Below are 142,190 nucleotides of genomic sequence, written 5' to 3'. Positions count from 1 at the left end.
TGTTGGCTGCCTTACATGATGGGGGCAAGCACCGTTCTTCCCCCCGCCCAGCATCAAACCAAGCCTGATTCTCCCCTTTCTGAGCCCATCCAAAGCCTGCCCTCTGTTGGCTCAAGGATCCGGAGATCAGCGCCGGGGAGCAGCTCTCCCCGCCCCGGGGGCAGACCCGGGCCTGGCCCAGGTGTGTTCTCGGGCTTGCCCCGCCTTGCCCGGTGCGGCAGCGGCGGGGACGGACGCGGCGCTGGGAGCGGCGACGACGGGAGCCGGGACGCGGGCACTGATAGCGGCTGCCAGGCTCCTGCAGCGCAGGGATGGATTCGGTAACTGCAGGGGCGGCGCTGCCCTCCACCCTCACACAGCAATGGGCTGCTGCATCCTCTCCCCCGGCCCGGGTGCTGGTGCTTTGTAGCTTGGGGCTGTTCTCTCCACCAAGTGCAGTTTAAACAGGGGCTTTCAGGTGTGTGCTGTCCCCGCTGCTTCTGCGCTGCATGGGGACCACAAACCAGCAGCTTTCCTGCCCCACTGCCTGCCTTCTTCCCCCCTCCCTTGCTCTGAGATCAACTGCGGTTTCTGCCTTTCAATTTAACAAAAAGTAGAGGTGGATTTGATGTTTTCCTCTAGTTTATGAGAAGATGGTATCTGTGCTGTGCTCTCGTCAGCGTGCTCGGGGTCCTGGGCCCAGCTCCAGCAGCCCTGCTGTGGGCAGCGCTGATTAAACATTTACCCACAGGACCTCCCTTGGAAATCAAGATAAAGAATGGATTAAAGCAGAAAAAAATCAGGAGGGGAACACGCAGTGCTTCCTCTTGGCTGTCCCGCATGCCACGTCTTGAACTGGGTTTTTCTTCCGGTGTTGTTTTCATTGTAGAAAAGCAATTGCAGAGAACTAATGAGAATACAAATTCCTTTTAGTTAGTCCTTAGTAACAGCACAAACCTCCAGCTGCTGCTCTTCCTAAAAGGTATCTTTATCATAGGCTTAAGATGAGCTTTATCCTGCTTCCTAGAATGATATTAATGTTAGAAGAGCTATTTTATTTATAGGGAGAAAATATGGAAAGTTTAGCTGTCCCCTGACTCTGTAATGCTCACAGCTTTCCGGCCAGTGGAAGTTTGTTTCCTTTTTATTCTCTCCCTCTCTCATCTTGCATGGGCTTTTGCCAAATGTGTTATTATTCACAGTGAATTATTTGGCCAGATGTAGCTGTAATGCACATCGTGAGCTTTTGGCAGTCCTTTAAATGTACTGGTGTATTCTCCTCAGTTGTCAACTGGTCTAATTGTCTCCCCACTGTGCTGAACCCTCCCTGCACTTCACATGTGTCTACATGCGACCTGCTTGGCACCATGTTCAGGCTGAACATCTCCCTGAGTTAGTGTAAGGTGTGTGGGTCAAGCTGAAGAGTTGCTTGGGTGGGTCTGTGGTTTGAAATGGTCCTGGCTTTGATGGAAAACTATCCCTGCAGAGACCAGGAGAACTCATTGCACCTCAGAGGGTCTCACTACGCTCAGCCCAGTGCATGGAAGCAGTAGCAGGAGCTTTGTGGAGAGGGAGAGAGCATCAGGCTGGGTGTGGGTGTGCAGGAGGTGGCTGTGGGGTACAATTAAACCCTATCCTCCCAAGAAGTTCATTGTGCTTGGCTGGGGACCGTACGTGTCCCTCCTGTGCTGTGTCTGTGTATGCTGTCAGTGTGAATACCCCAGCATGCTGCAAACTGGGGGAAGCTATATTGTAGTGAAGGGCACGGAGAGTGCGTTAAGCACAGATAATCTTCCAGTTAATTAGGCGAATCATTTGAAGCTGCCATTTCAAGGCAAGAGGAATAGCAACTTGAGGGAAGGGGGAGAACAGGAGGCTTGTATCCATCCCTCTTTAATTAAAGGTAATGCCAAGCTAGCGACTGCCACAGCCGTTTCTGTCACAGCACTGCCAGGCTGAAACCCCTGTTTTGCATGAGTCCGCCTCGCCCGTGGCACAGTGAGACATGCAGGTCTATTTTCCTTCTCTCTGAGGACACTGATGAGGAGCTATGCATTACAGTAAAGAAAATCACTATGGAGAGGCAAAACAGCATTGAACTCTTCAACTGTAGCTGCAGCACGTGTGCAAGCTCGGTGCAACTGCATTAGGGCACCTCACTGCTTTATTTCCTGTCTGGCATTGCTGGAGGGATCGGGTACATGGGGGATTATATTTTTCCTCCCAGATCTGATTCATCCTCCGTGTGCTTCTGAAAACTCCCATTCCCACCGGCTCGCCGCTAGATTAGGCTGTCTGGGCAGCTTACCCAGCATCACGCTGCTGACCACTAATATGAAATATAATTGGAGCAATTCAACCCTCTCCCCCAGGGGTTGGTTCTTTACATCATGCACTACCCTGTGAAAGTAATAAAGTCAGTGAAAGGGGTTATTCAAGAGAAATTGTCAGTGTTTAATAAATCGTGCAATTAAATGCAATAAACCCTCAGTGCGCTATTCATCTGCTCTGCCTTAACACTTAAGGCTGGGGCTTTTTTCAGAATAACGAAGTTCTGTCCTAGATAATTTTTTCCAATTTCCTCATTAGACAGGTCCTCGTGAAGCCTTACAGTTCCCTGCACCGAACCAAGCTGCCAGAGGAGCACACCTAATGTAATCACGGCATATAAAATGTTATAGAGCAGTTCAAGGACTTAAGTAGCTCATAAATTTCTCTTCATATTTTCTCCCTAGCTCAGGCCAGGGCTGAACTGAAGCCATGATGTTGCAGGCAAACATTGTGCTCCCCTTTATCTAGGTACCTGGGGACAAAGGCCTGAAACAAAATGTTAAGTGCCCTTTTGAACTGTGCTGTCACCTATTAGCTCTCTTTGTTCAAAATCATATGGGGCCTGGTAACTATTGGAGAGGAACTGAGTATCTCAGCCTGTTTTGAGTATTCATCACTTGAACTGAGAGATGCTCTTGAAGTCCTTGTGTGGCACATGTTTGGATTGTATGTCCTTTGCTTCCTGGGAGTGAGAGGGAATAACAGCAAGAGGAGAAGCATCCAAAGGGTTCTAGGGATCTGAGCTAAACTAGCATAGCGGAGGAAGATTGCACCCCAGGGATCATTTAGAACCTGCCAAGGAGGATGCTGTCCTGTGGTGGATCTTTCTAAGGGAAGCAGGGGATGGACTGGGGATCTCCACCGGCCTCTCCCCTGGCTGGTGCTTGTGTACTGAAAATAAGGAGCGGCTTTCCTACCCAGCAGGTGCGTAAGTGGTGGCACAGAGCCTCTGCCAGGAAGCCCTAACGTTCATTTTGCTAAGTCCTCCAGAGAGAGATTCTCCAACACTGGGTGATGCTGGGAGGCAGAAACCATTTCCATCTGGTCCCACTGGCTCTGCTTGGTTGTGCTTCCATGCTCTGCTCCTGTGTTTCCCCCTGTCTCAGCTCTGCTGCCTTTATAGTAGTGATTTGGGAGTGTTTGGAGCATCCTTTGAATGAGCTAATTCTCCTCTCCTGCTTTTAGATTTTCACTATATGCTTGGCACATCCTTGGTGACCAGGGTGGAGTCCGTGACCTCTTTCCCTCTGAAATGATCATAGAATCATAGAATAGTTAGGGTTGGAAAGGGCCTTAAGATCATCAAGTTCCAACCCCTCTGCCATGGGCAGGGACACCTCACACCATGTCACCCAAGGCTCTGTCCATCCTGGCCTTGAACACTGCCAGGGATGGAGCATTCACAACTTCCCTGGGCAACCCATTCCAGTGCCTCAGCACCCTTACAGTAAAGAACTTCTTCCTTATATCCAATCTAAACTTCCCCTGTTTAAGTTTTAACCCATTACCCCTTGTCCTATCACTACAGCCCCTAATGAAGAGTCCCTCCCCAGAATCCTTATAGCCCCCTTCAGATACTGGAAGGCTGCTATGAGGTCTCCATGCAGCCTTCTCTTCTCCAGGCTGAACAGACCCAACTTTCTCAGCCTATCTTCATACGGGAGGTGCTCCAGTCCCCTGATCATCCTCGTGGCCTCCTCTGGACTTGTTCCAACAGTTCCATGTCCTTTTTATGTTGAGGACACCAGAACTGCACACAATACTCCAATCACGACCACATAAATTGCCTGTTGCACCTCCGAAAGCAGATGTTTTGTGCTCTCCTCTCTCCCCCCACCCAGGAAGGTGTGAGTGATTTCAGAGCCCTCCGAGCAAAATTTCAGAAGGACTCCAATGTGGCCAACAAGCTGGTGCAGCCACGCAAGAAGCCTCCCCCTGAGGTTGCACCCAAGCCAGGCTCTGCAGGGGACGCTGTGCCCAGACCTCTGCCCCGAAGTAAGAGCAAAGAGGTAATACTAAACCCTAAGGATGAAGCTGCCTCCCTACCCTCTGCACTCACCCAAAGCAACCCCTTGGTATGGCCTCCAGCCAAGCTGGGTGACATGAAGCCAGCAGGGCACAATGAGGAGCATAAAGGCAACATCTCAGAGAAAGGGCTGAGTTCTCCCAAGAATGGTCCAGGGAAGCCTCTGCCATCCTGTTGCACTGACCAGCAAGGATCAGCTGAAACAGCTCCAGAGAGCCTTTCGTTCCCAAACTCTTTCCGCCATGCCCTACAGATTTGGGAAAACACCTTATCCCACAGTGAGAAAGCAAATGCAATGCTCCCAGCCCAACGAGCATCGAACTTGTATGTGCACCCTCACGTGGAGCAGAGGGCAACACATGCTCCTGCTGAGTCAAGCAGTAGTAGGATACGACCTTCTGGAAGCAAGCCAGTGCTGGACTTGCTGGCCCAGAAGAAGAGGGATGCTCTGCTCAGCAGTGGGCAAGCTCTTCCCCAGGATCCCAGGAGACACAGGACCTCTGACGAAGCAGATGCTGAGACTGCAGTGGCAACTGCATTCTGCCAGCAGGGTTATTGTGCATCGAGAGAGCAGCCTCAGCACCAGAAAGGTATAGTAAGCTATACTCAGTGTCCCTGCTCATGGCAGGGGTTTGAAACTAGATGACCTTTAAGATCCCTTTCAATGCAAACCATTCTATGCTCGTATGATATATACAGTTAAAGTATATATCATACGAACATTTTGAGAGTAGGATGAAGAGGGAGGACAGGGGAATATCTTCAGTTTTGGTCTGCTTTGGCCTTTCACAATTACAAGGTAAATGTGCCTACACCCTGCTATTCAGTTTGCAGACAGACATATCAAGGCTTGGCTTTTCTGCAAAGACACTTCAGTTTGAATTAAAATGCCTTAAACCTGAACTCCCCCCTCTGCAACCCTCCCAGCTTTGCAAAAGGTCATATTTGAGCTTGGAGGGCATATTCTCCTTGCGATATTTCATACAGAAAAGGGTGCTAAGAAACTCAAATGATGCAAAGTTCCCCTTGCTAATGTCACACCAAGTGACGAGGCACTGAAAAGATTAAGCCTTTGTTTACCCTGGAAAGCTACCTTGCTTGGGCTGTGTATTGAAAACAGCTATGCCACTAAATCCTGGCAGATTAAAGTGTTATCAGTACAGAAAATGAGGCGAGTATTTTATAATCCAGAGGAAGGGAGCTGTTGAGAGCTGAGGCCCCAACATGGCTAACTGTACAAATGGACACTGCCATTTGCTTTTCCATCCTGGTAACATGGTAGGAGCCTTCCTGGGTGATGGGGACACTGAAACTGGGAGGAAAGAGAGCTGGTTAGAAATGTCTATATGTAACTAATGATCCTACATGGATTTTTGCTTGAACGAGGTCTAATTGCTGCCTGTCCTTGTGCTTCTCTGGAGCAGAATCCAAGCCCCCATTCTGCCAGCCCGGAGCAGGAAAATGGTCTCACAGCCCTGGGAGCAAGTGGCCAAGAATTAAACCTCTCCCTTCAGCTGAATCCCTGGGTCCTGCCCCTGGGAAGCCTGCAAGACCCCCAGAGTTTGACCTCAGTGCTTTCCGAAGCGCCGTGCCTTTGGTCCACAGAGGAAATGAAACAAGTAAGAGATTTCTAGTCTTTCTCCCCAGACCTGTTCTGTACAAAATGAATGAGAATCTGCAGTTTATCGACATCCATAAAGCCACAATTCCAAGTGCACGGAAATAAGATGTTATTTGTTTCTAACATCTTTCTCAAACATTAAGAAGTGCTCGGCAGCTTCAGCGAGGCTGATTTTTGCTCTTAATCTGGAAAAGGGATCTGGTTTTCCAGGTTGGCCGTTATCCCTCATGCAGAAACCAGCTTTCCTCCCGACTGCAGCGTGTTGTGAGTGGTTTACAGCTGGCTGTAAAGCAGCAGCAGCTGCCTCTGAGGCAAGCTGATCTTTATCACTCCTCTTCAATGGGAAATGCCTTGACTCTGAAGCACACAACTGTGGGAAGGCACAATAAAATCGGTAGAAACTGGTCTGCTAATCCCCCCCTTCTGTTTTAAATACAACAGAACTCAATGTTGTTAAATGTTCCAACATCAAGAATTGCAAAAGTTCGGTTTCCCATAATAAAACCCTATTGATGTTGCGTAATAGAATATTCTGGACCACTTATTAAGCAGCTAAATGGTGTTTCTTTATAGATACAGACTTAATTATAGCCAGATCTTCAGGCACAACTTCTTGTGAATTCAAAGGGAGCTGCTTTTCTAAGAAGGGCCCTGCTAAACTCTCTTTGACTTTACTGTGCCAGTGCTTATTGTTCTGTCCTGGCCTTGATAAGAATAAGAGGGAAAGAGAGGTTTTCACTGAAGCTCTTTTCTAACCTCATTGCTTCTAACTATATTAATGCTTCTAAGCATATTAATTTAGTGGAAGGAACTATTTACATTTAGATGTTATCATCTCCATGCCCTCTCAATATTGCTCAATTATAGATCTCTAGAAAGCCCGAGGTTGTTGCCTGGAAACATGAAATAATGTTGTGTTAACATAGCCACGTCCCCAGTTTCTGCTGGCAATCTTATTTCACACCTTTCTTTGTGTGCAGAGAGTGGTCTTGCCTTCAAATACTAATCCTCTGTGTGTTTGTGCGCAGCTGCTGACGAAGAGGATTACTTGACCCCCGAAAGGTGAGTGTGTAGTGAGGCAACGTGATGAAGGCATCTCCATCCCATGATGCTGAATGATCCCTATGTAGTCTGAAGGGAACGTGCCGCTCCCAAAGGCAGCCACTGGCTGGGATGACCTTCTCCTAAAGTAGAAAGCTTCATCCCTATTTTCTCCTCTGGGTTCTTTGAGCAGTGTGGAGAATCCTACCTGCGTGTCATTAGGACTGATTCAGCTGGTCAGAGGGAAAACACTGCCAGTGCTCTAGCTGCAGAGATCACTTGGCACCTGGTTTTTTTGCTTCCTGTTTTCCATGTACTCAAGTGATGTTTTTAGGAAAGAGATGCTTTTGAGAACTGTTGTGAAACAAAGCCCTGGGGTAACCAGCTGGTGTTAGGGGTTTGTTGTTGCCAGCAGCAGAAGAGCTTGCCCTCCTGCATAGACACCTTAAGGTCCTTTCCAACTCTATTCTGTGATTCTATGTTTGTGCAGCCAGAACGCCAGGGTACAGGAGCCTTTGCCCCCCCTCCCCATCTTCAGGGCTTCATCTATCTCCACATCCTGAAATGAGGTTTTTAGTGAATGGAGGTCCAAAGTCAATAGAGGTCACGAGCTGACCGGTGCAGCTTCTGGTACCATAAGTGTCCAAAATGGCTCAAAATCTTACAGACACGATTGCTTTTGTATGCAAGGGGATTTTTCCTGCTATGTCTCTGAGTTGTCATGAGTGGTTGTTAGTGGTGCTACTTCTTGGCCACAAGAACAGCTGAAGTGTCAGAAAATATTCATATATATTATATATATATATATGTGTTTTGTCTTATCTGCATGAATATACAGCTGTGAAAAAGGGAAACAGAATGGCTGAACCAAGGCAAAAAGAGCTGAATACTTACAATACTTTCTGTTCCCAAACAATGAACTCTTGCAGCTATTGACATAGCAAGTTGTGCTTTTCGCATCATGAGGTGTTCTTGCCAGTGTTGCCTGGTGTTCTGTTTAACTTTTAACCTGTGCTTGTCAGAAGAAAAGTGGTCAAAAAATAACCAGCTCCAAAGCTGCCATGCACCACAAGGAAGCTGTCTTAGCAATAGATTGCAGCAAGATTAGCCGTCTTACACTAGTATTTCTGATATGGTCTTGACAATAGGTCACTTGTTAAACACGAATCATGTGGTAACTGGGAAAATGAATTAAATGAATTCCAGCATAAAAGCTGGTTGGAAAGGCAGAAATTCCCCTCCTCTAAGGCTCACCTGTAATAAAGTCTGGTCTCTTAGAGACCCTGACACAGTTGCTTGGGCCAACCAATCTGGAGCTCTGATTCCTTGTTTGGGGATAAACACTCTGCTTTCACTGACTCTAGACAGGGACCCATCAACCCAGTTGTATTTCAGGTCTGGTGTAGCACTGCGATGTATATAAAGGGCTGTCTGGTGTCCAGCCAGACTCCCAGGATGCTATTTTATCCAGGGGTTGGACTGGGGAAGTGAAAGGTCAGGGGTTTTCCTGGTCTCCATTTCCTCAAGCAATGGCAGCAGGGACAAAATACCTGTATGTATATGTGTGTCCCCTTCAGTGAGAGACATGTCCAGAACACGCTGTGGGACCAGCAAGCTGGGGGGCTTAAAGCAGGGGCTAGGGCAGCCTTTGGTATCAGCACAAGCTTCTGACTGACTTCAGGTGCCCTTTCTTATTCTGATTGCTTTACTTTAACATGCACTTTGTTGTGTTTCTTGTTCCTAATGTTCTGGTTTGCAACAACTACTTAGTCCTTACTCTGCTGAAGATGAATTGTGATACTTTAGGGTGATTCAAGGAAAACCAAACCCTCCCTGAGGTTTATAATAGGCTTACTGTTAAAAGATGGAAGCTCTCACTATAGCTTTTCCTGGTACTCTTTCACCACCCTACCCTGTCCTCTGCACGTGTTACAAGCTGAATTGTGTGCATTTGCCAACTCTTAGTACACTCCTGAGGTGCCTAAACCTCTACTGCAGTGGGCACAGGGGAAGAAGCCTCTGGGATTTGCCTGGGTAATGTGGGAAGGCTTGAATTTCTCCGTGCACCTATTCCCAAATGATGCTATTTTAAATTTCCAGAGAAAGAAAGGAAAAAGGAGAATGAGGAGGTGGAGACTGTGTTGGGAAGTCCAATACTTTAGGCTTTGCGGTGCTGGGGCTGAGATGTGGCTGGTGTATTCCACTTGCCATGTCAGCATGGAGCATGTGGCTTGATAAACTCGGGAGCAGGGCATTTAAACTTACCCTCTGATATCTCTGCTTTCCCCTTCCTGTTTCCTTAGTAGAGAAATAGCATGCCAAACAGTGCAACTGGGTTGTTTTTAATTTTAAAGTAGCTGTAGTAGGCTTGAAAAATGCTACACTTTGATTTCCTTGGATTTTTATTGTTCTGTTTCTACTTTTGAGGGGTTGCTGTAGGCAGAAGACCATAATCCCAGTATGAAGTGCCCTGATGTGCTTTGAGCCCTGTAAGCACAACCTGTCCTCCCAAAGGAAAAGCAGTGGGAGCATGGAGTTAGGGAGAGGCTCAGCTGAGCCCTGCGACTGGTGCAGGTCTTCCTGTGAGGAATTCCTGATTTCACTTTGCTTTCTTGTAGGCTCAGTATCAAAACACTTGAATTCCTTGTTGTTAAGATGATTTTTTTTTCCCCCAGACTTCTAAAAGGGTCAGAACAAAAGTCTCTTTTCTCTTTTCTTTCATCTTCTCAGTGCTCAACTTGAAGAGCAGCATAATTATGAAGAAACACCAATGTACCTGAATCAGTCTGGGGACACCACAACCTTGTGTGTCATTGAAGGTACTTTGCAAAGCATGATTCACTCCTAGGTGAATTATGTGCTATCTGGGATAGAGCCTTTGAAAAAGGAAATAACACGGTTGAGGAAGGAGATGCACACTGCTCCTCCAGGTGACCAAATATGACTGTCTGTACTGTCGCTCTGTGCACTGGCGGTGTGTGAGTACCTTATGGTACAGACGTCAGCATTTTGGTGGTGAAATGCTGCAGTAAAGCTGCAGTGGGGAAAAGTCAGGAGATGCTACTGATGTAGAAGAGAAATGAAAGAAGACAGTGAGGCAAACCTCGGCGTCTTCTTGGGAATGGGCACAGAAACAGAGCAGTACTTCTTCCCAGTATAATTTTCTCTATCAATCAGAGTTGCCACTGCCTCTACTTTTACCTTTTTCAAAGCTGCCTCTTTTGGGAGAGGTTTGTTTCTACCATGTGTGTTGGTTTTCTCTCCCACTGGATCAGGAGCCAAGCAACTTCCTTGAGGGTACTTGTGACATCCTTCTTGGGTTTTCCCTTAAGACTATGAAACCTGTGGCAAGTCAAACTCAATGCTACAGTCCTCTGAATGTAAGCCAGTGCTAAACAGCACATTGAAGGATGCTGGCCTGTAGGACACGGTGAATGTGCCATAGTGAACGTGTGCCTGGATGCTGAGTATGCAAGCTGAAGCTGGGTTTTGCAGCTGAAAGTGTGGTGACTTTAACATGGTCTAAAAAGTAATACATATTCACAAATTTCTTTTCTAGTACCCAAGGCAGAACCTCAAGAACACAAGGTAAGAATTCTCATCACAGCCAGTTTTGATCTTTCAGGCTTGATAGTAGCATACACACCATGTTTTCCTGTCTTAAAAACTTTTAATATCAGCATTTATTACCTGCTGAGTATTTCTTTGTGTGTGTTGTCTGTGAAGACTCTCATAAAATAAATAAGAAGCTGCAGAGGGGACACGAAAACTAATGAGGTTTCCAAACACACCAGGGGAGAGTAAGTTCCCTTGACTTCTGTTGTAAGGAAGCGGTAACACCATCTGGACATTGATGATAGACCAAGTAAGTGTCAAGCACTGATATCAAGTTCACGAATTCCTGGAGGAAAAACCCACTGAAGTGTTCTGGAGGTTCCTGCCAAAGATGAGCGGGTGCTGGTAAACCCTCTATGAAGGCATAAAAGCAAAACTGAGCCAAGTTCTTTGTCATGGCAGCATGCTCCACGTTTTGGCTCAGAAGTGAGGGCAACTGTTGTGGGTACGACTGTTCAGATTTCCATCACCTGTTTTGGGGATATCTCTGCTGCAAACTACAGCTTGACTCTCTTCATCTTACCCTGGCAATGAAAGGGGTGCCTGTTCACCATGGCAGTGCAGATGTCCTGCCATGAAGCCAGGATAGTGCATTGCACAGGGCAGGAATTGCTAAAGCTGTTGTCCTAGAGAAGACCCGCTTGGCTGCATGGCTGAGCTCACAGTGAGTAGCTGGGCTAAGAGAACAGGTCACCTCATGTCAGGAGATGATCATGTACTGGGTATCGGTTCTGGCTCTGGTAAGAGGGGAAACTACACTTAGGGAAACATCAAATTCCACTTTCAAGCCCTGACTTGCAAAGCAATCATTGTCCAGGAAATAGCACAGGTTTCCAAATGCGCTTATCTGTGCATGACTTGCAGAGAGGTTCTCTGGCTTGGCTGTAGTCTTATTTTATGATAGGTTGGAAAATCTTTAATTAATAAAAAATCCTCCTCTTCTGTAAGGTCTCCAACCTGTAATTGCTTTCATTCTGACCGGTAGCTTGCACTGTTATATTATCCTTATATAGCTTGTCAATATGTGTATCTCGTGTCCTGCAAAGTAGATGAAATATCCTTGTTTGATGACTATTCCAAACGTAAAATGCTTCTGAGCTTTCTAAAGAAATATTTCTTTAAATACTAGATGACAGCTGAGGCCTTGTATAAAAGCTTGACTGTTGAGAAAAGCACAGTGACTGAAGGCTTTCCTCTTCTTTATTCCAGAAACAGAAGGCTTTTCTCTTTGCCAAATCCAGGTAATTTCCTTTCCTTTCTCCCAAGCCTCTTCTAAACCCACAACTAACTCAGGTTAGGATTAGAATACTGTAACTCTCAGTAAACACAAAGAAATATCATACGTTTTGTGACCAGGACAATGTAGGCAGTGATGCTCTTCTGTGTCAGCACTCATGGTTTCTAAGATTGTTTTCATTCTAAATCATGCCTGGAAGGGAGATTTTCTTCTCTCCTCTGGCACACAGGGAAATACATTTATCTTTTCCTACTGCAACCTGGACTCTTTCAGTATAAGAAGGGAGAGGTATGAGGCTCTCAAAATGGGACACCTGGTTCCAGGTCCAAAGCCATGTAGTAAGTCAAGGTCTACACTGAATTTCACCCTATAAATGTCACGTTTCAGACTCCTTGCACTGTATAATTACTGTCACTGGCTGAAGGCTGTTTTTTCAATGAGAATTGAAGAATCATGTGATAAAACAGGGCCCCTTCAGTGGGAAATGTTGTGATGCTGGAAAAAAGCTATCAAGTTCTGCCTCCTGTTGCTGTATCTTCTTTCCTAAGCCACAATATAGTACGGTGAGAGGCCCATCTCATGAGCCAGGTACCACTACTGGCAAATAGATCTAGCTTGTCCATTCCTGCTATTAGAAAACAGTCATCTTAGTTTGTCTCTCTTCCAAAAGTGACTGCTATTACTCCAGGTAACTAGCAACCTTTAGACTTGGATTTGTCCTTACTTTTAGTACCGACAGTCTTTTTGTAACCTACCTCTTTCAAAGGGAAAATGAGATGCTTATTTGAGCACAGGTATAAAGCAATCAGTTTGTCTGTGACTTTACTAAAGTGACTCTGTTCTGAGATATCTCTCATTTCTCAAACTTTCAGTCCTGGAAGAGCTACAGTAGATGGTGAAAAAGAGGGAAAAGCAAATTTTGAAAGAGAGGAACAGGAAGCAAAGAAAATTTTCAAGGTATTGTATCCTTGAGATTACTTTTAATAGCTACTGTAAGATATCTCTTCTCCTTTTATCCTCTCTTTCTTTGGAAAACAGTTGGAATTTGAGTCCTTAATCACCTGGGGTTTTCTGCCTTCTCTTTTGCCTGTTCTTTGCTCAGCTGCTGTCACCTAAAAGACAGGTAGTGCTGCCAAACAGCATCTGTGTCTACCAGAAATTCCTGATGGAAAAAGGTGTGGAACTGTTTCAAGTCCAAAGATAACTTATATTCTTACAGATATGCATATGTAAGTTATATTCATTTCTACTGGAAAACTGTTCCTAAAGACCGTATTGACCAAACCAACTGTCTGATCTCAGACAGGTGGAAATGAATATGTATCTCCCACTAACCGAACGAAGGAAGATGGTGGAAGTGGGATGAAGGCTCTGCAAGTGCAGGAGGATGTGACCAGTACCCAGACTGCAAAGCATCCTACCCCACAAGGGCTGGCAAAAGACAGAGCAGAGCTCTGTGAGTATCTCATTGCGCTCTTGAGTGTTTCCTCAATCCTCGGTCCCATCTGTTGCCCAAATGTCTCTTCCATATGGGAAATAATGTTAAATTTGGATGCAACTCTTGAACCAATTTAGTTAAACCAGGGCAAAAGGTTGCATGTGCATTTGTATTCTGGTCTGAATCATTTATTTTGGCTTTGCAAATAGCTTCCTAAGTTGGTTAACCATCTGCGTAACTCAAACCGAGGTGTTTGTTTTTCTAGCAGATTGCCCTTATCCAAGAGAGCTGAAATCCATCTCCTCTGCTGCTCATAATTTATTGAGTCTTAGAAAAGGGTTTGGCTAAGGCTTGTGATAGAAACACACGTGAGTAGGATGAGAGCCTGAAGTCTCGCCCTGTCCCTTATGAAGATGGATGATGGCTCCTTGCTCCATCTTCATAGTAGTTCCTGTGAGCCTTTTCTTTGGGCTCTTTCTTTCACAATGCTCTAAGATAGCATCTGGGGCTTCTGATATGCACTGCAGTTGCACAGTTAAACCCAGTCATGTTTCCTTTGTCAATACTATTTTGCAACTTCAGGTTTAAGTGTACGTGGGCTTACTCCTGCTCTGCAAGCCATTAGTATGGTATGGCAGCATTTCAAAGATGAAAGAGGGAAAAGTAGCTCTATTGGGCTCTGTGGGCAGACTAGGAGTATGAAGTAGAACGTGTGAATTGGCTGTGGTTGGTGGCGGTGGTGGTGTGGTCCTCAGGTGTTGTTTTATTATTACTATTATTATTATTTTAAATCACTTCACAGCAATTTTCTGTTATGGCTGGTGTCTGGTTTTGTATGAAATCTGCTTGACTTTTGAACAGCTGGAGGCAATTTCTGTTGGGAATTTGCTTTAGAAGTACACATGCTGAGCCTCCTGCCATTGCTTCATTAGAGAATTGTTTGGTTCCCCACCCCATCCTTTTCTTCTTCATAGGGTTTGAATGCTCTGCAGAAACTTTGGTCATTAACTTCACCATATTGTGGTGGTGCATGTTTCTGGTGAAACCTACTGCATGCACCCATGTTCATTACAAACACTGCTTCTATTTGTGTGGCTGCATTTCTGTACTACACGTACATTCAACTCCCTCAAATCAGTTTTAAGGATTTAATATTTCCACATAACCAAGTCCTCTTGTAATAATCTTTTTTCTAAGCTCATGAAGTGCAAGTCTCATGCTTGCTTCCAGCTCTTGGTGAAATACATCTCTGGGAGACTCTCCTTCCTTGTTTCATTTCTGAGATGTTGATTTATGGGTGTATTCCCAATGGAGCAGCCTGTTACTTGGATCTTAGCATCTCCCTCAACCATGCTAAGCCCTCCCTTAAATCACTTCTCTGAACATTCATAAACATTCTCTTGGAATGCTTTCTGGGTCAGAGCTGCCACAACTGAGAATATTGATGGGCATTTTAATTTTTGTTAAAGTATTTTAGAACTTTCAAATATTTTAAAGTTAAATGTTTAAGACTTCAAATCTTTTAAAATTCTTCACTTTTCCGTCTCAAAGTGGCTCAGAGCAGAGACCTTCCTGGACTCCTGGAATGGAAAGTATGTCTGTAGGGTCTTATTTCTTGTGATATCAACTGTTACCCTCAACAGCTGTCCTTGCCCTGTGACAAGCTCCTCAGAAAAGCCTCTAAAGCAAAGCTCCTTCCTCATTTCCAGTGCGTTATGTGTATGTTGGTGCTCCAGAGCCAGGGGTAGAAAGAACAGCATTGGACCAAGACACTTGGCAGTCTCTGCAGGCACCAGAGGATATATATGATGACGTTGAAGAAATGCAAGATAGACAGTGAGTATGGACTTGGGTTCTTTGCAATGGCTGTGTTTATGAGATGGCTTTTAAAAGCTATGCTGTAACAAATCCCTATGTGATATTTCTGTCTTCTAGCAACCATGGGTCAGACGCCTCACGTCCATTCACTTCAGCCAGCGGTAAGTGCAGCACGTGGGGAAGCTCAAACAGAAGCTGCTTTTAATTTGGGCTGGTCCCTGGGAGATGATGTGAATAGTTTCATTTAACTTTCAACATCTACAGTGTCTCCTTTTGGCCTGGTTGCTCTAAATTCCCATTAAAACCAGTGGGGAGCAATAAATGTGTCTTGCATGGATTTAATTTGAGCAACCTTGAAGCATCTGTAAGAGTAAAATATTACAACCTGGGTGCAATTTGTCCAGTGAGCCTCACCTCATCGCTGCTGAACATGGTTTCTGATAATGGCATGCCTTGGTTTTAAGTTTCAGGAAACAGCTATGAAGAAACATATGAAGATGTTGAGATTGGGAGTGATAATCCAGCAAAAGTAGGGTAAGTTGCAATTTCTTAGTCTGTGTTTTGAAATACTGACCATGCTTCCTTGATCTCACATGCCAGGTACTGGCTGGAAGCCTTTTTCTTCCCTAATTCAACTGCAGAAGAGTTGTTGTATGGGTGGGTTTCTTCTTCCTATTCCTCCCTCTTTTGCCTTTGGCTGACACTTATAGGGAGTGAAAAATAGTTACCAGAATGAAATCCCTAAGCAGTGAAGCCTTTTTCTTAGAACTTGTAGCACTCCCCATCCACTGGAAGTACTTCCCTTACAGAACTCTCCTTGCATAAAGCGCACAGGACAGTATTGATGGCTGTCTCTTGATCAAGTTTTACTCAGATGTAGCCAAGAAAGGGCATCTTTTTTTGTGTGTCCCATGAAAAGGGACAAAATGCTCACATTTCAGTTCAGTGAAGGTTGGAAAGGTGAAAGGAGCCCAGGCTGACATGCTGTAACTAACTTGCAACCTGCTCTTTTTTATTCAGCTTCTCAAGATACTTGCTTCCACAGGGTGTGTTATAAAAGCAATGAGTTTTGCAGCCTCAGATTTATAGGTTGCCTGAGCTTCCCAAATGGATTAAGAGGTGAAATGTGAAGTTCATTGTGTTTTTACTTATTAGCTTTGTGTGGTTCCTTACCCTCCTGCAGTAAAAGATTTCCTGCATCCCTTTGTAAGAAATAGAGACTGCCTTTGGGAGCAGCATATGGGTTGGGGATGCCGCGCGCCATTGCTTCGAATGCAGCTGGTGGCTCTCTTCTAAGGAGTGGTGTGGGAGGAATAATAAGGTGTTGCTGTACATCTGCTTTTCCCTTACGGATGTGAGGCTCGTACTGGCTTGCATCTGGATTCAAGTCTAATTTCTGTGTGGATGCAGAGCCTGTGTGTGTCAGAGAGGGGAAAAACGGTTGAGAAACCTAAAACCCTGGAGGTGACAGGGCAGTTATTAAAAGGCAAAAGTGTAATTTCTCTGCAAATTGTCCATGGCTTTGTGTGTTGGAGGTGCCTGAGCTTCCCTGGACAGGGAGTAAGTAGTGTGCTGGTTTCCACATCTGGCTCCTGGACCAACCCTGTATGTCTTCCACCTATCACGAAGTGTACCCACACCTCTTCTCCACCTGTATGCACATGGGTGCTGAACAGTAGCAGAAATTAAACTTCATTGCTAATTCACAGAGGAGCAGTGCATCTTGCTGAGCTTGCAAGGGAATGTCATGACAAAGCTAGGGTTGGGACCAAATTCACAGGGTTCAGAGGTCAATGTCTCAATCCCCAAGCCAGTCTTTCTGTAATCTTTCTATTGATCTCACATGAAAGATAGGCTGAGAAAGTTGGAGCTGTTCAGCCTGGAGAAGAGAAGGCTGCATGGAGACCTCATAGCAGCCTTCCAGTATCTGAAGGGGGCCTATAGGGATGCTGGGGAGGGACTCTTCATTAGGGACTGTAGTGACAGGACAAGGGGTAATGGGTTAAAACTTAAACAGGGGAAGTTTAGATTGGATATAAGGAGGAAATTCTTTCCTGTGAGGGTGGTGAGGCACTGGAATGGGTTGCCCAGGGATGTTGTGAATGTTCTATCCCTGGCAGTGTTCAAGGCCAGGTTGAACAATTCCTTGGGTGATATGGTTTAGAGCGAGGTGTCCCTGCCCATGGCAGGGGGGTTGGAACTTGATGATCTTAGGGTCCTTTCCAACCCTAACTATGCTATGATATACATCAAATATTTTGAATAGTACTTGCACATGTGTAATGTCCTCCATGTGAGGATCTTGGTTGGCCACAGATACTTCATTAGGAAATTGCTGTGTTGTAGCTGTGCCCCCCGCCGAAAGCTACAAAGAGAAGTGTGTGTAGTGGAAGGTCCTTCTCAAGAGCACAAACAACAGAAATGTGTGATGAAGGGTGGCAGAGAGAGGTAAATGGTCTTGATGTGCTGCTTTAATCGTCACTGCTTCTGGGGAGTTTTTCTCCCTTTTGTCAGGAATTTTTACTCCAAATAAACCTGGGCCATTCTGTAGTTGTTCGGTCAGAGAATGACACCTTCTATTGTAAAGTTTAAATCTAAGCAAAGGTTTGAGCTTGGATTTTATAATTAAGCATCTTTTGCTGTGTTGGCGTCCATCCCACTGAATCCGTCATTCATCTGTATGATGCTATTAAGGTCTAAATCTAATGTTGAGCTAAGGTCTGCTGACCTGCCTTTACCTGCTTCAAGATCTCTGGAGCAGCAAGTATTGCAACTTTCACATACTTCAGCACTTGGTGCCTCTTTAATTTGAAATCTGTTTCTCTTTTGGACAGAACAAAAAAACAAAAGAGATTTGGAAACTTGTTTAAGATAGAAAAGTTGAAGCTGAAGAATACCAGGTTCAAGGAAAACTTAAAGTAAGAAAATGCTGGTTGTCCAACCCCTTCCCCCTCCAATCCTGAGCATTCATATTTGCAATCATTTGAGAGGAGGAGGTCTAGGAGTAAGGAATACAGCTTTATTGGGAAAGTTATGCCCAAAGTGCTTCTATCTACTCAACAGGAGCTGCAATGGCAGATGGAACTAGGCGATCTTTAAGGTCCCTTCCAACCCTAACCAATCTATGATTCCATGATTCTCTGTTGGCCAATGGTCCAACCGAGCAGCTTCTCCAAAGTCTCTGGCATCAGGAATCCACAGGAGCTGTCCCTACAGTAGTGTCCAAGCTTTCACAGGCTTTCTGCTGCCTTTGGTACCTTTCTGATACCTCAACATGATGCAAATACACAAGGGAACATAGAAATGTGCTACCTGCTGCTTGGATCTGGGGGCCAGGATTAGGCAAAGTCTTGCTGATGTAGCTCTCGAGGGTTGAGGTTTTTATTCCAAGCACCATTTATAGTCAAGCTGGCAACAGTATCTGCTGAAGAGGTTTATTAGTGAGTCTTTAGTCTAAAAAGTAAGGATAGAGGATATTGTATAACTTCCTGTAGTGCCCTTTTGGGTACCCTAATATTCAAAACCCTGCTTAAGGTTCCATGGAAACTGCCTTTTCCTCCAGTGCAGAGTGGCTGCTTGCAGAACCCATCCTTCACTGCTGCCAGCATGTGCTTCATCTTGTGCGCAGTGCCTGAAGTCCAGGAAAATTCTACTTTTTCTTATTTCTTTGGGAATTCTGGATTAATCCTTTCCTCTTTTGTATGAGGAAGGTTTGTTTTTCTTAAAATCCTTTTCACACTAGATGCTCTGCCATGTCAGTGACTTTTTTCCTTCATTACTGCTGCATATATTTCCAGGGAAAGAGCCACCAGGTTTCATGTCACAAAGAACCCTTAAAGCTCCAGTAAGCATCTTAGTTATCTATAGTTATTGACACATTTAAATTCCTGGGCAACCCATGATATCGGCAGACTACAAGGTGCGAATTACTACTGACTACAGTTACCCATCAACCCTCCAGCTATTGGAAAGGGGTGCAGAGGTGGGAAGGAGAAGGTTGCTTTTGCTGATTTGGATTCTTCTTTGGGTGCACCTTTGGGTAGACCTCTCCTAACCTGCTTGATGAACACAAAGGATGGAGTTGCTGCTTACTTAGCAAAGGATGTATTTCAAGCAAATACATCTTCAGCAGAGATGGTGCTCATGACTTCAGGGTGATGGTGATGTGCAGACTCATTCCTAAAAGCCTCTTTCCATCCACAGGTTGTTTTCCATTTCAGTACCAAATTTAGGTAAGCAACATATGTATCTAACTCTTGGGGATTTGTGCTTGTGTTTGAAGAGGCAAACGTATTGCACAATGGAAAATCAACCTTAATGCATTGTGCCTCTCTGAAAATCATGTAATGTGGCAGTGTTAATGTTGAAGACTTGATAGAGATTTGTGCTTTGCTTGAAAGGGGTTGGTTTTGCTCATTTTTAAGTGTTGTTGAAGAGGAGCATTCCTCCTGTAGATATGTATATACTGAGGAAGGCAATGTGTGAAGTGGTCCATGCTGAGCCACTGCTTCTAGGCTGGCAGTAGTGTTTAACAGCCAGTGGCACTCCAGCAGCTCCCTGTGAAACTACTTATTGCTGCCTGGTGGAGGGACAAGTTCATGCCTATGTAAATGGGGGTGAACACAAAACCTGTCCCACTAATCAAGCTTGAGAAGCTGCTCAGGATGAAAACCCTGCCTGGACTAACTACAAGGTGAAGCTGCTGCTCCTGTTGGATCTGGATGGCCAAACCCACCTAGAAAATTGTCCATAGAGACAACTAACAAACCCAAGAGTCCTGCCTGATGCTGGAGTTTTCCTCTGGCATAAGTTGTGGAGCCCTGAGGTTTTGGAGCCCTATGGATCTTCCTTTTGCTTTGCTTTAGTTCGTTTGGGTTTGAGCAACTAGCAGCAGCCCAGTTTTCCTCTCAATACATAGCTTTGAGTACTTGGCTCAGGATGACATCTAATATTAGCTTTCTTTGCTGCATTTTGGTTGACAGGGGCTGTTTCCCAGGAGGACATGGTGTATGATGATGTCGAGGTGGGGCAGAGAGAGCCAAGGTGAGGACAGTGCACACTCCTGAGGCTGGTCTTGGGCAAGATGTTCCTTATGGCACAAACCTATGCCCTGGGGAGCCTGTGGTACTGCAAGCCACTGAGGGTCATGAGCTGGTTGGGGCTCAGTCCTCTGGAGAAATTCCAGGTGCCCTCTCCATGTGTGTTTGATTTGGCAAGTAGCATCCCACAGAATGTTTCTTCAGTGTTGCCTACTCCGTGCCAGAGATGTGAAAAAGAGAGAGCTGCTCCCTGAAACATGTGAAAATTCAGGTAGTTTTGCTAAGGAAGGAAAACTCCAGCTCCCAGACCTCATAATCAGCCCTGTGCTGGCAAGTTCCTTGTCAGAAAAATTACTTTTAATAGGAACAGCATGTCTTGATGTCTTGCTGCCAGATGATTGTGGCAGCAGTGCGTGCTGGTATAAATCACAGCAAGTGTTTGCGTTTCAGTGGTGGTCATGGTGGGGAGACAGAGAAAAATCATGACTTTGTAGGTACATGGGTTTGGGAAGGGGGGACATGCTCTGCTGGGAAAAATCTTGAATATCTCTGTGGCTCTTTCCCCTTTTCCCAGAGAGAAGGATGACAAGTACAAACCCTGGATGCCAAAATTTCTGATGGTGAAAGAGGATAAGGACCAAAGGAAAAGCAGCGGCGATGTGGAAAGGTCTTGATTTCTATTCTGTGTTTTCCCACATTGTCTTACTCTGTACCTCTGTCTCTTGAGTTGTCTGCAGGAGTGGGTTGCCCCTGACTGCACAGACATTTTGTGTTGCCTGCTACTCCAGGGTCCTTTCTTTCCCTTTGAATCCTGCTTCCAAAAGACTTTGCAGACAGCGTCTTGAGGGCAAAACAAACTCTATGGTCCGAGCTGTTTGCAAGTGGGGGATACCCTCGGGGTCTTATCCTGAAGTCCTATCATGTCTCCCACTTAGCTGAAACAAAAAGGTGTTACTTGTTATACATCTGCTTTTCTGCCATGCTCCTTTGCATTGCTTCTTTAATTGTGCCTTGATTAAGTATTTGATCTCCATGATCAGCTATTCCTATTTTGGGAAGCGCACTGTGTTTAGAAGCCCCGTACACAGCATAGTAATTGCCTGTGTGTTCCTCTTGCCCTTATTCTAAAGTAGTGATTTCTTGGGTCTTCTTTTTCCAGTTGGGTTTATGGCTGTTTATAGGCTGTTGCTGTAGCATTTGTGCATAAAAGCAAAAATACAACCTTTTCTTACCAGTGCTGAAAAAAAAAATGTGCATGGAAGTAGGAGTTTTCATTTCCCTCTTAAATCAGAAAAATGGGTATTTGCAATGAGCTTTTTCATATTGGCAATGAGCTTTTTCATGACCCAGTACCTGGGACTTCAAACAAATGCAAATCAGAGCTCTGTTTTCCAGGTTCTTACCACAGAGCTCCTCCATGGGGTACAAACACCACTTCTGTTGTGCAAAGTCGTGTATGATTTTACAGACTATCAGGAAGTCAACGCATTTTCATCCATTCCTTAAAGGTGGCAGGACCTGCAGGCTGAGCCTGCCAAGGAGAAATTTCTTCGCATCCTAAAAGTTCCTAATTTCAGTTCTTGTTTCCCCTCCTCTTCATTTTAAGTGCATGAAGGCTAGCCAATGGGGACTAATTTGTTGTAAGTTAGTGTTTTTTGTTTGTTTCATTGGATTTTTTTCTGTCTTAGTTTTACAATGAATGCCATAGCGGGAGGTTCATGTACAATCCAGAAAGAGCGGCACCTACATGCCCAGGGAATGCCTCAGCATGAATGGCAATTGCTTCCTTTAAACCGGTTAGAAGAGCTTGTTTTTCACTTTACAATGCCATATAAATGTCTGCTTGGGTGACTTTCTCCTCCATGCGCTAAAAAAGCAACACAAATCTGGAGAGCTGTATCAAACCCCGCTTCTATAAATGACTTAGGATGGGAGTTATCTGGGGACCATTTATGTTTGGGTATAAATAAAACCAGAAGAAGACAAACTGCTGGGGGAAAAGTGAATTGTTGACTACTATAAAAATACGTTTGATTTGAAACACTTGATAGTTTGTTTGTTCCCACGCTGCTTACAGAGCAAACAGTTATTCCTAATGGAGATACAAAATGGCTCAAGTTCTGCTCGCCAACAGGTTCAAGTGGTGTTTTCATCCTCTCATGAAAAACAGCAATGTGAATGGTGTGCTTTGCTCTTCCAAGGGTTCATCGCAGACACGGCTGGAGTTGTTAGGCTCTGGATTTCATTACCCAGTGTGCCAGTGGTTATTTAGATGGAGCTGAGTAGTGTGTGTGTGTGTGTTTCTCTTGATGCAGAAATATCTTCAAAGTCAAGAAAAGCAGTGCAGAAAAAAGCAAGAAGATGGGAAAAGAAGAGAAGTCTTTTAGAGAAACATTTATGGTATGTGTTTTTTTAGAGAATCAATTGTTTCAGAGGAGGAAGGCAGCTACGTCTCATGCTTAAAAGATGCATGGTGGAAAGCTGGTCCTTAGCTATGCTGGGAGAGATGTCCCACTGACTGGTCACCTTCTCCTTTAATCTGGGATCTTCATCAGGAATGTTGCTGGGGTTTTCTCCCCCTCTTCAGCCTCAAAGCCTCACAACCCATCCTGGAAAGTCTTCTTTCCATCCCTCTCCACTGCCCTTAAGGACACTGCACTGAGTGTATAACAACTCGTGGTTGTATTTTTTTTCTGCAGTATGATAAGGAGATCAATGTCATCAGCACAGCCACTGCTGAGTGCTCAGTGCCCAGTCAGAGAAGAGTTGATCTCCCGGTCACAGCTGGAGAACAGCTGGACGTTATCGATGTCACGGAGGGCAATGCAGTGATTTGCCGCAATTCGGAGGGCAGATGTAAGTTCTTACGATGCGAGCCTCTGGCACGGGTGGTCACTGCAGTCCTGGTTTGAGGGGCAAATAAGCTTCCCAAGCAACAGTACAGTCTTTGTGCTTAGCCACTGTGACTATTTGCTCAGGAGTTTACTAATTTACTTCTCTTTCCCCCCTTCTCAGACGGGTATGTTCTAGTGGAGCACTTGAACTTCAGGTAAACTCAGATTTTATTTATTATGATGCATATTTTCTTCTCCTTCCTGTGTATAGATATCTGAGAGCTGGGGAAATGTACTTAAAACTTCTGAAGGCAGGGGAAGGTTAATGTAAACAGCCAGTATTAAATATTAAAGAAGTATTTCCAGTTTTAGGCTGCTGGTTTGCTGTTATATAAGTTTCCAGTCCAACTGCAGCTAAAAAAAAAACCCCATCCAGTCATGACTTTTCTAAATTGGAGATTCTTGACATGCCTTCAGATATGCCATATTAATCCACATCTGCTACAAACATGGGCCACTCGGGGTGCATTGCCTTGCCAAAACACACCCTTAAATTCCCTGCTGCAGTATCATTTCCTTGCATGCTCATGCATAATGGATACAAATGAACCCCCTGTATTGCCCAGGTGCCCACTGCTGTGAAACTGTCTTTTTTCTTGAGACAGATACTGTTAACTGAAAGCTGCTGTCACAGGAGCATCCCTGAAGGTCTCTCTATGCTTCCTGCGTCCATGAGACCCCACATTGATCAGCTGTGGAGTGATGATGCACATGTAAATAAAGCTTTATTTTTTACACTTTTACACTGCTCAATGTGCAAGAGATTTTCCTTTTTTGTCTATTATTTAGAGCATGTCTTCATGATTATCTCAACATTAGTTATGTTCTGTAGTTCCCACTTTTTGGATTACCTTGTTGGCCTGCTCTGAAATAGCCGTTAACAAACCTACATTTGCAGATTAGTTGCTCCATCTCATTACTCTCTGGTTGTAGGTGTTAGAATTGCAAGAATTCCCCAAAGATTTGCTCTTTAACAAACAAACCACATAAATTTGAACTGGCTTTGGTCTTGACAAAAGTATTGGGTCAAGAAGTATGTATCACACCACTCGTACTGCGTTAAATATACAGAATGGAGGAAAACTTGACTCATTTCTCTCCAAAAAAACATGAAAAAAGAGTAAATAAAGCATTCAGTCCAAATTTACTTTATTTTTGTAAGCTAACTTTGGCATCCCAGATATGTAAAGGCTGACTTCTGGCTCCCACTGCCTCACAGCAGCAGGCAGTTACCCAACAGTTGCCCCTGTGTTCGGGCTGTTCTCCGCTACGGGGCTGGAGGATGATTGCTTATTTAAAGTAAAATGCTTCTAAATGTAGGAAGAGAAATATAAATTGCTAATGGCTTCTCCTCAGTGTATCCAGTGGGTACCTTCTCTAAAGCAGAAGAACGTGGATAGGGGTTGTTACATGACTTTGGAGGAAAAAAACCCCTTAAACATGACTTTAGTGAACAGCTTTTGCCCCTCCACAGCACATTGTAAGAGCCCCTATCAGTTTGCTCATAAATATCCTAAAAATGTAGCTGGTTTAATTAGAAATTATTAGATGTTGCAGGCTTAAGAAAACACAGCAAAATAAAAGCGCTGTTTGCCATACGGCCATTTCAAAGCTGGCAGAGAAGACATCAGAAAAAAAAGAAACCCAGAGCAAATATTGAACATTTACTTTTAAGTCTATACAGGCATTCTTATTTATTTTACCATGTGGTTACTATTAAGTGCATTGGCCTGCATCCATCCTTGCAATAAGAAAATAAATAAAGCAAGCCCCTGTAAGCATGCGCAGCTTTGCAGCCTTGCCAGCCCAAATATTTAGACTTCTCTAGAGGAGATGGAGAGTTCGGGGAGCTGAAGTGCGTGTTTGGCTTCAGAGCAGGCTGGGACGTGCTCTGTGTCCTTCACCTTTGCTGGTAGTTGTACTGCTGGTGGAAGTTGTGGAGACTGTTTACCTGGGGGATGCTTTTTTCCATGGCATGTTTAGGATTGATCCTGTGAAGAAAACACCTCCCTTCCTTGACTCCTTCCTCATCCTCCTCCCCATCCCACAGCTCTTGAAGTCTATTAATCACACGCTCTGTGAGAGCTACAGGCAAATCTTGTATTGGCCACATATGCAAGTTCCTTTTTGTCTCCTAAGGAAATTACTTAAGATTTTCTTTTCTAAATTAAAATAACTAAAGAGAAACCTCCCCATATATCCTGTGATATACGTGATCGGGCCCCGCTCCCGCTGCAATTACGCACAGTCCTCGTGGGGTTGCAACCCAACTAGATGCAAAACACAAACCTCTGCACTAGCGCTGGCAGCTGACTCGATGTGAGGATGCTTTGCAATGCATGTAAAACTCTTTTCCTTCATGGACAGAGTCCAATGCATGCACAGAATGAAAACGCTTGGTATGGGATGACTCAAGACAATAAAAAACTGCTTTACATATAGCAACTTAGATTTCCTCAATTAAACCACAGGCTGGCTATATTAAGATTATAAGATACCGGTCAGGAAATTAAACTCTTCCTTTTTTCTTTTATAGCCTTGCTGGTACATCCTTAACACATCAAAACTTCAAATAATTCTCATATGAATTTAAAACGCTGTTCCTCTCTGTTTCTTCTCAAAATGGAAATCACCACGATAACACTTGTGACTTGCTGAATCTGAGGGAGAACTGAAATTTCTTAGAAGCCAATTCTGTCTCACATAAATGGCATAAAAGGAGAGTGTGGATAGGGATAGAACTAGAGCACCCACTAGAAATCCAGTGCTTTAACTGTATTTACATCCCACTGCATCACAACTATATAGGAGCCAAGTCCCAAAATTCTCCCCCAGGCACCTTTCCTGCAATGAAAGGTTATTTTTGCACAGTACCTTTAAAATGCTTCTCTCCATGCTTCTGCATAAGGAGTCGAGATTGGAGTCAGCACAGGGCCATCAGCTCTGCTGGATGCACGTTAATACAGTAGAAAACCTTTGGGTCTGACTCCTGGTGTGTATTTTGGGTTGGGGAAGCTGTTTATGTTATTCATATATGTATTTTAGTTCCCTTTCCTGCCCCTTTGCCCCTCCCAAGCCCTGGGGGCATCCATGGTCCCACAGATCAGATGTGCTGGGAGCATCATCTCCAAAGGGAAGCTACCAGCCAACCCAAAAAGGGGCTGTACAATAAGTAAGTTTTAAGGATTTGTTGCTTTTGCCTCTTTTCATCTCCGAGTTTATTAAAGTGCAAATGTCAACCATGGAGACAGCTATCAATCACATGCAGTGCAGTACACCGAGAAACACTTTCCACGCCATAAATGGGAGGTAAAAGGCTTCGTTGTGATTATTCTAATGCACAGTTACTTGCACAAAGGACAAAACTGAACCTAGGCTCTGTACCCAAAAGCTCTAAACCCCAGAAAGTACTAAAACAATTCATCTGAAACCAAAACCTTCTCCAGTCCATCAGCTGACAAAATAGAAAGTACCAAGAAGGATGGGGTATTTGTAGAGCTCGGGTTTTTTGTGCGCTTCACATTAAAGATGATATGTTTGAAGGGATTCTTAGAGCTTTTTTAAGTTCAGTATTTTAACCAAAAAATAACCATAAATACATACTATAAATCATAAATACTCCTTATAGTACAAACCAAAAATTGCAGTAGACTAGTCTGATTCACCTCTCTCCTAGAACTGAGGTTTGTCTGCCCAAAGATGCTGGCCATGGACACTACAGTTATCCTGGGATTCAGTTTTGCTTTGTGCTCTGAAAGGAAAAACAAACCCCACAGATGCATTGAGGTACAAAACGTGAATACAACATGATACAGAACACATGAACATGCTTTCGGCAACAGGAATAAATAGTACCATGTCTACAGTATCTACTTCACAGCTTTGTGAGATGAGGATAAATAAACTATTTCAAAACTGGAAATAAAAGGAGATGAGTCTTACAAATAAACTGATTTTTAAATAAGGCAGCTTCAGCAGGAATTTCAAGGCTTTTGTTGAAAACAGACTTTTTCTAACAGCAAAAGTATGCTCATACTTTGCAACTAGAGCTTTGATTTACTCTCCAGTTCTCCTAATTCTGGTGATCAAAGTGAGCAAAGATATGTGCATCGAATACACGTAATACCAGGTCTGCTATCTGCAAAAGTCAGTGCTTCATCAACAGGTATAATGTGGGAATTCTGAACACCAGTTCACCTCTCAGGCATGGGAGTTAGGTACCTCTGTGTCCAAGAGGCAGGCTGGAAATTCACAATTACAAGAAGCTGTTGCTTTTCTTCTCAGTGAATGATGAAGAGGAATATAAAAGGAAGGCAAAGGAAAGCACTAAATGGAAAGCCCATATCAAAGTAAGATCTTAAAAAAAGTGACTCTAGTAGGTATATAACTGAAATAAAAACAGACCCTAAAACTTTCCTGTAAAATACTGCAGGAGCTGGAACAAGGATTTGTTTGGCTCATCCAAAGGGATGGATGTGCCATTCTTCTTCCCCCCAGCTAATAAAAGGGTGAAGCCAAATAATTGCATAAGAAATGGTACTTCAAGTATTTGGAAACATGGCCTGCATGCCTCACCAGTGGGATTCTGCATAAAATGGGGGAATCTGTGCACCTCGTGAAATAAAGCTGCGACTTCCAGCAGTGCTAATGTATGTTGAAGGCACGATTTCACATACTGTGTATAGGTCTCTCTTCCTTCTCTATTGGGTGCACACAAGATGACTGACAGTAAAGAGCAGTAAAATGAACAGTAGACAGAATGGTTATTTTGTTCAAACTTCATCTATTCCAATATGAATGGCATCATAGTCACACAAAAAAAAATGTATATACAACAGATACCAACCACTTGCTTAGTTTTTTACAACACTGCCTGTATATATACCCTTGTGCTTGTACACACCTTATGAAATGCTCAGTTGGACACACACTGAAGATGCACTTCTGACCTGTTAAGAGGAAATAAACATCCCTCTGCCTTTGCCTGCTCAGCTTTGACTCCTGAAAATAATAGTGCCCCAAACCCCATTGGCACCAGGGCTTTGGCCAGGGAGTGTGGAAGGGCAGGATGCTCGTGGCTCCGCTCCTCCCTTTCCCGGACAAGGCTGTGTTGGGTCCAATGGGGTCAGCTAAGCTACTCAAGGGCTTTACCTAGAAGAGGGTGTAAAAATACCATCCCTTTTCTCCAGGTCCTCTGACATGCTCAGGTTAGTGTGTGCAATGGCAGGTATCCAGGGCACACAGCTACACTGCTGGGCAAATAAAACTGAGAGACCACTGACAGGGATGCTAACCACATTTTTATATATATATATATGTATATATTATCTATGCATACATATATATGTTTTCCAACTAATACACTACAAGCTATTTCTGAATGAACTCACCCAAGAGCTGGAGGTTAATGCTGGAACCTATTCTGACCTCTATATCCTCTGCATTTTGTCTCTCTCCCCTTTGGGCTGAAGCAAAGTTTAGGTGAGTTTGTGGCTTGCAAAGCACAGCTGTCCAGAGGCTTTTGAAGAATTGCACTTGGAGTAATTCAAGTTTCTGTAATCCAGATATGTCTCCCCTGCTTTTCCCGATGCACATGCATGTACCAGCATTAACTCAAAAACCAAACCTGACCACAGTGTAACAGTGTAGAAGTTAATCTTTTCCTCTGGAAAAATATAACTGGAGGTCAGCAGCTTCTTTGCAGCTAGGAACCAGAAAACAGCTTATCTGAAGGTAAAATGAATACAATATTAAAGGGAAAAAAAGAGTGAAACTTCGAGGAATAATTCAATATGCAACGTGGATTTGGGTAAGGCTGTAACAGACAGCTCAATCAATGGGTTCATCAAAGAGGTACTTCCATCAGTCCTACTCACTCCACTGTCTCTGCTGACATCAAGCAGGAAAGTTGCTTCATCTTTCTTTGTGCCTCTCCATATGGAAAACTGAGCCATTTGTCTTGCCTTCTAGGCAGGACTGGTTTTGCAGATCCATATATGAGTTTCTGTTTGCATGGGTCTAAGAAGACGCCAAGTGCCACAAGGGCTTATTTTACCACCTTGAAATCCCACCCACCTCCAGGAAGTAAATATATCCTCCCAAGAGCATTTGCTGCTGTTTAATACTATTAGTTCTGCTGGGTAGGAAATCACAGAGGACAAGTGTCATTTTAAGGCAAGACATCTGTACATCTACATGCTTCTGAACCACAGATTGTATCTAATATAATCTGCACCAGCCCCTTATCAACCGGGCTACAGATGTTTCCAGGACAAGCAACTTGGCAAGATGCTCAGCTGCGGTGATGATTTAAAAACAGTTTTACATTTCAAATACATTCCATAGCTGGGGTATGGACACTCATAGCTGTTTCTTGGATGGAAATGAATGTCCATCCCTATGGCCACTCAGCTGCCTTCTCCTGCTCTTTTCCAAAGGGGCTTATCTCCAGCACCCAATACCATTTAGGGCTGTTTACTCAGCATTTGCTCATGTCTCAGCACTGATCTGAAAGCTGCTAAAGACCTGGGTGTGCTGCTTAGCTTTGGTTCTGGGGTGGGGTGTTTTTTTTTGCATGCAGGAGTCTAGATTCTCCATCCTCACCAGGTCTGACCTGCTCACACCACAGCACTGGAGACATGCATCATCTGATAGCCACCAGGCACAGTAACCAAAGCCATCCTCCACCCCGGAGTATTTATTCAATAATGGTCATATAATAAAAAGATCATTACAAAACCTAGGAGTACTACAAATATTTCCAGTATTTCTTCTAAAAAACAAAAGTGTTCTGCTGCTGGATTTATAATGCAGCCACTGTTGTGCTGGATTTAGCAGACAAGAACAGCAAAACTGTTTAGAAGCTTTCTACTTTGTGCAGCTTCTGGAAGAATAGGAGCTGTAAAGTCACGTTTAGTGAGAATCCAAGTGTAATCTGTAACAAAAGTAAGGCAATTTTGTGTTTCTTAAGGAAAGAAAAAGGGACATCAAGCTGAAAATGTCCATTTAACTGCCAGTAGATGGCAAAAATATCCCGTATTTGTCTTCATTACCTAAAATGATGAGTACAAAAGGCTTAATGTGTCATTCCCTTCCTTGCTTCCCATAGAAACTTGCAGAAAGTATAAATTAAAGTGCAACTGTACAAAAAAAAAACACCTGGCAAAACCCCTTGATGGGTCATGAGAAACTATAAAAAAGATGGATTAAAGTTTTTTCAGTTAAGTTGAATGACCACATACCTGGGACCAGCAAAAGCTCCCCTTTGCTTTGTTTCTTAAAACAAAACCCAAAAAAGAGAAGAAAATAAATGTGTGTGTGTTTGTCCCTGGATATTTTTGGCAAAGTTTTCATAAAGCATTTTCTGACTGATGAGACTATTATCTTTCTTTGAAATCAAGTAAATGGAATCAAATACCATAGCAAAGCCAAGCAGAGGCCCATTAAATTAAACCTCGGTAATCAAAAAATAAGAATTCTTTTACACAAAGTAGTCATACATGCATTAGAGCTTACCCTTGAATAACAAGAATTTAACCTTAAAAATCCCTGTAGTTTGTCTTAAAAAAAAAGAAAACCCTATCCTTCAGGTAACCAGTAGTAAAGAAATAGTAAATCTCTGGATTCAGATATCCCTGCCTTATCAGTGGCATGGTGAAGGTCACAGCCCGGTGAGCAGCAGCGGGATGGGAGAGCCCTTCAGCATGAAAAGCAAGCCTCCAGCAGCATGAAGCGGTGAGCAGGGAGGTAAGGAAGGCAGATTTGCAGCAGTTCTAGGATGGTGACAGCAGGCGAAGGCTTCCTATGGGAAAGGTGATGGGTAAGTGCTCCGGAGCTGTATGATGCTGCTCCATCTCGCCTGGATCCCCACCCTTAGGTGAAGTGTGGTTTTCAGGTGGGTCATCTGCGTCTTGCTGTCCATTGGTGGCTCATTGGACTCCTGCTTGAGATTCAGGCTGTGGAACTGGTGGTGTGGCAGGGGAGCGTGAGCGTGTTGGCCGGGCATGATTATCAAGGGCTGGTTAAAAGGCAAGCAGCCTTCGCATCTGAGTGTGGTGAGCAGGTCAGTGACATCTAGGGCTCTTGTGAGAAGAAACAAAGCATCTTCAGAGACATTCCTCTGTAAAGAATTGACACTTAGAGGATTTTCCATGGCAGGTTTCTAACAGGACCTTTGCAAATCCCACTTTCCCATCTTTAGCATGGGGAAAAAAACAGGGCATGGCATATTGCACTAGTGCAGACGCATCTAAGCAGCTGCTAGTTTTAGGAGGAAAGTGTTACCAGAGGCTGGCACTCTGCTGGCATCCAGGTGTGAAAGCTGCAGAGCTGCTTCACTACCCCTCCACTCCATTTCTTGTAGCTCCTGGTTGACCCCTCTGACCTGGTTCAGCCCATCCTGCCCCTGCTCTGCACAGCAAAGGGGACACAACATCAATCTTATCACATGCTGCCTGTATCTCAGAAGGCTTGGCCAGCGCTCAGTTAACTCAGGATGAACCAGAGGGGAGGTGTGTTCCAAAACCTCAGTGATACATTTACTACTTTACAGTCATGCCAATATTTCCCATTTGGTTCACCAGGAAAAAAAAAAGGATATTGGATACATTTCACCACGGTATCGTGAATGAAATGAAGCTGTTCTTGATTTCCTCAGTGCCTTGTTAGAGGGGTGTATGTTCTGGGTCTGGAATTGGGTCTGTGTCACAGTCTGTGGAGTGGTGAAGGGCGGAGGAGGAGGAGGAACGAAGCAGAAGAAACAAGGAACGGACAGGTCAGACCAGATCCTCACAGTGCAATACCGTGTGCGGAGGGACCGGCGCCTCGGTGCCACTCATCAGCGAGCCAGGGCCATGATGAGGCTGGCGCACATCTCGAAGAAGTCCATGGTGTGGCTGCCCAGGCGTGGTGTCACCGAGGGGATGCTGCCCACAAAGGAGCCGCTCAGGGAGCCCATCAGTGACTGGCACTCGGTGGCCGCGGCAGCATCAATGCTCAGCCTCGGCCGGTGCAAGCCAGCAGCAGAGCAGGAACGCTGCGGTGTGGACGAGCCAGACCTCTGCTCCATCACATCGTCTTCAATATTCAGAATAGAAAGAGCAAAGAAAGAGAGGCATTAGTTTGGCATCTGCAATGCACGTTTAGTATGGAACTAGTAACAGCAGTGGAAGCAAATGGATCAAAAGGGCTTTCACTGACTTGAAACAGCTGCATAAGCATTTCAAAATATGAAGAATTATTATTATTATTATTATTGCTATTATTATTATTAGCTTCAAAACCGGCCATTTTATGTGTTTTACATCTCATGTTGCATCATATCCCACTTACCATCGATGCTTTTGAAATCCAAGAGATAGCTGCGGTTGTCAACCTGGTAGAGCTGCAGGCTCATCTTCACATAATTGCCTGTCACTGGGTTCTTGCGGCGCACTCTGAGATGGTAGGAGTTCACTACCTGCAGTGAGAAACAAGCTTTTGGGAGTAAGACTCAAGATAGAAAGCAGAACATTTCTTCCCTTATGTTTTTCTAAGCATTAGTAAGACATTTTCTGATAAAAAAACACAGTTTCTAGAAAGAACAATGCCTACAAAATGAATTAAATGGTTTCATATCCTATTTGCTCCTATTCTAAGAAAGATGCTTCACAAGGCTGTGATTCAGCAGCTGCTGGCAGATGAAGCTGCTCTGACCCATCTGCCAGCCACCAAACTGCTGTTTTCTTCACCAGCAGCAACGGCTATATAAGCCAAAAAGTCCACTCATGGACCCACATATGAGGACCTTGCCTGTGAAACCAGCTGGGCAGGGGAGAGCAACTTCTTCCATCAGTGCAGCTAAATTCAGTGTTCGTGAATCAGCCTTCAGCTGTGGATATTCTGTTGCCACTTCCCACCTCACGATCTGCTGCACCTCATTTGCAATGAGATCTTCTCTGCGCTATAATTACAAAGCAATTGCACGGATGGAAAAGCTATTTTGATGAAGAGTCACATCTGAAGTTATTCTTAGGGTGGGAAAGATTGTGAAGCCTTCTCATACAAAACAAGCTCCACTGCCCACATAAAGACATTGGGATGACTTGGTTTGTGAAGCTGTACCAGAAATACATCAGGTTTGTTCACTCTCCATAAAACCATGCAACTAATGAATGGCTGGCTGGCACACACATATAGAATCATAGAATAGTTAGGGTATATGCATCTGAAGACAGTCCATCCCCTGGCTGTTGCAGTGAAATCAGGTTCCTGGGTGCTACTTGGCTTTTAGATACGTAACATTATTAAAAGTAAGCAGGAGATAGAAGGCTTTGAAGAAGCAGCACTGTGACCTTCACACTGTAGAACCTTTGGGAGCTGGAGCGAGGACAGTATCATCTCCTCTGGTAATGAAGATCTGGGCTGAAAGTCTCCTTACCTTGCTCCTGATGCTCTCATGAGGCTGCTGTGAAAGCCCATGAGTCAGGAGAGCTCACCTCAGCAACTGCACTGAGGTTCAGGGAATCAGGCTCAGCAGCAAATATTCATGGCTAAATTAGGGATTTATTAATCTGACTTTGAAAGAGATTCTGACTAAATGCTGCGTAGCTCTGAAGAAATACCTGAAGTTAGTGCCATCAACTAAAATGTCATCTGGGTTTATATCAAGCTTCAAGGAGCTGAGCCTAAACCAAGGAATCAGTAAGTGTCTGAAAGCATATCTGGTCCACGAGCACTGTTCCATCTCTGACAAGGAAAATGCCACCACATCAGTGCTCCTGCTCCCCTCATCTGTGCATCTTTTATGCAGATGCATATCGTGCCATTTCAGCACACATGACTGACAGGACCCAAGCACAAATAATGAGGGTTATTGGCTCAGGAGCACTCAAGATGACCTCGCAAGGAATTAGCCACTAAAATTAGAAATGTGACTGGCTCCTCTTATCCCTGCAGCTAAACAAGGCAGAATCATCTTTCCATCCAGAGGCTTAGAGCATTCGGAAAGCGAACTTTTATTTCACGCCATAAACACAACAGATACTGAACCACAGCTAGCATCTTAATTCAGCGTGTTTATATTAACAAGAAAGAGCTGGGATGATTGCAAGGTGCGGGGCATTTATTGGGTGAGGCTGTAAGCATACTTACTGACATCCCTGAGCAATTCAGCTCATGAGAAAATGGCCCTTGAAGGCCACCAAGAAGCAGCAGCACTCCCTACCTTCCACTCGAAATCGAGCTGTTTCATAGCACGGTACACTTCAGCCATAATGTCATAGGGTTTGCTCTGGCTGCGGATTCCCAGGTGCCACTTGGCCTTTTTGACAGTCAGAGGTTTTGGCTTTGTGGTGTTGAGGGCATCCAAAGGACATCGTGCTTTGGGGCTGTCCGCTATCAATGGCGGCATCCGCTCAGGATGCGGCTTCACCCCAGGAGGGATGTGCAAGGTGCTGTCATCCATAAAGGAGCCCGTGGGGGGGCTGGAGGCGAGGTAGAACTCGCTGGCTTGGTTCATGATCCTCCGGTTGTCGATGATGAGGTGGTAAGCCACCGCTAGCTGGTCCTGAGGGTCACCACTGTACAGGCTGTTCATCACCTCCGACTCCGTGCATTCAAACTTCTCACAAACTTCCCGAACTGCATCATCATCAATGACGGTGGCATCGTAAGAAGGGTCCTCTGGGAACAGGTAACTGGGCAGCTCCTCCTTAAACCACTCATGTTCCCTGGGGAAAGCAGAGAGGAGCCACTGTGAGCTCTGTGCAAAGAGCACTGGGGCACCCATTGCCGCCAGGCCCTCACTTGGTCCAGTATGAATCCTCAGCTGCAGGTTGAGCTCAGTCCAGTCCTGCATGGGCACTCCAGTATTGCAATGGCAATGACACTTTACAAGCATGGCTGCTGGCTCACATGGCTTTGAAGTAAGAGCTCAGCACATAAGAGATGCTCACACTTTTTGATTACTATGGGTCTGATAGGGATACAGAGCATCAAAGCTATCCAGGTACCTGATTCCCACTGATTTACAATGAAGTCAATGATAATTAAGTGATAATTAAATTATAACCTCATCTATAGGTTCTACATAGCAACTGTGATTTCACCATAAGTGCTGCTGCTCTATAATGTAATTAAATCCTCTAGTATTAAAGAATTCAGAAATAAAACAGGCATTTTACTTGGTTTTCCTTGAAGGGTAAAATTAAGGCCATCCATTGCAAATACATTAAAAACCTGAGAACTCCTGAATGTCCTAGTAACATTTATGTATATGCTTAGCACACCAGTGGGATGTAATGATTACTATAAACCTCCTAAAATGCTTAACAGTCTCCAGTTTAACAAAATGCTTCTAAAATGGCTCAGACAGTGAGAATTTTGAAGTCCTGCTACCAGTCATAAACTTATAATGATCTCTGTGGGCACAAATACATGCATAAGAACCCATTTGTACCCTTTACCTTGAATTTCCACATTGAGGCATGCAGATGAAAGGTTCATGGGCACTGCACTCATTGACTACACAAGAAGACTTTGCTGCATTTAAAGATAAACCATTTGCTCACATTTAAAACTATATCCAATATTTATGGATTAAGTTAGCAATTCTTATGTTTCTCCTCCTTTTTGATTGGATATGCACTAAGTACAGTGATTACCCTCTTATTCTGAACCGGTATCCAGGGGAAGGTGGTCTTGAAATAAAGCAATGAAAAATGGCTGGCGGATATTAAGTTCTTAGAATTATTGCACAATATAGCTGGTTTTGCTAAGCACTTTTAAGAGCTTTTTAGGCTATTTTATAATGCAGTAAAACAGCATTTATATATGTAAGACCAGGTTGGATAGGGTCTTGGGAAACCTGGTTGAATGGAAGGTGTTCCAGCCCATGGCAGGGGGCTGGAACTAGATGATCTTTTCAGGTCCCTTCCAACCCAAACCATTCTAGGATAATATATATATATGTATGTATGTATACACAGACACACAAAATACATACATACAAAATCATCACCCTGTTCATCCTCACCTATCTCTCCATCCGCACAGAAGGGTGCATGAATGCTCCTTGAATCTCTTGGGACAAAAATCAGCTGGATTAGCTGACTACTGCCCACACACCATCAGATAACCCCCAGGACAACCACTGCCCTCTGCTACCAGCCTGTCAGAGCCCCCCAAGCACAGCCAGCCCACCCCATCCCACCCTGGCTGACCTGATGTCCTTGATGGTTGCTCGCTTGAGGGGGTCAACCTGCAGCATGTGCATGAGGAGAGTGGCAACGGAGCGGTTGAGGTATTCCGGGATGTAAAACACACCTCCCCGGATCTTCTTGAAGAGGGTGGGGACGTGCTCGTCGTCGAAAGGCAGAGTGCCACAGAGAAGGGCATACAGGATAACACCACAGCTCCAGATGTCCACCTCTGGGCCAGCATACAGCCTGTGTGAGGGCAAGGCAGGAGAAACATGTCACCCCCTGTCCTCCTCTCCTTAGTTAAGGTACAGGTTGTATTGGGTGAGCTGGAGACCTGCTTTTAGCTCCACCAGGCCAGAGCTGCATCCCACCCCAGGGCCGCTCACATGGATGCTCTCAACTAAACCTGCCTAAGCCAAAATCACTGAGGAGTGAGGGGAAATGACATGGCAGAGCTGGTGCTGGCTGCCCGCGCTTCTCTGGATGGCCATGTACATCCCTGCCTCTGCCAAACCCTCCAAAAAGCAAACCCATACTTCCAAGAGCTTTGCCAGGCTCCTTATTGCTTTGCCCCAAGCGCTCAGCCAGCAATTTCTGTTCATAGAGTCCTTGAATGGTTTGGGTTGGAAGAGACCTTAGAGTTCCAACCCCCTTGCCATGGGCAGGGACACCATTCATTCAGCAAGGCATATGAAATGGCAGCAGGTATTGTACCTCTGAGCATTTACTCTCTGTTGAAGTTTATGCGCTGATACATGAGCATTCCTGCTTCTGACAAGCTGTTAATGTGCTCCCTGGCATCACCAAGTCCGGACACCCCAAATATATAGGGTTTGCTGCTGCCTGCTTGCCCTAGTTATCTGGTTTGCTGCAACTGATGCATTCCTGCAGTGCTTACCCTTGGGCTGTAAAACCTTACCAAAACACAGAGGTTCAAATGGAAATACAGAAGTCTCTTCCTGAAACCTCAGCATCCTGCACTCGCTCCTCCTGAAAAGCACCCCCACAGACACACCAATGTACAAAAAGCGCCAGCCATGCACACAGCCATTCTCTGAACACCACTAAAACACCAGTTCTGCATACCCAAGGGTGAGACTTTCCCTGCTGAGGCCAGGGACAGCAGCAGTGTCATTTTGGAAATGCAGACGATTAGCTAGATGCCTTCTTGATCCTGCCTCCATGCCCAATTCCAACAGACAGGAAGGCTGATTCTTTTGCTGATAACTGCATGGCCTGAATAGCTGATTGGACTTTTAAGCCTGAATGAGATACTCTTTTAGGACTCTGAAACCTGAGCTGTCACACTCCATTGCTTTTGTGCTCTACCCAGCAAAGGCAGCAGGAGCTGGGAACCAGCTCCCCTGACCCGCATACCCAGTGGGAATGCACTCATCCCACTGCAGGAACAGTGGATCATGCCTTTTCCTCACAAATGCAGCTCTCATACGCTGCTGTAGCTTTGAGAAGGCAGATTGTTATATTAATCAGGGGTATTAAGCATCACTGGTACTGCAAGTGGTATTGCAGCTATAGGCAGTGAAAAACTGCAATGTGTAGGCTTGATTTTGGTCTTATTTCAACTTTTGTTGCTAACAAGCTGTATTGCCTGTATCCTTGGAACAATCATGCTCTACATACAGGGACTAAATCCTCCTTGTTAATCTGCCATGTGCCTTGTCTCCTAAATGTGTGTCTGGCCTTTACTGAAAACGAGATTGAAATAATACTAATAATATTTATTTGGAATCATGGTAGAGCTTCTGGCTTCGTCCCCCTCTTGACAGTGAGGATTTACTTGGTTTCGCACAATGAGCTGTAGTCACAACAGGGTTTTTGGATGCTAGTCTAATTCCTAGGATACTCTGCCAACACTTGTATTGACATAAACAGGGATAAAATAACCATAATCACAGCGAACACACTTTGAGCAAAATGTTGTATTTAAAAGCTATGGTTATAGGCAAAATTCTGTGCTGGAAACAGAGGAAAACTAATGCTCATGCTAAGGGCAGTTCAAAAATACAGGTCACATAATGAGATGGGCAGTTTGAAGGACCACACAGAGGACTGAAATCTGTATTTGCAATCCTTTCTATGCTATTATAGAGAGAGATAGGGAAATAAGCACAGTCATGTAACTTAGGTTCCCAACAGTAAAACATAGGAGGTAACACTTCTGTATCAACATAGTAAAGTCTGATTCACCCTTGCAGAATGCATTCAACGTGCCATGTGTTGTGCAGATGTTGCATGCTGCAACATGCAACTACACTGGAGGTTTGTCAACTCAAGTTATCAGTTTGAAACAAAGTTATAATGGTTGAAACTACTGTCATGAACAAAACCCCCAGCCTAAGGTGCCAGAAGACAAGTATTTTCAATGTAAGAGCTCAACAATGTAGGGAAGTGGTTAAAGATCTCCCTGATCCTTCTGGTAGTGAACGGTTCACCTCATTACACTGTATTTTATATTATAAGTGGGCAGGAGAGAAGGTTGTGATCTGGAAAAGCCTTTCCATCTGAAACCTCAGTATCTGCATGCTAAGAGTAATTTCTCCCCTCTTTAATTAACAATATAGTCAACATCTCCTATCATAATTCATGATACACCTCTAGCAAAACCTGGTTTCCTATTGCTATTGCAGCTACTGAAATAACCAAGCATACTTTCAGATTTCTGCCAGTAGATTCACCTAAACATAAAATACAGGCTGGAAGGACCCAGCTGCTTTTACTAGATGTGCAAAGCTGTTTTGAATCCCAAGAACTCATTTAAAGACTATGTGCTCACACAGGCTCTGGTGAGAAGTGCAATGTCCTACCTTCCAGAGATGACTTCAGGGGCTGCGTAATTTGGGGAGCCACAGCTGGTGCGTAGGAATTCACCATCTGACATCATGTTGGATAACCCTAAAGAGAAGATGTTTAGTATATAGTGATGTTTGATGTGAAGGTCCCAGCACAGAGAACTCAGTGTCTCACAGAGAAGGAGAGGTATTGTAAGTGGAGGGGGAAATTTGAGGGGGGAACTGCTCATTTAATTTAGATAAGACTCCTTTGAGCTGATTTAAAATTTATGCTGATTGTTATAGAAGCACAGAATGGGTTGGGTTGGAAGGGACCTTAAGATCATCCAGTTCCAACCCCCTGCCATGGACAGGGACACCTTCCACTAGAGCAGGTTGCTCCAAGCCCCGTCCAAACTGGCCTTGAACACTGCCAGGGATGGGGCATTCACAATTATTATCGTTATTGTTATTTTTACATCCAACCAAGGAATATTCACTCCAGGCTAATTCTGCTTCTCTAAGTTGCAAATCCCAGAGCACACAGGAACAGAGACATAATTCATCCCAGAGCTCTTACTTTATATAGGAATCATGTGGGGGTGTGAAATTAGTAAATCTTCAAAAGGATTTAGCACTGCTAGAAAGGAGTCATCAGGACATGGCTGGTGGCCCAGCTATTCCAATGGATTTCAATCAGGAATGCAATTTACAGCCTCCTGTTACTGCTCATTCGTAAAACAAAGTGAGGCCAAGAGCACATGGCAAAACCTATGGAGAACATGCATGAAAATAAACATGCAGCCAGCTCAACCTGGAACTAACTGCAGTGAGTCTGTCTTATCCATAAATCAGATAATCTTTATATTAGGTGATTATACTAAAACATAGTGAAGATTTGCATTACTTTTCTGCTCTATTCTTAATGGCAGTACAGAAACAGCCTACAGTAGGTAATCCCTGCTTTTCAAAAGGGATGGTGTTTATAACTGTGGGCTTTTCAGGTAAAGCAACTGCTTAGTGGTTAGGAAAACAGGCTCTGGGTTTTGTAAGGCGTGCTACACGGACACGCTCCAGCAAGCGCCTCGGAGCTGGCTGCATGTCTGGAATGCTGCTGGGGTCACATACCAAAATCGGCTATCTTTGCATTCATGTGTGCGTCCAGCAGCACGTTCTCTGGTTTCAGGTCTCGGTGGACAACCATGTGTCTGTGGCAATAATCCACTGCAGAGAGAATCTGCTGGAAAAGGCGTCGAGCTTCTGCCTCTTCAACCTACAGATGCAAGGGGAAATAGTCCTGAAGGTTGGTCTGCGTGCAGAGCTGGCAAGGGAAGGTTTGACTTAGCAAGGAGCCAAAACATTCCATGGTACAGAGAGAAAATCACAGTGTGCTTGTGACCAGAAGCAGCAAATAAAGCAGATTTCCCCCCTTGCATTTTATAATGTGCTAGTCTCTGCAAATGATACAGGCCAGAGATGAAATTAGAAACCTGAATTTAGCTGAGCTATCAAGAACATGCTGGTGGCACCTATGAGGCAATGGCCTGCTATCCCAACAGGACCAATTCTCTTACACAGCACATGCAGATCAAGACTGGACAAAACACTGCAGAGGATGCTGCAGGGAGCAATTCCTCATGGGCAGATGGCCTTGGGGAAAAAAAAGCTAAAGGTGGAATACTGTGATGATTTATATTAGCTATAAAGTTGTCTGACCTGTATTAAGAGAACTTACATTTAAAATGATGAGGAGAATGATTATTTTGACTGATTATTTCCTAAAGACACTTGATGCAAAATTTAGTTTCTGTATGCAAAAATCCAGAAAAGATTCAAATTAGTCACTGAAAAGATCCAGATGGGTGAAATATGCTGGAAATCAGAACTGCACACAGAAAAGTGAAGTCCACTGTATCAACCAGTGCACTAATCTATACCATTTAGTTATAAATGCATTGATTTTTACAGTACAGACAGGAAATGTATAATAGGCTGATCCTTCACCTGAAACCTTATTCTGAATGTCCACTTAAGCCCATTTTTATCTCCTTGCCCTGCAATTGCTCCCTGACTATGAGGAGGTCCATGGAGCAGACACTAGTGATTTTCTTTGTAACCATAATACCACATTCCATAGGTTTAACCTACACCTCAGGTGATTTATACCCAGCAGGATTACTGGCTTTTGAGAATGTTGTTCAGATAAGCCACATCCTTTAAAAGTCTTCAAAAACCCTGACGTGGAACCAAGGGGGAGTCTGGGGGAGGTGAACGACTGGGATGGAGACCACACCGAGCCGTCTTCCTTTCCATGCTGTAAATCTGCTGCTGAACCGTGGGGGTTTTGACAGGCAACCCGTAGCTAAAAAATGATAAAACTATGCTAGTTTTCCAAATATTTGCACTAAGCAACACGTTACCTTGGATGCTTTGGTTTGTGCATGGAAATACATCAGAGAATGTTGCAAAAAATATCACACACAACGTTTGTGCGAGCCGGGTACGAGACACTCCAGATGGGTTTGCTGTGAAGCAACTTCTATTTTGGGTTTTAACCTTAACTGTGCTCCCTTTAGCAGTCGTTTTGCTTCTAAACACCATCCTCTTCCCACACAAGTGTTTGGGCTGTGTTTGGGCACGGCACTGGCACTTACACGTCCATGCTTACAGATGTAATCAAATAGTTCACCGCCGGATACGTATTCCATGACCATGAAGAAGTCTGTTGGCGTGCTGATGACCTGGTACCTTCAAAAACACAAGTGGATTACTTAAGAAAATAATTAAGAAGAACAGGGAGAGGCTTTTAAACAGATGATTAGGTTCACATCAACACTTAAAATAAGCATTTGTTTGGATCTTGCATTTATAATTGCTTTCCACTTCTGAAAAGCCATCTCTTATTTCGAGTATAATCTTTCACTTGTCTATGAAAGGGTCTCTTTTACAGACCTACAGTTTTCCTTCAAGCTTTTAAATGATCCTCTGAAATCTCTGCCAGATAATCCTATGACATTTAGGACTGTCCTGACTTACAAATTTCCATTTTGGCTAAGATTTGCAACAACAGCTTTAGAAATGAATGCTTCTTTCGCAGGAGGCAGGGAAGGGGGTATATTTGGTTTCCCTTGCATCAAGCATAAAGAAGATAAAGACCTCTAGGCACTAGAGGGAGCTTCTTTTGAAAGCTTTAGAAAAAAAGATGAGCACCCCAAAAAGTTATTTTGCAAATATTAAATCCCTCTATATTCTAGAATGGGGAAAAATCCAAAAAGAGCATCACCCTTGACTTGCAAATTATTTATTCTCCATTTTCATTCAATATGATCCCTGGGCGCTGCAATTCCATTTCAGTGTTCCAGCTGATAAAATATCATCAGCTGAGGTCAATGCTGCTACAGGCATTCATAGCAGCACCATCTGAGACACCCCTCTCTTTTATTTCACATACATTGTGGTTTGCTTTTTTCTTTTTACAGCCGAATTTCGGTGCATTGGAATTTATAACAAACACACATTTCAAACCATTTTCAGAGATCAGCAGTGAACAGGTGATAGCCCCATAAAGATCAACAGCATCAACCCAATTTTTCTGAAGTACTTTGGACCCAGACATCCCAGCTACTGTTAACTGCCCCACTATTTCTTTTGTATACACATAAAAAGCTATTGAAAGAGCAGGTTTATGCACCAAGGTCTCTCTTCCTCACCTCTTTTATCACTGTATTTCATGATTGCGGTATGTACCATAGGACACTTATATTGTTAAGTTGGGTTTAATTCTTAGGCTTTAGTACTTTGACAAATGTGTGAACAGGACTTCAATTGCAGGATGCTGGGTACACAGCTGAGGACTCTTGCTGGGTTTTTCATGAAATAATACCAATCTGTTTTCCAATAAATCCATGGAACTGTGAAGTTACTCTAAAGTCAACAGCTGCTGCATGGTTAGTTATTTAACTGCAGAGAAAATTTGTTTTCCCTTGCCTCTAAATCCCAGGTATTTGCTATATCTCATGCCAGTTTTAAGGCTGACCTAAATGTCAACTTCTCCTTGCAGTTACCATTCAACAGCTTTCTTTTACAGAAATGCCAAAGATATTATCAAGTGCCTCGTTAATGTGGCCTGCCTGCACAAACTGGGGATTGAGAAGGATTCCCAGAGGCTGCAGTGCAGGTGCTGATTTACAACTTAAATTCAGGTTCATCAGAATGGCAACTTTGAAAACCTATGTCTGAATAATAAATAATAATAAAAAAATGTTCCTTTAAGCTCTGGGTAATCAGGCTATTAAAACATAAAACCTATTGACTTTGGGCCAAGGCTTCACTCTACGAGCCTGGCCATGCTGCAGTTCCTCAGGCACAATTCTCAGCAGCTCCAATACTGGAGATCTGAAGCTTAAATAGCATCATCACAAAAACCCTTAACAGCATCCCGGTGCAGAAAAGCCCAGATCTTCCCTACGCACCTTTACAATGGTCTCTGTGTTCAACAGAGCACAGCTTTGAGCAAAACCTGACGCAGGGACATTGGTCTGTTGGCTGTTACTCCCAATGGGAGAAACCATCTTCCATCATTGCTCAAAGTGTCAACTGTGTCCCCTCCATAAATTAGTGGGAGACTCCCCAAAAGCAATCATTAGCTCCAATGTGCAAAAACTTGACCACATACCTAACATAATCTACTACTTCAAGCCATCTCCTGAAACCTAGTCAATTGTGAACTTGAAGTCTTTGCAGATCGAGTAAGCTGAAAGGCAGAAGGGTACTCACAGTTTGATAATATGAGGGTGCCGAAAGAGTTTAAGGTTTTGAATTTCCCGTTTGATCTTCCCAACCACATCCAGGCTGCGGATTTTCTGCCTGTTGAGTATCTTTACTGCTACTTTGTGCCCTGTCAGCTGGTGTTCGCCAACTATTAGAAAGAAAGCATTGCAAAGTCACTAAACAGTATAGCAAGATTCATATAGGCCATTTAGGACATTGATTTATAAGCAAAAAACAACTCTTGAAGGGAAAACTAACAAAATATAAGGGGGTGAAGTATTTTATCTTAGTTTTTGTCTCTTAATTGTTTTCCCACTGGAGTCATGTAAGACAGAAGGGAGGAGACTTCTCCACAAAAACCACTCCACTAAATAAAACAGACTGAGTTACTGGAAGAGGTCGTACCCAAAGCTAATTTGCAAGGATTTATAGCATGTAAAAGCTACGTTAATCATAAACAGATAGATTTAAATAGAAAAGGAGAATCTCCACCGTAACACACTGATGGATTAAACCCCTGATAAACCAAGTCTTAAAACTAGACCATCACACTTCTTTAAAAAAATGATACAGGGATTTTCCCTGCTCAAAATAGGACTGCAGGATTTGCATTACTAAAATGAATTTCTATTTATACTTTCTTAAGCATGCTTCTTGGTTTGATGACAGGCTGCAGGAACACTGCTGCATTGCAAGAGCAAAAGGTGGTGTTAGAAAAGATACAAACTTCAGTAGGGGTTTTTATAATAGGCACTTGGTGCATTGAGATGCTGATGCTTATCTCTTGTGTGCAGGGACAAACAGCAACCACAGGCTGGGAGTAGCACCACTGTCACTGGGGGAATGGCACTAACTCAACAATAGTGTGAAATGGATTCAGCATCCAATCCATTTGTTATCAACAAGCAGACTATGCAAACAAAATATAAAGCTCCTAGGAAGCACGATTTATATTGAAGGTTACAGCAGACACTGTTTGGAAACTGTCAACTGGATGCTGATATCCAAAAGGGTTCTCTGGCCATGAGCTACCCCTTCTCAATATTTCATGTTATATTAAAAACAGTAACATACGGATGGTTTTCTAAAGACTGCACATAAAACCTGCTTACAGTAAATATTTGTGCTCTTTAATTATGAACATTACCCTTCCAGTAATAACATACAGCACAAGGAGTTAATAATTACAAGCAAACCTTGTTATTACATTATTAGACTGTAATTTTGGAGGCTCTAATGAGCTGATCAGAAGCAAGCGGAGTAAGCAGTCGGCGTGAGAAGGGCAGGGCGGCAGCGCCGGCACTGCTCAGGGCATGCCAGGTCACTATTATTAGCCACCAGATAAGACCTACCAGAGATTCTTTCCTCAGTAAGAGCATCCTAAAAATAAAACCCTTTACTGCCCTTGAAAATTAAAGCAGCACTTTGCACGTCCATTTTATTCCTTGCAATACTTAAAACTACTAGATGAAATTAAAATAAACTCAGCTTTGCAGCATAGATGCAATTTAGGGATTAGCTGAGGGCTGGAGGAGGCAGATAATTCCTCTCTCGCGGTGCAAAGATTGTGCTGTAAATAGTCCGAGGAGGCATTTTCCCTGGTGCATCCTTGGAGAGAAGGGAGCAGGGCAGTGCTGGAGGAAGCCTCTGCAAAGCAGCATGTGCACAAGGCGCACAGAAGCATCCTCAAGCTTTATGCAAATGGGTCAGGATACAGCCTCTTTGTTAACTGCAAGAAATACCTCCCCAAGTTGTGCCAATAGTAGTCCTATAAAGGGCACTGATTTCTATCTGCCAAGCTTGTCATGGTGTATATTACACCAAGGAGGCTGGGGAAGGCATGAAAGGGGGGTGTAAGACATCTTCAGCAGATGTCCAAAAGGGACAGAGAATCCACAGCTTTTCTACCCTGGAGAAGCTGTGGATGCCCCCATCCCTGACAGTGTTCAGGGCCACGTTGGAAGGGGCTTGGAGCAATCTGCTCTAGTGGAAGGTGTCCCTGCACATGACAGGGGGCTGGAACTGGATGAGCTTTAAGGCAGCTTCCAATCCAAACCATTCTATGATTCTATGTCTTTGAGATCAACTCTTTTCACCAGCAGCATTCAGTTTGGTCAAATATAACACTGCGATACCTCTGCTCTCTCTTTCCTGGGAGCACAAGAACCTGTGCTTTGAAAGCTGCCCTTGGTTCACTCAGGTCCATGATAGAAATGTGACACACTAATCCATTAGTTGGGAAACTGAGGAACTGCAACAGAAAGAGGTTTAACACTGAACTAGGAAGAAACCCCCAGTTTCTGCCATCCTTTGTTTCAAGACAATCCCTTCTGGCCTTATCCTGACTTATGCTTTGAAAATCTTTTATTATGCACTTGGGAAAAGAAATAAATGGCCATGCCCAGAATGAATAATAATTGTTTTCAATACCATTGCTGAAGAGTTCATCTCCCTTCCATCCATGACAAACACTGTGTAACTCTGTGAAGGTCTGCTAGCTCCGACACATTAATAATTAAAAATAAACAGTCTATTTTGTAATCCATCTTTTGCTTACAGTAAGCATTAGATACAGAGATATTATTGTTCCAGTCCCCCGTGGCTTGTTAAGCCTACTCGAACGCCTTGAGAAATAGAGACAAAGACACAACATAATTTGCTATGTAGTGGGAGACTTCGAAGCCTTTCAGGTCTCCCTGGCTGCAGCCTGCAGATGCAGGGATTTTGACATGGGGTAGCAAGGACAACCTTCCCTCTGCTCAAGGAGTCACTGCCACTGACCCCATGTACACATTGATGGGATAATCTGGCCCCAGGACGAGCACTGGCAGGTCCCATGCCTTCCATAAACATGGACTAGGATGCTTTGTATGCTCATCTCTAAGGGGTTTGTCCTCACCCCAGGGATGGGCAATGGTGCTCAGTGGTGGTGGTGAGGGAGCCCTCTCTTTCCCTCTCACTAACTCCCTGGATTAAAAGCCCAGAGGAGAAGAAGGGGCTGAGTGGCAGTATTAGAAAGGGGATTTAAACATATATCTTGTCTTCTAGTGACAAATACCTAGGTAAGGTCTACCACAGCTTAAAACCAGTAGTCACTGGGGTGAGCAATGAAGATGGATTTCACACTGAGACGAGAAGCACTGCACACAGTGCTGCAAAATAACCCAGCCATAGGGGTTAGGTGGTAACGCTGACCCTAAACTCCAAAAACCAGCACCAAACAGGATACAGTGTGAGTGTCCTTAGCTGCTCCCTCCTCCACATGCACATATGACTGCCTGAGCACAAGTACATTTCAGCATCAGATGCTGCTAAGGAAAGAAGGGAAGGGATATATAGAATTAGTTTCTGAAATAAGTCCCTTCTAATTTAGTTATTTTTATAAGGAAAAAAATGAGGAGGAATAGTGTTTATAACACCATAAGCCGAGATAATCATTAAAACTCCTTGACAGCATAGCTTTTTTTACAGCAGGTACCAAGGAAGCCTACCTCTGGGTGCGTGTTTGATGCAGCTCAGTTAAGCACAAAGAGTTAAGTTTTGCAAATGCTTCAGTGGAATGTAGAAGTTTACAGAGGGGTGAGAAAACTCCTTTCCTACCAGCTGTGCCAGCCTTTATCTTAGCCCAAAGTTAAAAATGAAATCCATCCAAAGCATATATTTAGCAACACTGCTATTAATTCTACCCCAGTGCCACTTGCTTGTATGTTATATCATCCTTCCTTTCCCTTTCCTTCATCTGTTCAGTCTCCATTAGTTTCTCTTCCCTCCAACGCAAGGTTTGCTCTTCAGCAGCAACGGCACAGTGCATGAGAAAACAGGATTTGACCCTGATTCATAGTGTTATGAGTTTTCAGCATAACCAACAAAAACATCACCCAAGCACTGCCGGTCCTTGAGGGACCACAAACCGATCACCTTGGTGGCCAACAAGTGTGGGTAAGAAAACACCAAGTGGCCATTGGAATGTCATGCATGGAAAAATATCTGCGTTGCTGGATTTTGACCGATGGTCCCCAAGCTGCAACCACCGTGAACCTCGTTGTGCAAGGGCTGTGGCTGTGGGAGAGGTCTTCAGGGACCTGCAGGGTGGGATGTGCCCATGACAAACACAGCAGCAGTTCTTCTAATCCATTCTTACCAACCACCAGTGGAGGAGATGCCACCTCCTTCACTAAAGTCATAATCCAAGATCGTTACCACAGTTCTGTTTTCTGCAAATTAACCTTATCTTTGGCCTGCAGGACAGGGAAATAACTACCTCCAGCTCTCCTGGTATTTGGCAAAATCCTGTGCAGTAAAGCTGACCCTTGGCATGAGACCTCCTACCCATCCACCACATTCACATCCACCATGGTTACTCCTGCCACCTTCCTCTTTTCTAACAGATGCTGCATTTCCGTCACCAACTCCAGCTGTAATTTCACTATTAGCACCAAAATCCTGCTCTCATCTACCAGCCTTTTTGCCCCCCTCTGAAGAAAGCCTTGTGTAGTCTTCCTGTAAATGAGATCAAGGAACTAAATGGGCTTAAAACGAGGAGTTTCTGTCATCATTTAGCTACTTTTTGGGAGGATCCGTTCACTGATGTCCCAGAACAAACATCCCAATGGGGCTTTTTCTGTTGTGTCTCTGGTTTCTGATAGCTCAAAGTGACTGTTTAGCTCCAGTCACAAATTCGAGCTCTGGTTAGTGCCCCATCGTTACTAAATCCTTTCTTTCATTGCCATTTTATTTCCTTAACAGTTATAATCCTTGACAATTGTAATTTTATGATTTCTTAACCTTGAGGAGTAAAAGGCCTCTTGTGCAAGGCAGTGTTGGAAGAAAACACAGCACCCACAAGAAATGTCACCGATTGCACCAGCCTTCTTAGAGTAAAAGCAATTATTACACACACCGTATACAACACTTGAACCAATCAGGCCAAAATCTCCGTCCTTTTTCACACGTCTCTTGCTAAACAGGGTGAATGCAGGTATTTCTGAAGCTCATTTGATTAAAATGCTAGAATTCTGTCTAAATAGGAGATTGAGTTTCTTCATCTCAGTTTCCAATCTCCAGTGCAAATTACACCTGTCAGTTGTAGGCTAAATATTAAGGGGCCAGAGGGTATGTATATAATACATATATATATATGCATATATGAAGGATACTATGTACCTATAAAGGATTTTGAGCTAGGAAATCTTTTATGTCATTTGAAATGTTTCTTTGGAAACTCAACTTTTACTAAGGTCATAGATGGAGTGGGGGGTGTTTGTACTAGTTACTCCTGGAGGGTAGTTAAGGAAAAAAGGCTATTGTTGGCAGGCTTAATTTGGTCTACAAGGACAAAACCCCATCTTTGGAGCCCTTTTTTGAGGTCTGCTGGTACCCATCAGTGATTTCAATGGTCCTTACTGTTAGAAGTACTTATTCCGATAATTCTTCAGCCAGTAAATTTGTGGTTTGGGATTAAACACGGCAATATATTTTTAGGGGCCTGATTAATGGTCACAGGTGGATTTAGCTCCAGTGGTTGCAGTGGTTTCTTTCCCCTGCCATCAAGTTCGGGGTTATTTTAAAACTCCAGTGGCTGCATGCGGGCACATCACCCCTTCGAGCAGCCACTACACTGCCCTGGCTGAAACAAAACCCATTTCCAACCAGGAATCACTGCTATCCATTCTGCTTAGACAACACATTTTGCTGGGTTTTGGTTGGTTGTTGGGGTTTTTTAATATCTTGATTCAAACTGAAATTTGCCTGTAATGGAAGAATTCACAGGGAAAAGAAACAGAAATCTTTGCAAACCAGGTAAAGCAAAGCAGCGCCTTGAACACGCAAGCTGACTACTCTGGCAGGAATGACACAGGAATCCCCGTGTACAGCCCAAGCCTGACCCGACCCTCCATCCCCGCCTGCTGCCGGTGTCTGCCAGTTCCCAAGCTCCCCAAGGATAACGTACAGGGGGGCAGCAAAAGAAACCCCCTTCACTCCCGTTCCTCACACCCACCCGAAAGCACTTGCCGCCCCACCGGGAATGAAGGAGCAGAAGGGAGCGGAGCTTGGGCACAGCGAGGGAAGGATGCCCGTCAGCGCCGGCTTTGCTGCCCAACCTTCCCATCACCTTCCTCCTAGTTCTGGAGGAAAGTTTTGGTGGGTCCTGCTGGGCGCACCGGCGGCTGCAGCACACAAGGGCGAGGGCTCCATCTCCCTCCCGCCGCCTGCGACCCTCCGAGCCCCATTCTCCTCCTCACAACCCCACCCCGAGAAGGGGGCACCTCCCACCCCGAGCCCACCGGGCCGGCGCCGGGCTCCCCCCGGGGATGCTGCACGGCCTCGGCGCGGAGGGGAGGCGATGCAGGGAACGGAGGCCCGCATTAGCGGAGGGGAGGAGGAAGAAAGGAGAAGGGGGGTGCGCAGCCCGGAGCCCTCCCCACGGCCGCGGTACTCAGCTCTTGACTTTGCCGAAGGTGCCGACCCCCAGCGTGTCTCCCAGCACGTAGTGGCCGATCTTCACCCGCCCGTCGTGCTTCTGCTTCTCGGCCATGTTCGCCCCCCGCCGACAGACCACAATGCACAGGGCAGGCCCGGCTCGGCTCCGCTCCGCTCCCCTCCGCTCGGCGGGCGGCGGCGGCGGCAGCAGCAGGAGCGGCGGCGGGGCGGGAGCGCTGGGAGCACCGGGCCGGGTGCGCGGGAGGCGGCTGGCGCGGCCCCGCGGGCGGGCGGGGAGGGAGAGATGGATGGATGGATGGGTGGGTGGATGGATGGATGGATGGATGGATGGATGGATGGATGGATGGATGGATGGATGGATGGATGGATGGACTGGGGGGGGGGAGGGGGGGCTGACACCTCTTTGGGGTGTGCCCGGCCAGAGGTGCACCTGCCTGGGGGTGACACCCCCCTTGGGCGGCACTGCCTTCGGGTGACACCCTCTTCGGGGCGTGCCCTTCTTCCGGGTGGGTTCAGCTCTGCATAGAGTGCACCCGGCTTTGGGGGTACCTGTTGGGGAGTGACACCCTCCTTGGGGGGTGCTGTGCTGGAGGTACGGCCTCCTTGGGGTGCAACAGCCCGGGAGTGGCACCCTCCTTGCAGTGACACCACCCTTAGGGTACACCCTCCGTGGTGTTCACCTGCCTGCTGGGGACACTCTACTTGGGGTGCACCTTCCTTATGGTGCACTCTCCTTATGGTGTATGTGGCTGGAGACAGCTCCTGTCAGAAGGTGCATCTGACTGCTGGTAGCACCCTCCCTCGGTTGGCATCTCCCTGGAGCGGTGCAGCTGCCTAAGAGTGATGCTCCTTGGGAAGCACCCTGCTTACAGAGCACCCTACTTGGGTTGAATCCTCCCTATAGTGCACCTTCATTGGGGTGCCACTGTTTGCAGGTGATACCCTCCTTGGAAAGCATGTGCCTAAGAGTGACACCTTCTTTGGAGTGACACCTCCTCTGGGGATGACAGTGTCCTTAGTGTGTGCCATGCTTATTGTGTGCCTTGCTTGGGATGCGCCTGTTTGTGGGGAAGTCCCTACAGGAACTGTAGCGATAGGACAATGGGTAATGGGTTCAAACATAAACAGGGGAGATTCACATTAGATATAAGGAAGTTCTTCCCTGTGAGGGTGCTGAGGCGCTGGCACAGAGTGCCCAGAGAAGCTGTGGCTGCCCCATCCCTGACAGTGTTCAAGGCCAGGTTGGACACAGGGGCTTGGAGCAACCTGCTCTAGTGGAAGGTGTCCCTGCCCGTGGCAGGAGTTTGGAGCTGGGTGATCTTAAGGTCCTGTCTAACCCAAACCATTCTGTGATTCTGATGCACCCATAAGAGGATGCCACTGCCCTTAGGGTCCTTTTTCTGCATCTACCTTGGGCTGATCCCTGCTTTTAGTGACCCTGAACTTGGAGCAGTACCAGCCAGCAGTTAGTGTTAGGCTCCTAGGGCACATCCTCTTGGGAAGGATACTATGGGGTGGGAGGCATGGCCCTACACACACTGTGTGAAGCCCAGCTGCACCTTAAGCTGGGAGATGAGGTGGGTGAGTAGGAAGGACTAATGGTAATGAAATAATGTGGGGCAGGTGAGGGAGTAGGGATAAAAGGAAAGAAAAAGGAGGGAAAGGGGAGATAGGAAGTGTGGTTGTGGGATGGGTGGTGTTATGCTCTATGTCTTGTATGTTGAGGAGGAGAAATGGTACTTAGGGATGTCTTCTTGCTGCCCTTCACCCTGGACTGCAGACTGGGGCAAGTGGGGACTCAGTAAGTAAATTCATGAGTGGTTGGGAAGGGCTGGATTTGGGGTGCTGGTGGTGCTGCTGCTGAGCAGTGCATTGAGGTGTGATGGCTGTTGAGCGGTTCTCACTTGGCAAAGCAGCTCCAGGAGCCTTCCTTTGGGTCAATAGCTGTGTTAATACAAAGGAGCAAAACAGATGCATGGGGAAGGAAACATCAATAACATTGGCAGTCAATGCAGCCGGCTGAAACCATCTTCATGTCTTGGCAGTGCTGCCAGCTGCTGTTCCTCATGAACTAGCAGCTCATTCTAATGATAGTGCTATTCATTCCTTAGCATTTCAGCCCTGGGACCACCTGCAGTCTGGTAAGGTATTGTTGCATATTCAATAATAACATAGCCACTCTAAGGAGGCTACTTCTTGCTAAAAAGAAGTAATTTCTTATCAGAAATGCCCTCTTGGGGGAAGAAAACCCTATCCCAAAGGGAGCACTCATTTAGTGATCCTGGCTCTTCTGTGCTGAAGTTTTCCCCTTTTATTCATTAATAATGCAACTGCAACATCTTGCTGTGCTGTGCAGTAACTGAGCCTGGCAAGAAGCTGATGCCGGTGTTTTTGCTATGAGGTGAAGGTCTCCCTGCGTTGCAGCTGCATGGTCTTAGCTGCCTCTTGCCTGGATGATGGTACCTCTGCATCTCCAGACCAGAGCTTAAGCAAATCAGAAACTGCTACTCAGCTCAGATAGCTGTGCTAGGGGAAGGAGTTTGTTGCTTTTGTAGAGGCTCAGATCCGTTTCGCTTTCAAGCAATCACTCAATGGACAATTTCAGCCAAAAGGGTTCCTAACGAGAGCAGGATGTTCTCCCTTATCTAAATAGAACATAAACTTTGTCTCAACTGTATGAATACTTCACACAACAAAAAACCCCAAAGTAAATGTTCATCCTGAGTAAGCAGCATGGTTGAACACTGAAATTGGTCTAACGTATCTGAAGAGTAATCCTGCCACATTTAATAGTGTTAATTCTGACCTCTCCATTTCTTATTCAGCTGCATGAAGTAGCAGGAGGGTACAAATGTAATCCACAGTCAGAAGTAATAAGGAGCTGTTTGGGAAGCTGGAACAGGAGCGTGTGTAAACAAAGGGTACCTGATAAAATAATGACCACAGTGTGCGACTGTGCTATAATAAATAATAAAATGACAACTTAATTCAACAAATCCAGTAATATAAATAACTGAAATAACAAGCTTGGTGTAGAAACAGGAAGGTTGCTGTAATATAAAACTGTATGTAGTATAATGAAATCATACTTGTTCAATCATCTTGCCATACTTGTTCAACATCTTCGTCGCTGACATGGACAGTGGGATTGAGTGCGCCCTCAGCAAGTTTGCCGATGACACCAAGCTGTGTGGTTCGGTTGATACGCTGGAGGGAAGGAATGACATCCAGAGGGACCTTGACACGCTTGTGAGGTGGGCTGATGCCAACCTCATGAAGTTTAACCATGCCAAGTGCAAGGTCCTACACCTGGGTCGGAGCAATCCCAGGCACAGCTACAGGCTGGGCAGAGAAGAGATTCAGAGCAGCCCAAGGAGAAGGACTTGGGGGTGCTGGTCGATGAGAAAATGAACATGAGCCGGCTTCAGTGTGCGCTTGCAGCCCAGAAAGCAACCGTATCCTGGGCTGCATCAAAAGGAGTGTGACCAGCAGGTCGAAGGAGGTGATCCTGCCCCTTTATTCTGCTCTCGTGAGACCTCACTTGGAGTATTGTGTGCAGTTCTGGTGTCCTCAACATAAAAAGGACATGGAACTGTTGGAACAAGTCCAGAGGAGGCCACGAGGATGATCAGGGGACTGGAGCACCTCCTGTATGAAGACAGGCTGAGAAAGTTGGGGCTGTTCAGCCTGGAGAAGAGAAGGCTGCGTGGAGACCTCATAGCAGCCTTCCAGTATCTGAAGGGGGCCTATAGGGATGCTGGGGATGGACTCTTCATTAGGGCCTGTAGTGATAGGACAAGGGGTAATGGGTTAAAACTTAAACAAGGGAAGTTTAGATTGGATATAAGGAGGAAATTCTTTCCTGTTAGGGTGGTGAGGCACTGGAATGGGTTGCCCAGGGAGGTTGTGAATGCTCCGTCCCTGGCAGTGTTCAAGGCCAGGCTGGATGAAGCCTTGGGTGAGATGGTTTAGTGTGAGGTGTCCCCGCCCATGGCAGGGGGGTTGGAACTGGATGATCTTAAGGTCCTTTCCAAACCCGACTGTTCTATGATTCTAATCAGAACAATAGAGGTATATGAAGGTACAAACAGTAAAGATAGTAATAATAGTATTATTACTATCTTATCTATTATTATTATACTGTTATTATTACTGTTATTAATAATCCTGGAAAGCTTGAGAAAACTCTGTCTTCTTCAGGCAACTGCCGAATTGTCAGCCCATGTGTGTCTTTATATTGCGATTCCTCACCAGCTTTCTTCTGTCTTTGCTCACAAGAGTGTGTGGGGTTTGTTTGATCTCCTCTTCCAGTCTTGGCAAGCCCTGATCCTGCCTGAATGGGGGAATCACCACACAAAGAGACGAGACCTCGAATGGTGTTGTCTTAGTGGTTAAACTAATATGTTCTACAGGAGCTGCTGTAGACGTACTGTTTTGCTGTCTTGCTTGCTTCCTACAAGTTGGTAACCAAATCTCAGAGCGTTGTGTTTCCACAGCCTGTTATACACACAGGAGCTGTTTACTAGAAATACAGAATTAATATTAATCAGGTTTTGCATTTACAAGGTATATTTTTGGCAGTTTAAGGTTTGCAGGAGACTTGCAGAAAGCCCTTTGCTCGGCAGCGAGTGTGTTACCAAGTGGGTGAGCACCTTCCACCCCCATCAGTGTGGGGTGGGAGCTGGGAGCAGCCGTTCTGCAGAGCCTGGCGTGCTCCAGGAAAGCAGTGGAGATCTGGGGAGACTTGCTTGATTTTCCTCTGTGTTTAAACCATATATGTATGCATGTATAGATATAGGTATGTGTATCTACATCTCATTTGCGCACGCCGAGGAGCAGAGCTGTGCTTGCAGGCAGGAGCTGAAGGGTCTGGAGTACAAGGCTGGGTGGGGAGGTGTTGCTAGGAGATGGAGACTCCAGTGTCTGGCAAAGCAGCGTTTTTATTTCTGGTGTAGATCACACGAAATGGTATTTGAGTGTGAAGCAGGCTTAGAAATCTCTTCCCTCTGCTCACATCCATCTCTGAATGATCTGTCTGTGCTTAGCGGGGTTGCAGCTTATTTAAAATAGAAATCAACCATAGACTGGGGGGTGTTCAGTGGTGATTTGCTGTCTCCCAGATCTTCTTTTATTCCCTTCTTTTCTTTCCCCCTACTCACTGAGAAATCCCTTGTTTGACCAGCAGAATATATGACTATGTTTAGGGGGGGGCATCCACGCATACCTTTGGTTCCTTTGTGGCCAATTGTCTCCACTTTTTCAGACGCTGCTTGTTAACAGTAATTTTTTCTGGGTTTGGGCTTATTAAATACATCCTGCCAGGGCTTGTTCTCTCTTGCTTTGATGCCTGTGCCCCTTAGTGCACCCCAGTGCCAGCTGGGAGTCATCCCTCCATCATAGCTGGCTGCGTTTCCACCCTTCTTGCAGGCATGATGGCATGGGGACAGATGCTATGGGCTGCTTAGCCCTTCACTTGGGGCACTCATCCCTCTCTGCTGCACTATTAGGGCTGAATTTACAGTAGAACTTAGGTCTAAATGCTAAACCATGGGTGTTTGTGCACTCCTTTGTGAGGTGCATGAGTCCTGGGCAGAAACACAGGCTTCTCACAGCTCTTGCAGAGGCTCGTGCCATGTGCTCACATTTTGCTGATACTCCTCACAGGCATCAAACCCTCTTCACTCAAAATGCAAGGTAATACAGGGCTAAAAAGCAAGATCAAACATGTCTGACCTGTTAGAGGACAGCTCAGCACTCCGAACCTGTTAGTCCATTTGGTAAGAGATCAGGATGCTGTATTTTTTCCAGTTCAGTGAGACCAAACAAGGACCAGGAACGCTGTATATCTGTTTATACAAAAGCTCGGGTTCTGGAGCATGCCATCCATCCCTTGTAAGTGCCCTAAATCTGTGGATTTTCAGTAGGATTTGCTTTCCCAGCCTGGTTTTGGAGGAGATAGCTAATGGGATAATGTAGCAGTGGGTAAACTGTGACATGTGAAAGGGGTTTTTTTGAATGTTAGAGAAACTACATGCATGAGAGGCTTATGCACATTAGATTTGTAACCAAGCAATTCCCATTCATATTATGCAATTGATGTTATTTATCAAACCCCATTTACCATCCAAGAGCAGATGTTGAACTGTCATGCTGCAGTGCTGGATATTAACTTTTCTGGGGGTTAACTATTCAGAAACAATCTTGGGTTTACCTTGTTGTAATATAACATAACAATATGCAATATGGAAGCATTAGTCCAAAAACATAGTGCATATGGGCCTGGTGTCTATTATGGTCTCTTTTTGGTATTGAGTGTAAATCTAAACTGCATGGGAGCATAGGATGCACTGGTGGGAATGGGAGCTGAAAACCCTCCCTTAGTTGGAGTGGGGAAGGAGTGTGGTATTTCTTACATGGAAAGCAAAATACTTCAAGCATGCAGCATGATAAACACACATTTAATGAAGAGACTGCTAAATAGGGACTGTTTGCATATGCAAGCACTGGGTGCATGCATGCTGTAACCAGCGGTGAGAGCAGCACATGTTTTCTGAGTGGTTTACTCCTAAACTTCTGGATAAGGTTTTCCTAAAGGCACAAATTCCTCATCCCATTAGAAGTTAATAGTAATGAATTCCTGTTATTCTATTCTATATGCTCTGTGATTAGGGTGATGGTTTATTTAGGGGGTTGGGAGGTTGTTTTTAAAGCAATTACGTCCTTTTTCATGAGCTCAGTCTTTTAGGCTTTATCCACAACTGTGAAGCCCAATATGGATTTGAGATGATCTGTATGGAAAGGTGTGTGAGGGGGTGTTTTTCATTTCCATGCAGTCTTGCCCTCTCTTTTCCAGGTTGTAGGCAATACAATTCCTGCAGAAACCCTGTAGCCTGGAGCTCAGCAGCAAATCCTGAAAGATAACTTCTAGCAGCGCGGAGGGAAAAGCAGTGACTGTGTGAGCTGCTTATAGCATTTTTTCAGTGGCTTGCCAAGTATGTTTTCTTTTAGGGCATAATCTGTGAGGGCTGGCAGAGCTTCTCTTGGCTTTGCCTAATTAGCTCAGCTGGGAAAGCATTTGCCTAGTGGGGAGGAGCCTGAAGTTTATCCTCACCCTTCAGTTTGGACCCATGAGCATCTATTCCAGGGACACACTGAGGGACAGTTTAGGATTTGGTCTGCTGCCTGTACAGTAGACCCAGCCTTTTTCAACCTTGATTTAAATGCTGTTTAAAAATCCATGACCTTGCAGAATCAGTCCACTGTTTCCTTGCCCTGTCTTGCTGCACTGTATCAGAGCACTACTACAAACAGTGCGGAACAGCATGTTCTCCACGTCCACAATAGCCACGACAAGAATAGGGCTAAAATTAAACCACACACAGATGGTATGAAATGAAGAAATACTTAAAGTGAAGCTTGTTGAAGCATCAGAATCTGTTATTTGGATGGGACCGTGGAGTGCAGATGTTCCTGCCTGGGGTAAAGGGATGCTGCGAGGTCAGTCTCTGCACATCTAAGTGTCTCAGCCAGGACCCTGGGATTTGGGGTCAGCTCCTGTGGGATGCTGGGCAAGCTGTTAAGGGCTGAAGTGTCCAAAGAAGGAAAGATGGAGCTGAGCTGAAGTCTAAAATCCCCATTCAAACCTTCCACTTGGCTGCTGCCAAGCCCTAATGTTTAAGTGGCTTTCATTTTACTTTAACTTTTAAGCTCCCCACCTGGGTATCTGCCAAAAGTTAGACCTCTCTTATTAACCCAAACTGCTCCATTTTTAACAGCACCGAGCTGCGAAGTTACTAAGCCCAGAACAACCCAAGGTACAGGTATTGCCTTAGCGGCTGCATTTTAGAAGCATCTTTAGTGCCTTCCGCTACCTGTGGTCCAGGACAAAACTTTGCTTGGAGGAATTCAGGAGTCCTAATTCCCATTCCAGTCGTGTCTGTGTCAATCCTCGATTTTGACGTAAATGTAGATATTTATTTAGCCCTCAATCTTCCTATATTTCCGTTCCACATCCTCATAACTCATTCCTTCTCCCTGCCTGTGTCTGAGGGGGCATTTTAGGCTGGAAACTCTTAGACCTGTCCAGAAAAATGCATGTATTTATGGCAGGACATTACACTTTGTGGTAGGCTGTTAGTTATGATGGTCTGGCTGCACCTTTGAGAGGTTTATCCCTGCTGTTGTCTGTGCAGGGTGTGAGCATCCCTCGGCTGGGCTATAACACATAGTCCTGTTTGTGTGTGTGTGTTTAATAAGCATGTTGTTTCAACTGAAATGCCTCTGTCTGGGGCTGGCGCTCTTGAAGAATCGCTCTCACCCTCTCTCATCTCAGTGGCAAGCTGAGAAAGGTTTCCTTTAGTCAGAGAGAGAGGATTTATGAATCAGAGAAACGCATTCCTGATGCGGAATAAGCACATTCCCCATTTCCCCCTCCTGCCCCCTGCTCAATAAAAGCACCATTTGTGTGGCAAATAGCCAAGGGTTTTATGAATACAGCTCTTACTTTCTCCAGCTGCTAGAAACGTTTCTCAAATATGAATTAAAATAAAAAGCCTTGCTAGACACTTCTAGCACTCATAATTCTGCTATTTTTGGTCTGCGGTGTGGAGTTCTTGCATCAGAAATCTTGGTTTGAGAGGCTTGAGTGGCTTCTTTCAAAGAGTATGAAATTGAAAAAAGAAATAAATCTCAAAGATGTATGACTTTAAATAATTGTTCACACTGTAAGGATCATCAGGAACTCGATGTGATTATTTCTTGGGTGACATGGTTTAGTGTCCCTGCCCATGGCAGGGGGGTTGGAACTAGGTGATCTTAAGGTCCTTTCCAACCCTAACTATTCTATGATTCTATGTGCCTAGGTTTGGTGCTTCTCTGTCTGTTGTGGCTGTGAAATGCTAGCTCTGATACTTGTCCTTCCTTTAGAAGTCATTGGGGTGTGTTCTTGAGAAGCTGGCACATCTGGGATTAGGTATTTTTAATAAATCAACTACTAGAGAAAAGAAAAGATCAGGACTGCAATCCATGAATAGGGATTATAGCTTTTAAGACAAGTATTTAAGGTTATAGTGCAGGAACGAGCTTTGGTAAGAGACCCAGCAAACCATGATAACATTAGGAAGATGGTTGAACTGTGAGTATGCAGTTTGCAGAGCATGAGCAGGGAGAGGACATGGCAGGGATTTGTCAGGAAGGCAGGTGAGGGGCAGGGAGATGTGCTTAGAGGACTGCAGAGGAAAGGGAGTGCTTTTTCCAGGGAGGATCAATTTGGCCAGTTTGCAGTTGTCAGTGGTTTTCTGCATCAGCCCTGTATTACCTGTGCATTTGTGCAGGGGTTTTTGAATGCTTCCCTGCAAAGTGGGACTCATGCTTTGTTCAGAGTCACTCGGGAGGGTTATCCTGAGCAGGGAGCACAGGGTGGTACCACCTGAACAGTAGCTGCAGTGGGGCATGGGGCATCTTTTCCCTGCTGTGTTTATAATCCAGATGTTCCTCTTCCTGTACAGAGCTTCACCTATCTCTCTGAACCAGAGTTGAGTAAATTAGGAGTTAGTAAGCAAAACAAGCAGGCTGCTTGGCTGGTCCTAGGTACCTAGATGTAATGTGTGGCTAAAGAAAAGAAAATCCATTTCTGACAGAGCATAAATCATGCTGCTTCCCCCGCTCTTCTAACTGCAAACATCCTTTAGAGAGAGCAGCCAGAGTCATTTTGGATATCCACAGTCAGCAGTGCCAGAGGGATTGCTTTCCTGGAGGAAGGGGCTCACACGGTGCTTGTCCAGCACATGGGCACATCAGGGCTTTCCCAGTCATTTTGTGCATCTGTGTTCAAGTGATGTGGCAGCCAGCAGAGAAAGGAGAAAATCTGGATAAATGTCAAGTCTCACCCACTCGGATTTTAAAGGTGAATCAAGGAAATATGGGGAGCGGGATGACACATGAATCTAGGTTGTGATTCCATTAAGATGGAGCGAATGGAAGTTGCAGGCATTCACTGAATGATCTCTCATATATTCCTAGACCGATGCACAGCAAGGAGAGGTGAAACTGAGAGCAGATCTTGCCCTGTGAATTTGTATGACATGGTAACAGGATGGCTCAATTTATTTGCAAGAGCAGTAGAGTTTTTTCATTTCTGATGCATTAACCTGAATCCCAGTGAGATTGGAGATAAATAACAGAGCCTCCTAGAGACAGAAAACTAGCCAAAGGGCCTGTGCATCTGGATCTACACTCAGAAATCCATATTTTTGCTGGCTGTTGGGAAGAGTATTCCCCATATTGTGCACATCAGTCCCAGTGGGTTCATATTTAAGGGTGAAAGGTTCAGTGTCTGTTATGGTTATGCCAAGGCTGCTCAGGGGTAATTACATGACTGGCTTTTCTGTGTGTCTGTGAGATGGAGACTTGTCTGAGGCTGCTGCAGCAGCTTCGCTCATGTAGGTCACCAAGCTTAGCAAGGGAGCAATGGGAAATGGGTGTGAACTGTTGCACTCATTTGGAGAGAGGACTTAATTATCCAGAGGCTTTGATGAGAAATAATTGCTGAAGGCTTTAATACAAGTTGCCATTGTCAAAGAAGTTGCTGTCCCTTGGCTGCTCTGCAGGAGCTTCCCTGTGTCCAGGCTTACCCTGGCATCGATGGAGCAAGCTGCCTGGAGTTACCTTGCTCCCATAGGAAGGTAAGAGACCTCACATGGGCAGGAACTATCCATCAGCCAAAGCGGGGTAGCACTTTCCAGTGCAGCTACCTGACTCTGTGTCAAAGCCCTTCAATCATGCATGTAAACTCAACTTACAGCACTTGTAAGTCATACCCAGCTCCAACTTGCATGTCTTACTTAATGAATTGGGGCCTCATCGAAGGGATGTTACTCATATTTTACTGATCAGAAAATAACTCACAAATCACACATAACAGAGGGTGTTTTCCTTGATTCCAAGGCTTCAGTTAACCTCTATACAATGCTTTCTTTAATAACTCAGAAGTGTATTGTGAAAATAAACCTAAATTTGACCATCTGTGTTAAAAACTGACAACCCCAAATCTCTTTTGTGAGAAATAATCTTCTGGCTACATTTTATGTACCTGCGTTACAGCCTTATACCACACTAACCATGCCCACCAGATATATGCAGCAGTATTACTAGATACCTAAGGATATAACTTTTTGCTTAAGACTGTATTGCATGTTACTACATCGATTTAGTTTTACAGTCTGCTTGATATCATGGCTTTTATAAGCACAAATTTCCTTTTTTTCTTGTGTCCTAGTGCAAGTTTCTGCATTACTGCCATTTTCCAGCTTTTTCCAGCACATGCTGAGAGCAGTTGGCTTTTTCCCATGGACTTTGGTGTATGTTGTATCAGGAATTAACTGATTAATTTGAGAAACGGCGTATTGTAGTAACCCTGCAAATGTTTTCAGACCAACTCATGTGATACAGGTCATCATCTGACAGTAGCGTTTTTGGCCTGGTTTTGTGCGCTATGTAAATGAAAGCGATTTTCACAGCTGGCCTTCCCATCAGTTTTTCCTGCTGCTTAGAGATTACATCTCCTAATCTGGTTTTATCATTTCAGTGAATCAGCCATGCAGCTTTAGACCACTCTGCTCTGCTAAGGCCATGGAGAGCTTCCATCTGAGGATGCCCTTTCAGATGTGAGCCTTGGGGCTAGCGCGACCGTGGGAGCCACGCTCGCATCCTCTGCACAAGTCTTCAGAGACCTTCTCCCGGATGAGAATGGTGTGCTTTTCACAGCCCACTTAAGCAGAAATCAGAATGGTTTTTGGCAAGTTTGCTGGGCTGGGAGGGAAAATCTGCAATATGCAGATGTAGGTGAAAACCCATGAGCTTCCCCGGAGAGCCCTCCACTAGCACATATCACCATGCAACTGACTGATTACAGGGGCAAAGCTTAATCAGTAACAAAATGAGGTCTCGTGAAGTCTCTTACTGACATATCTGGACTGGGGTGTCTAACAAGTAGGAAACAACAGATGATTTTGGGTCTTGTAAGTCAGTGTGTGGAAATGGAGCCCTGCTACGTTTCATGGCCATCTGAGTCGCACATGTTCAGCAAAGGTGCTTTTGATTTGGCCGCTATCTCCGCATGGGGGAATAGTGGGAGATAAATCTGAAGGTTTTTCCAGACGAAAGGAACTTATCAAGTAATACTGAAAACAGACGGCGCAGAGCCAAACTTGGATTGGGCCCTTATTTTGAGCTGAGTAGAAAGAAACTGTGGCCAAGGGATCAGCTGGAAAACCATTTAACCCTGTTTGAGATTGAACAGCAGCTTTGCTGAGAAAGTCTGATTTGGAATACAAGCATGAGAAAAATCAAGAGCATGATGATTTATACAGTGATTGACAGCATGTCATGTAGGACAACCTGCAAACTCACCTCCTGAAGGTTATACCATGTGTGATCGTATACTCTGATGAGATGCAGCTATAAAATATGAGATGTTTAGAGGAAAAACCTCTAAACCTGCTGCCTCTGATCCTTTTCACCTCTTCTGATGTGTCTTTCCCTTACCCTGCCTGTGTCTTAACTTCTGGCTTAGGCACTAACTCTGTTAGGGCGAATGAAAGTAGAGAGATTAGCTCAACAAATCCATGCATCCTAATATTGAGGGCTGTTTTATTTGTTGAATTCCTCATTGTTTGTGGCATCTTGGTTCTCTGACCTTGAGCTCATGCTCTGTATTCCTTGAACTTGTCCACAGAAGGGCAACAAAGCCGGTGACAGGACTGGAAGTCCTTTGAGGACTAAGGAGTCCTTTGTCCTAAGTCCTTTGAGGCTAAGGACTTCAGGTTTGTCTGGTTTGGAGAAAAGAACACTGAGGGGGGTGACCTCAGTGCTCTCTATACCTTCCTTAGGAGGGGAAGTGGAGAGGAAGTGCTGATCTCTTCTGCCCGGTATGCAGTGACAGGGCACATGAGAATGGTTCAAAGCTGCACCAAGGGAGGTTTAGACTGGCCATTTGAAAGCACTGGAACAGGCTTCCTAGAGAGGTGGTCAATGCCCCAAGCCTGGCAACATTTCGGGGGCATTTGGAGTAGCCTCCTGCTCTTGTCCACATCCTCAGTTCCTATGAAGAAGAGCTGGGACAATCCTGTCTGCTGCTGAGCATGTTTTGGGGAGGACAAGTGTGAGAAGTGTGGCCGTAAATGCCTCTCAAAGATATGCTGAGGACAGATGGAAAGGAGCAAGGAGATGGCAACTTGAGGCTTCGATAAAGCTTAACTGCTCAGAAGCTATTGCCTGTATTCTCTCTCTCTTTAATGTAAAGACATGAGACAAACGTAGCTTCTTTGCTGAGCTAGTATGTCTTTACTGGTTATTTCACAGGATGTTTATGATGACTTTTTAATTAATTAAGGAATTGTATTAATTTCATTTGTATTCTCCTCATAAATGATGGTTGCTGCTTTTCCTCCTTTCTGAAGTGATCACAGCTATACAGGTAAGAAATGTTAGGATTATTGGTTTATGGCTATTTTTACAATAACGCCAACATGCCTTAAATTGTGCAGGGATTCCCTTCCAGTGAAGGGGGCCTATAGGGATGCTGGGGAGGGACTCTTCATTAGGGACTGTAGTGACAGGACAAGGGGTAATGGGTTCAAACTTAAACAAGGGAAGTTTAGATTGGATGTAAGGAGGAAATTCTTTCCTGTTAGGGTGGTGAGGCACTGGAATGGGTTGTCCAGGGAAATTGTGAATGCTCCATCCCTGGCAGTGTTCAAGGCCAGGTTGGATATAGCCTTGGGTGCTATGGTTTAGTGTGAGGTGTCCCTGCCCATGGTAGGGGGTTTGGAACTAGATGATCTTAAGGTCCTTTCCAACCCTAACCATTCTATGATTTTATGATACTGCTGTACTGTGGCTTAAAGGAAGAAATAAAAATGGGATCCACCTCATGCTGAACTGTGCAGTGAAATTACTCTGGATGTCCAGATCTTTATACTAAACTGCATATGAAGTTACTCATTTCTTTTGTCTTGCAGAATATCTGGGTAGGTTTTGAATTCCACCTCTCTTCAGCCTGTAGTAACCAGGCCTTTTATACAGAGCATCCTGCATCACTGTGCAGGATGCTTTTGGTTCTCTATTTTTTACTCATTTTTTTAGAGGCAATTTTTACTTTTAAGGCAGCCCCGGTGAAGAAAGCATGTGGGGGTTTTGTTGTACTCATAGCTGAAAGTCCCGAGTCCTTGCTGCTTATCCTTCATCTGGAGTCCAATGCTAGCCTTCCTGTTTTTGTCAAGCATGAGGCTGGTGACCATAGGTTTGCAACAGAGCTATTGTGGGACTCCTGAGGAAAAAACATCCCATGAGAACTAACTTCAAATCCCATTCTACTCCAGCTGCAAAACAGAAGTTTTTGGTTTGCCTTCCTTAATTTAAACAGTGAGCAGTCTATTAGGACAGCTTTCCAAAATAGAAACCTTACCAAAACTGAAGGCACTGCATACACTCTTTCCAGTGGCAAAAGTGAAACTCATCACCTACTGCATGAATGGAAGACATTTCAGTGTTAAAGATATGCAGACCTGTGGGACACGTACTTATGATTGCTTGATGCTCACCAGTTATTTTTAACTGCTGTATCATCTGATGCAAATCTGTCTTTATAAAATGCAGAACAGCTCAAAGAGGAATGCTCCTAAAGTCTTGGTTCAGGCAGCATTTTATCAGCCTTTTGGAACTCAGCAAAAATGAAGAAAGACTTCGGGATCTATCTCAGAGAAACTGGAGATAAACATCTGCTAGGCTTCTTTTTACATACTATAGAGACTTTGTGTGCTTTTTATAGCAGCCCTTGTCTTTGAATAGCACCTAACTCCAAGGGGATTTTAGCCATCGCTTGGAATCCCTCGACACTATTGCACAGCAGTTCATTAAAAACAACACATTGTTTCCTGTAGTGTAATGCTGTTGTTATGTCAAATACTGGGTGAGAGGTCCTTAATCTCACCTTGTGATCATTCTCTTCTGCATTTTTAATTATCAATGTTTTCAATGAAGGAATGCTGAAGTATAGAAGAGTAGAGAGCATTCAACATCAAGAATCCCTTTGCTTCGAGGGGTTTTTGAACAGGATGGTTGTACTGATTTGTTAAACCGGAGCTTGTGTTTTACCAGCAATTCATACATCAAGTGGCACTGTGCACAACAAACACACAGTTTCTAACAGGGAAAGAGACCCTGTTTGGTGTGGTGCTTCTGCCTGCCGGTTGATGCGAGAGCACAAAAAGAGTGAGTCTTTTTGTGTAAATGGGGAGTGATGGAGTAGGTCGGTAAGGAAAAGATTTGGCTCATTGCAAATTCAGGAGGAGCTGGTTTTCTCCTGATTCACAGTGATTCATGAGCTGTCACATATAAGAGATGGATCCAGCCTGGCTCTGACAAAACGCATGACCTGAGTGGTCTTCTAAAACATCAGTGCCACCAGGCAGGGTGATGTAGAAAGGACCAGGAGTAGAAGCTGGACTGCAGCTCCAGGAGGGGGTAGACAGTTGCATTGCTATGTAGCAGCAGCAGTAAAGTGTTGTCTTGGGGAAAAAATCAAATTAACAAATAACCGAGGCTGTTGGCATGGGTTGGGCTGTTCATGCTTGCTCCAGCATGGCCCCAGCCAGCACCCAGCAGAGAGAAAGCATCACTTAGGGGGTTGCAAGCTGCTTTAGGACCATGTTCAAAGAGGGAGCTAAATCTCGTAGGTCCAGCTAGAACAAGCTTCAGCTCTTCTGTGCCCCAGGCTGGGGATTTCATCCATAAAGACTGCATTTACATTTAGATATAACTGGTGAGGCTGGCTCTGTCCTTGCCCTGTTATTTTTCTGCCCAGCATGGCTGTACAGACCCACTGCTCAAAGTGCAATAAACAGCAAGCTGTGATGGTTCTTTCTAGCAGATCTTGCTTCTATTTTATCATAAACCAACACCTAATGACATTAAGACAAGCTTTACTCTGCTCTGTCTGAACAAAAATGAAGTCCTGCTACTCTTACGTTAAACTTTGGCAGTTGCTCCAAGTGCAGTATCTTCTGTTCCTGATGTGTTGAATGATATTGGGCAGCATTTTATCAGCTTCTAGCTGGGCAGAAGCTCTGTTCTCCCTTAGATTGGGGACTACAAGAATGATAAGGAAAGACTTTTTAGTAAGGCTTGTAGCAATAGGACTAAGGGTAATGGTTTTAAACCAAAAAAGGGGAGATTCAGCTAGATAAAAGGAAAAAAAAATATGATGAAGGTGGTGAAACACTGGCACAGGCTGCCCAGAGGTGTAGTAGATGCCCCAGACCTCAGACATTCAAGGCAAGGTTGGACAGGGCTATGAGTAACCTGGTCTACTTGAAGACTTCCCTGCTTGTTGCAGGGGGGTTGGACTAGACGACCTTCCAACCCAAGCTACTCTATGATAGCTGTACATTTTGGACCCCATTTAACTTCTTTCTGTCCTGCAGAATAGCAGTGTTGAAATGGGGAAGGAAAAGGTACACATGGAACTATTTGTGGTGTGTTGAAGAAACCAGGTAGAGTGTAAATAGCATCTTTGATCAAGTGTTGAGTACTGCTCAGGAAACCCAACACAAACACCTCTTCTCTGGGTGGAAGGATGCAGAAGCCCCTGCCTTGCGTCCTGCTGGCTGTTTGTCCATGCAGCGCACTCTCCAGCTACTCTTTCTTGCCTCAGGCCAAGGCTAATTACAGTTGTTTCACAGGCACCACCATCCAATGAGTTTTCTTAAATACACAACAGGGATGGGCCTGATCTGACTAAGATCAGTTGAGTAGGTACCTTCTTCCCACATTAAAGCCAATTAACTTTGGATGAGTATGAGTGAGAGCAAAATTTAGCCCAGTTTGCCTTCTCTCTGAATTGGTTCATGTTGGCTGAGATTGAGTCTCATGTCTTTCCTTGAGGCAGAGGCTCCGATATGTGTGAAAGCCAGGCTTACACGGAGCCACTAGAGCTTTGATCTCAAAATTACACCATTTGAAATTGCAGATGAAAAAAGAGAATTAATAAAACAGGCGAGCAAGCCTGCAAGTGAATCATTTTAGCTTCTCCAAAACAGGCTTGGTTTCAGTGCCTCTGGAATGGGAGCACAACTCCAGCAGGAGCCATGCATTCAAAGAATCAGAATAGTTTGGGTTGAAGGGACCTTCAAAACTCATCTAGTCCAACCACCTTGCAATGGGTAGGGACATCTTCAACTAGATCAGGTTGACCAGAACCATGTTGAGGCTGGCCTTGAATGTCTCCAGGTATGGTGCATCCACCACCTCTTTGGGCAACCTGTGCCAGTGTTTTACCACCCTCATTGTAAAGAATGTTTTCCTTGCACCCAGCTTGAATCTCCCCTCTTTTAATTTAAAACCATCACCCCTCCTCCTACCACAACAGGCCCTGCTAAAAAGTCTCTTCTCATTACCCCAGGGGTACTGAGGTGCAAAGCTCCTGATGTCCTTGTTGCAGCAAGATAAAGGACATGCCATATCTGGGAGGGGAAGTGCTAGTGAAGGTAGAGGAGAGCAGGATTAGGTGTGAATGGAAGCGCAGCACAGCTCTTGGGCAGCAGTGGTGATGTGGAGCTGGAGCCAGAGCAGGAGGCATTGGAGGAGCAGGTCTGCACAGCCTCCACCTCTTGCTCTGAGCTGGATGCATGCTGTAGAGCTGCTCCAGCGTGGCGTGGTGCCCAGGCAAACTCAGCTCGCTTTGCTCTGTAGCACCACTCTGCAGCTCCCAAACCAGACCTGACTTGCACCCTGCCAACTCCAAGCAGGAGCCGAGCAGCCTGAGCCTGGTGAATAGACGTGCCCTGAGGATATGTCTACATTACAGTGCAGAGGTAAGACCTGGGCTTGGTGAGACAGACCTGAGCTGGTTCTCGGGAGCCATGGGGCTGCAATGCACTGGGGCTTATGGGGTGTGTGTCCCTGAACTCTGGGAAGGGGGTTTGGAGGAGGAGGGAGGTTTCTCAGTGAGTCTTATAACACTTATGGGGACTGAGGCTTTGTGGTGGGAGGACCTTATAGAATCAGAATTGTTTAGGTTGGAAAAGACCTTTAAGATTATCAAGTTCAACCATTCCTCAGCACTGCCAAGTCCACCACTAAACCATGTCATGGACTAGCATGTTCTGTGCTCACCAATGGTATAGTCGTGTTATAAAGATCATGCAGGAACATCCATCCCTGGCAGTGTTCAAGGCCAGGCTGGACAGAGCTTTGGGTGACATGATCTGGTAGAAGGTGTCTCTGCCCATCACAGGGGGGTTGGAACTAAATGATCTTATGGTCCTTTCCAAACCTAACTATTCCATGATTCTCTGACCAGCAGCACTGGGAAGTGGGCACAATGTAGTGCTGGAGTTTGGGTAAAGTACACTGCCATCTTCCTTGGGATGCAGGAATCTCAGGATTTGACTGAGGATTCTCAGTCCTATACCCTGGCATTGGGACAAGCATCAATCCTTAGCTCAGTTTGTTCATCTCCTGGAGACCACAACCACCTCTGCAAGGTGCAAGAGGAGGCAAGGGGTGCAGCATTTGTTGGGTGCCCAGCTGTGGGGCAGGGGTACATGGGCATGTGTGATGGGCCAATTCAACCACCTGTGGCTGCAGGTTGTGCTAATGCTCAATGCTCCATATGCACGAGGACATGCACCAATAAGAGAATAAAAATAGTAGAAACAGGTAAAACTAGCTTCTGGTGAGAATAATACAAAGAAAGTTGAAAGAAGATGTAATGCATATGAAATTTTAGCTTTATTTTTTCCTTATGCATTTCTAGTGTTCTGACTGCAAGTTGTATTTCTGAAGTGCCAGGCCATTTTCTACCTGTTTCCCTCTACACCCTGCCCTGCACCTCATGTAATCCATGAAGAAAGTCCTTATGTTTGAATCCATCATGTTGGTTCATGAAAATCTACCCAAGCTTTGCCTCAAAAGCAGGAGGACAGTGCTGCATGGCATCTATGCTGCCTATGGAAGAAATGGCTGTATCTATATGAGCCATTCTGGTTCATTTTACAGCCAAATAAAGAGGCCTTCCCACCCTATGGCAGCCCTCTCTTATAAATCTGATAGACTGGCACTTTGGGGAAACATTTTCTTTCCCTTGATTGGAAACAGATTTTAGATGGCTCCAGCAGATGTTATCCTCTAAAGGAGTCCCACCTTCAGAGTCTGTGTTGCCGTGTGGTTGCATATCCCTGGAATTACACAATAATACAGAGACACACAAAAGGCAGAGAAAGAAACGGTTGGAATAAGCTTTATCAACCTAAATGACAGTTGATTCTCAGTGAGATCTTGGCCCACACCAGACTTTATTTCCCAGGAGCTTAAAGCCAGAAAGGCGTCTGCAGCCCCTGGAAGAAGAGCAGAAATGATCTCCCTCCCAGCACCTGCGAGGCTCCTCTGCTCTCAGCACTGAGCACTAGATGGCATCCAAGGGGGGAATTTGGGCTCCTGAATGCAGTCCTGGGCTCTGAAATTGTAATTGTAGCTGGATCAAAAAATGAGGATCCATCCTGATGGGGGACAAAAAGAAAAGGGCCATCCTGTTGGAATACATCTCCCTCCGAGTTATCTTTCTGCTGGTGTGAGATGAGGAGGGGGAGCTTTCAGCATCTCTCCCTGTCCAACATCTGCTGTCCTGAGATGGAGCATTCAATTCCAGCTCCAGGCAGGATTAGACCCCCAGCTTGGCTATCAAAATAGTTGCTCTTATCATCTCTTAAATAAGAAGCACCCATGAACAAGCACCTCGGTAGAGGCAGCTGTGCTGGGCCCCATTGATCAGCCCTGGATCACCACCCAAGCTGGGGCTCCGAGGCACTGATGTGTATGGTGCAGACAAACACGCAAATGTGTGAGGAGCCAGACAAGATGCCAAAATGAGTAAGTGGCTGTGGGTGGCTGCCTGGGGGTACAGGAGCCATGGGAGGGACAGGACGCTCCCTCCTTGCCCTGTTGCATGCTACAGGTGACCTTGAGTTTAACAACTTAATGAGTGCTGTGCAATTACCAGCATCATTTCCATGTGCCCTGTCCCTAGTTAGGAAGATGCAAAGTTATAGGTCCTTGCACATGCTGGAAGTGATTTTATGGCCATCTCTTCTGAGCCTTTTTACTCTCTCTGTAGATGAGCAAAGGGGTCTCAGGGACACAACATCCCATCTGGCACTGCATGGGATACACACCGAGCCCCACTGCCCTGCCTGTGCAGGCAGCGCCAGGCAGACCGCAGCAGCAGGAGCTGCCCTGACCTTATCACAGAGCAAACATCTGCAGCACCCCGCCTCGCCTCCCCCACAGCTCTGTGAGGGAGAAAGGATGGGAGCAGGAACTTGATTTCCCCACTTGCTCAATCACAGGCATTCACTCCTGGGTGTAAATTCGTCTTGAGATTCGCGTGACAGGAGGGGAAGGAGCTGTTGGGGTTTCACTGTTGCTTCACTGTCTGGAGGTCCGGCACCAAAAGGGGCTGGGTGTCATCACCACCCATTTCAATTTAAAACATATTTATGCTCATGATTTTTTCCCCGTGTGTTTTATTCTGGTGGGAATACAGCTCCAGGCAGGGATGTGGGAGAGTTTTATCAAGGTTCAGTTGGAATTTGGGTTGGTTCTCTTCCCAAAAGTAGAGGTACCTAGAAGAAACAGCTTCCACCCAAGCCCTGGGTACCCCAGAGTTACTACAGACTGCTGTTTGTATGCTTATTCCTTCTACCTGCAATTATGGGGAAATTGCCATCGTGTAAGCAGTGGGCTGTATGAATAACTTGATTATTTGTTATTATTAGACCTAGATGTGTGTTTTTCTTGAGATCATATCTACACAAGAAGGCACAGTAATAATAGCCTTTTGGACTGGCCACGTTTAACTTCTGTGGACTGTGAAACTTTTGAAGCAAGGTGCTGTTTATTGCTTTCTTTTCAATTCAATTGTATGAAGCAGTCACAGCAGAGAGACCTCTACAGTGTCCACACTGAGTTCTTGTAAGGGTGGGTGATCGTGTTGTGCTCACTGTCCTTGACTGCCATCATCAGCAAAAGGGTCTCTTGCTACAGCCCAGTGCCAAGCTATTTTAGGAAGCAAGATTCCCCTTTTATGGAATTATATTTCACGCGAGTTCAAGTACTGTGCTCATTTGTGCTTTTCCTCTGCTTTAGTCTGTTCTACCTCTTGCCTTCAGGTGGGGAGAGTAATACAGAAAGCGACAGCTTCTCAGCTTGTGACAGCAAGGTGCTAAGTGTGGAAAGCATGAAAAAGAATGGGTCAAGAAATGGAAAAGATCATGTTTTCTCTTTGAGGACTCTTATCAGGAGCTTTTCATCAAAATCCAGTAGGAAAGACTAAAATCAGGGCTGGGTTCCTTAATGCACACTGTGACATACGCTGTAAAGAAGATGAAAACAAAACCAAATTGAAACAGGGCTTTCTCAGACTTGTCTGATTTGGGCTTCTGGTGTTGGGTTTCTTACCCACTGTAAGGTGATTTTGGGGGTATTTTGCTCCACTTTCTGAGGAGCTGGTGGTAGAAGGCCTTGCTAAAAGCAAGAAGGCTGTAGATGTAGTCTATGGCTGGAGAAAGGTGGGCAGCCAAGGACAGATAAAATGAGAACTCAAAATGCATCTCTTTGGGGAGTCTTTTGCTTTTGTTTTTGAATCTCAGTATTTCAGAACAGTCTCAGGGTTTGGAAACAGAAGGATTTTGACATTTCGTGTTTGGTGTTGGCAGTGCTGGATAAAGGAGATAAAGGGGCCCATGACTGAGCACACCAGCTATTTGTGATCTGTTGTGCAACAACTGTCAGTGAACCTGTGTCTTTGTGTGTTTAAAGTGTATTTCCTGACATTTACTGGCAATTTTAAAGGGATTTGCTCTTTGCTATTTCATAATCCTTGGTTCAGAGCAAGTTTGCAGATTCTGAAGATCAGAAGAGGCCATTAACGCTGTAGTCTGAGCCTCTGTATAGCTCAAGCCACCTAACTTCATCCTGTCCTATACTGAGCCCAATACTTTGTGTTCAGCTACTGCATGTCTTCTATAAAGGCACAATATGAAGGTGGAAAGATCAACCACTCATCCAATGGTTTGTTCCAGGATCTGATCCTTACCCCTATTTGAAATAAAATGGGTAATGTACTTCTTGTTTTTCTTCGTCTGCCTTTGGCTAGAAGTAGAATTTATGTCCAAACATTCATACAAAGGTACATATTTCTTTAGCTCTTTCAAAGTAAAGCAAAAGATAAGCTATATATATATATATATATTGCAGTATATCTGTGTGGCTTTACCGGGAAAATAGCAGCATTCTAGTAGTTTGATGCTGTGGTCTGCCAGGCAGCTTGTGCGCATTTATCAAGTCATTTGGGCCGCATTAAGGTCAATATCATAACGTGAACATCATTTGTTTTAGTGCCTTTCTTTATAGACATTTCTTCAGCCTTTTGAAATCTAATGTCCCAAGCAAAATTAAACTGGCACAGAAAAGTGAAGCAGGAAGGGAGGGTTGTGCACTTAAGGGGGGGGAAAGAAAGGCAGCTAACTGGAAATGTGTGTGACAAATGGGAGTAGGCCTGGCTTGACCCCTCCTGGCTATTAAAAGGCTATATTGCAAGATAATTTGGGAAAATATTGCAGCTAGAGAGAGGGTGTGAACCAAATGGTTCATACCGCGTCGGTAACTTGAGTGCTGTACTTTTGTAATGTGCTGCTATCCCAAACTCTGTGGATCCTACCTCTCTTGAGTTTCTGGGCCTGGCTCTTATCACAGTATCAAACAGTCAATGTGAAAGTATTCAGAATACAAACGGGGGAGAAAACCCTTTTCAGAGCTATAAAACCATCTTCTGTTGTAAGGAGCTTGATCATTTTTTGGCAAGACTTCCAAAGAAAACAGTGTTGAGATCCTCTCGATGAATAGGAACATTAATATATTAGGTATGTATTATGTAAATCCATACTTCAGTGGAGTGCCAGATAAGATAAATGGGAGCAAAGAGCAGGCTTTGAAGGCTGTTGTTGAGATTCTCTGTGTGTGCTGTGCCCATTGAAGGCTCAGAACTCACAGCCCATGGGGACAGTGGGGTCCTGCAGCCCCCTCCTGCTCCTGGGTAGCTTAACCTCGCTCAGGTCATAGCACTGCAGCCTTACCCCTAAAGAACCTCTTTTCTCCCCTTTCCCTTGCAGTTTCTGTGCATATGGAAGACTCTTCCTCAATGGCAAAACCAGGTTGTGTATCCCCTTTATGCTGCCCTGGATACTGCATGGCAAGGCAGGATCAAAGCATGTGTGGCTGGCGTTACAGCAAACCCAGTTTGTTGAAGCAAATATTTGGGGAGGGTCCAGCTTGGCTCTTGCAAACACATTTAGATACTACAGGATCGCTGACAATGAATTATCGAGATAGAGACTTGAGAGCAGATAAGCCCAGGGACTTATGCATTGTATACAAATACATGGCCTGACCCTCACAACTCACGTGGGGTGGCAGCGAGAGGGATGCTGGAGCTCTTCTTCCCTGGCACATCTCCATTTTCATGTCATACAGTTGAGCAAGACACAATTAATAGAGGGGCCCTCACACTTGGGACCACACACTTCACTTTTTCCTTTTTCAGGTCATCTCTTCATCAGCCCCACTGTTGCTCCATATATATTTTGATTAAGATGTCTTTGGAAAGCCTCTCCCTGCATCCCCACTTATGCTCCCAGGTCCCTCAGGTACCAACCCAGCAGAGCAGCATCTTGGTTCATGTTCAGAAGATGCAAGCCCATACATGCTGCCTTCAAGGCTGCTCCTTGTCTCAGCATCACCTTCCCTGCTGCCCCTTGGTGCCGGTGGCCAGCTGCCCACCTGCCCCATCGGTGCCTGTGTTCATCGTCAGGGCCTTGACACTTTGAAGGTGATGCCAAAAGCTATCGGGTGGCCCATAAAAAGTTTGGTCTAGACACAGAAAAAGATTAATATTCTTTTTTTCTTTCACTTTTCATTTGGATGCTGAACGTTTTCAACCAAGTTATTGAGATAGTTTGCGAGCAGAAATCAATCCAGGCTGAAACATGTAGGTCTACCTGTTTACATTATAAACCACAAATGTTTGTATCCTGCAACAAACATCTGGGAAGTGTCCAGACCAGACATTACAAATGTGTTAACTACCCTGAGTTAACCGGTAATCAACTGGGGGTGAAAAACTGGAGTGTGGACCTTTCCTCCGAGACTGCTGTTTATAACGGGGCTTTTATTTAGATCCTGACCTAGAAGCGTAATTAAACCATGGCACATTCTTGACTTCCAAACAAACTTCTGGGAGCTCGCCAGCACAGAGCACAGACCTAGGTTTTACCAGGTTTGAAAGGAGCAGCGATGTACCACCTCTTTCATTAACTGTTGTTGATGGTGAAAATGCCTGCCTGGGAGAAACTGGGGATTATACAGACAGCCCTTTAAGGTTCTGCTAATAAACACATGAAAGGATTTGAGGGAACTATATGAAAATACTGCTCTATTGAAATCCTTTTAATGCCACCAGCTGGGGAAAAGGTGACTGGAATTTCTAATAATTAACACGCACCTTTTTTAATTAAGACCTTGCTATTTATTTCTGCAGCCCCAGTTTGCTCCGATTTCTCCATCAATACTCGGCTGCATCACCAGGCAGTGGCAAACAGGAGCCAGGACCTGCTGGAGCTGCATTGATGGAGCTGAAGGGTTTGGTTTTAACAAGCAAATGCTAAGGAAGGGCAGTAGATGGTGCTGTTATTCTCTTTTTTGAGGACAGACGTGGCAGGCTGAAGACAAGAGGCACAACTAGGACTATAGGCAAGGTGTTACCAGTGCCCCCAAATCATAAATCAGGCTCCTTCGAATTGTGCGATTTGGCCTTCAAATTAAATGAAAAGGCCTCTTTTTTCTACAGCTTGTGTGGTTTGGTCTTTCAGCTGAGATTTGGAGGTCACGTTTTCAAGCTTTTCGTTGTAATCATGTCATTTGAATCTTCCCCTCCCCTTCTTTGTAATAATGCAAAGGGGAATCCTCTAATCATGCCGGGAGACAGCAAGATTTAGGGGAACTAAAGTAAATTAAGGAGAAACACCCGGATTGTGAAACTTGGCTGTAGTGCACATGTTGGTTTCAAAACAGACTGGACTTGAAGGTTGCTGGCAAATCTAATGCATCTGACCCAGTGTGCTTTGTGATGCTAGGAACAGGTCCATGGCCACCAAGCTTCAACTCATGGGTCACTAAGGCACGTGCTTGACGGACGACCCTCCTGGCCTGCATCAATCTGGATACCCAATTTCCTGAACAGCAGCAAATGCTGTATCAGGATGATGTTTTATCAGCTAATTTCTTTTAATGACCTGAAGATATATGAGGCTTGATTCTTCCCAATGGCATTGAACAGGGCAGAACTGGGCCCCCTTTGGATTTCACTTTTATTTGCCTCTCTGCTATGATGGGTCTAAGTCCAACCTTAGCAAACATTTCTTAATGGGGCAGCAGTGATTGCACAAGTTGGAAGACCCCCCACAGTGTGTGATAGCAGGTAGGGGATATAGCAGCTCTCCTGCCCTTAACCTCCTGTTTTTGGGGGGCTTGGCAATGCCCCCAGCTCTCTCCCCGTGACTCGCAGCTCCTCTCATGGTGTTTTCTCCATCAGCAGCAGCTGATGGTGCTAAAAATAGTCTTGAACAGGGTAGTGTGGTTCACCTTTGGACTTCCCAGAATTTCACTGGTATTCTGGCCTCGTGGCTCCAGTTTAGGCCACCTGATGCACAGCACGTAACTTTGCTCCAGTTTCTCCATTCGGTGGGGAACAATCTCAGATAACACACGGATAACAATCAACGGACTGAACACAGCTCACTTTCTTATTTTAGGATTGCTATAGACATGGTCATTAACAGCTCTAAAAAATACAATAGGCAGGGCCTGGTCCTTCCCTGCTGCCGGTCCCTTCTCCAGAGGGGCTACTGCCAAATCCTCCCTGTGATGGAAAAGCTAAGTGGGATCCCATATATGTGTACGTCTGAGGGAGCAGTGGTGGCTTGGCACTGGCCTCTGCATCAAAATGGGCATCCAACCATGCATGCTTTAGACATCAAACTTCTACAGCATCACTGGTGTTTGCAGCACATCAGGAAAAGTAGGATAGATTCTTCACTGTGATGGTGGTAAGACACTGGCAGTGTTCAAGGCCAGTTTGGAAGCAGTTTGGAGCAACCTGCTCTAGTGGAAGGTGTCCCTGCCTGTGGCAGCAGGTTGGAACTGGATGAGCTTTAAGGTCCCTTCCAACCCAAACCATTCCATGATTCTCTACATTTGCAAGTAGAGCAGTCTGGAGCACCAGGGCTGCATCCTGCCTTAGGATCATGGGGTCCATGCTGGCAAAAGGGAGTGCTGCTTGCTGGGCCATTGCTGCCTCAGTGATAATGCTGGGCTCACGAAGTGCATCATAGGGAATAATTAAAGCTGAGAGTGAGATGGGGTAAGCAGGAGTGTAAAGGCAGGCTACAGATCCACACCCCACTCCAACAGTTATTTTACATTAAATAACAAGCGAGATAAGTTACTTCTGAGCCTCAGAGCAGAAATTGGAGCTGCCTCTCATCCCTTCTCTCTTCCCCAAACCAACCGTGTGTACCAGTTGGAAGCACATAGTTCTTGATGGGCTTCTGTTTCCTCAAACCAGATATTACTGTCCTTGGACACTCTTCTATGGACAATAAAAAAGAAAGTAAAAACAGGAACTTTTTTTACTGGTGGCATTTTCATTGGTTTGGGGGCTTTTTTTGACTGAAGTAATACCCTTTGGCCTGGATCATGATGACTGGTCATGTTGAATAAGGAAGAGCTGCTCTCAGTTTTAAGTTATTGCCATGTATGAGCAGGTTTCCACGTAGTGATGGCCTAAAGATGCATCCAGTTCCTGTCCCTTTTCCCGTTCCAGAAGTATTCTTAAAGAATGACAAGATTGAATGAATAAAACACAATTCGTGTTTTAATATTGCTGGGTTCAGCGATATCCCAGTTAATGTTTAAATGTGGCCAAGAACAAGTGCTCTTCCCATATAATAAACTTCCCATAGAATATATCAGTGCTGCATTCCTTGTTCACCAGAGATCCGGTGCAGCTGAGATGGTGAAAATACTGTGAGATCAGTATTCAGAAATGCAGAGCAAAATTCACTAGTAACATAGACTCAGTTGGTTCAGTTCACTTATGTAAAGAGAAACCTCAGTCCATAGCTGGAATTTGGAGTCTGACTGAAAGCTGAGCCCCAAAAGGATAACTGTGGCATGGTGTATTCAATAATTACATTTATGAATAAACAATTAACTATTACCAATGAATCTCTTGCCTATTATTGACAAAGGCACAGAAGCTGCTTTTTTTGGTGCTGCTGACTTACCCATTGTCAAGTGTGAACTGGGTAATTGTGGTGGCTGCTCCCTTAAGATATTGTCCAAGATTCCGACCTAGTTGTGTGCCCCGGCTTGCACCAATTAACAGTACAATCTTTTTGTTATGAAAATGCAAACATTAGTAGCCTGAGGGGGTCTTGTAAATGCAAATGGAACTATAATTTCAATTTCCCTTTAAGTACATGAAGGTTCTTATTTCTTTATTTGCTGTCGCAATGACAAGTCTTTTAGTTTTCATTTTGTTTTCTCATGTTAAACACAAAGTTGAATCTAACCCAGGGAATTTTCGGTGGGGATTGTTTTCAATCAATAGATTTGGGGCTGAGGGGAGACTGAGCCCAACTGATGAAAGCCAGGGGCTCCTCTCGCAAGGGCTGGGCTCTGAAGGGTGCAGGGAAGGTGGATGCCAGGCCCCGCAGCAGAGCATGGAGCTGGGTACTGGGCAGCGTGCCCGCAGCTGGCGCAGGGCTGGCCCCTCGGCTGGGGGAGAATTCCCACGTGAAGATTCTTTCCGCTCGCTTCAGGCATCCGAGGAGCCTAAATTAGGCACCCGCACCTCTGCTGCAGTCAGGGGGAAGAGGGAGAGACCTTGACATGTGTCCTCCACAGGAAGCTTGGACCCCCGTGTGTGTGACCATCACCACAGGGCACCAATTTGAGCCCAAACTGTTGGCTTTGTGCTCAGTGCCACGGGGTGATAACAGGAAAAAGAGAGCCATATCCTCAAAAGCAAGGTGGGAGATGACACTTGAGCGCATCACTAAGGTGTAATGACAACTGGAGGAAAGTCCAAGGTCTGGTTTCCCCTTACACCACACATATAAAAGTAAAATATGAAAACAGCCACTTTGCTTTCTTCCTCCCAGCCTGGCCCAAATATGCCCAGGTATGTGTCTAAACAGATTCCTGGAAAACCTGCCCTTGCTGAGGTGCAATCTCTGGTGTTTGGGTTATAGACTATGCAAAAAGCAGCAGGGAAATGTGTCCTTGCTGGGGGGGTCCTGCCTCCCTGCCTGCCTCTGCAGGCAGGGAAACACAAGGGATGTGGCAGGATATATGCTGTGGCACAGGATTTGGCCTGGTGGTGGTTTGCCAACACACAGACGGAAGGCTGAGGTCAAATACATGACCAAGAAAAAAAGGAAGAGAAGAAAAGTGGTTAGATACTGTCCCGAGCAGTTTCCTTGGGTAGCACACACTCTTCCCACCAGGCTGAGCTGCTAGCATCACCATCCCACCAGCCAGACTTCCTGGGAAACCTATTGTGCGCTTCCTTGCTGACTTTTAATTAGACCAGAGGGGTGATTAACCAACATACTAATCCCTCACCAAACTCCAGGCACTCTCGTTATGTTCATTTGCTGAAGCTGGTGTTGCTGGTGCGGGAGGGCAAAGCTGCTACAGCTTGGTGGGGGTACCACTAATCACCCACCCCATCCTTCACCACTGATCAGGCAGGGCAGGATGCGGCCCTACCAAAATCATCCCATTGGGGTCTGTGAGCACTGCAACCCCAGGAACAGTCTCAGCGCTTGGCACAGAGCTGAAGGGCAAGAGGGAAAACCAGGAGAAAAAAAAAACGTTTCACGCTATTTATTACTCCTTTTCTGCCCCTCACACCGTTACCACCTTCCCGAGTCCTCCCTGCAGCCTTGGAACCGGCTGGTTGTTTTCCTCCTCCTCCCCCCCCCCGTGCAATCCTCTCTTTGCCTTGTGAACGCTAGAGGCTCCCTCCTTCTGGTCTGCGAGGGAAAAAAAAAAAAAAACAACAAACCAAACTTTAGTTCCTGACTTTTTTTTTTTTTTTTTACTTTTTTTTTTTTTTTAACTTCCCTCAGGAAAAAAATGTGGAGTTCATTATCTATGTAAAATGTCAGCTGCAGGAAAGGGGCTGTGCTTACTTGGATATCCCATCCGAGGCGAAGTGACGGGCTCTGTTTTACCCACCCCCCCCCTCCCCTTTCTTTTTTTTTTCGCTCCTAAGGGGTGGAAAGGACCTCGCGAAATAAAAGTGCAGAAACAAACCGGTGGCTCCCAGAGCGGCCGGGGCGGGCGCGGCGGGAGCCCCCAACGCAGCGCTAGCGCGGAGCTAAAGCGCGGAGCAGCGCAGAACCCACCTGCCTTGGGAGTCAGCACCACTCTGCTCCTCGCTCCGCACCTTTCTCCCCTCCGCGTACTGAGCTCTTGATACATATATATTTCCTTTATTTTTCATCCCGCCCCCCGGCTTTTCCTCCAGGACTTTTCCACCGCCTTGGGACACCCGCAAACTTCTCCCTCGCTCCCCCTTCCCTCCTTCGCTGGTGGTTTTGTGCTTGTTTTGGTTTTGTTTTGCTACTTCCAATTGCTTTTCGGAGCGAAGACCCGCCTGCTTTTCGCCTCCCGTGCCCCACCGGAGAGGCCGGGAGCGGCTCCGGCAGCACCTCCCCGGCGCACCGCGTGTGAGTCCGGCCCGGCCCGGCTCGGAGCGGCGCGGCCCGGCTCGGCACGGCACGGCTCGGCTCGGGCGTTCGCCCCCGATAATGCAGAGCTACAAGTACGATAAGGCGATCCCGCCGGAGAGCAAGAATGGGGGCAGCCCGGCGCTGAACAACAACCCGGCCAAGAGCAGCAGCAAGAAAGCCCTGCTCATCTGCCTCGACTTTCTCTGCCTCGTCATGGGTGAGCAGTCGCGGGGGCTCCGCGGGGCTCCGCGCCCCTCCGCTCCCCTCCATTACCCCCTCTACAGCCCTTCGGGTTCCCACTTTGGGAAGGTTTCGCGGCGGGAGGGCGGGCAGAGCTCGGCCGTGCCGCTTCCCAAACAAAAGCGGAGCGGGGCCGCCGGCCGAGCCGAGCCGAGCCGGGGAGAGACGGGGCTGGGCCGGGGAGCGCTGGGGCCGGGCGGTGGGGACCGCGTCCTATGGGGGTCACAGCGGGGATGGCGGCAGGGGGGGAGCAGGGGACCCCCAACACCCTCTCGCCCCGATTTACTGATTATTATTGTTGTATTTACCGCCTCTCCCCCATGTCTTGACCCGGCGGGTGGCGGGGCTCAGCCCGGCCGCCAGCGGTGCGCAGGGGGCACTGTGGGCTCGGGGATGCCCCACTGCTCCAGGTCCCCGGTGGAGCCCCCAAGTCGGGCCCGCACCCCCGGTGCAGGACCAGCGGCAGGGCCAGCTCCAGGTGGAGGTAGTGCTCCATGGCAAAGCGAGCAGCTTGGGAGTTTTCATTAAAAATGGGGGGGAAAGGAGAAACTCTTGCTGCTTTAGTTACTTTGTATTGCTCGGCTGTCAGGTCTACCTCTCGCGTGCCTGGCGAGTTTGGAACCCTTGCTTTGAAGTGTTCTCAGGCATCCCGTAGTCCCTGGCAGAGGTCTGGGTTTGCTAGCCCGCTCGGCGTTTGGGAATGGTATGACATGTAAGGAAACTGTCAACAGGCTGTCTCGAAAAGATTCTGCATGCCAAAACATCAACCGTTCAATTGTGGCTGCAATGCTGAATATTTAATTGACAGACACAGGCAGGGGAAATCAACTGGCTTCCAACAAAGAGATTAATAACACAGCAGCACGTGAGTTTAATACTCCAGACACCACAGTCTTTAAAACAATTGTTTCTGCTTAGAGCCCATTTTTTTCTAAAGGCTGTCAGTTTGATTTAATTTTTATGTAGTTTATTGATCATCTGGTGTATATTACTAGGCACTAATGCATTAAGAAGGGAGGCATGGTTTTCTCTTTACATTCCCACAAGAACAGAGGCCAGTGCAGAAAGCTTCATCTTGTATCTGGAAAAAATAAGAATACTTGATATTCCATCTATGAAACTAATATAAGTAGAAACATAACTCGCTTGGGTTACCTCACTTGTTTAAACAGAAGGTTGGATTCCTAGTAAAACAACTCTTAGGAGTCAGAACTTTTAAACTTGTATTTACACAAGTTTTCTTAAGCTTAAGGTGTTTCTGTCATGAGCGTTATTTGAATGGGTAAAGGGTTTTTCTTCCTCTTTTTAAGACTTAAGGGTCCTAAATGAAAAAGCAGTTAGTTGATATGTGGTATTCTACTTGTGATTGTTTGGGTAAACAGAACTTATCGAGCATCACTAGAAGGTATTGTTAGCTGGGAATAATGTGAGACAGCAAAAACTGTGAGTGTTGCTTTGTTTCACATTACTACAGGTGGAAATCAGAAAGTAAACACCAGAGGTGGTTTGCTTGTAGGGTTTTGTTTTTGTTTCGGGGTTTTTTTAGTGTGAGGAGCATGTAAATGTAAGAGCATGAATTCAACAGCTGAAGGAGAGTTTAGATCTGGCTGATCACTGGCAGGTGAAGAGTATGGGTGGGACTTGGTAAGGGAGGTGATTATATGATGGATAGCCCATGATGTGTGTTTGGGGATGGGCTTTTCAAATACACCCAGACCAGTAGTATCGGACCTGTTGGTAGATGGCTGGGCATGAGTTGCTGTGAAAGCCAGCTGCCCCACTCACAGTAGGCTTGGTTTGCTCTTCTCCCTACCTTTTGCTAGGGGAGACTTAAGAGTTTATTGTTTCCAAGTATTTGATTCCCATTTTCTTCTTTTCTGACCTTATAAAAACCCCTACTTTGTAGGGGGAAAAAGGTGCTGTAGCTGAAGGGTAGGAGAAAGTTGGATACATACAAGTTGATGGGTATTTATATGGCCAGTAAAAAAGCCTGGAGTCCTGTGTAAGATAATGAAGAGCAGAACTGGGTATGATGATTTGTGTTAAGGTGGAGTTGCTCAGTAGAAGCCTTCTGCTGGTGCATATAGGCACATGGCCAATGGCCTCCAGTGCAGTTAAACTGAGTTATGCCTCTTGAGCAGCTGCCCAAAGACATTCAGAGTAACAGGGAAATAGAAGGCTTTTTCTCATTTGAGGAACACTTTAGGAAAGATTCAAACCAGTCATTTGATTTGCAGACGTGATGCTATGTTGGCTTCTGCTGCAGGTACTGCTGTTGATTCTGACCTGAATCAGTTTCCTATTGGGGGGGGGATGATAAGATTAAACTATGGGTAAAATATCATTCAGGAATGACACACGTCAGCTTTCTGTGAGGTGGTAGATGTGTACAAACCCTTCTTTGTTTACCTTCAGATTTAAACAAATTACCCAGAAGACAATTATCATAAACATCTAAGGGAGTTAGAATAAGTAAAGCAGAGCTATCAAGAGCTTCCGTCAGCTTTAATTTGGTGTGAGTTGTTAGAAAGAGCCACTTTTGTCTTTCTTTATTAAGTACAGTGGTTATCTTGATAGTAAATGCATAAGGGGGAGATCTGTATCTTCCTTCAGAATCATGAGAAGTAAATGTCAAGTCATTGGCAGAAGTACATTGCTGGTGGAGTAGGCTGATGCACTGAACAAGACCCCACATTTCTCCTGCATTTCAAACTTGGGCTGGGTTGGCAGCGAGCTGAGTATTTTCCAATAACCCACTCCCATAATGAGTGCACTTGGCACTGACAAATCTCCGGTTTCTTGCATGAACAAGAGGTTTCATCACCAAGACTGTGAACTTCCCAGCCATTTCATGTCAGTGCTTAACTCGGAAATAGAGGCAGAAAAGAACTGAGTGTGCATTTATTAAAGCAGGTCATCCGAGGGGGAAAATAACTTTCTCCATCTGCTTCCTCCTCTCAGGAGGACTCTGTTTAGAGCATTAGAAGATGCTTCCTGAAATTGTTAGGGCTGCAGGCAAGCTTGATGGTGGGGAAGAGTCCCTGCTGCCCTGTCCCTGTCTCACTGGTCGCTGAGGCACATCTGCAAATGTGATTGAGGAGCTCTGCTGGAGGGTCTGAATTTGTTCCTGCTAAGCCAGTTGGTGTCTTCATATTGGAGAGATGGGGAGAACAGTCTGAGCATCAAAATAAGAGGTTTGACGGGAGGACCTTGCTTTACTTTCATCTGATCGTCTTCAGCCCAGTTGCAGCACTATCCCTTTGCCAGGAGTTTCTTGCACTTCCTGCCCAGTGCATAGAGTTGTTACTGGGGGGGAACGGCTGGGGCAAGTCCCACAGTGAAGCTTTCCCTGGTGCTGTGGGATTCTGCTGTCCAGATGCAGCACTGCATGGAGCTGCTGCAACGAGCCACCACCTTTCTCCAGGAGACATGGGCCAGTGAGGGAAAGCCTTTTGCCCTGACCCTTGAGGTGGGATGCTTTGGAGCCTGGTTTTACAGATGTAGCATCCAGGGTTAAATTTTCTTCTCTTAGACCTGCTTTTTTTTCCCCTTAGCAGGGAATCCCCATGTTCTGCAAACTGAGCAGCCACCTGTGTTCTGCTGACGAGCACCAAGTCGAGCGTTTAAACTTGAAAGAGGGGAAGACTGTGTCAGCAAGGCTGATAGGGCAGATGAGGGTCTTTGGTAGCTTGTATTTGTGCAGCTTGTGCAGGTAGAACAGCTACCAAAAAACCCTGCTTGTGCTATGAAATAGAGGGATCTCATCTGGCATATCTCCTTCCTAGGCCCGTGGAAATGGTGTTTATGGGAGCATATGTTTCAGGCTGGTGAGATGTAAACTGCATATAATTTACTGCCCATCTTATTTTCTCTCTCTAATTTAATTTTCTCTCTTCTGTCAATGCTGGTTAATGTGTACAACTCAAGTTTTACTGCCTTTGGAAGGTTTTGAAGCAACAGATGGATGGGCCTCTTGCAACCTTAGTATCTCTTCAGCTTTCTCACAAATTTGGCATCTCCTCTTCTGTAGCGAGCTTGATGCTAAAATGAACTTTGAATGTAAATATTTACACTAGCAGGACCTTGCCATGTTTATGTAAGTGGGGGTATAATCTTATAATTTGGGCTAACAGTTTAGATTACTCTTAACTTTCCTCTTCTGTGTAGAGAATTGTGTCATCGTGCGCCTTTCAGAAGCAAAAGGGGTTTGAGATCTATTGGGACCCTGTCACTGCATCATGAAAATCGACACAAACAGGCCTGGGATTGTCATTTAAGTGGAAGAAGTGGGAGGAATTAAAGATGAGGGGTGAGGTTAGAGTTATTTAGATGCTGTAACATTGACTTTGATGAGCTGAGCAATTTTGCTTTGGGTTGGGGCTGTGTTTTATTTTACTTTTCAGACTACCCTGCTGTGCAGGGCTCACTTGTCATGTAAGTAACATCCTTCTATGTGCTCCTGAAGAAACTGCTGACCCAACCATTTATTATTTTCATCAAGAGACAACAAGGTCTGACTGTACTAAACCAGCCAGGCAATCCCAGCACCTTGGTGTTGTCTTCTCCATGCTGTGTCTTCTCTGTGTTGGGAAGGACTGAGTCTGTACCACACACAAGAAGCTGTGTGGGTGGAGAGTCGTCATCTTGTTTTGAGCATCCATCCCTAGATGGGGTTTGGTTGTTCATGTTTATGTATCGCTTAATGCCTGTAGGATCTCGCAGAGGCAGTGAGCTCCCTATGAGGCAGGAGGGACTGTCTTGGGGATGACGGGTGTGGAAGTGCTTTGGCAAAGGCAGGTTTGCAGAGGTGGCATCTTGGCATGGGGTTGTGCGTTGTACCCCACTGTAACTTGGGAGTAAAGGAGGTTTTCTGAGCCTTGAAAAGCTTCTTATTAAGGCAACAGTCAGCATCTAAGCATGATACCAATCCTTAGTTTTACTCCTCCCTTGAAAGACCAAAGGAGCCAAAGATGGCTGGAAGGAGAGAGAGAAATATTTTGGGGGTGTTTAAAATAGACTTTTTCCCTCTGTGTTTGCTCTATGAAAACAAAAACCTATCAAGAGCAGATTATTAATGACAATTATACTTGAGGTGTTAATTGCAGAACAAGGAAATGCTGTACCCATGGCAGACTGAGTCCTCAGGGGTATAAATCTGCTGGCTTTCCTGAGTTGGTGGAATTTGGCCAGCCTGAAGATGTGTCTTCAGGAAAGCAGAATTAAGTGCAACTGCTTCATGGCCAGAAGTGCTTTGAATCCTGTGTACCTGCTGCTGAGACAGACGAGAGATGAGAATCACAGTTAGAGTAGATGACATTTTGCTTTTAATTGTCTGTTTGTAGTGAGCACAGAAAATAATATAAACATCTCTCCCAGATCAAACAGATTATTTTTATACCCTTTAAATCTCCATTTAATATGCATGCCTTTCTTAGGCTGCTTTGGTCTGACTTTGTTTGTCTAGATACAGGCTGACAGTATATCCTCCAGATGCCTGTGCCTCCATATACCACCCAAGGATGGTTTGCATACCACAGCTGGGAAACCCAGCTTGCAAACCAGGGCTCTTCTTTAGTGCCTGTATCTAAGGTAGGAAGGGCGTCTGCATGCCTCTATCTCTGTCTGAAATGACTTTAAAAGGGGGTGGAGGGGAAGCCCCAGCTCTGCTCCGTAGCTTGCTCTGGCAGTGCAGACTCCATCCTCTCTGTTTCATTCATACAATGCTCCCGCTTCATCCACGGTAATCCAGAAGGGACCGTTGTGGTTGCCCGGTCTGCCTGCACCTCAAACAAGGGCATGCCTGTTGAAAGCAGCGTGGGGAAAGGCAGCAGCCTCCAAACCCTCCTATCCCAGCATCCACGCAGCCAGCACTGAGAACGGCAGCGGCAGCTTCCTTTGGCCTCGTTGATCCCTGGAGAGCTGTTTCCCAGGGCTGGGGTAGGAAACAGGGAAAAACGCCCTCCTCAGATGCATCTTTCTCTCCTGGACAGCAGGATGCCAGCTGGGGTTGTAGTATGAGTGCTGTCATTTATTATTTCCTTCTTTCTTTTTGTTCTGTCTCAGGGCCCTGGCTTCTGCAGTTGTGTTGGGGTTGTTTTGATAGGTCAGGTTTCATATTTAAAAAGGGAAAAAAAATGGCTTGGAAAATGAAAATCAAGTGAATAAAGTCTCAAAAAAAAAAAAAAGGAGGGGGTGAATTAAAGTAAACCAGCATTTATTCTGTAATTAGAAAGCCTGAAGTCAGTTTTATGAATATACTTAATGATTATTATATTTTTTTACTGGCTGGTCTGCAGAGCCATGGGACCCTTGGTGTAGCAGAGGATAAGTCATAGAATCATAGCACCAACAAGGTTGGAAAAGACCTTTAAGCTCATCAAGTCCAACTGTTCCCCAGCACTGCCAAGGCCACCACTAACCCATGGCACTGAGGACCTCATCTACAAGGTTTGTGAACACTTGGCAAGGGACGGTGACTCCAGCACTGCCCTGGGCAGCCTGTTCCAGTGCCTGGGCACCCTTTGGGCAAGGAATTGTTCCTAACATCCAGGCTAAAGCTTCCCTGATGCAGCTTGAGGCTGTTTCCTCTTGTCCTGTCTCTTGTTACTTGAGAAAAGAGGCCAGCACCCTCCTGTCAGGTAGTTGTAGCAGTGCTCTGTGCTCCCCTCTGGCTAACACAGTGCTGCAGACTGCACTGCTGTGTACGTGCCTTCAGTTTGGCTTTGCAGATACCTCAACTGGGTGGGGGAGAGGTGCCAATAGAAGTTGGGAAGAGGCTGCCTTGTCTGTCGTATCTCCTCATGGATCAGCATGGCCCATTTCTCTGAAGGGCATTCGTATCACTTTCAAAGCCACTCCATCTATGCCCATTTTGCTGTCTCCCACAACATCTACTTTGGAGAAGTGCTACCTGCTCCATAATTTTAGCAGATGGAAAGCTCCTTGGCATGGATCATGTATCTGTATACAGGGGTGTGTTGGAGCAGCTGTTGGGAAGTCATGCTTGAGAATCCCTTCCTGTCCTTTAGCTGCACGCGATGGCTTAGTTGTAACAGTGGGATCAAGATCCACAGAAGCTGCTCCTCAAGTTAGACCTGAGGAGGCAGAACATTACCAAAAAAGAGGAATTTGACTTGTTTTCGTATAGCTTTTGATGAAACCATTGGAAAACGTCAGTCTATTACCAAGACAATGTATTCATGAGTTTGAAACATAGGTTTGCCCTGGTGGATTTCCAAGTGTCAGAAATTCCTGTAACCTCTGTCCTTTCAAGTCGGTCACATAAGTGGGCTTGTTTTTCACATGCATTGGATGTTTTGAAGACAGAGGGTTGAAAACCGACTCTGCACATCCAGTAAACGTTGTAAGCAGAACATGTAATTTAACTCCAGAGCTTCTGATGCCCTGTGCTCTTTGTGCTGCGTGTTCTTGTTCCAGCATTGCTTGTAGCTTGCATCCATATATGAGCTTGTCTTATCTGAGCACATGGTGCTCTCAGTTGGGAGCTAAAGGGCTGGGCTGGGGCAGCTAGCCAAAGCCCAAATGAGGCTGCAGTTAGTCTGCGATGGTGGTGTCACCGAATCAATGGGAAGTGTGCATAATCCTTTAGTACTTTCCCATAATTTTTCATCCCTTGTACAGCAAGTCATGAAAGCTGTGTTGACCGTAGCAAAGAGAAGCCTGGGAGATGCCTCCAACCATTCTCATCAAACATACCGGTGGGCTTATTCTATGGTGCCTGAAAGACACATCAAATTGAGGCTGGAATGTCATTGCTGGGTTGACTCAGACTTTGCCCTGAACACCGAAGGTAGCTGTGATATGGAGGTGCCCTTCACAGCTTTGGGAGTTTGCAGGGAGCAGGCTGCTCCTCTTGGAGCTGCTTCACCCTTCCTGGTTGGAGGAGCTGGGAATAGCGTGGATCTTCCTCTTGTGGGTTTAAACAGAAAAAGTGAAAGTTGCTGGTTAGTGGTTTTGGGCAGCCATCCCTTTTGAAACAAATGATGCTCCCTCTGAGAGCTTGCTTCTCCCAGCAGTGCCAGGGTTGTAGCCCGCCACTGTGCAAAGGAGGTGAGAAGCTGCATGGCATCCTGCAGTTAGCTTTCACCTGCTTTTACTGTAAATTAGTGAGAATGACAATCATTTTGGAAGCTTTTATAGCATGTGTCTGGTCAAGCATGTACTGGAGACAACCGCTGCAAGTAGATATTGATTGCATTGCTGCTAATTCAGCACATGCTTATGCAAAGCTGAGACATCACCGCATGCCTCAAGATGTCCAGCTGCTGAATTTGAAAGCCAGTGTGCCAAACGGGCTCTGGGTTTCCTGTCACCTTGATGCTCAGCAAGTTATTTATGACCTGTGTTTTGGGGTGGTGTGATGGGCCTTTCTTTAAGCCTGGCTTAAAGGCTCAGGTTGAGGCTGCTGGAGTGAGCACCCCAGCTCTGGTTATCATTCCCACCAGTGCTGACAGGTCTTTGCCTCCGGTCTTTGCAGCAGCACAATGGATGTGGCAACCAGTCCGGCACCTCAAGCATTTTGAGGGCTTCCAAGGCTTTTCTGCAAAGTCCGCCAGTCTTTAAAGTGTTAGTTTCCCAAGGGAGAGTTGAAAAGAGTGTGGCAAGGTGCTGATAAGCAGGTCTGGTTATTGAACACTGGGTGCATTTATGTCCTGAGTGATGCTCACAGAGTAATTTTGGAGGGATGGTAAGCTGATGGCAGGCAGCAAAACTCCTTTGAAGTTGATAGCTGTGAGTCAGTTTGGTGTTAGCAGGTTTCTGAAGCTGCTCTTTGATCACTGATCAGATGGCCCTTGCTTTTTGGGGAGCTGCTCCTCACTTCTCCCTTCTGGTTGCAGCCCAGCCAAAGCCCCAGAGTGCTGGGGCAAGATTTAAGCCCTGCTGCCCGTGGTCCTGCTCAGGCATGTCACAGAGGAGGTTTGTGCCTCTGGGAATTCCTAATTTAGGGAAGCTGCAGGGGCATCACCTCCATGTGTGGGCAGGGATACGGAGCCCAGTGAAGATGAGGGCACGCTTTGAAGGTGGCATTTCCCGTACAGATGCACCCACATTCCCAATGAGGCTTTCAGAGCTGCTGAGGTACCTCTAATTCTGAACAACTTCAGTGAAGCTGCAAACTTCAGTGCCTCTGCCAGGCCATCGCCAGCCTCCCAAGGTGTCTTTTGAAATCAGGTCCTTGATGTGCAAGTGTGGAGGAGAAGCCTGCACCATCCAGGGCTTGAGCCAAATCGTGTCCCTAGGACATGTGTGCGCCTGTCCCGGAGCTTCCCACCTTGATTCCTGTGAAAGCTTCCCCAGATGGCTCCATTCCCATGCTTCTGTGTTCTGCAGAAGAGGGAAGCAACCTCAGCTCACCCATTGCAGCAGGAACTGGCTCATCAGTTCCCAAATCAAGAGCTGAAGTTATTCTGGTTAAGGATACGTGGGGAAAGATGCGTTAATGCAGCGGCCCGTTGATAATCACACAAATGGCTAGTTCTCAAAGCAAGGGGCTTTAGCCTACTCATACTTGCCAAGCTAAGTAAAACCTCACTTTGCTGCCTGACCACAAGAAGCTGTTTTCAGTAGAGGCCTTGGTTTTTATGTCATGGGTTTTTCATATTTATTTTTATCAAAGTTTGCAGCATCAGTGACTTAAATTATCACAGAATTCCATTTTTTTCCCCATAATCTTGGCTCGATGTGTTCTAAGTCTAGCACTCCTCATTTCTTGACCATCCCCGCAGCTTTAGCATGCGGCTGTCATTCTGCTGCAGCTCCCACAAAGCGGCTGAAAACCAAGGTAACAGCAACATTTTGAGCGAAGGGGATGAAATGTGGAATAGGTTCAGCGTATTTCTTTGTCATTGTTGGAGTCCTATTCAGCCTGGAACTGAATAGGAGGCTGATTAGCATGTGGAAGCATTTCTAAAGCATTGGGCTGTGAGGGTTGGGTGGTTTTTTGCTTTGTTGGGGTTTTTTTTTTCTCCTTAAAGGAGAAGTTTTGTGGCATTTATTTTTCTGAATTAGCGAGTATGAACCTTTATCAGATGCAAAACCCATGGAAAAGTGAAATAGTGTTTTAGAGAGAGCCTGTTTTGATAAATCACCATGTGCATGGGCACAAAGATATCCAGTGCCTACAGCTCCAAGAGCTACTGCAGGGTATAGGGATGCAGTGTGATTAAAACAGCCAGACAAGCGGGATAGTTTGGGATGCGTCTGGATTGTGGATGTTGCAACAGGGACTTGGCGTTTGCTCTTGCTGAAGTTGTCTGCAAAAGTGGGTATTGCTTTATGAACGCAGGATGGGGTCCACAGTCTGAAAATCCACCTGCTTAAGTGCTCAGCATTTTGCTTTCACAGAGAAGGATGTAATGCTGAGGCTGATTAAAATGCTAACTGCAAGTGAAAAGCAACTTTTCCCCAGTGAAACTGCTTCAAGTCCTAGGCCTGAGGCTGGTTTTGGAGAGGAGGATTGATTTTCCCTTTGGTGTTTGGAACAAGGTGCAGGGCTGATGTCCCCATTACAGTCTCTTGCTACAAGATGTACTGTTTTGCTCTAAGTGGTAACTGAATTACTCCCTTGGTACTAGTGGGTCTCAGCTGGGGCTTTGCTAGACCAGAAGTCCTGCCATGGAAGTACCATATGTCCTGCCCTTTGTGGGATTGCAGGAGTTTGGGATGCTTGCAAACCCCAATGGAGATGGGAGCACCACATTGCATGCCAGAGGCTATATGGGTGTATGATGGGCTTGTGCCCCTGAGCTTACAGAAAGAGGGGGCAGTGCAGGGGAATGCATTTCTTTTCCGGGTACAATGAGTGATGGTGGTTGAGGCTGCATGGAAAGCTCATGGCAGCAGTTGCAGTCAAGCCCTCTTGGTGATGCATGTATGGACCAGACCCTCTGCCTGTGTTTCTCCGATGACTTGTCTAGTTTCCTTCCAATGATTCCAGTTTAAGACAGGAAACGTAGTGCCCCTACAGCTTACTGCTGTGCCTTAACGTAGACTATTGAAGGCTGATTAAAGCTATTGTTTAATTAAGGAGCACTTAGCTCCTCTGTTCCCAATTCACAATTAAAGTATCATTTGAAGTAATTCTGCAATACTTTTTCTTCCTCCCCTCTCTTCTTCAAGTGAAGAAAGTTCCTAGCACTGTACATGCCCCAGCACTGAGGTTTTGAATGCTATTACAGGACCACAAACCTGCTGGCGAATCTGGCTGCTGCCAAAGGCATCTGAACATTAAAAAGCCCTGCAGAGGGGTGGAAGGGAGTTCAATCTCAGGATACGCTGATTTGGAAAGGGAATCCAAACAAAGAGGCTTTTCAGCAGAGGCTGAGGCTTGGCTTCTCTCAAGGGCAGTTTGGGCTTGGGGAAGCATCCGGGAGGCGGTGAGCGGAGCAGGAGTACATGAGCTGGATGCTGCGTGGTGTAAGGTTTCCCAGCACGGCCTGGTTTTGTGTTACAGGCTAGGGAACTGGCTGGAAAAGCTCCTCTCTTTTCTCTCTCTTACTCCCCTCCCCTCCTTTTATTCCTTTTGGAAACAAAGGGGAGGTTTAGGCTGTTTTGTTTTGGTTTTCTTTTAGTAAAGGTTCTCATCCCCTGCAGGTTTGGCGATGCTTCTTGCTGTTGGTGTCTCCAATATGGATAAACCCTTTGCTGGGTCCCACACTGGCCTCGCAGGGGTGTTTTATTTGGTTTAGAAAGCACAGCCCCTCTCACAGGGGGTACTATGGTAGGAGCCTGTGTTGCTGAGGCGACAAACCTCATAAGGAAGGGTCTGGTTTGGATAAGGAGAAGTGAAACGAGATGGGTGGTGGGGAACCTTCTTCACAACAGGAGGGATGCAAAGTGGATGTGTGTCCACCAGCTCTCTCACAGCAGCTCTGTCCCCTGTGGTGGCACCTCCAAGAAATACCTGGAAGAGCCAAGCAGGGAGGAGGTGCTACCAACCATCCCAACCAACCAGTTGGGGTTTTTTTTATAGGCACCAGATGGTTTTAATAGAGGAAAGCTGAACTTCTTATGACCCTTCCCCACAGACGTTGTTTGTTGTTTTGTAATTGTGGCCAGGACAAAACTGTGTCCCAGAACCTGCACTGAGTCTGAGAGCTTGGTGCCTGGTGCCACCTTCTCCCACTCCACTGTGAGCTACCCCCACGCTGCCCCTATGCTCCTCTGCCTGTCCTGCCTCCAAATTACCCAGGAGAAGCTGCTGGGCATGAAAGACCTGAGGTTTTCACTGATTCCTGGTTAAAGAGATTAGCAAGAGTACAAATTGGAAGAAACCGAGACATCTGACAGCAAAGAGCAAGGAAGCAATAAAATGTCAGGCCATGTTTTCCCTTCTAGTTGATTAAAAAATTCTCCTGATAAGCAAGAAAGCTTTCATGGCTGGACAAGCCCTGTATTGTGTCAAACGCAGTGATAGGTTTATTAGAAGGATAAAGTGGTGGGAGCATTGGGTTGTGCTTGCAGTCCTTCTGGTGTTGAGTTTTCCCCCCAGGGCTGAAGGCGTTTTGCAATGGTATGGGAGCAAAGAGTGATGGAGAAACTGCTTCTCCTATGGAGAACAGAAAATGTATTCAAATGGTGGGGGTATCTGGAGGGGGGAGAGTAGGAGACATGGGTGTCAGAAAAATTGACATCAAAACTAGCTGTGTGGCAAAAGCAAATGAGGAGCAAAAGCCATCAAATTACTGCTAATGAGGGTCTCTGGTTGCTATATGTATTTCCATAGAGCATCCAAACCTATGATCGAGTGTGTAGTTGTCTGGCTGGTAGTTTTGGGAGCCGTGTTACATCAAGGCTGACCATTACTGTAATTTTCCTCTTGCTGCCTCTGTTTACAGTCTTGTTTCTGCCCAGGATTATCAAGTAAATCTGAATTCATGTCCATCTCACGTGCCATTTGTTTCATGGTGTGTCTGGGGACAGGAGGTTACCGAGATGCTGTGGGGGGAAGTTCAGTGTGTTCACCTTGGTCTTGGAAGGTAGAAAGTCAAGCAGAAGAAGGAAATGGGGACTAGGTCTCCTGTTCTCCATGGGAAAACCATCAGCGGTGGCAAACCAGTGTGCTTGGAGGTCTGCTCCAAGTCAGTGCCAAGATGCTTCATTGGGCCCAAGAAATTGGGCCTAAGAAATCTGTTGGGGATCAAACAGAAAAGAAGAATGAAAAAGCAGGAAGACAAAAGGCTCGCTTCCATGCCGTTGTGTTTAACTTCCCAAGGTTTTAATTGCCAAGGGCTGCATTGGGAGCCAGCTGGCTGCAAAGGGGTACAGACCTCAAGTAAGAGAAGAAGAGCTGGGTTTATTTTTTTTTCTGAGGATCTAATAACTGCTGTATTTTCCTTCAGGACATGTAGCTTTGTATACATTTTCTCTCCCAAAGGTGAATTATCCTTTTTGGGTACCTGCTTCCTCACCTTCTTCAGCTGCTGTTTAGCTCTTGCTGTTATTGTTTAACTACCAATAGGAGTAAGAGGGTGCAAGTAGCAGGAAAGCAAGTATGGAGTGCAAATTATACCTCAGTTTTAGAGTTTTTTCTCCTTGGAGCAGAAAAGTCTGCTTTATACAAAGGGAAAATACAGTAGAACTTGCAAGGCCCTTGCCCCATGCACAAAGGGATGCGTGTCTCCTTGTAGATGCTGGTGCAAAGTTACAGCAGGATCAGTACCACTGGTGTGTGGCCTGGGAACAGGCTGGACAGTCCCAATTCTGCTGCCAAAACCTTGCTTATACAATGACTTGAAAAGAGGAATAAAAACCTCTCCAGCTTAAAAAATATATAATAATCAAGCATGGGATGCTTGGCACGCCGGTTGTATAAATCTTGACATTAGCTACCTGTGAATCATCCAGCAGCACGTTAATTGGTACCCCTCGGTAGATGAGGATTTGGCATCAAGTCTGCATGTAATTACAAGCCACACACAGGACACAGGCAGCTAATGAACTCCTGCCAAACTCCAGCTCCGCTTCTGCGGCTTTTGAAGTTCGCTGGTCTTTCAGTGTTTTGTATAGTAAGCACTGAAAGGCATCAAATCACTCCTTTGACAGCGTTTAGAAAGGGTTGGTTTGTTGAATAACTGAGTCCCTCTCCAAACTCCCATCTGAGAACTAGAGCATCTATAGGCGCCTTTCTCAACAGAGCAGTAAATAGGCTGGAAATAGAGGACACCCCCCTATGAGCTGCTGAGCTCCTGCCTCGCTGACAGAAGCCAGCAGGCTCTGGTTGCCATGATGAGCTGCAAGAAAAGAAACTATTCCCATTTAAAAATCCTTCAAAACAACCCCACTGATGATATGGGCTTTTTCCCAAGCCTCAAAGTGTTTTAAGATGGAGATTGTGCAAAGTGGGTTGCAGTGCATCACATGGGTCTGTGGATGCATTGGTGTTAGGAGGGAAGTAGTAAAAGGGGTTTGGAGGTTTTCATGCTGTTGGATTTGGAAGGTTGTGGAGCTTTTCCATAGATGCTTTGTTGCTGGGCTGGGATTGGAGCCTGAGCGCTTCTCTTCCTCTTTTCATGTCTGAGGTGACAAAGGGAGTTGTTGTTGAGATTAAAAACAATTTCCATGAAAACCTGTGATTTTTAAGCAAACATACCAGGCGGGCTTCATGGCAGTACCATGGTGAAGAGGCATAATGCAACTTGGCACAAAGCCCTTCCAAAAAGACATGGGGGGAGGCTATGGGGACAGAAGAGCCTTTGTCAAAATTAACTGCAATAATGAAAAAGGGACTGCTATGCCCTTGGGATGCTTTAACCTTTTTTCTTCCATTTATTCACATGTTCCTTGACAGCAGGGCACAGCGTTGTTACAAGGGAGCTGGAAAGGGAAACTGGGAGTTCTCCGTTTTGGGGTTTAAAAAGCACAGTACATGTTGTGTCGCTTGAGTCAGTATGAATAGATACCCAACCATTGCCTGTGCCATGTGGATGCAGCCTAGTTTATACCATGTCCTAAGGAAATGGGGTTATGGGATGTCACCTGGCTGCAAAACACAGGTTTGGGCTGTGTGTGGGAAAGGGGCTGTGACAAGGTGGACATGCCCAGTGTGGCTGGCCCTTGTGCCAATAATGGCCCTGTGTTTGCATAAGAGGGTAGTGATGTTTTAGGTGCTGCTGTGACACAGCTGCATCACCTGGACTTGCAGAATATGAAGTTTCTTAAGGGGACTAAAAGCACCCTGAAGTCTGAAATGGTGTGCAGCATGAAACCACACAGTCCTCAAAAACCACAGGTTCAGACTTAAACATAGGAAGCTTAGGGTGGATATAAGGGAGAAACTCTTTACTGTGAGAGTGATGGGGCACTGGCACAGGTTGTCCAAAGAACTTGTGGCTGTCCCATCCATGGCAATGTTCAAGGCCAGGTTGGACAGGGCTTGGAGCAACCTGCTCTAATGGAAGGTGTCCCTGCCCATGGGCAGGGGGTTTGGAACTGGGTGATCTTAAGGAGGGAGAAAAGAGACAATAGTATATCTTTTTAACCCATCAGTGAATAGGCAAAGCCTGTTCCCTTAAGCCCTGCTTTAGGAAGTGCTGAGATCAAACCCCATCGCTTGCAGGTCCTTTGGATCATTTCCACCTATGCACACATTTTTTTGCCTTTCAGCACTGTGTACGATGCATTATATCCTGGAAACTCTACCAAATCTCGACTACCGAGGGGGAAAAGTTTCATTTCCAGTTAATCAAGGGAGTTGTGTAATACCATTTTCTCCTGGGGAACTTCCAGAAAAAAAGAAAGGAGAAGAGGGAGGGGGGAAGAAAAGGGGGGTATTATATAGAGCAAGTATATTAAGAGGATATAAATTATGAATTAAAAGTGATTAGTGAACTTTTAAGGAAGAGGTCAGAAGTGCCTTTTGGACTACAGACTTTTTAAGCTTCCAGTGCTTGTATTCGGTTACAGAGTTATAACCCAGCCTTATTTGTGCAGGTGGCTGCTGCTTCAAATCTGAAGAGGGATTTTGCATTTACAATAGGTACATTGACAGAACTGGGTCAGAAAGCTACTCACGGCAGCCTTTAGTGCTGAAGACACGGGCCCTGTGCCTCCTGCACAGGGGCAGTTGCACCCCAAAACGTGCTTAATTGCAGCTGCAGTGCCTGGCTGGGATGCTCTGGGAAGGGGGAGAGGAAGCTTGGGAAGTTCAGCAGCTGAATGTTTCTGAAGAGGCCTGATGCTAGCCAGGTTAACTGGCTTGAGTTTTGCCCCAAAAGCTTTGCACCTTGGTTGATTTAACAATAATCAAGGTAGTTTTGTCGACCATATCAGGTTGGCTGCAGGTTTATGTGTTTCCAGTCGTTCATCTTAGGGTCTGGTGTGGCTGTGCAAAGAGAAGGAGCCAGGGCTTATACGTGGTGGTGTTCAGGGGCAGCAAGCCAAGATATGGAATCTCTTCTTGATATGTTAGATATTAAAGCAGTATCTGTGGCCCATGAAACTTTCCTTTCGAATAGAAGTTGATGGAGTGGAGCAGAGTTGTTATAAGGGGGAATTATCAGGGTTCACGCAGCTAGTGTATGCCAGTGGATGAAGAGGAGCAACAACTCTGCTCACCCTTACATCAGTTTGGAAGAAAGCTCCTAGATTTCCCTCAAGGAAACAGGGTATCGTGCCCCTTTCCCACAGCATGAGTGTTCCTGGGGCTGGGCAGTGGTCCGAGCCCTTCCTCGAAGGCAGAGCTTGAGGAGTTGTGGTGAAGCAGGGCTTATTCCAAACCCTGCTGACAGGCAGTGTAATCCGTGTCCGCTCTATTTGTAATTGGAAACATAATAGTTGCCACAGTGTGTTTTTCACACGATCTGTTTGCCTTCAGTATTGCAGAGTTCACAGGAACACTTTCAATCTTATTTTTCCCCTTTTCCCTTTATTCAAGCTGGATCCTTCTAGGTCAGACTTTTCATATCTGTGAGACCTTCCAAAGCACTTGGATGTATAGAGGTGCCTCAGAAGATGTGTGGATGTGCCTTGTAAGATGCTGACACTTTGGGTTTTCACAGTGTACTACACTTTATTCCTTGCTGTAGACAATGTGAAATGATGGCTGTGTTTCCACTGTGCTGGCTCTGGATTGCTGTTGATAATGTCTTTTATGTTCACCCTCTCCAAGTTCTGCTGGTCAGCCAGTCTGGCTTAAATCTGCCTTACCCTACAAAGGCAGAATTTCATGTGCATCTAGGTATTGTGGCTTGGATAACACCTTTTGTTCTTATTAATGCATTTTTTAGGTATTAAAGATATATGTGCCCTTTAATATAAAGCTCTTTTAATACATCTACTCATGCCAAACTCCCAGGAGGAACAACTTAACCAACTTCTTGGAATTCCCTTCTCCTCTTTCTTCCTTTGTAGGTGTTGTTTACCTCTGCAAATAGGTAAGAGGTACTCTCTAAAAGCAGTATTTTACCCAGCAAAACCAATGGCAGTGCTTCTGTGCATCTGGAGCTCTTGGAGTGTGGAGCTGGCACACTGCACTCCACCACATGAGGAAGCGTTTCTGCTGAGGTTTTGAATCCAAAGGAATTTTCAGTACGTGAAAATAATTTGACATTTGGTTTGAAGTATCTGTGACCAAGAGCCTTTCTATAATGATATTCCCCAAGATGGTTGGGTCAATAAGGAATGCTTTAGGTTGCACAGGGTTGTATTTACTGCAAAGGATGGGTATGCCTCTGGATGATGGGTTTGGGCAGCAGATACCTGTCATTCCTGCCATCATTGTTGGTTCCTTTTAGAGGCACCTCTCAAATACCTCTTCAGCTTGGGGTCATCAGTGTTATAGAGTTGTGCGTATAGAAAATGAATATTCTTGGCTTTCTTCTTGTTTGCTATTGTGCTAGCAGCATGAGAAGGCATTTTACTCAGCGTTCCTGAATAACCAGTTCTTAGTAAAAAATAAACCCTCCAAAAGTAAGAACACAGAAAATATCCAGGTCAAAATGAACCTGGAGCCCACTAGCAGCTGGTGGACCTGAAAGTGGTGAGGTTTGTGTTGGTTTTGCTAAGATTAGGCTAAAATGTAACTCTTAATAAAGGGAACCGAAATACCACCTTCTTGAGAGTAAGGAGACCACACAGACTGAGATGCATAGGTTAGTGTGAGTTACATGGGAGAACCTACAGCAAGTAGAAAACGAACTGTGTCTGAAGGGCTTTTTATGGAAATCAACCCATTGTGTTCTAGGGCTTTTCCAAATAGGTCAAAACAGAGAAATGCGCTATATGCCAATCCTTGTTTATGGGTTCTTCAGTTGTTTAAAGCAGGTACCTGTTCTGCAGTAAAGTCTGGGGTTTGTTTGTGTGTTTGAAGAATCTTGTATCCTCATGCGTCTTGTGTAGCTGAGAATAGTGGAACTGTAATAGAGTTGAATGGGAATCTGTTTTGCCAACAGAGATATTAGATGTGTTTCCAAAATACAGGCAGATGCACAGAGCAGTCTTCTGGACTGCTGGAACCGAGGTAAAGAACAATTAAGATTATGAAGGTAATAAAATAAGAGCTGATGGTACTCTGTATTTCTGATGTTAGCCTAGTTGTCCCCTGTGAATGCATAGGCTTCAAGTATCCATATTCAGTGAAAACACTGGGAAGGAGGAATATAGCTGATGCTTTCAAGATCTGTAAGAATCCCAACAGAATCCAGGGTGCAGTGGGATCCTTCTTTTGGCTGCCACTGGGCTGTGGGTCAGGCCCCTTGAGACTGGTTTTTGGTTGACCAGGTTCCTTCAACCACCTATTTTCTTGATGCTAGTGCAGGATTAGGCCTTGTCGTGATTGGCCTTATATGATGGAAATGGGGAAATACTTCTGTTCTTTGTGTTATTAAATGGTATCTCTGTATGTGTGTATATATATGTATGTAATGTCAACTGGCTTTGAGAGTTGTTCACTGTCAGAGCTGGTCCATAGCGCGGCAATTCTTCTTTAGAATATGGGAAAGCCAACTTCTAAAGCCCTAATAAAAGCCTCCCATAGGCTAACCTAGCTTTTATGCATTCTAAAATATGTACAAATAGTGGTTAGAGCTAGGTGATCTTAAGGTCCTTTCCAACCCAAACCATTCTGTGATTGTAAACTGAATTAGGTTTATGTGTACCTAAGATCAGCCACTAAGGACTTCAAATAGTAAGCCCATCTCTTGCAGGTACCCAAATATTTACAAAGCATGTCTTGAATGAGGAATTAGATCCCCAGCTCAGCCCTGCCAAATCATTTAATGATCTTTTTCACTTATTAAACTGGATGTCTAATCTACCGAAACCTTAAAAACACACCTAGGGCCTGGACACCAGCAGCCAAACGCATCTTTCTGCTTGTGAGAAATTACCATTGCTTGGTTGAGGTGGCCAGCAACATCCTGCTGACCTGCAGGGCTCAAAGAACAAAGATTTAATGAGGAGGTAAAAAAAAATCCAACCTCCATCAAAACTAAACATAGAAAAAAGGGAAAGAAAAACCCCTAATGGTGTTTAATTCAGTGCAAAGGTGAAGGTTGGGCTGGGAAGATGAGCTGCATGGGTGGGTCACTACAGAAATGCCTCTTCCTCTCCTGCTCCCTCCGCTTTTCTGATGGGTGGCCAACGAAAGCTTATCCCGTCTTCATTTTCCTTTTTCCCCCCCATTAAATCTGCACAAGCATTAACTTTTCAAAGGCTGAGATTCAAAGTGCTGTACCCAGCACAGAGCCCTTTTTTCTTCTGCCTTTGATTTTATACATGTTTCAAGCTGGTCAGAGAGTACGCAGGGTTTTGCAAGGCTTTTTGTTTAGGGTTGGTGGTGGGGTTTTGGCTTTCATGCTGCCAGCCTTCCCAGGATTATTGCCTATTAATTGCCTCTTAATAAAGGTGCTGAACAAAGAAAGGAATATTCTTAAATTGGTGCTAGATTTCCAAACTTGATTGGCTTTATTAAATGGAAAGACAAATAAATTTAAACCCTGCACTGAAATACCTTAATGTAGGACACCAGCAGTTAGAGGTCACCAAGTCACTTGGACTTCCTCCCAACAAAAGCAACATCATTTTTCAATGTCCAGCCCCATGGCATCCTGTGGTGCTTCACACAATTCTTTAGTGTCCACACCTGCTCTGCGCTGCTCGGAGCAAGGCTGAGCCCATTTGGATGGGGCAGGATCAGTCCCCAAGAGATTTCTATTATGTTCATGGTTTGGAGCCCTGTTTGATCTCCTACAGCATAGTTAGATAAAAGCATGTGGTTGGAATTTCCTTGTTCTGCTATTAAAGCAAAAAAACCCAACCCTTTATATAAGGACAAAAACCTTTCCTTCATCTTGTGCAGGATGTAACGATTTGGAAGGTAATCTCGGCTCCAGTTACCTTTTTTGCATTGGAATGAGCAAATCCCTTTGTTGCTCTGTGCTTTTGTTTCCCCTGTCTGTGGGATGGGGATAACTACTTCTCTGGTTGCACAGTCTTATATGGATGTGCTGACATTGCCTCCATGCCTTAGGGTATGGTCCACAGGCTGCTGTGGAATTTCTCAGCATGGAGATACCAGTATTAAGAAGGATGTGAGGCCCTTCTACAGTGTTACTAGAGATTTTTGCAATAGGTCTGTACACGTAGGTGAACCATAGCCACAGAGAGAACAGCCGGATAGGGTCATTTTGGGGGAAGAGTGACCATCCCCTAAACCATTGTAATTTTTTGCCTATTATGCATGTCTGCAACTCACTTCAATGCAAGTCGCCTTTTGTTGCTGTTCACTGAAAGGCACCTCTGTATTCTTAGTAGTTTTCTACTGTGGGTAGGGATGGGAAATGGTAGAGGTTGAAAACTCAGCATCTTCTTGGGGTCCAGCTGTTGAATTTGTAGATACAAATCACTGCAGAATACATAATCTGAATTTCCTATTAAAACACCAAATCAGAGAGTTAGACCTGGGGCAGAAGAGGTGATGAGGTTTAGTGTGTGGTATTCCTGCCCGTGGCAGGGGGGTTGGAACTGGATGATCTTAAGGTCCTTTCCAACCCGAAATATTCTGTGATTCTATGATCTTGGTGGTATGCTGCTTGTCTTCCACTTCCAAGGGTGTGTGGGCTGTAGCCCCACTTCTGGATAGCTTTGCCTCTGGCACCTCTCCTAGTGTGAATAATGTCTCTGTGGTGTTTTGCTGAGGGATCCTAAAGGCATCTCTCTCCACATTTAATTTTCTGTCTTCTTCCAGACTTCCCTCTGTAGTGTTTTTCTGCAAAACTCATTCTCTGGCTGCCTTTTGGCACCACTACAGACTGGAACCCCCTTGCCAACAAAAATGTGGGTGGTGACCAAGAAACTTAGACAACCCATCCTCCAGGAAATATCCTTGTGGAAGAAGAGCCATCTTAAGCACAATTTACTGTGGGCTGGGGTCTTTTCTTCCTTGGGTAATTAGGGCTGAAATAGCAGCCTCTTGCCCAGCCCTTGAAATCAAAGGTGTCTTATGTCTTCTGAGTAATATCTGTTCAGTTATGGAGAGTATGTTTGTATTTCTCATGGTTTTTAAAAAAAGAGAGAAAAATAGGGGGGGGAAAGGGAATCTGAGGTTACTGTTTTGCTGGAAAAACATCAAGGCTTGATTGGCAATATCCCACTGAACCACAAGTTTGTAGGAGAGAAAACAAAAACCATTGGATTTCTCTAAACTATGCCTATGTGTGCTTTAAGGAATTGTGTACCATATAGGTCAGTTATGCTCTTATTATAGCTGTGGCAAGTGTACATATAATTGCAACGTGGAAGTACTACCCCATGCTGTTCGATGAACGAAGGGAAAACAAATCTTTATTATTCCTGGGTTCACATAATGTATAGGAACACTATTGTCTTTTTTCCTTAAGCCAGTTTTAGCTTTCAGATGTATTTTATTGTCTGTGGGAACATGTGTTTTACAGACCTGTCATGTGAAAGCTATTAACAAGAGGAACTGGAGAAATAACAATAAGCCACGTAACCGTGGCATGTCTACTCCCCGAGTTCAACTGTTACGCCGCAGCCTCAAGTGCATGTGAAACTGGATCACATTGAGTGACTTTAGCTCTTCTCCTGCAATTTTTCATTGGGAAACCTAAGGGTTTTTTAAGTAGCCTATTAATATTGGATTGCTGGCATCAGAGGCACTGGCTGGGGCCAAGCTGGCTGGGCATCAAAACAGTTAAATAGTGGAATGAAGATCAACTGGATTCACACAAGATGTCCGATCTTTATTTACCAAATCTGAGCTGGGCAGGCGGTTCTGAAACCTTTCCTTGCTGGTTCACACATGTGGTGGAAACCATCCTGCCTTGCCAAGCACCGCAGGGCCCAGCACTTGCAATGAACCCATTGCCAGAGTTTTTAGAGAGGATCTGAAAGGGGTCCTGAGCAATGGCCCTGGCTGCTGTTGCGTACCTGGGAGGCTTCAGGTCTGTGTGTGGTTGTTCCTGCTCACAGATGAGGCAGACTTTCCCTTTTAAGACCAAGAAAACCCCTGAATAATCCTGGATTAGGCAAACCTATTAACATATAGGAAAAGGAGCCAAAATGGATTGCAGAAAGTGAAATACAGAAGGTGGTTCACCTGGAGATGGGGAACATTGTTTTGATGACACTTTTTAACAACCTGGATGGTACCCTCACTGATGACATCTAGCAGATCATGATCATTACAAACGTAATGTATGTCCCCATTACAAACTGGGGACAAGCTTAGGTTAAACCCAACAACATTTCATTTTTAACTTATTTTTTATTAGTTTTAGAAGGGAAAATCCCTCTGATGTCCTAGATTTCTGGGCTGTGTAAACAAACCCACAGATACTTCAGCAAGTTAGTGGTCCACAAATATTCCCTACTGCTTTCTGCAGGATCTGGGTGTGAGACCTGTTGTCTTGGCCCAAGGAGGAGCTCGAACCACTATGCCTTTGTTTTCCCCTTACCTGGGTTTCGCTCTGCGAGTGGGAGGAGGGTTTCCTGTGCCTTGTGGTTTGTGATTTACTCTCAATGTGGGTTTCGGAGAATCTGGGGCTTGTTTTGGTGAGGATATGCTGCTCCCCTTAGTGATGGGCTTAATAGCACAGAGGGATAGGGAAACGGAGGCAAAGGAAAGGAGGGTGGCTGGCCCAAGGTTCATCATGGCTGTAAAATACACCAGGGCTCTCCTAGGTTTAAGGCAAAACTGCATTTCTCTAAGAAGCTCAGAAGAATACAGACACACAGTAGTTCTGAGGTGTCCCCTCCATACTGTGTGTCCTAACCTAACACACCATGTTTTGGGGCAGATCTGCTCCAGGCCTGGTGCATAGGTCCAGCTGAGCTGGGCAGATGCAGGTCTCCTGCACAGAGGGTTCACAAACTGTTTAAGATCAGTTTTTATGTGGTTTTAATGTGATCGAAGGTGAGCAGGCTTTGGTGGGAGTTCAGCATCTGTTCTGGATGGGTTGATTGGGTGTGTGCTCAGCTTCTCCTTCCATGGATGGGTCAAGGGTGGGTGTCCCACAGGTGCTCAAAGCAGGTAGTCTTGTGGCATTAGTAGGTACAAGCACACACATACCCTGTAAATACAGAGAGGAGGGAGCCAAGGAAGGCTTTGAAGGCATAAATGTAATGGGATGGAGTGTAGCTGGGCTGACCAGGTAGGGGAAGCTGTGCTGATACTTGATCTTCCAGGGTTTGTTTGCACAGCTCTGGGGCTGCCCTGCCATGGGGCGCTCAGCAGAGCATCAGGCCCTCCCCAGAGAAAAGTACCAGATTCATTTTCATGGGTTTTTGCAGAGGGATTCCTTCAGGGGTCCATTCCTGTAAGTTAATATTTGCAATGCACAAGGCTTAACTGAAACCAGGCAGTGCAGACATCTGATAACCATAACAGAGGAGATGCTTTTTCCCCGCAAGAGCAACTTGGAAAAACAAATCCCAATGCTATTCCCTTTGGAAAGATAACAATATGGAAGGAAAACCATCAGGAACAGTGCTGCATGGCTTGCAAGGGGTTTTCTAGTTGGGTCCTTTTATTTGGCAAGCTGCTTGTGTTTGGCTCTGTTGCTGATGGGCTTTGTTGTTGTCTCCCCTTCTTTCTAGCTGGGTTGCCCTTCCTCATCATTGAAACAAGCACAATCCAGCCCTACCAGCGGGGCTTCTACTGCGATGATGACAGCATCAGGTACCCGCTGAAGTCGATGGAGACTATCAACGATGCAGTGCTGTGTGCCGCGGGCATCCTCATCGCCATACTTGCTGTAAGTACCACTTCTGAAACTTCCTCTCCTGTCCCTTGAGCATCTCTGATGGCTTTTGTTGCCTGTTTAGCCAATGGCACCATTGGCATGGGGTTTAACACAGTCTTGCTGGTGTGTCCACACTGTCTACCAAGGTACACATCTCTGCGATTGCTTGGCTTCTGTGTAAGCATGGAGCAATAAACAGCTGCAAATGAGAGCTTGTAATAAGAGGAATGAGATTATTCTTGAAGCCTATAAACAGGCCCAAAGCTGTTTGGGCAAGTCTGTGAGCTTTTTCACCCTCCAGTAAGAGTTCAGAGTAGAAACAAAAAGACTTGAGTGTCAGTAAGGACTTGGCATGGTTTGTCCCTATTCAAATAACTCCTGGTATTTGCCTATTTTATAAGGTTAAAAAAAAAAGAAAAAGGATACATCTTTTCAGCTAACTGGTGCCTGGAAAAGTTTCACAGCTTAGTATTAGGTTTTTAAGAGATTGTATATTACAACCATTTTAAAAAGACAATTAAATCCTTCCAAGGGGAGCATATTCCCACACTTCTCACTATAAAAAGCAGTTAATGCACCACCTTCCTAATGCCTCCTCATTTCTCTTCCAGCTTTCCTAGAGCTGTGCTAGGAAACAATTGCACGGTGAGAGCTTTATATGTCAGCCAAAAATTCAGCCCATGGAGCTGAGCCTCCCTGTGCCAACTTGTACCTCGTGCTGGGGCAGAAGGCAAGAGCTGTCTCTTGGTTGTTAGCGAAACGCTTGCAGCTGAAGCTGAAATTCCCCTATGAAAAGTACCTACATTTTGCTTCTCACCTGGTGTCAGCACCGCTAAGGTGCTTTCCCAGGGATGTTGCCTTCCTCTTGGTTATTCTTATGGGAGGGGTGAAGATGGGAGAGCTCAGGAATGCTTGTTCCCCTCCTAGCCATCATCTTTCCCTGCAGGAGCAATGTCATGGGCAATAGGTGTTTTAGCATGGCATGGTGCCTGCTTGAGTAATACCCCATCCTCAGCCTTGCTGCTTCATGCTGTGAATATCTCCATCATTTCCTGATTTCTCCATCGTTTCCTGACCACATATACTCACTTAGCAAAGTAGGTCCTCAAACCTGCCTTGTTCCTATGCTTTCTTCTTCCTCAAAACAAGCCCAAAAGGTGGCAGACCCCCAATTCCATAAGCACAGCAGAATTTTCCCCTGCAGGTGAATTACCCCTGAGTGTGGAAAAGCCATAAAAACAAAATGAAAAAGCCTCTCATTTTCACATTACTGCCTGAGCTATCTGCATGCCGGCTCCATGCCGAGTGTGCTTCTGATCAGTAATGAGGCAGTGGCAAATACAGGAGTTGGAACAGAAAGTGGAAACATAATCAGCTGCCTATGTGATCCATCAACTTTCGACCATGAAATAGCAGGTCAATTAAAAGAGAAAGAAAATCCCCAAAGAATTAGATGTTTCTGCCCTGGTTTCACTGTGCCCACAACAAATGTAACTTAATAAGGTAAATTCAAGAGCTGGGTTATTTGCTGTTGAGTGATACAAATGGCTAACGAGGAATTGAAGCAACAGACTTCTTTGCTATGGCAGCGTGCATGGAAAATTCAAGTCAGCCTGACCTCTTTTTTCAGATGTAACCCAGATACCAGAATTACTGTAGCATAATAGGAATTCCTTCCAAATCCACAAGGCACTGACTCCGCTCCTTTCGCTCACAACGTTTGCTTTCGGAAGGCAGGACTGTGGTTGTGAGGACTTCCAGGGAGCTGGCGTTTTGGATGGTGCAGCCAGTATTTCACGCCCTTGCTTTACGTGGCGTCATGGGTAGTCTAGCCTGGGGTAAAAGGTCTAGGTCATGTTTTAAATGGCTTGAGGACACCCAGAGTGCTCGTTAAGTAAATGGCAGAGGCAAAGACCTTTGCTTCAATCAGGATGTGAGAGGGTATGCGTTTGGTTTTAATACCTGTATATTTACTGGCTTCAGGCAAATTTCCGTGCAGATGACCCTGGAGAGGCTCTTGCCCCTTGGCTGTGCACTCTTGCATCTCTCCTGACTGCTCTTCTTGCTGGAAGATGGTTAATTTGATCAGCACAGGAGCATGTTGATGGTCCCTGGGATGGCTGGGGGAAGGTGACGTTTTCCTCTTCCTGAGCTTCGTATGGGTAGCACTGCTCTAGGCCCTGTGTCCCCACACCTGATAGACTTTGGAAGCCTATGGAAAACACCCAAGAAAACTCATTTCCTACATAATCTAAGTTACAAAGGCAGATTATCTGGTTGTTTTACAGTTGAAGGTGATATGCTTCAATGTGATTAGACCCAGAGAACATGACACCAGAGATATAAGTGATGAGAAAAGCTCTAAAAGTAATTACAGGTTAATTGGATTGCTGGTGATACCTTATAATAATGATAAAATGGGCACGACAGCCAAAAGTCTGCCAAAGGCCTTCACAGAGAGAAAAGCTTGATATTGGCTTCTTCTTAAGTGTACAGTCCCCCAGGAGTTGTGCCCATCATATAGGTATGGCACATATCCCATACTGATGACTCAGCAGCAGTGCAAGGCATAAGAAGAGCTTAATATCTGTAAGACCTGTTTTCTTTTTGGGATGTCTGTTCAGCTCATGCACATCTGTACTGCATTAGTTATTCACTGTCTTGCTTTATCTGGGACAGCCCTGCCAAAAACACAAGTTTACCCAATTTTTTAGCTTCTCATTAAGGTTGAGCCATGGCTTTAACTAAGCGGGGAGGGTTCATGGCTGCCCAGCAGTGTGTTAGCAAGGGAATGAAGTCTCCAATTTACAATCTGCTACATGTGTGCAATTACCCAGACCACCAACGGTGAGAGAAAAACATTAATCCCAAGGCTTTTGTTGGTCCCTGTTTAAAATGGGCACATGCCTGGCCCAGGCCAAGGGCCTTGGGTTTTATGTGGACCTGTTTGAGTCTGGAGTAACAGCACATCTGCTAGTATCGGGTATCATCCTTAATTCGACTCATCTTCCCTCTGCAAAAGCCATGAGTTTTGAGGCTCGTAGCTTCCCTTCTTGTGAATTTAGACTTTTGAGAGGCTGCAGGCAGTGGCTGTGTCCTTGTGCAGGAACCTCCATGTCCATCCAAGGATAATCTCCCTCTGCAGTTCTCATGACTGTAGGTTTCTGCCTGCCAGCTTGTGCTGGGAAGTGGTCCAATATGAAGAGAAACAATGTTTTTTGGAGTCTCTGAGGTTTGTGCAGCCTGGAAAGGGGAGCAGGGAGACCTTAGAGCAGCTTTGAGTACCTAAATTGGCCAACAAGCTGCAGAAGAAATTTTCACAAGGGCATGTAGTGACAGGACAAGGGGGAATGGCTTTAACCTCAATGAGGGTAGATTTAGATTAGATACAAGGAAGAAATTCTTTAGTATGAGAGTAGTGAGACAATAGAATGGGTTGCCCAGAGAAACTGTGGATGTCCCTGGCAGTGTTTAAGGTCAGGCTGGATGGGGCTTGGAGCAAGCTGCTCTAGTGGAAGGTGTCCATGCCCATGGGAGGGACTTGGAACTGGATGAGCTTTAAGGTCCCTTCTGACCCAAACCATTCTATGATTAAAATGACACTGGAGCTGGTTAACTGCAGCTCCCCAGACAGTTCTTGTTCACCACTAGGGCTAAATGATGTAAAGAGCAGTGACATGTAAACACCAAATGATGGTGCAGCCACCCAAAATATGGTAGGAGAAAGCTGTAGCTTGGTCTTTATTTTATTATTATTATAGTTGTATCTCTCTTTGATAAAGCTGCTTAGCTGTGATTTCAGCTGCCTTAGGTCAACCTTTGTTTTTTTCAAGCCAGCGTATGAGTTAAGTTCAAACAATGATACAGCTTCATCTCCTCTTAGCCTAATTGCTATACATTTTCCAGTTTATTACTTTCCAAAGGTTGTGCCAAGCTTTTAAAATAGGTAGGCAGGGGAGCCTTGTCTCCTGCATGCCTCTGGCAGGCTGCCACGCCAGGAGGAATATTGCTGGCTGCTCCAGAAAGGGATTAACATGAAGGCATTTTTCCTGACAGTTAATTTTACATATCATAGCCCTCGTGACTAGAGAGGGGCGGGGGCAAAGGGTGGCTGAAAAATAAGGGGGAAAAAAAAGCTTCAATTTATTACTCGGGTATAAAAACATTTAAAGTAATGAATAAAATCCTAAAGCTGTAAATCTGGAGCTCAAACTTAAGTGTGTAACGTGACAGAGAACAATTTAAGCCTTTGCCTCTTTGGGAGAGGTGAGACATTTGGACTTCATTTCACAGCCTGATTTTCATTAACCTGCCTTTTCAGAGTTGGAATTATGAGAAGCCAGGTCCTCTGCTCCCTGACAGTGATTTATGGTGATATTGTCAGACCCCAGCACCCCTGACCCAAGAAAAATGTAATTTGCTGCCCTGCAATGGCAAGAATGCCTAGAAATAGCTGGCGTTTACAGAGGTTTGAGCAGCTTGAATTGGGTCTGGTGATGGCAAATTTGGGGCCAGAATCTGCAATGTTTGGGGCTTTCTGAGTCTTACCCTGTTCTGTTTGTGGTTTTCAGAGAGGAGGATAAGGAGATTGTTCATTTGTTTTCCTGTACAATCAGTTTGATAAGAGGGTAGTGATCTGACCTCTCCTTCCCTAGCACACACTGATTCTTTATCTGGTTTATGTTGAATTATTACTTTTTCCATTATGCTGGTATAGATCTGGATACTGTTTCACTTCTGTAAAGATATGCCAATATGCTAAACAAAAATCTAGCTTTTTTTCTTTATTTCTTGCATATGTCAATAATTCAATATTACAATAATTCAATAATTACAGTGCTCTAGCTGTTATTTATTGAGTTTTTCAATAAACAACACTTAGAGCACTATAATGCTGGAAGTGGAACATAAGGAGGATGAAGAGATGCTGACCTCTCTCCTTCCTCACTATAGAAGCAGATTCCTGGTTCAAGATGCTAGCCCTGCATTTACCACCTATCACTAGTTTTGCCCAGCATTTTCCCTGCTCTCTAACCTCTCTGTTGCATTTCTCCCACAGATTATAACGGGGGAGCTCTACCGCATCCACTACTTGAAGGAGAAATCAAGGTCCTTCATCCAGAACCCCTACGTGGCAGCCCTCTACAAGCAGGTGGGATGCTTCGTTTTTGGCTGTGCCATCAGCCAGTCCTTCACAGACATTGCCAAAGTGTCCGTCGGGCGCTTGCGGCCGCACTTCCTGGAAGTTTGCGATTTGGATTTCTCCACCATCAACTGTGCTAAGGGAGTTTACATCCAGAACTACACCTGCAGGGGAAATGACAGCAAGGTCCAGGAAGCCAGGTGAGAGCCCACCGCATTGAAGAGATGGGTTGCTGCTACCAAAGCGGTGTCTTATGTTAAGTATCTCAGGGGGGTTTCTCTGCCAGCAATAGATGAGTCAAATGCTGCTTTCTGTGAAGGCTATAACTTACCAGCGGCAGGCACTTTCCCTTGGGAATTGTGGGACTCAGCTGAACAATATTTCTTTTCCTTTCTCTTTACTCCTACACTATTGTTTCCCTGAGCAGTTGCTCAATGTGGGAATGCGCCATCAGAGCTGAGCCCATGGTGAGCAGCTCAAGCTGTCCCATGCAGCAGAGCAGAGGGCTTCTCTTCCATGGAGGCTCCACACAGGCAGGGCTGCCAGGACGTCCTCTTCGAGCTCTCTGTCAAATCCATGAGATGCTCATTTTTGACATTTCCAGGCCCACACTTTGCACGCTACAGTTAAGCAACAGCAGAAGTTGCTCACTTCTTATTTCTTTACGGTTTCCTGGTTATTTGAGGCGAGACGATGAGTTATCAGGTTATCCTGGAAATAACTACTGTCCCACGAGTAGACCAGGAAGGGACGAACAATGCGAGCATCCTGTCCATCCGTTCCCTTTCTGCTTCACGAGTGAGCAGGGCGGATAACGGAGGTTTTATAACCTGAAAGGTTGGGGGTTGGGGGTCATTCTGGATTGGCACCCTCTTGGTAGCAGCAGATAAGTCACCATATTACTTATCAAATTCTAATAGTGAAGATTATAGTGGCTGGTTCTTAGCACCTGCTTTGTTTTGCAGGAAATCCTTCTTCTCCGGGCACGCGTCCTTCTCCCTCTACACCATGCTGTACTTGGTGGTAAGTAACCTCAGCCTTGCTTGAGGTTGAGATTTATCCCTGTCCCCCTTTCCTAAGGCACTCGCCTGCATTTCATAGCAATAACAGCACAATGAGCATCAGAGATAAAGGGTTGGTGGAAAAAAAGAGCCTGAACAAGCCACTAGTGGAAAGATCCACTCTTAGCCCCTGTGGTGTGATTTGGGATGAAGACTCCTGTGGTGTGCAGCTTTGGGATGTAGCCAAGGCTGCAATTAAATCCAAATCCTATTAAATCTGTGGATGACCTGTGCAGTTTTGCTCACCCCACGTTGTGGTTTCCACTGGGGAAGGTGTTGGGTGAACCAGCATGTTGCAGTGATGGAGGGGGAAAGATGTGCCACTGGGAAGTGAAGGCTGGTTCCCAAATGTGCCAGCGGAGCAGGTGGAGCAGCCTCTGCCTGCCTGGATCCGGACCCGAGGGCTGGGACTTGTTTTTCTTTGTCAGTGAGAAATGGCTCTACCCTTCCTGTGCCGGGGCTGGGGCGGCTGCCAAGGTGCTTCCTGCCGGGGCTGCAGGAGGCAAACTGCAAGGGGCTGGACCCACACACAGCGTTTGGGAGGGTCTGGAGAGTGATCTCTGCTTATATGTGTATGCATAGGGTCATGTATGCATAGGGTCATGTATGTATAGGGTCATGTATGTATATGAATTATTTAGTGGGTTTGGTCTTTTTTAAATGAGGAAAAAAGGCTTGGATTCCCTTCAAGATTTGTGCCCCATCCCATCTCCTGTAAGCTCAGATCAGAAAGCAAAGGAACAGCATGGCACTGATAAAAACATCAAACATGAGCTTTTATCTCTGAGCAGTGCTTCTCCCCCCATCCCTTCACCCTCTGAAAAGATAAGTGACCACTACTCCCTCCTGCGTTTTCAGCCCTGGATCCCCCCTCCCTGTGGGCAGTTTAATGAGTAAGCTCTCCAGGCTGCAGGGGATGGTGTGTTCTTTCCTTGTTTTCCTTCTTATTTTATATAATTCTTGGAAAGCATCTGAATTTCTCCAGTAAATATTCTGGCTGTTTCCTCCCAGCCGTTACGATGCACAGCCACCCTGGTGGCTCTCTGCAGGAGGCTCAGCCCTCTGCTGCTGCCATTGCAAACCTTTCCAAGCTGAGTTTGGAAAGCCATCCCTCACGCTGGTATTTATTTATTTCTGAGGAGATCGGATTCAGATAAGTCAGCCCAGAGATGCTTTTCAGTCTTGGCATCCGGAAACAGTGAGCACTGCCAGTCCTTAAGTCAGTGGTGGTTTCTCTCCATTCAGCAAGATTTAAGTTGTCCTTCCAGGGTTGTTTCTTTTAGTAGGTGCTGCTCCCAGGCCATTTAGGAAGCCAAACTTGATGCTTTACCTTTTACACATGGCATGATCTGCAGCATCCATCAGGTTAGAGGACAAACCTGGGGTGCTGTGCCCAGCTAGGCAAGCGTTCACCCCCTCCCTGCATTTCCACCTTCATGGCTCATTTTCCAGCACTGCTTTGCACCAATGCCTGCTACCTGATTTTGTCCATAACTTTGCAGCAGAAGTGCCATTTAGCTCCTGTATAACACTTTGGAGCAGAAAACTGCCCCCATCTCTCTTGGCTGCCCTTCCCTGTCCCCATATGGGAACACTATCAGTGCTCAGCAGCCTCTGCTCCTGTCCCTCTTGATCTGGTACAACAGGCCGCTTCACTTATCCTTCACCCTGGAGAGGTTTTGACACCTAATCCCTTAAGAATGGTTTGATTTGTTTCCTTGCCCCGAAACAGGGATAAGTTTGGTAGCAGGCTCTGTCTGACCAGCTGTTCACTTGCCTTGTGCCTTAAGAAATCAGGGGGAAATTATACCAAGTGTTCAGTCATAAACTGAAGGTGGAAAAAGGCAACTTGAGACGAAGCAGCATGATGTGGTGTGTATCAGGGCAAGGAAATAATGATCTTGAGAGCTTTTTCCAACCTAAATGGCTCTATGCTTCTTACTTGTCTAGCATCACCCTGCTCACCATGACTTCAGCTCCATGGCCACTGCCAGAGCCTGAGCAAAGGAATCTCATAGAAGAAGGGAGGCAGAAAATCTGTCATGTTGGACAGGACTATAATATCCAAAAATAATGTAAAAAGTAGAGGGGGTTATGATAAGCCAAAGGGATTTATGCAAAATAAACCCTGCTGTCTTGCTCAGCTCAAACAACCAGTGGGCTTTGGAAAGCCTAGTAAGTGTGGCATCCACAATGCCAGCACCTGGAGGAGATGGATTTAGTCTTTGCAAAACTGGGGATATCTGTGGGGCTGAGCATGTGCTGCAGAGACTGAGCTGATCAGCCACGTCCTGAGTGCATTCCCTATTGAACAATACTTCATATCTCAAGGATAAGTCACTTCCCGTCTTTCCTGGCGTTCCCTGGCTTCATTCTTGGAGCCCATTCTGAATTATAATGTTTTCAAGTTTGCCTCACCTGATGGAGATGGGTGCCAGAAAGCTGAGGCTGATCTATTAAAAGATACCTGATTCCCACACATCCCATGGGGCTTCACCTGCACCATGGGGCTGGATTTGCCTAGGGATTTAGTGGCCAGTGAATGGGTAACCATGGCTTCCCCGTTCCCTGGCACAGCAGCAGTGCCTTGCCATATCCATCAAGGAGAAGCAATTTGGCTTTTCCCAGTAGGAAAAGGTGGCTAAAGGCCAAGCCCCAGAAGGCTCTGGGGGAAAAGTCCTGGGGAAAGGCACTTGCAACACAGTAAAATCCCCTGGGATTTAGTTCTAAATGCTGAGACTTCATGGCTAAGTTTCTCGCAGCCTTCTTGTCACCAAGAATACTCAATTAACATCAGGCTTTTGTATAAAACATTTAAAAGGGGAAATTACAGTTGGGTAATCCTCTTTGTCTTAATTTTCCTTGCTTTGTTACTCCTTGGCTGAGCGAGCCCATAATACGTATTTATAGCAGGCTGAGGAAAGAGGTGGTATGTGACAGCTTATTTCATGCAGCCTTCTGGACCTGACTTGCACCTCTCGGTTTAGTTTTAATGGCTGTTGGGAGGCCTTGTGGAGAGCAATGGATGCTTTCTTTTCCCCTCAAGCATGTGAGACCATAATGCTGATTTTTCTTGCAGCATGAGGTTGCCTGAAATCCCAGCCAACCACAGAGAGGATGCAGGAAAGCTAAATTAATATCAGAAAAGCTAAATATTCCTCAGCAATGTTGGCTGATTCTGGACAAAATGAGAGTAAAACAGGGACGTTTGTGTATTTAATGTGTGTTGGTGGTGAGACTGAAGACTTCAGAATAGGTTTAAGTGCGCTCTACTAATTTAGATGTAAAATTATCCTTCCATCTCTAATTTTACATACACAAACACGGTTTATATGTATTTATATCAGGGTAAGTGTGAGGCTTCTTGCCGAAGGGTGAAGGTCCCAGCGCTCTGGTGCTGCTGAGCAATGACGTGTCCATGAGAAGGAAACTCCGTGGTGGTTGTGGACTTGGAGTCAAGTTTAGCGGTGACCTAAGTAAGCGAATAAACTGGAATTGCATCAGAGGCAAGGATCGAGGTGTGAACTGCGTTGCTGAGCTGATGGGGATGTTCCCAATGAGGTTAGAGGATCAGCAAGGACGAGGAAGAGGCAACCAGCATGTGTCTTCAGTGCTGGGAGGTCTTTGCCCTTTCCCTGTCCTTGACTTCTGGCCAGCTTGCTGCTGAAAGCTGAATTTTTCTGTTCCCCTTCCTCCAGCTGGCTCTGCCCAGCAGGGCACTGTGTTGCATCAGGGTGACTTTGGATCTGAGAGGTTTTGGCTCCGTACCACTCTGGGTACCACTTTGTTTGCAGATGAGGCTGGAGATGGAGGTAACACCAGGTCAACAGTCAGAAACAAGATCAGCTGTTTCCCAGAAGGTGTGACTAAGGGATGTGGTTGGGGAGAGTGTGAAGAGGATGGGATTTCTGGGTGGCAGAAAGCCCCGGGAGACTGGAGGTGATGCTTTTAGCCCATGTCCCCTGCCAGCTCCTACTCACAGGGTTTACTCAGGGGTTGCGTGCGGTCACGGGCTGTCCCCACCACCACTGTGGAAGTCCCCTGGCAGAAGAAGAGCAATGTGACGTCCCTCAAGCCATCTGCTCTGTGGTAACTCAGCCTCTGCCAGGAGACTGTGGATGGCAGCTCCAAATAAATCCTGCTCTGTGTGATCCCGTTTCATTTCATCCACCCTTGCTCTTGTTGATGCTCCTCCTGAGTTTTGCTGCCCTGTGATGGTTTGTGGTGGAAAGAACCCTGGTTGTGGTCTTGCTTCTCCATCCCTTCCCAGGAAGGGCTCCATCCAGCCCCACATTCCCATCCAAATCTGGCAGTCCTTAGTAGGCAGCAATTCACATCTGCTCCCAGGTTTCAGAAAAAACAAAAGCAGGTTTTTTGGATAAATTACTAGGAACTTCCCATTTCTTCGTAAGAGCGCTAATCCCTGTTTTAGGGAACTTCTGATTTTTTTAGCCCATGAGCTCCCCTTTTACTTTCTGATCTTCTTTATTAACTAGGTTTCTCTGCCCTCAGCATGAAAGAGGCGAAGTTCAGCGCACCCCAAGGCTTGCCTCTAAAGTACTTATGGCACAGCACCCTGGTGTTTAGAATATGAAAAGTGCTGTTATCCTCTTTTCCTTATGAATGGGGAACTAAACAGCAATTTTCCCAAGACTTTGATTGGAGCAATGAAAGGAGCTCAGCCGAGATCCTTACACTGACAGTGTGGTGTCTGAGGTGCGTCTATTTTGGTTTGTTTTGCTCCTCCAGGATGTACAAGTATGGGTGTGAATTGGGTGCTGGGCACTTGGGTGTTTCCCAGCACAGCCCATATGGTACCACACTGCCATTGCACTCATTTTCCAGGGCTAAAGTGTGGACATTAGGCACTCTTTGGTGTTGTGCTTTGGAAGGAATGGGTCAGTATATACAAACAGGGTTGGTTTTCAATCACTTCAGCTCCAGCAGTGTCTGCTTTACTGTGTGTTCAAAGTTGGTGTTTGCTTTTTATTGCTGGTTTTTAATTGGTACTTCACATCCTCACCTGCAGAGGAACTATTTTAGGCCAAGCTTGTGGGATGGAATGATTGGAGGGGATGTTAAGGCTATGCAAAAGGGACAAATGTCATATTATCCATCAGCGAGTTTCTTTCTTAAGGAGGTTGATGTGACATAGCCTCAAGACTTCCATTAGGAAAAAAGTCTTCACTGAAAGGGTTGTCAGGCATTGAAACAGGCTGCCCAGGGCAGTGGTGGAATCATCATCCCTGGAAGCGTTCACAAACAGTGTAGATGAGGCCCTTAGTACCACGTGGTGGACTTTGCAGTGCTGGGGTAATGGCTGGACTCTGTTATCTTAAAGGTCTTTTTGAGCCGAGTTGATTCTGTGGTTCAACTTGGTTGGAAAAAGTCTAATCCTGATGTCTTTAGTCACAATATGACATTAGGGTTTAAGTCTTTGTGGTAGAACTGAGCGCAATAGTCTATAAGCTCTAATACTTGGAGATAATTTTGCTCTGCAACAACATACTGCAACCTGAGTTTTGCACTGTCATCTGGGCATCTTGAACAAGAAAACAGTCCTTAATCTAAGCCATGGCAATAGAAGCTTATATTTCTGTCTTTTGTGTGCTTGAAAAATGCTCTTCACAAATAGTTTTTTCAAGGTACATTGTCTCTAGACTGAGAAATTGTATTTAAAGACATCAGAGCTCCCAGCACCCTCTATCACCACCTTCCCTGAATACTTCCCACGAGTATCCTTCCCTGCACAGTTGATTCTCAGTGGCAGATCACTGGGTGCACAAATACCATGACAGTGAAAATTCAGCCAGCCTAAGCATTGCAAACTGAAAATACAGTTCCTTGCTAATGAACCACAGAGATATTTGCTTGCAGGATGAAGTATCTGCTGTTAAATCACTGCAAGTGCCTGTGCAGGATGCGGTTGTGCTGTTTGACAGCTCTAGCTTTCCAGCTCTGTGATGGCAGCATTATACCTGGAGGGAAAGCACCTCCTCATTGCTGGTGGGGTTTTATCATAAACTAGACAACCAGACCAGCGGTCCATTCACTGGGCTGCATCAGCACGGGTTTGCTGTGGGATCTAGACAGCTGTAACTCATCCCATAGCATCGTGTACTCAAGTTTGCACGGTGTGGGGTGTGCACCGTGGTGACGTGGCTCAGTTCCCAGACTCTGGCTGGTTTGCAGATATATTTCCCAGAATCATAATGTGCATTAGCCAGCACTGAGCTGTTTTGGTGCTGTTCTCTTCCATGTTAATTGGCTAACAATTTGGATAATTTGGAGCATCTGCTCTATTGAAATGACATGATGTTCCATTTCCTCTCGAGAGCCCAGCCTGCGTTCTTTCCAAAGAGGGGTAAATATAATATTTATGCAACAGCCAAACATACTGAATTGGCCAAAATGATGTTTCCCCCTTATCAGCTTTTCAATTAATTCTGCTTTTATAGGTAAATGGAGTCGTTAAGTTATTTGTGGGAACCCAACAAGAGCTTCGTTCCCTTTTATATCAACGCAGTGTAAACTGCTCTGGGTGTGTAAAGGGATCATAAATGGGTATTGAACCCCTTTCCAGCTCTCTGATGTTGCAGAGTCCCATAAAGCATACTGGGTCTGACTTCCAGTGCTTCATTTAGGATGAGGCAGAACATACATGCTGCAGATGAACCCACAGGCAGTAGGTCTGAGCTGCAGGAGCCTAGCAGTGTTTTCCAGGCACTTCTACACTCCTGGAGCCATTGAATGCCTCTCTGCTTCACAAGCATGAAGGCTGATGCAGCGTCCCCTCCCTTCCCGCAGCCTTCCTCCCTGCTCATCTGTGGGCAGTGGGTTGCCGTTTTCCTGTCCTCTCTTCCCTCCCAGCTTCCCGGTTCCCACAGGAACCAGCCGTGCCCACTGGTTGAAACGGAAACGGCCCTGAGATAGTCACAGCAAGGGGACAATGTCCAACTGAGGTCATGTCAGATTCGTCTTTTTGGGTCGAGCCAGGAACTTACTTTTCCCTCTCTGGATAGGAATGACTTCCCATACCATGCGATGCAGTGGCTGCTTCCTACATTTATGCAAACCCCAGGCCTCAGGCTGGGAAACATGATGGCAATGTTAGAGGATTGCATTTTGCATGTTGTCACAGGTTGTGGCTGCATCTGAAGGTCCTTGGAGCTAGCTCTGGAGGTGTTGCTTGCTGCGCTGAGTCCTGTTTTTCACCTGAGAGATGCTGTGCGTTCTGCTTGTCTCAGATTTGGGGCCTTGCTTCTGTTACACACTAAATAGTCATGGGGAGGAATTCCCCTACTTGGCCAGATGGGATGTCTTGTGGAGGCTGAAATGGGGCTGTTGTGTGAGCTGGAATGCAGGGGGTCCCAACCCCTTGACCTGGGCTTGCTAAGGATGGGGTGCACCCATCTGCTTCTGTCTGCATACCCTCCATGGGTTAAACCCCCTCCAGCTCCACTTCTCTCTGCATGTTGGGGGCCACACATCTGCAAAGAGCATCCTCCTTCTTGATAACTTCTTCCTCCTTTGAGCCACAGGGGTGCAGGTGCCCCATGACCAGCCCCACAGAGTGCTTGCTGCCATGTGTGCACATTTAGGGCAAGACTTCTCCTTTGGTGCCCTCAAATTAACACAACCTTTCTGTTTCCCTCTCTTCTCCACAGTTTTATCTGCAGGCCAGATTCACGTGGAAGGGAGCCCGCCTGCTCCGTCCCCTCCTCCAGTTCACCCTCATCATGATGGCATTTTACACCGGTTTGTCCCGTGTGTCAGACCACAAGCATCACCCCACTGACGTGCTGGCAGGCTTTGCACAGGGAGCCCTGGTGGCTTACTGCGTGGTGAGTATGGCCAGCCCTGCAAGGAACAGCAGTGGGGATGCTGGGGGGGATGTTGGTGGGGGTCCCAGGGGAATAGCAGGCATCCCCCTTACCCAACAGCTCTTGGAACCCCCTGTTACAGGCAGGATGTGGCAGGAGGCAACGTACTCCATGAGCTTGGTCTGGTGTTATCCTCATGTGGCAGCATGTGTAAGCCTCATCTGCAGATGGAACACAGCTCAAGAGCAGAGCATCCTACCAGCATGATGGTGGGTGTTCCAATGGGGGATCTAACAGAGGAGGGTGCACCCACCAGCGCTTCCCATCCCCATGAGCAAACACCACTGTTGTGCTGGAAGGATGAAGCAACTTCTCCCTCCCCAAACAAACTGCATAGTTAGCAAAAAATACCATATTTAGGGTTTTTCCCCATCAGCCTTGAGCTCCTGGTCAAAGGCCCCTTCACCCAGACAGCTCATGGTGATAAAAGGACATTTAGACAAGGCAGGGTGTTTCCCTTTCATCCAGCAGCATTCGCTCCTCCAGCTGCTCTTGGTAATGAGCACTGGCTCATTTGCAAGGCTTTCCACCAGGACCCAAGCGGGAAGTCTGGGGTGGTTGGGATTATGGCTCTTCCCTGCACAATTTACCCGAAAGCCATCCCCTGGGAGTGGGAGCTGGTGTCTGCCCAGCAAGGGGAGGCAGGCTGCCTCTTCTGGTGATGGGTTTTTAACACAGCAAAAGGACTCGTGAGAACACAGTGAACAAAAGCCATGCCCGTGTGTCTTCAGCAGCCAGGCTTGTTCTCATGCAATTTGCTTTCCAAAGAGTGGCCTGATTGTGCAGCCCTGTAACTCAAAGTGACACATGTAGATGCTTAAAGTTGGCAGGGCAGGGGGGCACCGGGTCAGGTGGCTGCCTCGCATAGAAAGAAAGGAGGTGGAGGTTATGGTGGTTCCTTTGTCTGTCCAAATTCCTGAAAGCAGGATTTGAGCAGCACACCACTTGCTTGATGTGTTTGGGTTTGTTTGTGGTATGTTTCCCCCTTTTTTTTATTAACTGATGTAAAAGTAAAGCAGCCTTCCAAGGTTTTAAGCAAGGAATTAAGTTTCCTAATGTTATAATATGGAAAGAGAAAAATAGGTTATTTATGTACTTCCCACTCACTGATAATATTCCAAAGCTAAAACAAAAATGTCATTGTTGGGAAGCTTTCATGAAGTATTATTAACTCACTGAGGAGTAGCTGTTGGGTTTAGCCTGATGCCGCTATCCCATGTGGGGCTGGCAAGTTCACAGGGAGGAACTAGAGAAACATCTGTGCACAGATGCATGCTGCCGCTGCTCTAATGCGTGCTGCAGGTTGTGTCCTTCATTCCAGTATTGTCAGGGTGCTTCTCCAAGCCCTGGTAGTATTTTCCTGGCAGTCCTGGGAGACAAGACCCTGGGCCACACTGGGAACACTGAACGAGCTTGTCTGGGTCCAAATGCTGCCATTTGTATGATGTGGTTTGTTGAGACCAAGTGCACATCACCAGAGAGTTTTACAAGGGGGTATTTGCCCCTCCATGTGCCTTTCTGCTTGAGAGGTGGGATAATGGCTATATATAAGAGGAATAGGGATCAGGCAATCCATCCCTGGATCCCAGCAGCGGTTGCAGAAAGACAATAGCTCTCCGGATGCTCCGGACGGGTGTCCGGATGCTTCCTGGCCAGGACAAGCAGCAGGTCTGGCTGTCCTCTCCCGGCCCTCCAGCAGCTGGGAGCTGTGGTGGGAAGGGGAGGCTGTGGCAGCATTAGGCTGTTTTCCTGTGTCGAGGTAAACTGACATAGGAAGCAGCTGCCTGAGTTTCACAGGCAGGCTCGGGTTTGCCTGCAAGCCTGGGGCAACCGGTGCTTCTCTTCCCAGATATCTGTTGTATCCAAACCTTTGCAGGTATGGTTTGGTGGCTGGGGACTTCTCAGGCAGCAGCTCAGGACTCAGAGCAGGGTTTAAACCCAACCCTTGTCCCATTTCATCAGCTTGCAATGAATCATCAGTAAGTTCTTTGCTGGTATGAGGTACCAGCACACTTTCTTCCCTTTTGGGAGGTTGCAACAAGGGACAAGAGGAAGAGTCACCCCAAGACTCCCTGGAGTTTGCACTGAATGCATAGTTTAGCACCTTTATGCTGCAGTGTCCTGGGGGTTGTTGCTCAGCTCTGGGATCCAGCTCTTGTGTGTGGGATGCTCCGAAGCAGAGGGAGGTACCTGGAAACTCATCACCTCCAACTCACCATGTGTGCTCCCAGACGCACCTTCCCTCCAGCAAAGCCTTCAAGTGTCCACTCTGATAGTCAAGGGCTGTTAAAGTACCATAGTTTTCAGGTGCAATTTCCAGTAGGAACCAACTGGAAGTTTCATGTCCAAGGGCTGACAGAGTTTAAATCCAGGTTGTGCTGCCACAGACACATTTGTCCTTCAGTGCCTGAAATAACAAGTAGAAGACATTAGTGTCAAGCGCTTCCAGCTGATGAAATATTTGGACCCTGATCCAGGGTGAAATAAGATGAGGATTTATTAAATGGAAATAGTCCTTATGCACGTTGTAGGCAGCCTGCTATGTGTTGTGTGGTTTGTCTTGTCTGGTGAGAGAGAAGGGAGATGTTGGGAGGACTTGCTCCTGGTGTTACTCTGGTTAGCTTAAATGAGTTGTTTTTAACCTCTTTGTATCTGATTAAGTATTTCTGCAATATAATTAAAAGGAATAGGAATTGTTAAGTGGCAATATATTGGCTTATTTTGTACAATACAGACTCAGTGTTCTGCTGTCAAGTTTTCTTTATGGGTGGAGAGCACCTTCTACAGGAAATGGAGCTAATCCAAGTGAAAAACTGCACGTTTATTAGTCCTTTTTTGTGTTAAACAGTTCGAGCATTAGGAGGATTTAACACACTGTTTAACCCCTAAAGATCACGTTTCATGATTCCTATAAGTGTTTGTATAACCTCCAGCCATGTTAAAGTGAAATACAGTTTAAAGAGAAATGAAAACTCTTACCCAACCTCTGCGTTAAACCCTGAAAAGCAGTGAGCAGCACAGTAAAAGCTAAACTATGCAGGATGACACTCCACCATAACTCATTCCTGTCCAAAATAGGGACCAGACTCGGTGTAATCCCCATATGCTTCTTATGCTCTGCAATCTTCTCCCATAAATTGATTTGTCATGGCTATCTTGGGGCAGAAATTGGACATCTTTTTGATTGGATCCAGCTCTCTGAGGTGGACAAGCGAGTGAGATGGCACCAGAAACGCACCAAGGGAGCTGAGCAGGGGTTTTACAGTTATTAACAACCAAAAGAAAAACATTGCCAGAGCAATACAAGATGCTTTTACACTTCAGTGCTGCAGCAAGAGGCCAGACTCCAGATTGTGATCTTTGATGGGATCAGCTGAATCCTGTTACTTAACCCAAGGTACCAATGCTGCCACTTGGATGCTCTGTAAACAACTTCAGTGGCTCTGTTATACAACTAGGCAGCTAGACACCGGCATATACATGGAAAAAAAGAGCTGGTTTATAGGTCGGCTCCTTCCCTGCTTTTCCATGAAGCAATAAAAGCCAAGCAACAACAGCTCAGTTTCCTGCATCCCCGGTTATAATTGTAGGAGTAAATTGCCACTTACAGCAGGTTCGCTATGTTCAGCTCAGCTGCTTATCTGCCTGTGCTGATAGGGACTTGCAAAAGCTGTTTCCAAGAACGACTCGACCTGCTGAGTTGGGCTGTGGCTATTTAGCATATGTGGGGATGCAGATGGGGAAAACCTTTGCTCCTCCTTTGCTGTGTTATCCAGCCTGGATACACTCATTTGAGCACCATGGACTTGGTTTGTTGTTTTTTTAACCTGATTTATCTTGTATTCAAGTATTGTGAGAAAAGGGTCAAATGTGCTGCTAATTCCTACAACCACGTGCTGCTCCTCCTGGGGCTTCGGCTCAGCCATCCCACAGCTTGGTCCAGACTATTGGTGCTTGAGAATGTCTGAGATGAGCTGGGAAATTAGGACTGGCAGTCAGCAGCAGGACCAAAGTTCGGGGCTTTAGTGCCAGCTAATGAAGTGATGACTCCTCACCACTTCTTGCTCCATCCAGAGGATCCATGCTGTCTGACTCTTTTCCCTTCTGGTGTGGGGCTGAAGTTTGGCAAGGGAGAAAGTGTCCCGGTCCTGGAGGACTGATAAGCTTTGTGCAGTGGCTGCCAAGGGAGGATGTGGAAGTTTCCTCCCAGCATTTTGTTTCTTATTGTGTTACTACCTCCTGAATTGCCAAACACTGACTTTTTCACATCCGGGTGAGGGGTTACATCATGGGATATTTAGGAAAAACTAGTCAGGAATAGTTCCTCTTCTCCTTAGGTTTTAGTCTCAGGATGAGACCCTGGCTCTATACCAATACTTTGGTGGGGCACAAGGAGAGCATCACTCACCATTGACTCACTGCTGATAACTTTTCACACAGCTTTGATTTGAAAGCTTTTAATTGCCTACCTGATTTCTGGCTGAATGAATTGTTTCATGACAGCTCCATCCCTACAGCCACTCACCAATGAGTCAGGCCAGCCCTTTGGAGACCTTTGTTATTTTATTGGAGTGTGGGGCCATGTATCTGTTTCCTGGCTTTTCAACCCATTCAGCCAGAGGTTTGGGCATTTCACTTGGTGATTACACAATGAGAAATGAAATTGTGCTGTAATGGTTTTAGGCTGTGTTTTGTGAGGTCTGAGTCTTCTTCCTTATTATGGTGGTAGCAGGCACTGGGATTTCACTGCTGTCAGTGTTATCGACAGGCGTTCAATAGCATAAGTAGTGCTGGTTTTGCAGCTTAAAGATGTGAATATCTTCTGTAAACCAAATTTATGAAGAAAGTATCCCCCCAATGTGACTAGATTTTGCCTTTTCCTTTTATCCCTATAGGTCTTTTACGTCTCAGATCTCTTCAAGCCCAAGATAAAGACTTGCCTGCCTCCACCACCCATCCGGAAGGAGATCCTTTCACCTGTGGACATCATTGAACGGAATAACCATCACAACATGGTGTAGACCTTTGAGAAATTGGATGGGTGTTGTATTTTATTTTGATTTTTTCTTTTTTTTTTTTTTTTTTTCAAAAAAAAAATGACTGCTGACAGCAACTACCTGCTGCTCTCAAATCTCATCAGACAGTAGAATGTAGGGAGAGACTTTCTTGCCCGACCAGTAAAGTCTTACTCTGTGGTCTTCACAACTTGCGACATTTGGATTGAAAGGGGTTGGTGGTCAACTAAGTCAGAGCGACAATGGGAAAGGAATAAAAACACACAAACCACAAAAGCTGAACAAAGAGAGGTGCCGGAGTTCTGGATGTGCAATTGGTTTGAGTGTTCATGTTGTAGTGAACGCCAAATTGTTCATAGCCTAATGAACGCTAAGGGATTTTTGGAAAGCTGGCCATCTTAGGGGTATTTTTTTACTATGAAGACTTTCAATGCCTGCGAGGGGAAAAAAACAACTCACAAGTAAATTGTGTAGCACTACATGCGAGAAACAGCACTGAGTAAAGATCTGGGATTGGTTTGTAAGAGTTGCTTTTTTTTTCTCTTCTTGTGATACTAGTGTATTTTTCTCTATTCCATACTGTGACTTAGTTTAGAAGAAGCTTGCCCAGTCCAAGATCTCCGAAAGGTCTCTGTTCACACTACATTTAACGAGCAGTCCTGAGACATGCAGTGAGACTGAATAACTCTGTGTAGAGAAGCCACACTTCTTCCTCTTATTCACTCATGAGGGTTCATCCTGCCTGAGCCCACGGGCCTGTGCAGCACCCACAAATGGCCCTTCATGAAAAGAGCATCCCCAGTCATCCCTCCCTTAAATCCCAGCAGATTTTGTGTGCCCACACAAGCTGGCAAGTGGGTAGCGGCGGCTCTGCTGAAGACGCATTCGCACTACACCCTCGGGGCTGAGTCCTGGGGTCACTTTGATTCTGCAGTTTCGGGACGGGCTGCTGGGCGGCACGTCCCAGCCTGGGTGTCAGTTGGTTTGTGCATCCCTCCTTCCTCTTCCTCCTCCTTCCTTGAGCACCCCGGCATGCGCCATGGCAGGTACCAGGTCCTGTGCTGCGCTCGGTGACACCGGTGGTGAATCAGTCGTGCCTGTATGGAGTGCGATTCCTTTGTCTTTTCCCCAATTCTGAAGTTTATTTTTCTTGCCCAGAAGCCACAGGTTCTTGGTTTGCAGCCCTTTCACAAAGTGTGTTTGCAAAGGGATCCCGCAAAGCATGCAGAACGGCCATTTGCACATCCTTCTCACAGAATCCGTCCTATCATTTCAACTATAGCAAGCTATGATTTTTTTTATATATAAATATTATATAAATAATGTATAAAACCTTAAAAATTAACTATGTAAAATATTATTTCTGAAACAATTTTAGATATATCCACTATGACTATAAACTGTGTCCTGACCTGTGTTATTTACATTTTGCTGCTTAAAAAAGCATTTGAATTAATTTTTTTATAGTCGACTAAAATATTGTAGTTCTGTGGTAGTAATATTTTAATGAAAATAACTACAATTAGAGACATTTGTATAAAAAAATTCATATTAAATTGTCTGTATTTTTGTAATGTTCCATTTTGTAAAGAGAAGAATATTCAAAGACTTTTGTAGAATACAAAATTGAAGTTTGTATCTGCGAAATTATTGCTGTATAAATGTGCTTTTTAAATAAAAGCTCATAACACAACTAAACATCCCAGTGGGAGTTGTGTTCTGCCTTTGGGTTGACCTTCCCCAGCTAAAGGAATTAGGGCCGTTCCCTGGTGGGATGGTTGGGGTCGACCCTTTGGGATTTGATGATGCATGACAGGCTGAGAGAGCTGGGCTAGTTCAGCCTGGAGAAGAGAAGCCTCCTAAAGGGCAGACCTTAGAGCAACTCCAGTGCCTAAAGGGACTCCAGGAAACCTGGAGAGGGGCTTGGGACAAGGGCCTGTAGGGACAGGACAAGGGGAATGGCTTGAACCTGTCAGAGGGGAGACTGAGATGAGCTCTTAGGCAGAATCTCTTCCCTGTGAAGGTGCTGAGGTGCTGGCACAGGGTGCCCAGAGAAGCTGTGGCTGCCCCATCCCTGGCAGTGTTCAAGGCCAGGTTGGACACAGGGGCTTGGAGCAAGCTGCTCTAGTGGAAGGTGTCCCTGCCTATGGCAGGGGTTGAGACTGGATGAGCTTTAAGGTCCCTTCCAACCCAAACCAGTCTGGGATTCTATGAGGACATCTGGGTAAAATACCCAATGCCACTTTTGATGGTCATACAGAGAGATCCCACCCCCTCTCTACTGGAGAGGATGTGATGGGAACACTTGTGGCTTTGCATTGGACTGCTCTTGGCTATGCCCAGTCTTTGAGCAAATCCCTTTTTATTGAGGGCATCCCTTTTTCATTAGCAATATTATAAGCTTTCAAGAAATATTACTGAAATAAAACAGAATCTGTTGAGCCACAGCCCAGCTGCCGGGTGTCCTGGACAGCCCTTGCCTAACCGAACTTACAACTATGCTCTGCACAAACACTTCTTCCATGAAAACCAGGCACTTTGCAGCTGAACAGCAAACTTGCAGCTCGCTGGTTTGCAAAGATGTGGGTGGAAGGGGGGAAAGAGGGGAAATAAAAGAAGCCCACAACAACATGTGCTGAGATCCACACATGTGCACCGCACACAGTTAGGAGGCAGCCTGGATTTTTTAAGCCCTTTCTTTCTTCCTCCTACAGACGAAAAGCAGCTTCTCGGCGGTGACACATGGTCAGAGCTGCGTTTCGGCCACTCCTTGGATGGATGAACCACATCGGCGAGATAAGGTGGCACAGAAGTAATTTGCAAGAATGCATGACAGGAAGCGAATACCACATCAAACTGCAAATAAATAGCAGGTGGAAATGAAGGAAGCAGAACTCAGCTCGCACTTGCTATTATTATCCTAATTACTAGCAATGTTTTATTACACGTGGAAGAACTTTGTAGACCTGAACCTGTCCTAAATGCAAAGGGATTTTTCATAGGGCTGCATGTGATTTGGAAGCGTTTAGGAGTTGAGTGTGTTATAGAGGTGAGGCTTTAGCTTCAGGGCAATGGCTGTAGGGGCAGACTCTTAATTCCCTGTTTAATCCGGAGAAGAGAAGGCCTCGGGGGGACCTTATCACTGCTTGAAAAGGGATGGAGCCAGGAGGTGGCTGGTCTCTGCTCTGGAACAAGTAATGGGACAAAAGGGAACAACCTCAGATTGCACCAGGGGAAGTTTATATTGGATATTAGGAACAATTCCTTCCCCAGAGGGTGCTCAGGCATTGGAACAGGCTGCCCAGGGCAGTGCTGGAGTCACCATCCTTGGAAGTGTTCACAAACCGTGTAGATGAGGCCATCAGTGCCGTGGGTTAGTGGTAGTCTTGGCAGTGCTGGGGGAATGTTTGGACTGGATGAGCTTAAAGGGCTTATCCAACCAAGCTGATTCCATAATTCTGTTCTATGATTCTATGATTATCTTCAAAATATGCTGTCCAGGTTTATGGTGGGAGGAGGAAACGCTCCTGAAGGGAGGAACCTCATGGACCCTTCACGTGCGAGGCTGGCTCTGATGCAGCAAGTGCTGGGTTGAGAAAAACACTTGCTTGCACCTTAACCCCCAGCTACTTGGAAGAAAACAGGAATACAGATGTCTGGGTGAAAGAGGAGGGCTTAGAGAAGTGTCAGAGGGGAAATGGTACAGGAGGCAATAAGAGCCAGGGCACAGCCAGTGGCTGCGGGGATGGCAGAGATCATGGGACCTCACTCAGGATGTGTGGGTCAGGTTGGGGAGAGGGAGAAAAGGCCATGGATAAATCTGTAGAAGATAAATCTAAAGAAGCAGTACAGTGTAGGGCTGTGTATCACCAGTGCCAAGTCCTATTTCTGGCTGAGCAATGGCGTTTCCTCCTTTGCTTCCCGTCCGCCATCCCGGTGCTCTCCGGTCTCATCTGCACGCTCATGCTGGGAGGGTAAGGATAGCTTTGCACGGCAGCCTGTGCCCAGGGGGGTGCAGCTTTTCCAGGGCTCACCCCTGGTGACTGCTTGGGAAATAAAGGGGAATGATTATTTCTCGAGGCATGGATGGAAGAAGGCAAAACACAGTGGCATGGTCCATTTCTGTATTAGCCAGGCACAGAGTACATGTTTTGGTGCTACAGGAAGAATGAGCACTGATATTAAATGATCCTTTCAATGAATCTTCATAGAGAAGTGAAAGCCAAAGCAGTGGAGGCCCACAAGCTGTGAGGATGGTGACAGAGTGTATCTATTGCCATCACTTCCTGCGAGGCAGGAAGGAAGTGAAAGAGAAATGGGTGAAATGGAAAAGAAACCAAACCCAAACCCAAACCCATATGAGCACTAGGATAGCAAGCAACCACTTCTGTAGGTGGTGCCTGAGCATTGTCTGTGTATGCAGCTGAAGCTTGCACCTTGCACGGCTGTGATGTTTGGTTCTTCACACAAACATACATCAACAGGGATGCTGAAGGGCCGGGAGACTTTGGGGCTGGAGGTTTACATGCTGCTCTGCCCGCTGCAGCTATCCCAGCGAAGGAGATGGATGAACAAACACAGATGCAAACAAAGCGTGTTGCTGGTTGCTGGATGCTGGTTGCGGCCTTTAGTGCTGCAAACTCTGGGCTCTGCTCATGCGATGCTAATCGGAGGCTGTGGAGCACCCGTCTGCCTTTGATGCTCGGGCCTGGCTGGCAGATCCTTTCTGTACAAGGGGATGTTCTGGTCAAACCTGTCTTTTTTTGCACAGAGACAGGTTCAGCATGTTTTCACAGGCAGGGATTCGTGTGTGCACCTGACTGCCATGGGAGCAGGTCTTTTGTTCCAGGGTAAGAAAGGTTTACGCAAGCCCCAGGTTCGGCAGTGTTTCGGTGTACCTAAACAGCTTCACTCAGCAAGAATGCTTGGCAGCCTTCAGAGACTGAAGCTGTTGTACTTCTGCTCAATGGTTTTTGGATATGAAGGTCTCAGTCAAGGGAGGGGGAGGGAGGAGGTTTGTCGCGCAAGCAGAGACCTGTTTTTCTTATGCTCCAAGCCTGCCTTGTTTTTGGTGTCCAAAGTTTTCATCCAGCTGGCTGTAAAGATAGCTAACATTCAGTCCTGGAGCCAGAGGATATCTTGGGTTGAGGTCGTGCAGCATCAGAAGGCTGATGTCAAGGCCACGTCCATGGTTGGGGTGCAACACAGCCATCCGTGGAGCCATCACCCCATGTCAGCTGCATTCCTCCCCTTTCTCTTGACACACCCTCTGCCTTCATCAACCATTCTCCTCCCAAAAGGCAAGTGATTCCTACCTTGTGTTTACTTCTAGAGACCAGATCAGAGGTTCAGGTTTTATGAATGAAGTGAATCACTTGCCTCCTGGCTTCTGTAAACATGGTCCATATACCTGCCCACAGACACGAGCTGCTGCCCGTCTCCTCCAGACTTTCCCACCCTTGTTCCCTGGGTGCCAAGTGATGGTCACAAGTTGGCACAACTCCAATGGCCAACTGCTTGTCTTACCAACCTCCATCGAGGTCAAACAGAAGCTGCCACCTTCACAGAAGGAAGCAGGAGGTAGAAAACAACCTCCTGTTGACTCAGCGGACGGGGGGAGGAGGGGGGTGTGAATGAACACACAAACAAACCCCAAACCCCAACAACTTTCAATTATCACCTTTGCACGCCACCCCCACTGGCACCAGTCGTCGCGGGAGTGCCTGCGTTAGCTTGTCTTGAGTTATGATTTCCTCGGGGCACAGACTACACCTATGTATGTGTTTGGGTAGTAGCGATCAGACTGGTTGTGATGAGTCCCCGCCCCATCCTATCTGTAGCTAGAAGGGAGCGAAGTCACCGGGAAGCTCTCCTGGTTTCCTTAGAAAGTCTCGTTCTGCCAGTTCCTGCCTTGCTCTAGAGCCGCCGACTGCTACCGCGGCTGTAGCTCGCAGGCAACGCTGCTTTTAATATATAGTGGCACAGCCTTGCGTAGCATTTACTTTTTGTCTTTAATCCAGAAAATAACCGTCTCGGGTCTTTGTTTTTTGCTGTTTTATCTCTCATCAGATGACTCTCCTGTGTTTTGGGACACGTGAAGTGTGAGGCTGCCAGCTTATTCACTGCTGGTGGCAAAGGCATCAGCACCTGCAGTGTTTGAAGGCATGAACTCTCCGGGGTTTGATCTCAGTTCACGCTCAGGGTTCATAACCAGCAGGAACAATGGGCTATTCTTTAAGAAAAACACCTTTTAGTGTTTCCACGTGTCAGCAGAAAGTTGAGGAAAAGAACCACTAAAACACCAAAATATGTGTGTACACACACATATACAGATGGGAGAAACGGGAGCTGAGGGGAATTCAGCCTGCTCCAGAAGTCTTTGAAGTGATTCAAATTATAGCAAAGCTTGAAATAATGGGACTTCTTTTGGGACTTCTTTTTCCCATCTGAAAAATGACCAAAATGAAACAAAGCCATCACTTAGTTTGTACAGAAACTGGTGTGAAAACTTGGCTTTCCAGCCATGCTTTGACATCTCCATTTCCAGGTGTGTGGTGTGAGTGCATGTTAGCTAAGGTCAGCCTGAGATATAAATTAACTAAAGGAGCGTTTAATTCATGTGAGGCTGTTTTTTCCCCTGGAGAAACATGAGGAATGGAACAGGAAGAACTGTGCTGGTTTCATAAGGAACTCAGAAATAAAATATAGAAAATATAATAAAATCTAAAATAAAAGAAACCCTTTTTTTATCCAAAGGAGGAAGGGAGCCAGATCTCCCATGAGCACCATCGTTTCAAAAGGACCTGTCTGCTGCACAAGTGCATAATTTGCTTATTCTCAAAGAAATTTTAGTGCTGTTGAAGGCAAATTAGTACCATAGCTCCAGCCTCACAGAGCTTGTCTGAACAAGAGAAGTTAATGTTTAATATGAAGTAAAATTTTAATCCATTCCATTAAACTGTGTAGATATTCTTAATTCAGTTTTAAGCAGGATTAGTCCTGTTCACCTCAAGTCAAGTAAGCACAAGTATAACTCCAACTGATATAAGCCCTGCTCAAATTAAAGGAAAAATAGCTACCAAGGCTTAGATGAAGGGGAAAGACCACTGAAGCTTTTTGTTCTTTCCATGGGAAAACAATAAAAACTAGAAGTCCATGAAACTTCTGCTTGTAAATAATGAGATGATTGCAGCTGAAAATGTACTACTTAATTCGGGAGAGGTGGTTCTTTTTGGCGGAGCCAGCTCAAGCATCCCCTTGAATGGATGTGGTGTGGGACAGGGCTGGTTAGACATGGCACGTTCAACTCCCCCATTTCTAAGAGTCACCAACACTGCCCATAAACAAATGAATCAATGCCAAGTCCAGCGGGGTGTAGGATGCTTCATCCCTCACTCAGAAACAAGCCAACAGCTTTTACATGTAGCCTTATAGCCTATGGCTAAGATATTACAAGTCCTTTAGAAAGACATCCAGGCTTGATTTAAAGGTGCCAAATTATATTGGACTTACCACATCCCTTGGCCCGCTATCCCATTGGCTCATTGGTCTCACTGTTAAAAATATCTTGTTAATGCTTCTCTTGTTTTTCATTACTAACTGCTTCTGTGTTCCCATGCCCCATATCCCTTTACTTTTATTTATCAAAAAAAGCTTTTTCTTATTAAATCGATGCCATTTTCCCATAGCTGTAGCCCCTGGTTAACTTTCCATGGGGTTTCCTCATAAATAATGCTTCTAAGTTTAAAGCTGGCTCAGTTTTTGCTCAGGCTTTTGCTTCCCTTACAAGAACATAAGAAAAGCTCCAAGTTAACACAAAATCAGTGGGGAAGGGACTAGCTGGGGACCGATTTTGCTTTGTACAAGCAATTAGATAGGAGCACCTTCTGCTTGTAGGTCAGATTTAATCTGATGCTCTCCAAGAGGAGAGATTCCTTATCAGGCCTTAACCCCTCCACCTTCCAGGCCCCAGGAGAATAGCAGCTTGATAGCATTCGCCCTCTGTCATGCCTTCTTCAGTCAGGCATCTTATCTGCTAGACCTCAGGGTACTTCTGAAAAACAGATAACCCTCTCTCAAGGGGTTGTCTGTAGCTGCAGAAGAGGCCTCTTTTCAAAATGAACGTTAATGACTTCCGTAACAATGTGTGAGATGCATTTCTTCAAGCAAAGTTGATGGGTAGGCAGCATTTCCAAGCTTGGGGGTGACAGGTAAGTCACTTGATGCTTAGTATAAATCAGGTATGATGCTGTTAGGCCTCTGAACTGGGCCACCATGGGCTAGAGAACATACTGCAAAAGTCTTAGAGGTTTGGAAAGAACTCATCATGGATTGACGTGTACCTTAAAATTCGCAGATCACAACTACCTATAATCATTCCAGCTTTCCAAGGGAGCTGCAAAGGAACTAGAAGTTACCTCTATGTTAAATTCTTGCACTGCTGCTGACATACCAGTAGAGCCAGAGCAAAGCCAAATGCAGATTTGACCCTGCTGAAGGCAGGCAGCAGTTGATAACGAATAACTGCAGGGACACTAGCGAACGTGAGCTGAACAAAAGGCTGCAGAAGACTTTCCACCCACCGTATGCTAATAGGTAAGAGAAGGGATGCTCTGCAGAGGCTTACATCTTCAGTCCTATTTATTAAGGACAGAATATTCAAATAACTGTGTGCCTGCTCCTTGTCTGAACTGGCACTGAAAACAGGAAGGCAACTGCCTTTCTAAGCTCCTGCAGGAAGATTTGAATAAAGGCAAGCTTAACGGAGGCATTAAGCCGTGCATGTCTTATCTTGCAATGAAGGGAGCTGTTCCCCACGGAAGTGGGCCAAGCTGGGCACTGAGCAGGTGGATTAACTGTTCAGAGGAAAGAGCATGGAAAGTAGCTTTCTTGCAGAGCAGGTCTCCATACAAATTAAGTACAAGGCAGCATGGATTAGTGCTTAAGCTAATGAACCACCCGTCAGACCTCTCTGGGAGAAGATATTAGCACATAGCGGTACAGCCTTCGACAGGCTGGCACCTCTGCAAGGAGCCAGAGGGGTGGGGAGAGAACAGGCTGCCTGTAGCCAACCTCCCAAAATGCACATTGTGCTTTAATGGGAACCTAACAAAAACATTTCCAGCACTGGACCTGTAATGAGCTTTCAGTTTGCCCCAGGATGTTTTCTCCCAATTTGGTTATATTTATGAGCAGCTAGTTTTGCTTAAGTACAGAAGGGGGGAAAAACTGCTTGGATTGAGCTCCACTTGACCCTGCACTCACTGCTGCAATGGGGAAGGGTGTGGTTCACAACCATACATCAGCTGCTGTGCTTTATGTTTAGTTATGCAGGAAAATACATACATTTTTGCAGATAAAAAGCCAGGCAATCAAGGGGTTTATGAAACAGAAGGTAGCTTAAGAACACATAGAGACAAACTAGTTGTACGATGCCAACATGTACAGGAGTGGGGTGAGGCTGGGGCATGGAAATGGGTTTGGTTCTGAAGCAGTACATACATACACTCTTCTCTGCCTATGGAAAAACCTTTCGTGGCTGGGTTTAGGTACTCCAGGAATTTTGGGTGGCTGTCAAGAGTGTATCCTCAAGGGTACAGAGAAGAGAAGTGTATCCTTAAGGGACATTAGTATGGTATTTCCCATTATCTACACTAACAGCCAAGGTAGGTAACCTTATGCAAAGGAAGCCAATTTGCTGGTATTTCTAGTTATCAAAAGTGTTTGGGGTTTCTCCTAGCCATTCCTCGCTTTCTTAAGGCAGCTTTGAGTTTGGGGTTTCCCTTGAGAAATTCCAATATTTTACTGTGTATTTTCCTTTTGAATTGAGACAGAAAATCAAAATATTAACTTCTTATTTTATTTTTTCCCCCTCTGGAATGGGAAATTCCAAACAAGCCCCATAAGGAAATGTTAAACATTTTTGTGCAAATCTATTTGCCCATTGAGAGTGCAGCCCTACATAGTTGTAGGCACTAAGCACAGAAGAAGTGTCCTTGACTCCATCACTTATAATGTCAGAGCATTCAAGGAGCATATTTTTATTTTCTTTAGTACTTCAAGACATAGTGCAAACAGCAAAAGGAGATTTATTCTTCTTAAGCAAGCATAGTAAGCATAGGCTTGCTCTTGGTCTGCCCACCAGCTTGGGTAGGAGAAGTACAGTGAGCTAAGCTTGTGTTCACCGAGGCAGCATCTGTGTGAGTGTATTGGCTTCCCAACCGGTGAGATATTGCCTGGAGCCTTGCTCCTGAGCTCAGAAAAACTGGTCCTCTTGGCATAGCTGCCAGGTTTCTTACCAGAGCTTACTTGTCTCCTTCCTTGCCCCAAGCTGTGCAGACACCCTGAGCTAATCTCTCCTAATGGTTTAGAGGATGCTAGAAGTGATGCAGCCATCCCTGTGTTAAAACCTCGGAGGAAGGTGATATTTGTTGTAACAACCCATATCCTGTTTCTAAAGCAATGCAGAGAGGTGAAGTGGGAGTTAATACGCCAACAATAATGAAGTATGGGGATTAAAATGATTCCAGTGATGCAAGTCACCCAGCTCTGGTTTCCAATGCAGTTTGCTCTGTGGCACCTGCCAAGTACCTAAAGGTCTGGGAATCTCAGTGCTGCTCTGTGAGGTTATGTAGATGCTCTGATCCTGCAGATTTTAGTAGGAGCTGGTGCTAACTGCGAGCACAGGGTCTAAATAACCTTTTATGCAAGGGCCCCATGTCCTGAGCATGAGACCTGCACGCTCCCATGCTCTGATACCAAGACACTGTGCTTGCCATAAATAGCGTAAGTCATATAATGCTTAATCTGCATAAGTCCATCATAATTAGATAAAAGTCAAGTGAAACATCCTTTGCCTTCTGTAAATAACTAAGGCCAGAGTCAAAATAAGCGCCAGCAGACAGAGCATGCTCTTACAGCAACAAGATTTCCAGGAATGATGCTTTCCTTACCAAAAAACCTCTGTTCAAATGCGCTCCGCATTTGAGCAAACAGGGGCTAAGTTAAAGTGAGAACTAACTGCTGGGGCTCAGCAGCACATGTTTCACATTAAGGAGCTGTTTGAGGGGCCTATGTGGCTTAGTGGATAAATCATCAGGTTTGTCCCCTTGCAGCTCACAAGTCCCGAATAGCCTGTGGTCCTAAAGGAGAGAAAACTCAGCCTAAGCTCAATAGTTTCCACCACAGAGGTTGTGGTCTGGTGTGACACATAAGCCCCAGCCCCACCTGACATGGGACCTTGGGAGCAGTCACAGGATGCAACAGTCCCAGTCCTACCATGCACATGGGTCCCCTTCTTTAGCCACAGCCTTGCGAGCAAGTACTGTCTATTGCTGAAACATGGGAAAAACAACAAAAACAGTGATGAAACACAAGCCTGAGGATCTAGCACACAAATAGCAAAGGAAGGAGAGATAAATACTACGATAGTCTTGAAATATCCATGGAGGAAACCAGCCAGGAGCCAGTTTGGCTACAGGGGGATGGGCTGGAAGCTAATGATAGATGATCCTGATATTACCAAGTGGATAAGTGGATTTCTAGCCACTGTTTTCATGAAAAGAAGCTGGATGTCACATCCTAGAGATCAGGTTCATTTTCTTGGGGGGAAAAGAACAGCTAAAAGCCTTTGAGGTCCTATTCAAGCAATCATGATTATAAGGAGCTGCAAAGAAGCTGGGCCTGATGTATGAGATGCCAAAGACTTGAACGTGGTAAACAAGGATAGGGGAGTATTTGTTTTGACAGCACACCCTGTACACAGGAAACATCAAGCAATAAGAGGGACGACTGTGCACAGGAGTTCCCAGTCCTATATTTAAGAGCATATCAAACTAAGGGAGGACCCTGCAAATTATAGACATCTGCAAATAACCCCAGACCTTTTGTCTCAGCTGTGGGAAGATCCTGAGGACACTGATAACAGAGCCTGCATTGCACAGCGCTGGGAAACAGGGGACCTGGTGGTGTGTCCACTCTGTACAGGATCTTGGCTCTAACTCTGGCTACAGGCTGCAGGGGAAGGTGGAGAAAGCCCAGGAGAGGATAATTATGGAATAACCTGTTGATGGAGGAAGTGGCTTCCCAACCTCTCTTTATTTAGGGCTTGAGTTCTACCCAAAAGCACGAAGATTTATAGCCCTCCCTATGGTTGTGTTGTTTTGCCCTTCTGGCCAGATTAGTTTAATAAATGAGAGGTAGGAAAAAACTGCTGCAAAGCAAAGCCCCTACAGCCATGCTATGTCACATCATTAAATAAGGGGACTTTTTACTTAAGAGGAGTTGTTTGACCCATAATTACAGCTAAACTCCCATTTGGAAAATGGCTTTCAGGCTATAGGGGCTTCTCCTGTAATTTTAACAGGATGCAGCATTCGAATCCTCGCCCTCTATTTTCAAAGGCAGCATAAAGTGATCATATACTATTAAATAACAGCTGTTCTTCAGGCTGGAAGGGGCTCCTCATTGCTGTGTGATTCTACTATACACAAAGGCTCTTTCTGAAATTAAATACCCTCTGTATATGTCAAATAGTATTTGGTTCTCATTCCTGAGGCCTGCACACAATTTGATGTAGCAAAACACGGGCTGAAAACTAACCTCACTTGTGTGCCAGAATGAGTATTGACTGGGAATTTCCAAATCCCAGCATCACTGGGGCAGCTGGAGCTCAGATTATCAAAGGCAAAGATATCGCCATGTCCTGAAACACAGGTTAACCATGTTGGCAATATTTACTGTCCCCCAAGACCAGATTGGGTATACTGAGAATGTGATGGCGTGTTTCAACATGTTGCCTCATTGCCATTTCAATCTAAAGCAATTATGAATCTATAAACCAGCTCCGAGGTCACCAGGCAGCTTCTTTGGTGATAATAATAATTACATTCCTTGCATTTACACTGCATTTTTCATCTGTAGATCACAGGAGACTTCATCAAAGCAGGCAGTAATCGCCACTTCCCATTATTACCAGCAGAGAAAATGAGGCGCAGGAAAGGTAAACCTTTTTGTCCCAAAGTAGGGGTCAGCTGAGGGGGGTGGCAGGAATTAGGAACCCCATGGGACCTTATTCAAAGGAGGAGGCATAGCTACCTATCTACGCTTCTAAATGGATTAGCATGAGGTTGCCCAAAACTTAATAGAGAGGAGACAGCTGGGAAGTTTTAGGTGAACTACTCCTACTTTATTTATCTTCTATTCTTCAAAAAGAAGCATTTCATGGAAACAAACTTTTTCTAACAAAGCTCTCGTGAAGAAAGGTTTCTTGACATCATAAGACACTTTGTGGTATGAAAGTGAGTGCATTTCGAAACAAAGGCCCTTCGACGGAGATGTGGGAACCCCAGACGTGTATCAGAGTTCATGGCCAAATCTCTCCATCCCTGATGGTCATGGTGCAGCTGGTCCAGGCTGCTCACAAACACATGGCTCATCCAGCCATCTTGCATGCCAGAAGACTCCCACTTTAACTACTTCTCCAAAAAGGGTTTAAAATACTTACATCCCCCAATGTCTGGATTGTGACCAGTTGTGGGACAAGACACGAGCTGTCTTCCTATCTTTAGCAGCTTTGAAAGGTGTTGGTCTCACATCCACTTCCTGGCAATCAGGGCTGAGTTTTGATGCTTCAGCAATTTTATCTGCCTGTCCTCATGTGGGAAGTTTCCTGCCCATATTTAAACCTTGCATGGAGTCTTTTCACTGTCAGTGCCTCTAGCAAGAGACTTGCAAAACAAAAAGAGAGTTCAAGAGAGCAGAACCAAAAAAGAAGAGTCTCTAAAAATGTCCCCCTCTTTATATTCTTAAGGCAGACATTTATATTGCATTATCCGGTTGTACGCTTTCATTGCACATCACTTTTAATCAGATTCCCGTTTCATTCCAAAATTGAGGTCTGGGGAAAATATAAATTCATTTTTGAATCAGAAATGTTGCCTTCTTGGAAATCAAACCACCAAACAAACACAGCAAACAAAAAAAAGCAGCAAAAAAAGCCTCCTCTTGGTTCTTTCTGAGCAGTTTTCAATACTTGGAGTTGTTCATGTCATTCGTGTTTTGCAGTCAGCAGTGCTTTGGGCTTTTGCCTGTAGTTGTGGAAAGTTTGAGCAAAAATATCCCAGTGGGAGTTATTTCAGTTTTTGGTACACATTTTGGTGTCAGCAAGGAACTGAGGTCTTCGAGATGTTGTTTCTCACCATTTTGCAAGTCTACACTTCATTTAATAGCTGTCTGAATCGACTCCATGAAAGCTTTTATTGCTGTTATTGTCCTGTCCTCCTTCACTAGCACAGGCTATTCCTTTCTGAGTTTGCAAACGGGACAAAAGGAAGACTGGCTCCCAGGTTCTTTTAAATCCAAAGGTGCACTTTGCAACTCTAATTACTTTAGGTTGGTTTCTATTCATTCCATTTTGCATTCGAGGAGGGGCAGGCTCACAACAAAAGCCACGTTATCAGCTCTGCTGATCTCTGTGCTTTGCACCGGGTTGGTTTTCTTTTTCCCCCTCAAAACAGCTGGGCTACTGCAAGGCAAACGGTTGCAGACTGCAAACTCCTGAACTGGAGGCTAAAATCCCTCGTGTCCTGCAGAAGCAACAGAGCATTTTATTGCGAGGCGTAACAGTGATTATTTGGGGGCCAGGGCTGTGCTTGCTGGCAGCTCCCAGGACAGATTTGTGTCTCCACTGAGTTTTGTGCAAGACTGGCCAAGTTTCGTGTCCCCAGCGAACCTGAAATGTGTGTTGTTTTCTGTTTTACACAGCTCCCAAGGGCAGGGAGAGGAATTAAACCCATCCAGAGTGAGGCCCTTTTGCTCTCAGTGAAGGAGGATCTGGCATGGAGGTGCTAATGTGCCTAATAAAGCCATCACGGTGGGAAAGTGTCAGGAGTCTCTTTTCCAATGGAGCCCATATAGATACCAGTCCTCCACAACTGTTTTGGGCTATAAAAACTATCAAAGAAAAGGATCTTTGCATTGAATTCACTTCCCAAATGGATATCCTCCATGGTTGACCTCCGTGGCGCCTCAGGAGCTGGGCTTGGAGCATCAGTGGCTGCTCAGAGAGACAGTGCCTGAGCGGAAGGATGGCACACTGTCATGCAAAGCAACCACCACTTTAGAATGTGATATGGAGACAGAAAATGGAAGAAGAGATGGTTTTCCTTGGGAGATAGGACCAGGAGATCTCGGTTTCTGGCCTGGCAGGTGATTACCAACCCCAGAAGATTCTGCAAAACGAAGCGCCCTCAATAGCCGCCTGCCATCGAGTGGCACCACAAACCCTCCTTCTCTTCCAAGGAGATAAAACCAGTCTGCAGACACCGTACGTTTAATCTGATTTAGATACAGCTGGTGTGCTGGGAGCTGAAGGTAATTTATTTCTCTTGGCTGACGATCCGCTCCCTTCCAGGGCTGCGTTTTCCAAGTGCTCTCTGCTTGGCCGCAACGTTTGTACCTCTGACAATTACTGTTATTTTAATACTAAGCTAAGAGCTAATGTATTAGGCTAATATATTAAGCTGGTAGGCTGTAGACTCTTTAGGCAGTCTTCTTTTGTGACACATGAAGGAGATTTTATAGATAAGGCTGCTCAAACCCAGTTCAACCCTAGTCTGGCATTTAACTGCGGCTTGCAGAATATAATGGCTGAATGCATTTAGCCCATGCCCACAATAACTCTCTTTGACTGCAAAAGAAGTTCCAATAAACATGTCGTTCAAATATGAATGTATTCCAGTAAAAATTAGTGAGCTGATGCTATGAATAACCTGCAGAGCAATAGTGTAGTTTCAATTGCCCTCCCATCAGACGGGACGAAGATGATTAACACCAGATCAGCCATGATATTTATATTGCTCGGATCGTGGTGTGTCATAAGCAAATGCAAAATTGCATGCTGTATTGTAACAGCAGGGATGGGAAGAGCCACGTAATGAGCTGGTTTTACAGTGAGAAACAAATGGGACTGTAACACAACCCTGGAAACAAGGGAATGCTTCCAAGCAGGGTGAGGAAAAAGGACAGCGGTGTGTGAAAGCCGTGCTGGGAATTATTCTTGGGTTAAATGAAGTATTTTATATAAACGCAAGTGTTGCATGAATGGTTTTTTTTTGCAGCAGCAGCTTCGTAAGATTCAGCATGCATTTGAATATACACCGTGAGCAACATATTCCCAGACCTGGCCAGCTTGGGAGAGCATTTCATAAGGTGAATGATTCCTGTTTGTTTCTACTAAAATCAACGACTACAAGTGTTTCTATTATTCTCTTTCTATCCCCCCCCCCCCCCATTTTATTAATAACAGGGTTCCCTCCTGTGAATCTGCCCCTCTAATGAGTCCCTCCCCCACCTGCGGCCCCTTTCCACCCAGTGCTCTTTTGTAAGATCTCTTGTCACCAGGGCTCTGCGAAGACTTAGGCGTATAATGGGAAACATGTGTCTTTCCCTGGCGCTTGCAATCTTACCCCGAGGAGCTCCAGCAAGGGCTGAAATGGGAGTGCTCTCTGTGGAGCCAGGGAGTTGATGGGGAAGAGCTCAGATGCAGCGACAGCAACTTGGGTGTTTCTTTGTTTGCTCTCAGAAATGCAGGCTCTCACACAAGCACCATAGCAGCAAACGGCGGTTTCTGCTGCAGAGGTGGGGGCACACTGGGAAATAGTGCTTGTGGCAAGCAGCCTGGAGCAAGGGGGAAATAAATGGGTTTTTAGATGATGGTAACCCCCAGACTGGAGCCTCAGCCTGCCAGTTTTGCACATTTTCATGAGCAAGAAGAGAAAAAGAGGAAGAAGCTGAGGGAGATGCAGAGAAGTTGGGGAATCACTGGGGCTTTTAGATTATTTTTCATGTCTCATCACCATCAAAAAGAAAAGCGTTTATCATAATACTGCATGCATGATATGTGATATAGAATATACATATATATAGGATAACAGGCCTCATTCCTCACTGTTATTCATTCTGAGTGTTTTAATCTGTGGGTTTCTAGACAAAGGAGATCCAGCACAGAAATCAGTGCACCGCACAAGGACGCCAGGCTCAGAGCACGGGTAAAGTTTACTCCAGCGATAAAACCTGCTCATCACCTTGGCCACCTCCTTATATTTTCTAGGGTACCTGGTAGCCAGAAATACAGTCCAGAACAACGAGGACCCAGACCCAATTGCCATGTCTAAAATCTGAACGTGACTTGGCCTCATCTGGGTTTGAACACTGAACTAACAAAGCGCACGGGATCTGGCCGGTGTCTGACAGCCAGAGCTTCTGGGTTTCCAACAGCCAACTCCATTCGGAGAGAAAAAAGAATAATAAAGCATCAGGCTAAGGCTGAGGCACGTTGTTGTTTCCTTGCGAGTTCACTTGCAAAGGTCACTGCTCCTCTCCCCCCACCCCACTGTCTCTCCCTCTCTGCAAGCCTTTTGTTTGTGCAAGGCTTCAGGAATTAAAACCTCATTTCAAGGGTTATAAGTAGACCACAGCAGCGATACATTGCACTGATTATCAGCAGCAGGCGAGCTTTCCCCCGTCAGCTCTTTAGCTGCAGTAGTGTGCAAGATCTATATGGCTTACACTGATTTTTCCTGCTTGTAAAAGTTTCTTTTCCAGCTAACAGGGACCCCATTGCATTAGCAGAAAAGTCTTACCATGATAAATTACATAGGATTATATTGTTACAGGGAATTGCCATCACCTCAGCAGTAATAGAAAGAAGAGTAAAAAAAGATGAATAGATGAAAACCCTGCAAGATAGCTGGGAGTGCAGCGAAAAGAGAAATGGCCCTGGTAGGGAAGCAGATAGATGTCTTCCTCAGGTGAAAAGATTCATTTATGGTGAGAGTGCACTGGGAAATCTTTGTCTGACAGAGCCAAGTTATAGGAAAGTAGTTGTCTGTATGGAAAAAGTGGGGGTTTAGGGGTTCCTAGGGGTTTAAGTTTTCAAAATCTGGAGTTCATTTGTTCGTGCAGTGATGGGAACAACATTTTCAGATGTGAACAGCAATTGGAAATGGCCTCATTTTGGGGTAGATAGATGGAGAAGCCTTAGAAGATGCTGGATTTCCCAGAAGCAGACGATACCTCTCCATGGAAAGCCAGGCATCTTATATCAAGACCCCTGAAAACTGACAGAGACCCAAATCACTCAGTGCCTTTGCAAACAGGCACATCATCGATTAAAGGCCTGGCAGGAATGTTATCTTTCCTGGCCTCTTGCATAACAGAAGCTAGATAATTAAATTGTATAATCTTTGCATCAAGCCTGTAATTCCCTGATTGCATTAGAGTACACCTTTGAGAAAAAGACATCTAAATGCCCTGAGAAGCATCCTGCCTCCCTGAGCAGTCTTCACAGTTGCCCATTAGAAAGGATTATGATTAGAAATGGTTTAACATTTCCACCTCCCATTCAGCCTGATGTTATCTGGGTTGAGATTCCAGCCCTGGCATCATTTCTGCTGGCTCAGTGAAAGACTGGTTTGCCATCAGCAGCCCTTTCCTTGC

General features: G+C 45.5%; 3 protein-coding genes and 1 long non-coding RNA gene across 10 annotated transcripts; 3 read left to right on the top strand and 1 right to left on the bottom strand.

Moving 5' to 3' along the window:
* The first annotated feature begins 251 nt into the window (after positions 1-251).
* Positions 252-23,782, top strand: FYB2 (FYN binding protein 2). 4 transcript variants are annotated; one of them, XM_061353360.1, is made up of 20 exons: positions 252-320; positions 4,152-4,926; positions 5,761-5,955; positions 6,986-7,019; positions 9,729-9,817; positions 10,558-10,586; positions 11,823-11,854; positions 12,723-12,807; positions 13,153-13,306; positions 14,998-15,124; positions 15,224-15,267; positions 15,571-15,640; positions 17,941-18,024; positions 19,310-19,338; positions 20,089-20,149; positions 20,720-20,812; positions 22,461-22,545; positions 22,845-23,001; positions 23,161-23,194; positions 23,645-23,782. In XM_061353360.1, exons 1-20 carry the CDS (start codon positions 312-314, stop codon positions 23,652-23,654), a joined length of 2,196 nt encoding a protein of 731 aa, XP_061209344.1. In that variant the 5' UTR covers positions 252-311; the 3' UTR covers positions 23,655-23,782. The 4 variants fall into 4 exon arrangements, 3 of the variants coding, with proteins under 3 accessions (XP_061209344.1, XP_061209343.1, XP_061209345.1); XR_009725431.1 differs by having other exon boundaries at positions 22,845-23,194; XM_061353359.1 differs by lacking the exon at positions 23,645-23,782 and having other exon boundaries at positions 22,845-23,344.
* A 7,143-nt stretch (positions 23,783-30,925) lies between these two features.
* On the bottom strand, positions 30,926-50,391 carry PRKAA2 (protein kinase AMP-activated catalytic subunit alpha 2). 4 transcript variants are annotated; one of them, XM_061353382.1, is made up of 10 exons: positions 47,006-48,406; positions 46,207-46,247; positions 43,783-43,924; positions 41,661-41,754; positions 40,135-40,279; positions 39,043-39,130; positions 36,239-36,463; positions 34,243-34,747; positions 32,370-32,496; positions 30,926-32,114 (listed from the first exon to the last, which is right to left on the bottom strand). In XM_061353382.1, the coding sequence occupies exons 1-10, from the start codon at positions 47,068-47,070 to the stop codon at positions 31,876-31,878; spliced, it is 1,671 nt and encodes a 556-aa protein (XP_061209366.1). In that variant the 5' UTR covers positions 47,071-48,406; the 3' UTR covers positions 30,926-31,875. The 4 variants fall into 4 exon arrangements, with proteins under 4 accessions (XP_061209366.1, XP_061209368.1, XP_061209370.1 ...); XM_061353384.1 differs by lacking the exons at positions 46,207-46,247; positions 47,006-48,406 and adding an exon at positions 50,218-50,391; XM_061353386.1 differs by lacking the exons at positions 46,207-46,247; positions 47,006-48,406 and adding an exon at positions 50,243-50,385.
* A 29,275-nt stretch (positions 50,392-79,666) lies between these two features.
* PLPP3 (phospholipid phosphatase 3) lies at positions 79,667-123,757 on the top strand. The gene is made up of 6 exons (XM_061353387.1): positions 79,667-80,346; positions 104,445-104,602; positions 109,650-109,933; positions 110,699-110,756; positions 118,462-118,638; positions 123,573-123,757. The coding sequence occupies exons 1-6, from the start codon at positions 80,208-80,210 to the stop codon at positions 123,696-123,698; spliced, it is 942 nt and encodes a 313-aa protein (XP_061209371.1). The 5' UTR covers positions 79,667-80,207; the 3' UTR covers positions 123,699-123,757.
* Positions 123,758-137,744: 13,987 nt separating this feature from the next.
* Positions 137,745-141,025, top strand: LOC133212211 (uncharacterized). Its single transcript, XR_009725420.1, has 3 exons — positions 137,745-139,064; positions 139,814-139,901; positions 140,803-141,025. It is a non-coding gene; the product is annotated as an uncharacterized LOC133212211 (long non-coding RNA).
* Positions 141,026-142,190: the final 1,165 nt, after the last annotated feature.

Source organism: Neopsephotus bourkii, unplaced genomic scaffold (genome assembly GCF_033783945.1).
Source record: "Neopsephotus bourkii isolate Nb327-2 ecotype Australia unplaced genomic scaffold, CSIRO-AGI_Nbou_v1 NB_673, whole genome shotgun sequence".
NCBI classification, from domain to species: domain Eukaryota; kingdom Metazoa; phylum Chordata; class Aves; order Psittaciformes; family Psittacidae; genus Neopsephotus; species Neopsephotus bourkii.
This window is presented reverse-complemented; position numbering and strand designations above follow the sequence as displayed.

Excerpts from the sequence above, each read along its gene's own strand:
- FYB2 (XM_061353359.1), top strand. Across the intron at positions 5,956-6,985 it reads CCACAGAGGAAATGAAACAA|CTGCTGACGAAGAGGATTAC; the intron begins GTAAGAGATTTC and ends GTTTGTGCGCAG. Across the intron at positions 20,813-22,460 it reads AGCAGCGGCGATGTGGAAAG|AAATATCTTCAAAGTCAAGA; the intron begins GTCTTGATTTCT and ends CTCTTGATGCAG.
- PRKAA2 (XM_061353382.1), bottom strand. The coding sequence starts at position 47,070 with ATGTACTTGTGCTCAGGCAGTCATATGTGCATGTGGAGGAGGGAGCAG. Across the intron at positions 40,280-41,660 it reads ACATCTGTAAGCATGGACGT|GTTGAAGAGGCAGAAGCTCG; the intron begins GTAAGTGCCAGT and ends TTGCATCTGTAG. Across the intron at positions 32,497-34,242 it reads AGCTCGATTTCGAGTGGAAG|GTAGTGAACTCCTACCATCT; the intron begins GTAGGGAGTGCT and ends TTCTCACTGCAG.
- PLPP3 (XM_061353387.1), top strand. The coding sequence starts at position 80,208 with ATGCAGAGCTACAAGTACGATAAGGCGATCCCGCCGGAGAGCAAGAAT. Across the intron at positions 80,347-104,444 it reads CTTTCTCTGCCTCGTCATGG|CTGGGTTGCCCTTCCTCATC; the intron begins GTGAGCAGTCGC and ends CCTTCTTTCTAG. Across the intron at positions 104,603-109,649 it reads TCCTCATCGCCATACTTGCT|ATTATAACGGGGGAGCTCTA; the intron begins GTAAGTACCACT and ends TTTCTCCCACAG.